Source organism: Bombina bombina, chromosome 5 (genome assembly GCF_027579735.1).
Source record: "Bombina bombina isolate aBomBom1 chromosome 5, aBomBom1.pri, whole genome shotgun sequence".
In the NCBI taxonomy this organism is placed as follows: domain Eukaryota; kingdom Metazoa; phylum Chordata; class Amphibia; order Anura; family Bombinatoridae; genus Bombina; species Bombina bombina.
This window is the reverse complement of record NC_069503.1, coordinates 577183941-577328119: the sequence shown is the minus strand read 5'-3', so window position 1 is coordinate 577328119 and position 144179 is coordinate 577183941.

Genomic DNA, 144179 nt, shown 5'->3' with positions numbered 1-144179 from the left:
TTCGTGTAAACGAAGCCATTGCAACCCTAGTACAATGGGGAATAGAGGAGAGGTAATAACATCAAAGGTGATGTATTCCTGATGTGAACCTAGGGTGGATACCAGAATGGGAATTGTATGCTGAGTAATAGGACCAGAAGAAATTTCAGACCCATCTACAACCCGTATAGAGACAGGAGACAATTTAGTGATGAGAGGTATTTTATTTTTTTCAACAATAGCTTTATCTATGTAATTCCCTTGGGCTCCTGTGTCAATTATAGCTTCTTTCGTCATGCGATTGCTGTCCCACTGTAAAGAGAGGGTTAAAGTACAGTGAATTGGTTTATCATGTTCAATCATTGAAGTCAAATGTAAGAGAGACTTACTATTTTTATTTTTACGTAGGGAGGGGCATTCGTGGATAGGATGGTTTGGACTTCAACAATACATACACAGTCCTTTTGATTTTCTTCTAAACCTTTCTTCAGAGGTCAATGGACCCCTCATAAAGCCTATATCCATAGGTTCAGGCACACTTGATGAAGAAGCAGTTGGAGGAGGATGGAATGATCTCTTGTAAGAAGAATCCCCAATTTGACGCTCTGACTTCCTTTCGCGAAGCCTTCTATCTATTTGCATTGAGAGCTTCATGAGGCCGTCTAAGGAGTCAGGGAGATCAGTTCGGGCTAGCTCATCTTTAACTGCTTCTGAGAGTCCTAGGCGAAATTGGTTTCTTAAGGCAATCACGTTCCATTGGGAGTCAATGGCATGTTGTTTAAACTCCGTTATATAAACTTCAACAGGACGGTTGCCTTGCTTTAGTTTCCGCATCTTGCTTTCTGCAGTCAATTGTAAATTTGAGTCTGAATAAAGTTCATCCATGACTGCTAGAAAAGACTGTAAGGATGATAGAATAGGATCGTTGGTTTCAAAGAGCGTGTCTGCCCAGATTCGGGGTTCACCCCGTAGATAGGTAATCATTGTGAGCACTTTAATCTTATCATTAGGATATGTGAGTGGCTTAAGGTTGAAAGTGAGGAGGCAGGCATTCCTATATTGGCGATAGAGACTCCTATCACCATTGAACAAATCAGGTGCTGCAATCTGTGGTTCCACAATAGATTCAGCATCTTTTGCTTTGGGAGGAGTTGTCTCTCTTATAACCTTAGTTAAAGTCTCATTTTCAACCTTTAGATCTCTAAGGCCTTGACTGAGTTCATCTACTCTTTTAGACAGGTTGTAAACGAATTGGGGCAATTCTGCTGGATCCATATTTTATAAGGCTTAATTATTCTGTAAGGATTTAGTAGAGAGTGAGGATGGATCACAACTGCAGAGTATGCAAAATAAATGATTTGTATCACTTTTGGCAAATGGACTATTGAACAGCATAGACCAAGCTGCTTTCAGTGAAGTTGTTATTCTCAAGTAATTGAATTGCAGATCAGAAACTTGTCTGGCAACAAATGATGTAAATCACAAATGCTGTTGAACGTCACAGCAGTAGTATAGACATCAACAAAGGCTGGATCAGAAGAAATATAAAAAATAAATCAGTTTGTTAGTAGCAATCTTTAGAGTTCAGCTAGCTCCCAGTACGATAAATCTTGATAAAGAAAAGCAGAGTTCCAGGAGGCAGGTAGTGTTGCTATTAGTGCTGGAGTAAGATATAACAGTTCAGTGTGAGGTGTAACTCTCAGTTTTAGACACAGTTAGTTAGTTTGTCACTGAACGGTATACACAGGTGCTGATAGTCTTGCGGTCAGTAGAGTAGCAGGGAAAAGCAAAGTTCAATGTGTATTTGTACAGCACAGCTTAAAGTAACTACAGCGCTTACCCCTAGTCACCGGATGGTGTGTAATAGAAGCGGAGTTAATTCTGAGATGTCCTTGTACTTAGTCCGTGGGAGGTTGTTTGTAGAAGAGTTGCGCTGTGTTGCAGTGGAAGAGAGGTTGAAGTCCGGTGTGTGAGAAACGCTTCAGTGGCTCAGATGAGATAGAAACTCAGAGGGAGAAGGCAGCAAACACACTGCAGTATGAAATAAGTCTCTGTTGTAGCGTGCACGCTAAAAAAGAAAAACTCGCCTCTGTAAAACTTTCTGTAGGCAAAATGAGCATGTGAACCGGCAGTATAAAATAAGTAATCCCAAGGTAGTAGCTGATTCAATAATTTGGAAGAAAAGCAGACTGGTTTGTTTTCAGAAAAAACACACAGCAAGTGGAAAACAAACACGCTTCAGAGCTAGTCTAGAAACTTAATAATTAAGCACCTGTCTGCAGTCAGCTGATGCCTTAAGTACAGGTAAGGCTGAAGTCAGGTGAATGGGAAAGGCATAGGTAAAAGATGGAGCGGAATCCTTACATAAGGTGAATGGGAAAGGCATATGTAAAACATGGAGCGGAATCCTTACATGTACAGATACCTAGCCACGGAGGAGATCTTGCATAGAGCTACCAAATGCAGGTGAGTGGTTTCCCCTGGGGGCCCTGGAGATGCGGCCAGTCAAAGGGGGGCCTGGAATAGACTCTAAGCTGAACTGTTCGGGTACTCATGTTGTCACACAGCCTGCCAGGTTCATGTAAATCCAGAATCCTGATCTTGTCCTGAGAAACACTGATCTTACTACACATGCTGGGTGCACGATACTTTACATGCCAACTTGCCATGACTGTGGCGCTCTGGATGTTTACTCTCAGAGAAACTCTGACTCAATATTATCAGCACGTGGCATAGGGTAGCAGAGTGAAGGAACCTTGGAACGCTAATGTAAGGATAAGACCTTCAACTTGCAGCCTCACACACGCATCTTGAATAGAGACATATTATTCCCCTACAGCCCTCCTAACCCTGCTTTAGCATGGAACTCACACTTTATGCAAAGAGACAGTTACTTCCCCTAAAACACTACCTATTCTTTGCCACTGTATAAATAGTCATATAAGTGTTAACACAAACTATTATATTGGTCTTACAGGATGGAAATCTTGTATATTTGGTAATGTTGCCTGTTATGTTGTTGTAATATGCAATAGAGAACATGGATACCCAGTGGAATTGATTCCGTGTATGGGAACCAATCTCCCTGTAAATACTAGCATCATATGATTTAACTTTCTACCACGTATACCCATTTTCATTTATACTTTAGCAATTAAGGCTCTTACAGTAAGTACCCATTATACTTCAGAAATGTATGGCTTAGAGTAACTAGCAGATACTGAGCATATTGCCTTTCACTATAGCATTAAAATGTATCTCTCAAGCCGTATCTGTACATTACGGTCCTTCACTACAGTTAGTGTTGTTCACAGGTTCCACTGCGGTGGGGTTTATAATGATTATCTTTTTTTTTATCCTTATCTTGATATATATTTAACAGGATATCAGTGTATTTTAAGTTACTGACCTATCTAGCATCATTATAGCATTGGAATGTTCCAAGTTAATTTTTCTCTAGGTTGTTGGAGATAAAACCCCAGTTTCTCCCCATGTGGTTAAAACGCTTCTTATCGCTCACCTTCTCCAGCAACAGTTTATTATCAGCAGATTTAATACTACTGTACATGGGAATTGCATCTATATCATTCATTCATGAAACTTAGTAAATACACACGAAATCTTACTTGCTTGACTTCTAGCAGTGAACTTTGGTTTTAATATTTCATTAACATTCCTCCCATACTATTCATCAGATATACAGCCCATCTCCGTTACTTTTTTTTATATAGTTCTTGGCCTACGAGTGATTTACACCATAGTTAGAGGTCACATACGGGAGAATGGTTCTTAGTGTTCACTGTCACTCAGTCTAGTTACCAATTTTTATACTAGGTGTCATGAAACATAATTAGCTCATATTACGATAAAGAAATAAGTGCACTCTAACTCATTATTTTAAGTTTGTAGTTAGCCTACATTCACATTTTCCGGTGAATATTCTAGAGTAATAAACCCGCTGATTGGTCTTTATTGATACAAGTTGTTATAATATAGTTTTGATGAATTGAGTCTACCAAACATATTAGATCGAATTGGAGACATCATATTATTGTGAACTCACTCCAATCAAGGGTTTGATGTCTCGAATTTGGGATAATTAGCCCGAACAGCTCTATATTTATGGCAAATAACTCATATATTATTACCCTAATAGTTACAACTTGTTATTATTCAATTTTTACTCTAATAATTTCAACTTTCCACTCTTCAAAATTTTTGGAAAATATCACCCTACAAGGGGAATTAACTCATCTGGGAGTAAAGTCTAACTATATAATCTAACAAAAAAATAGGTCTTATAATATTGTATGCATTTTAAGACATGTATAAATCTTTGAGAATGTCGGATTCCCAATGTTGGTTCTGTCTCTTATTCTGTGCCTCCAGACTTGTTAAACAGAAGAATTTATGTGAAAAATTATGCTCTGCTTTATTTTTTATTTTTAACTTGAGCTTTCCCCATAAAACATGTTTGTGTTATTTGCAAGTTATATCTATGTTTTCTTGTAGTGAATGTTGTATTAAAAAAAGACCTCAATAAAAAACTTTGATTTAAAAAAAAAGAAAAATAGAAACAGAGGCACTCTCCATATGCTGAAATGGTCAGGACATCTGACCCACAAGAAAGCTTACACCAGGGGTGTCCAAACTTTGCTCTCCAGAGGTTTTGGAACTACATTTCCCATGATGCTCAGCTAGATAAAATGCTGGCTGAGCATCATCGGAAATGTAGTTCCAAAACCTCTGGAGAGCAAAGTTTGGACACCCCTGGCTTACACGTTTCGGCAGGAAGCCTTAGTCATAGCCGAGTATACATGTTAAAAATGGCATTTAAAAAGGGAGCCTATACAACCCATTGGATAAAATCATATATGTGGCAGTGTCCCAGGTGAAATAAATTAGCACTTTATATGACCATCTCCTGAGTACATTGACTCTATGAAGCATATATACAAATAATCCTATACCAATTACAGATGAAATTAAATAGAACAACAGGGAACTTAAATGATAATATACAAAATAAGCATCACAACAGGGGTGTAGCAATCTAATGGTGCTTTAAGGTAAAAGCACATTATATTATACTGTATACAAACATATATATATATATATATATATATATAAAAAAAATATACAAAATGTATAACCCCCCCCATTCCCAATAGTTAATCAGATCATACTCTGAGTTGAAGCCAAAAGGAGCCCTGGTCTGGAAAGTAAAGACCCAACACATCTCATGTTTATTCAACAGTTTGGGTCTGTCTCCCCTCTCTTTGGGCATACCACTCTTTCAATGGCTTGCCATCTCAGGGTATGATCCGATTTTCCATGAATCTCAGCAAAATGTTGAACTAGTGGGGTTTTTGATTTCCCCACATTTATGGTTTACAGGTGTTCATGTATCCTGGACCTGATGTAACCCGTAGTGAGTCCAACTTATTGAAGTTTTCATGAAACACATGTCAACACATAAGTGACAAACTTTAGTGACCTAAATGTGTTGGAGATTAGGACAGACTCACAAAGCCTGCATCTATTGCTACCACATTTGAACATTTCCTTATGCGTTAACCATGACCCCCTGGGTCTAGTGGTGTTATGTAGTTGTAATGGGGAAAGAAGATTCCCCAGAGTTTTACTTTTCCTGTAAAAGCATTGTCATGAGATGCAGGACACATGCAGGACACAGCAAGGATGGTAAAACTCTATTTTATTACAGAGCATGGAAATATACATCTGGTATGGTTGAGATCACTAACTAACTGCGACACAGAAAAACGGACCTAAGCCCCACCCCCAATCTAGTGAAGTCACTTCCTGCTCTCATCACATATTCCCCCTTTTCAAAGGACAAAGCATACATTTGAATATAACAAATAACAAGATATACAAACAGAGTATACAACAACAATTTTGTATAGTATATAACAAATAAGTTACAGAAAATATAAACAACATGAATTACATCCTGACTTGAACATCGGGGTAGACTACCCTAGTTCTAATTAAAGTTAATCCTGATATCGGGCCGAAAGTTTCACCACTCTTCCGCTTGATTTAACTCTACATGAACTGTCCTCTGATACAGAAGAAGGTGATTGAGAGTCCGCTGGAGGCAAAGACATATCCCCGCTGTGATCTTGCTGAGGGGAAGGCACCCCTTTTAAAACAGGGGATCCCACCGGCGGTGGTACTGAGGCATGTAACTGTCCCTCCATCAGTAAGGACTACATAAGACCTTGGTTCTGGAGAGCGTCCAATTACCGTAGCAGGCGTCTTCCATTTCTTCTCATCATCCAGTTTAATTCTGACACTTTGCCCCGCATTCAGCTCCTGCAATGGCCTCACAGAATGTCTCCTGTCGTAGAAGAATCGATAGCCCCTTTTTGCTTCTTCATCCCTCCTAAGGACTTCGTCCTGAGGAATAGAGCCAGTCGGCTGGAAGACACCCACGGAGGGTAAGGTGGTGTGAATCTGGCGTCCTAGCATCAGCTGTGCTGGGCTAAACCCCAAGGCTTGAATGGGTGTTGCCCTATAGGACAAGAGGGCTAGGTACGGCTCAGATTGCTTTAAAATGAATTTTGTTGTTTGAACTGTCCTTTCAGCCATTCCGTTTGCCTGCGGGTAATGTGGACTTGATGTGTAATGTATAAAATCATATTCCCTGCTGAAAGCACTGAACTCTGTAGAAGCGAACTGCATTCCGTTATCACTCACCAGCTCCATTGGAATGCCCCACCGGGCGAACAAGCTCTTAAGACGAATGATAACGGCTTGACTTGTGATTTCATTCAAAGGTGCAATTTCCAAATACCTGGAATAGTAGTCGATCACAACTAGGAACTTTTTCCCGTGCAGTTCGCACAAATCAGCAGCTATTTTCTGCCATGGGCCTGCAGGCAGCAGAGTAGAAATCAAGGGCTCCCTTCTCTGAGTAGGCCGGTGTTCCCAGCAAAAGGCATATTTAGACACATGACTTGCAATGTCGGAGCTGATCCCAGACCACCATACAGCCGTAGCTGCCCTTTCTCTGCATTATGTAATGCCTAAGTGGCCATCGTGAATCCTGTTTAACATCTCCTGCCTCATGCTGACAGGAATAATGATGCGGTCCTGGAACAGCACCAACCCCTCCAGCAACGTGAGCTGCAACCTCTCTGACTGGTAAGAACTTAAAGAAATCCAGGCTGCCCGACTCTTGGGCCAACCTTCTTTTATGTACTTTATAACTTCTTGAAGGTCTGTATCTAAATATGTCTCTTTCTTTATTTCTTCTAGTTTCCTTAAGAGATGGACTTTGAGTCCAGAACTGAATCTACATACACTTTCACATCCAATTCGGTTGAAGACTCTTCGGCAGCAGCCAGCAGGAGCTTGGATAGTGTATCTGCCACAACCAGTTTTTTCCCCGGCACATGCACTGCCTGAACGTTGAACCTGAGCAGCCTCATTAGAAGTCTCTGGCATCTTAAGGGTGTTTTGTCGATATCGTAGGAGTTGATTAGAGGGACTAGCGGTTTATGGTCAGTCTCCAGACTAAATTTCTCTAAACCCACTAGGTAACGCTGAAAGCTCACAGGCCCAAACTGCAGCCAGGCACTCTTTCTCAATTTGAGCGTATTTTGACTAAGCAGCCGTCAGTGTGCGGGAACAGTAGGCGATGGGCTGTAGTTTATTTTCATTTAACTGCAGAAGGGCGGCCCCTAACCCATAACTGCTCACATCAGCACTAACCACAGTCTTTTTGGAAGGGTCATAGAAACCCAGCACTGGGGCAGACCCCAGCAGGGACTTGGCCTGCATAAAAGATTCTTCCTGTGAAGGTCCCCAGACCCAGGCAACATCTTTCTTTAGCAACTCTGTGATAGGGTGTAGTACTGTGGATAAATCTGGAAGGAACCTGCCCACATAATTTACAAGGCCCAATATTTGTCTCAGCTCATGTACATTGGAAGGACTTTTCATCTGTTCAATAGCACAAATTTTCTCGGGGTCTGGCTTGATGCCATCCCCATTGATGATATGCCCAAAGTAACATAATTCAGCTTTTCTAAAATGGCATTTTTCTTTATTTAGCTTCAGCCCAGACTCTCTGATAGTCTGCAACACACAGCTCAATCGCTATTTCCCTGCACAATCAATGCGGCCACCAGGACTATGGACATTTGTAGTAACCTTTGACAGCTGGGTCTGTCGAGGCAGTTTTCTGAATGCTGCAAGGGACATTACAGTGATATCTGCTCCTGTGTCAATCTTCAAGGCAACTTTGGCTCCCATTACAGTAAAAGTAACCTTCCAATCTTCTTCTGTACCCGGCTGTTCAACAACAGACCCTACAAAGGACACTTCTTGACCCTCCTGGTCGCTATCCACCTGCATCTCCTTAATATATTCAGTTTTACACAACACTTCAAAATGGCCCATCCTGTTACATTTTCTGCATCTTTTGTCTTTAGCAGGGCATATGACACTCTGATCATGGGCACGGTTGCACCGTGTGCATCGGGCATACTGCGCCCATCCACTTCTAGGTCTATCTGTTATCTTAGGTCTACCGCTCACACTGTGCCTTTCACCAGCAGCTCTCCTGAACTGCTGCACTTCATCCATAATACTCTCAGACCTCAGATCAGCACTTTGCTTTTTCACCAGTTCACTCTGGCGGGCCATCCTAATAGCCCCATCTAATGTTAAATCAGGCTCTAACTGTAGCTTCAGTGAGACTTCAGCATCTGCAATTCCAATAACTATTCTGTCTCTGATTTGCTCTTCTTTAGCAACACCAAACTCACAGAATTCAGCTAGTTCATAAAGGCTGCGCACAAATGACTCCACAGATTCTCCCACACGCTGATCACATTTGTGAAAACAAGCTCTCCCATGAATCACATTTCTTTTGGGCACAAAGTGGGCACTGAGTTTATCCATAACTATTTCAAAGTTAAATTCTTCCCCTTCTTGGAAAGTAAAAGCATTGAACACTGGCTTCAACTTCTTTCCCCATATAGTATAAAAGAGAATTAACTTGTACTTCACCACTCTCCTTGTCCAGCTTGGAAGCAATCCTGAAGTGCTGAAACCGCTGATGCCATGTGGGCCAAGCTGCAGGCTGAGAGAAGTCAAAAGGCTCAGGTGGGGAAAACTTTGACATCGTCATCGATCAGGAAACAGAAGCGTAGGCAAGAACTTCTGACACCATGTCATGAGATGCAGGACACAGCAAGGATGGTACAACTCTATTTTATTACAGAGCATGGAAATGTACATCTGGTATGGTTGATCTCACTAACTGCGAAACAGACAAAAGGACCTAAGCCCCGCCCCCAATCTAGTGACATCACTTCCTGCTCTCATTACAAGCATCTTATGCCCTTACTAACACAATCAACCAAACCACCAGCAGCAGCCAGCATATGACAGTGTTTCTTGATAATCTGACAGATGGAATGGTACTATTCACTATCGGCTAGATTTAGAGTTTTGTCGGTAATGACCCGCGTATCTAACGCTAGCTTATTTTCGCCCGCACCTTTTAAATACAGCTGGTTCACAGAAGGGCTGCGTTAGGCTCCAAAAAGGGAGCGTACAGGCATATTTACCGCCACTGCAACTCTAAATACCAGCGGTGCTTACGGACGCGGCCAGCTTCAAAAACGTGCTCGTGCACGATTCCCCCATAGAAAACAATGGAGCAGTTTGAGCTGAAAATAACCTAACACCTGCAAAAAAGCAGCGTTCAGCTCCTAACGCAGCCCCATTGTTTCCTATGGGGAAACACTTCCTATGCTGCCCCTAACACCGCCGACCCCTATATTATATTTATTAACCTCTAATCTGCCGCCCTCAACGTCGCCTCCACCTACCTACAATTATTAACCCCTAATCTGCCGACCGGACCTCATCGCTACTATAATAAAGTTATTAACCCCTAATCCACCTCACTCCCGCCTCAATAACCCTATAATAAATAGTATTAACCCCTAATCTGCCCTCCCTAACATCGCCGACACCTAACTTCAAGTATTAACCCCTAATCTGCCGACCGGACCTCACCGCTACTCTAATAAATGTATTAACCCCTAAAGCTAAGTCTAACCTTAACCTTAGACTTAGCTTAATCTAACAAAATAAATTAACTCTTATTAAATAAATTATTCCTATTTAAAGCTAAATACTTACCTGTAAAATAAACCCTAATATAGCTACAATATAAATTATAATTATATTGTAGCTATTTTAGGATTTATATTTATTTTACAGGCAACTTTGTAATTATTTTAACCAGGTACAATAGCTATTAAATAGTTAATAACTATTTAATAGCTACCTAGTTAAAATAATTACAAAATTACCTGTAAAATAAATCCTAACCTAAGTTACAATTAAACCTAACACTACACTATCAATAAATTAATTAAATAAAATACCTACAATTATCTACAATTAAATCTAACACTACACTATCAATAAATTAATTAAATACAATACCTACAAATAAATACAATTAAATAAACTAACTAAAGTACAAAAAACAAAAAAGAACTAAGTTACAAAAAATAAAAAAATATTTACAAACATTTGAAAAATATTACAACAATTTTAAACTAATTACACCTACTCTAAGCCCCCTAATAAAATGACAAAGCCCCCCAAAATAAAAAAATGCCCTACCCTTTTCTAAAATTAAAATAGAAAAGCTCTTTTACCTTACCAGCCCTTAAAAGCCCCTGAAGATCTCCCTACCTTGTCTTCACCTCACCGGGTTCAGCGATCGGTCCAGAAGAGGGTCCGAAGTCTTTATCAGAACAGCCAATAGAATTCGAGCTCAATCTGATTGGCTGATTGGATCAGCCAATCGGATTGAACTTGAATCTGATTGGCTGATTCCATCAGCCAATCAGAATTTTCCTACCTTAATTCCGATTGGCTGATAGAATCCTATCAGCCAATCGGAATTCGAGGGACACCATCTTGGATGACGTCATTTAAAGGAACCGTCATTCGGCGAGTAGGCGTCGGTAGAAGAGGATGGATCCGCGTTGGCTGGAAGAAGATTGCTCCGGAAGAAAGAAGATTGAAGATGCCGCTTGATAGAAGACTTCATCCCGATGATGGACTTCTTCAGCCGCCGCTTGGATCAAGACTTCAGCCGGAGGATGGAATTCTTCAGCCGCCGCTTCGATCAAGACTTCAGCCGGAGGATGGACGTCACTCTTCAGCCCCCGCTTGGGCTTGGATGAAGACTTCGGACCCTCTCCTGGACCGATCGCTGAACCCGGTGAGGTGAAGACAAGGTAGGGAGATCTTCAGGGGCTTAGTGTTAGGTTTATTTAAGGGGGGTTTGGGTTAGATTAGGGGTATGTGGGTGGTGGGTTGTAATGTTGGGGGGGGGTATTGTATGTTTTTTTTTTACAGGCAAAAGAGCTGAATTCTTTGGGGCATGCCCCGCAAAGGGCCCTTTTAAGGGCTGGTAAGGTAAAAGAGCTTTTCTATTTTAATTTTAGAATAGGGTAGGGCATTTTTTTATTTTGGGGGGCTTTGTAATTTTGTTAGGGGGCTTAGAGTAGGTGTAATTAGTTTAAAATTGTTGTAATATTTTTCAAATGTTTGTAAATATTTTTTTATTTTTTGTAACTTAGTTCTTTTTTATTTTTTGTACTTTAGTTAGTTTATTTAATTGTATTTATTTGTAGGTATTGTATTTAATTAATTTATTGATAGTGTAGTGTTAGATTTAATTGTAGATAATTGTAGATATTTTATTTAATTAATTTATTGATAGTGTAGTGTTAGGTTTAATTGTAACTTAGGTTAGGATTTATTTTACAGGTAATTTTGTAATTATTTTAACTAGGTAACTATTAAATAGTTCTTAACTATTTAATAGCTATTGTACCTGGTTAAAATAAATACAAATTTGCCTGTAAAATAAATATTAATCCTAAAATAGCTACAATATAATTATTCATTATATTGCAGCTATATTAGGGTTTATTTTACAGGTAAGTATTTAGATTTAAATAGGAATAATTTATTTAATAAGAGTTAATTTATTTCGTAAGATTTAAATTATATTTAACTTAGGGGGGTGTTAGGGTTAAGGTTAGACTTAGCTTTAGGGGTTAATACATTTATTAGAGTAGCGGTGAGGTCCAGTCGGCAGATTAGGGGTTAATACTTGATGTTAGGTGTCGGCGATGTTAGGGAGGGCAGATTAGGGGTTAATACTATTTATTATAGGGTTATTGAGGCGGGAGTGAGGCGGATTAGGGGTTAATACATTTATTATAGTGGCGGTGAGGTCCGGTCGGCAGATTAGGGGTTAATAATTGTAGGTAGGTGTCGGCGACATTGGGGGCGGCAGATTAGGGGTTAATAAATATAATATAGGGGTCGGCGGTGTTAGGGGCAGCAGATTAGGGGTTCATAGGGATAACGTAGGTGGCGGCAGTGTGTGGTTGGCAGATTAGGGGTTAACATTTTTTAATAGAGTGGCGGCGATGTGGGGGGACCTCGGTTTAGGGGTACATAGGTAGTTTATGGGTGTTAGTGTACTTTAGAGCACAGTAGTTAAGAGCTTTATGAACCGGCGTTAGCCCAGAAAGCTCTTAACTCCTGGCTTTTTTCTGCGGCTGGAGTTTTGTCGTTAGATTTCTAACGCTCACTTCAGCCACGACTCTAAATACCAGCGTTAGAAAGATCCCATTGAAAAGATAGGATACGCAAATGGCGTAGGGGTATCTGCGGTATGGAAAAGTCGTGTCTGGAAAGTGAGCGTTAGACCCTTACCTACACAACTCTAAATACCAGCGGTAGCCCAAAACCAGCGTTAGGAGCCTCTAACGCTGGTTTTAACGGCTAACGCCAAACTCTAAATCTAGGCGTATATGTTGTAACACAAGTTACTTGCCTATCTGTATTATTGGGTTTGATCTTGTTTTCCAACAAAACCTTTCTGTCCAAGGATCTTGTTTCTTTCTCAGTCCTATTTATAATGTGGGATGGGTAACCTCTTTGTACTAAACGGTTTCTTAGAGAGACAGACTCTCTCTGAAAGATATCCTCATTTGTACAATTACGTTTTAGTCTTACATACTGTCCTTTAGCCACCGCATAAGGTACATGACAAGGGTGGCAGGTTTTTGCGTGCAGAAGGGTATTTCCCGCTATGGTTTTTCTAAAAACCTCAGTGACTATAGTACCATCTGAGTTACCGGTAAGGGTCAAATCTAAAAAGTTTATACTTCTAGTGTCTGTTTCAAAAGTAAAGATTATACCACAATCATTAGTGTTCAAATACTGTATAAACTGACCAGTGGTAGTCAAAGGACCCTTCCAAATAAGCAGAAGATCATCGATAAAACGAATGTAGAATACTATATTCTCTCTGAAGGGATTGATATCCCAAAGATGTGGGATCGCTCCCACCAACCTAAAAATAGGTTAGCGTAAGATGGAGCAAATTTTGCTCCCATCGAGGTCCCACATCTTTGGAGATAAAACACCCCCTCAAAAGAGAAATAGTTATGGGTAAGCAAAAACCGTGTCACCTGTAGTATGTAGTCAATCAATTCCTGAGAATAGTTGGAGGATCCCTCCAGAATAAATCTCAGTGCTTGAAGCCCTTTCTCATGAGGAATTAAAGAATGCAGCGTGGTAACATCGATAGTTAGCCAAATATAGTTAGTATTATCCAATGAAAGATCTTTCACCAAGTTTAGGACATGTTTAGTGTCCCTCAAGAAACTAGACAAACTCAATACAAACTGATTAAGGATCCCATCCAACCACTCCGATAAATGCGCAAAAAGGGAGCCTATACCACTCACTATGGGGCGATCTTTTACATTAGTAAGGGACTTATGCACTTTCGGTAACTGGTGAAAGATGGTCAGTTTATACAGTATTTGAACACTAATGACTGTGGTTTAATCTTTACTTTTGAAACAGACACTAGAAGTATAAACTTTTTAGATTTGACCCTTACCGGTAACTCAGATGGTACTATAGTCACTGAGGTTTTTAGAAAACCCATAGCAGGAAATACCCTTCTGCACGCAAAAAAACTACCACCCTCATCAAGTACTTTATGCGGTGGCTAAAGGACAGTATATAAGACTAACATGTAATTGTACAAATGAGGATATCTTTCAGAGAGAGTCTGTCTCTCTAAGAAACCGTTTAGTACAAAGAGGTTACCCATGCCACATTATAAATAGGGCTGAGAAAGAAATAAGTTCCTTGGACAGAAACGTTTTGTTGGAAAATAAGATCAAACCCAATAATACAGATAGGCAAGTAACTTTTGTTACAACATATAGTGAACAGTACCATTCCATCTGTCAGATTATCAAGAAACACTTCCATATGCTGGCTGCTGCTGCTGGTTTGGTTGATTGTGTAAGTAAGGGCATACAATGCTCTTACAGGAAAAGTAAAACTCTGGGGAATCTTCTTTCCCCATCACATCTACCTAACACCACTAGACCCAGGGGGTCATGGTTAACGCATAAGGGAATGTTCATATGTGGTAGCAATAGATGCAGGCCATGTGAGTCTGTCATTTATCTTCAACACATTTAGGTCAGAAATTACGTGTACACAGTATGAGAGTCCTTCCTCAACTGCACTTCTAATTTTGTCATTTATGTGTTGACATATGTTTCATGTATACTTCAATATGTCAGACTCCCTACGAGGGACATCAGGTCCAGGATACGTGAACACCTGTCAACCATAAATGTGGGGAAATCAAAAACCCCACTAGTTCAACATTTTGCTGAGATTCATGGAAAATCGAACCATACCCTGAGATGGCAAGCCATTGAAAGAGTGGTATGCCCAAAGAGAGGAGGAGACAAACTCAAACTGTTCAATAAACATGAGATGTTTTGGGTCTTTACTCTCCAGACCAGGGCTCCTTTTGGCTTCAACTCAGATTATGATCTGATTAACTATTGGAAATGGGGGGTTATAAATTTTGTATATTTATATATATATATATATATATATATATATATATATATATATATGTTGGTATACAGTATAATATAATGTAAAATGTATAATATATATCTATATATTTGATCTCCTCTATGGCATCTATTTATCAAGCCGTCAACCGCAAATACGCTGGAATTCCGCAGCGTATTTGTGGCGAGCCTGATTCTCCTTAGTTATCAAACCCTACAGACCGGCAAAAGTAGAATTTTGTGACGTAACCTACGATCCGCCGGACTCAGTCCGACACAGATCGATGCTTACATCATTACAGATGTTCCGAATGCAAATTCGGCACAGTCTGACTACTTTTGCTAGTTATCAAATTTCTACCAGGTACGCTCGCCACTATTCCAGCCCAGCGTAAAACTACCTAGTTAAAATAAATACAAATTGACCTGTAAAATAAAACCTAACCTAAGTTACAATCACACCTAACACTACACTATAATTAAATTAATTCCCTAAATTAAATACAATTAAATAAAATTAATTAAAATTATCTAAAGTACAAAAAAACCAAAACACTAAATTACAGAAAATAATAAACAAATTACAAGATTTTTAAACTAATTACACCTAATCTAATCCCCCTAACAAAATAAAAATGCCCCCCCAAAATAAAAAAAGCCCTACCCTACACTAAATTACAAATAGCCCTTAAAAGGGCCTTTTGCGGGGCATTGCCCCAAAAGTAATCAGCTCTTTTACCTGTAAAAAAAAGTACAAATGCCCCCCCAACATTAAAACCCACCACCCACACAACCAACCCTACTCTAAAACCCACCCAAATCCCCTTTAAAAAAACCTAACACTAACCCCTTGAAGATCACCTTACCGGAAGAAGTCTTCACCCAACCAGGCCGAAGTCCTCAACGAAGCCGGCAGAAGTGGTCCTCCAGACAGGCAGAAGTTGTCCTCCAGAAGGGCAGAAGTCTTCATCCAGACGGCATCTTCTATCTTCATCCATCCGGCGCGGAGCGGCTCCATCTTCTAGACATCCAACGCAGAGCATCCTCTTCATCCAACGTCTTCTTGAACAATGACGTTTCCTTTAAGTGACGTCATCCAAGATTCTATTGGCTGATTGGAACAGCCAATAGAATGCAAGCTCAATCCTATTGGCTGATTGGATGAGCCAATAGGATTGAACTTCAATCCTATTGGCTGATTGCATCAGCCAATAGGATTTTTCCTACCTTAATTCTGATTGGCTGATAGAATTCTATCAGCCAATCGGAATTGAAGGGACGCCATTTTGGATGACGTCACTTAAAGGAACCGTCATTGTTCAAGAAGACGTCGGATGAAGAGGATGCTCCGCGTCGGATGTCTAGAAGATGGAGCCGCTCCTCGCAGGATGGATGAAGATAGAAGGTGCCGTCTGGATGAAGACCTCTGCCCGTCTGGAGGACCACTTCTGCCGGCTTCGTTGAGGACTTCGGCCCGGTTGGGTGAAGACTTCTCCCGGTAAGGTGATCTTCAAGGGGTTAGTGTTAGTTTTTTTTAAGGGGGTATTGGGTGGGTTTTAGAGTAGGGTTGGTTGTGTGGGTGGTGGGTTTTAATGTTTGGGGGGGCATTTGTACTTTTTTTCAGGTAAAAGAGCTGATTACTTTGGGGAAATGCCCCGCAAAAGGCCCTTTTAAGGGCTATTTGTAATTTAGTGTAGGGTAGGGCTTTTTTTTATTTTGGGGGACTTTTTTATTTTGTTAGGGGGATTAGATTAGGTGTAATTAGCTTAAAAATCTTGTAATTTCTTTATTATTTTCTGTAATTTAGTGTGTTTTTTTGTACTTTAGATAATTTTATTTAATTTTATTTAATTGTATTTAATTTAGGGAATTAACTTAGGTTAGGTTTTATTTTACAGGTCAATTTGTATTTATTTTAACTAGGTAGTTATTAAATAGTTAATAACTATTTAGTAACTATTCTACCTAGTTAAAATAAATACAAACTTGCCTGTAAAATAAAAATAAACCATAAGCTAGATACAATGTAACTATTAGTTATATTGTAGCTAGTTTAGGGTTTATTTTATAGGTAAGTAATTAGTTTTAAATAGGAATAATTTAGTTAATGATAGGAATTTTATTTAGGTTTATTTAAATTATATTTAAGTTAGTGAGGGTTAGGGTTAGGGTTAGACTTAGGTTTAGGGGTTAATAAATTTAATATAGTGGCGGCAATGTTGGGGGCGGCAGATTAGGGGTTAATAAATGTAGGTAGGTGGCGGCGGTGTAGGGGGTGTATTAGGGATTAATAAATATAATGTAGGTGACAGCGGCGGTGTAGGGGGCGGCAGATTAGGTGTTAATAAGTATAATGTAGGTGGCGGCGGTGTAGGGAGCGGCAGATTAGGGGTTAATAAGTATAATGTAGGTGGCGGTGGGCTCCGGGAGTGGTGGTTTAGGGGTTAAACACTTTATTTAGTTGCGGCGGGGTCCGTGAGTGGCGGTTTAGGGGTTAATACATTTATTAGAGTTGCGGTGGGCTTCGAGAGCAGCGGTATAGGGGGTAAACAGTATAGTATAGTGTGGGTGTTAGTGACAGGGTACCAATAAAGCTGGGTAAAAAGCCGAAGAGCAGTGAGATCGATGACTGTTAGTTAACAACAGTCTGCTGCTCATCGCACCGTACTTGGTGTGCGGCTTTTTGACAGCTTTTTTGATAATTTTGGAGAACGTATTCAGGTCCACAGCAGCAATGTTAGGCGATCTTAGGCGAGCGTATTGGTGCTGTCGAATGCATGTAAGTTGACGGCTTGATAAGTAGATGCCTATATCTCTATTTGCTTTTACCTTAAAGCACCATTAGATTGCTACACCCCTGTTGTGATGCTTATTTTGTATTTTATCACTTCATTTTCCTGTTGTTCTATTTCATTTTATCTGTAATTGGTATAGGATTATTTGTATATATGCTTCATAGAGTCAATGTACTCAAGAGATGGTCATATAAAGTGTTAATTTATTTTACCTGGGACACTCCCACATACATGCTTTTATCTAATAGGTTGTTTAGGCTCCCTTTTTACATGCCATGTTTAACATGTATCCTCAGCTATGACTAAGGCTTCCTGCCGAAACGCGTAAGCTTTCTTGTGGGTCAGATGTCCTGACCTTTCAGCAAATGGAGAGTGCCTCCATTTCTTTTAATATACATTATTATAAAGTATGAACTTTTTATTCAAGACATCAGTTTTTGGCAACATAATTATGTTGCCAGTTTTTGGCAAAATAATTCTCAGAGAGCATTCAGTTAACCTAGTATACAACCAATTACAAAATCAAATACAAAAATGCATTCAACTTGATGTCTGTAGCGTATATTTAAAAGACTGTATGATTCATGTTGTAGCACAGGGCTCATAGTAGAACCCTTAAGAAATCAGATGACAATTTATATAGTATATTGTATACATCTTAATTTAATATCACTAACTGTCTTTCTCACATATCTTCCTGGATGTCCTCTCACTACCTTAAGTTAAATCTCTCAAAACTGAGCTCCTTATTTTACCCCCTTCTAAAATCTCCACCCCCAGCTCTCTGTAACTGTCGACAACTCCATCATTACCCCTACCCTGCATGCCCGATGTCTTGGGGGTCACACTTGACTTCTATTTTTGGGGGCTTTTTTATTTTTATAGGGCTATTAGATTAAGTGTAATTGTTTTTATTTTTGATAATTTTGTTTATTATTTTTTGTAAGCTTAGTGTTTTTTATTTTTCGTAATTTAGTGTTTATTATTTTTTGTAATTTTAGATTTTTTAATTTTTCTCATAGTGTTAGGTTTTTTAAATTTAGATTTTTTTAATTGGTAGTATTTTTTATTTTATTAGAATAGTAAGGTTAGTTTAATTTATAGTTTAATGCTAGGTTTATTTTTATTTCACAGGTAAATTTTTTTATTTATTTATATATAGTTATATTGTAATTTTAATTTAAAGCTAGGGGGTGTTAGGTTTAGGGGTTAATAGTTTAATTTAGTGTTTTGCAATGTGGTGGCCGGCGGTTTAGGGGTCAATAGGTTTATTTAGTGGCGGAGATATGGGAGGCCGGAGGTTTAGGGGTTAATAACTTTATTATAGTGTTGGCGATGTCGGGGAGCGGCGGAATAGGGGTTAATAGCTCTATTATAGTGTCAACGATGTCGGGGAGCGGCGGAAAAGGAGTTAATAGCTCTATTATAGTGTTGGCGATGTTTTGGAGCAGCGGAATATGGGTTAATAACTTAATTATAGTGGCGGTGATGTCGGGGAGCACCGGAATAGAGGTTAATAAATGTATTTAATAGTCGCGATGTGGGTGGGCGGCAGATTAGGGGTTAATAGGTTTAATATAGTGTTTGCTATGCGGGAGGGTGACGGTTTAGAGGTTAATAGGTAGCTTATGGGTGTTTGTGTACTTTGTAACACTGTAGTTATGAGTTTTGTGAAACATTTTTGTGGTACAAAACTCATAACTACTGCTTTCAGATGGCGGTACGGATCGTGTCAGTATAGGCTGTAACGCAAGCTTTTTAGCCTCACCGCACAACCTGTAATACTGGTGCTATGTAAATCCCACGCAAAAACATACATATTTTGCAAAATGGACATTGCGTTACAGGCTAAAATGCTTGCGGTATAGCTATACGGACACGACTCGCAATAGCTGCGTTACTGCCATTACACTGAAATTGCCATTTTTTTAGCGTTAAAAGCTGTAACGCAAAACTCGTAATCTACCTGATAGTTTGTAACAAATACTATGACAAGGGTCAATCCACATATAAGCTCATATCCCACTTACGATTTAAACCAAGGAGGGGGGTAATAGCTTTTAGTTTATAAATCCAATAGAGTTCACATTTCTGTAATAACTTATACTTATTGCCACCCCTTGGTGGAGAAACAACTTTGTCTATAACACTGACAGTCATTGGAAAAGCATTTGTGTGTGAGATTGAGATGCCTGGCTTCCCGCTGAATCCTTATCATTTTTGGAGTCACTAATGTGTTCCCTGACCCTCGATCTAAGTTCCCTAGTGCAGTGTTTTTCAACCAGTGTGCCGTGGCACACTAGTGTGCCGTGAGAGATCCTCAGGTGTGCCACGGCAGACTGACAACAGTGTGACATATTTTTTAAACTTTGCTTGTTTTTTACTCCCCAGTGCAGGGGTAGTTTGTAGGAGGCATGGCATAACAGCACACAGTATGTGTGTGTTTGTGTGTATGTGTATATATATATATGCTGTATTAGGCTACAATGTGTGATTTTTTTTAAATTTTGGGATGGTGGTGTGCCACAGGATTTTTTAATGTAAAAAAGTGTGCCACGGCAAAAAAAAAGGTTAAAAATCACTGCCCTAGTGGTCTGACCTACATATTGCTGGGAGCAAAATGTGCACTCCAAAAGGTATACCACAAACTCTGTTCTGCAATTTGCATAGAATTCAACATTAAAATTCTCATGTGTCGCAGAGCTAGCAAAAGAGTGATCCTGTCTCACAACATTACTTGTTAAACAGGACCTGGTACCACATTTGAATGTACCTTTTCTCCTCATCCAATTGCCTTTGTTAGATCCCTTACTACATATCATACTAGGGGCCAATCTCGTTGCTAAAGTGGGTGTTTTTTTAGAAATAAACTTACAAGACTCAGTGATATTGGTCAAAATTCATTGTCCCTTAAAGTGAAGGTAAACTTGAGCGTACTCTCTTAAGTCATAGGATATAATTTAAAAAATGAGCTAGACTTTAATTCATGAAATCTGTAATTTATACAGATCTTCTTAGATATTTACATTTTAATGCAGGAACGATAACCACCGTTCCTCCGCCCGCCATAGTCTTCAGTTGATTGACAGATGACTCATCTGCAATCAGCTAATCGTCGTTTCCCAAGGATGTAAGTTTAGAAGCTGGTCCATTTTGGTTCACAACCTGGGTTGTGCTTGCTGATTGGTGGTTAAATCTATGGTATGTGTAAAAGGACAGATTCCACTTTTTTTTTTTTTTTGGCTTTATTGAAAATAAAATAGGTTTTGTACATAGTGTGGAGACGCAGCTCCTAAGATAATTTACATATGAATGCTAATATTCTTAGTCAAGCCAATTCAGGAAAACAATTTGTCAACCAAAAACGTAATCGGATTGAATTTGAATCTGATTGGCTGATTCAATCAGCCAATCAGATTTTTCTACCTTAATTCCGATTGGCTGATAGAATCCTATCAGCCAATCGGAATTCGACGGACGCCATCTTGGATGACGTCATTTAAAGGTACCTCATTCTTCGTTCAGTCGTCGGCCGGGATGGATGCTCCACGTCGGAGGAGCGAAGAAAGAAGATTGAAGATGGCGCTTGATGGAAGATGCCGCAGGATGGAAGAAGACTTTGCTGCCGCTTGGATAAAGACATCGCCCGGATCGGATGAGGAGTTCGGCCCGGTTGGGTGAAGACAAGGTAGGGAGACCTTCAGGGGGGTAGTGTTAGGTTTATTTAAGGGGGGATTGGGTTAGATTAGGGATATGTGGGTGGTGGGTTGTAATGTTGGGGGGTGGTATTGTGTTTTATTTTTCAGGCAAAAGAGCAGTTTTCTTTGGGGCATGCCCCGCAAAAGGCCCTTTTAAGGGCTGGTAAGGTAAAAGAGCTAACTTTTTTAATTTAGAATAGGGTAGGGAATTTTTTTTATTTTGGGGGGCTTTATTATTTTATTAGGGGGCTTAGAATAGGTGTAATTAGCTTAAAAATCTTGTAATCTTTTTTTTATTTTTTGTAATTTAGTGTTTGTTTTTTGTAATTTAGTTTAGTTTATTTAATTGTATTTTAGTTTAGATATCTGTAGTTTATTTAATTTATTGATAGTGTAGGTGTATTTTAGGGTTTATATTTATTTTACAGGTAAATTGGTAATTATTTTAACTAGGTAGCTATTAAATAGTTATTAACTATTTAATAGCTATTGTACCTAGTTAAAATAAATACCAAGTTACCTGTAAAATAAATATAAACCCTAAAATAGCTACAATGTAATTATTAATTACATTGTAGCTATCTTAGGGTTTATTTTATAGGTAAGTATTTAGATTTAAATAGGAATATTTTCATTAATAATATTAATATTAGATTTATTTTAATAAGAGTTTAGTTAGGGATGTTAGAGATAGATAGGGTTATCATACTTAATATATATAATATATTAACGATATTAACTATATTAACCCTAATATAATTAGGGTTAATATAGTTAATATAGCTGGCGGCGGTGTAGGGGGATTAGATTAGGGGTTAATACATTTATTATAGGTGCCGGCGGTGTAGGGGGATTTAGATTAGGGGTTAATACATTTATTATAGGTGGCAGCGGTGTAGGGGGATTTAGATTAGATGCAAAAGAGCAGTTTACTTTGTGACAAAGCCCCGCCAAAAGGCCTTTTAAGGGCTGGTAAAAGAGCAGTTTTCTTTGGGGCATGCCCCACAAAAAGCCCTTTTAAGGGCTGGCAATAGAGCTGTTTACTTTGGGGTAATGCCACGCAAAAAGCCATTTTCAGGGCTATTTGTAGGGTTAGACTTAGGTTTAGTGGTAGGGATAGTTTAGTATTTCAGGGGTTAAATAATTTAATATAGCTGGCGGCGGGGTAGGGGGATTAGATTAGGGGTTAATTAATTTAATATAGCTGGCGGCGGGGTAGGGGGATTAGATTAGGGGTTAGTTAATTTAATATAGGTGGCGGCAGGGTAGGGGGATTAAATTAGGGGTTAATAATTTTAAAATAGATGGCGGCGGGGTAGGAGCTCACTTTAGTGGGTAGGTAAGGTAGATGGCGGCGGTGTAAGGGGCTCACTTTAGGGGGTAGGTTAATATAGTTGGCGACGGTGTAGGGGGATCACATTAGGGGGTAGTTAATGTAGGTGGCGGCGGGGTCCGGGAGCGGCGGTTTAGGGGTTAAATATTTTATTAGGGATTGCGGCGGGGGGATCGCGGTTGACAGGTAGATAGACATTGCGCATGCGTTAGGTGTTAGGTTTATTTTGTAGCTAGTTTAGGGAGTTACGGGGGCTCCAATAGACAGCGTAAGGCTTACTACGGCTGCTTTTTGTGGCGAAGTGAAAATGGAGTAAGATTTCTCCATTTTCGCCACGTAAGTCCTTACGCTGTATATTGGATACCAAACTGCGCTGGTTTGGTATACCTGCCTATGGCCCAAAAAACTACGGGCGACGGCAGAAATATACGGGCGTAAATTCTAGGTTACGCCGTATATAGGATACCAAACCAGCGCAAAATTCAGCTTCGCCGGCATTTGCGGGTGATGCTGCATATCGGATCGGGCCCCAGATATCATATGGGAGGACCAGTGACTCATAGATAATTAAAATTACAGATACTATGGGGCCGATTTATCACAGCCCGAATGGGGTCGTATACCCCTGTTTCCACGCAAGCCTTCAGGTTCGCCGGAAATGGGAGTTAAGAAGCAGCGGTCTTAAGACCGCTCCTCCTTAACTCGTCCGCCTCCTCTGAGACTGCGGACATCAATCTGCCCGATCTCATATGATCGGTTTGATTGACACCCCCTGCTAGCGGTCAATTGGCCGCAAATCTGCAAGGGCTGGCATTGCACAAACTGTAGCGTATGCTTCAGCGGATCATGTCCGCCAGACACTTGATAAATCTGGCCCACAGTCAGTCTCCACTTTATGGAAGCTGGTGGAAAAAAAATTATGTTACTACGCTTATTAAAACCATATCTAACACCCTTTACTATACATAGAAACCACTCTCAAAACCCATCATATAGATAATACTAACGTTGATAGGATTTTAGCTTTATTCTACAACTAAACTGTTTAGAGAACTTCCTGCTGGAAAAAAAACAAATCTGTTAAAAATATCACCTTTTCTGTCCAGATGTTGAGTGTTTAGTTTGCTTTTCAGACAAGAACACTAAGTGGAGCAAATAGTTTACCTAATTCTACAGTCTGGAGTATGTCTAAGTCTAATGTTTACTGCTGACTTTACAATTATTGCTAATTTATTCTAACTTTCTCTTCATGATGGCTGTTTCATAGTACAGTCACCAATTGTAGAATCAAAGCCACGTTCCTTATACTTAAAGGGACAGTATACTATAAAATAGTTTTTCTCGTAATGTGTTTCCGATTAGTTTTTTTTACCAGCTGCAAAAAATGTATGAGATTTGCGTTTTAATGTTTATTTGTGTATATGAATTAGTTGATTTTGTGTTTTGAAGCCACAACCTAACAAAATGGGTTGAGCTTGTAGGTATAATCAGATCTCATAACTTTATCACATTGTGTACATATACCTGCTTCCTTATCTTATATCTGTCCATAAACCAATCACCAATACTTGTAGAGAACAATGGAAAATTTACATTTTATTACCTTATCTCTTCTATACCCCACTGGGAGTGTAATTTCTTCTACTAGCTGTGTTAACACAGCTTGGCCTTGAGGCCAAAAACTTTCAAAATAGGTGGGGATACCACAGGCAAATGCCAATATAAGGTTGGGACATAATACTCATATGCTAAATCACTTGAATCTGATGCAGCATAACTGTAAAAAAATATCACCTGAGCATCTCTATGTAAAAAAGGAAGATTTTTACCTCACAATTTCCTCAGCTCAGCAGAGTAAGTTCTGTGTAAAAAGTTATACTCAGCTACTGCAAAGCTGCAGGTAAAAAAAATGAAGAAATGACACAGCAGCCAATCAGCATCAGCAGTGCTGAGGTCATGAACTCTTTTATTTTGATCTCATGAGATTTCACTTAACTCTCATGAGATTTCATTGTAAACTTCCTTACACTGAATAGGGAAATAAGATGAGAGTGCACGAGGCTGAACCCTTTGGCTATCCCGAAACAGACATACTGATATGCTCCTTAGAAGTCCTTTACAATGGGATGTGGCTACTGAGAAACTTTTGAGGTTAAATATCTACCTTTTTTACATAGAGATGTTCAGGTGATATTTCTAGTCAGCTTTTTACAGCTATGCTGCATCACTTTCAAGTGTTTCAACATTTGGGTATTATGGGCCTTTAATGTAAATATTTGCAAACAATTTAATACACTCCAGCAGGTAAAGTGGATCATTGGGAACAAATTAAAGAGGAGAAATTGTTTGAGTAAAGTGTCTCTTTAAAGGCACGTTAAACTGTTGATGCATCAAGCAACATTTGGCAAGTGTCATATTTTAATATATTACATTTTTAAAAGCTTGCTTGAAAAATGAGCTGTCTTGACTGATCTGTGAGGGCCCTTGCAAAATGATTAAAGAAAAAATTCTCACTTGAAAATTAAGAGACAACATGGGACTATTTACTAAATTTATGGAGTAGAAGGTAAGAAAAATCACAATTTACTAGGCTATGAATGTGCACTTAAATTTTCATGGCAAATTTTATTCCAATTAAATGATATGCAAAGCTAATTTAATAATGTGGATTTATGTTGTATTGGTAAGTACAGTAGGAAGAAAGCCAGTTTAAATATTTGCATTTATACATGCATCATTTATGTGTGTGAACTATAAATCGTAATGCTAACAAGAAGGTGTAATAAAGGGTTTTCAGGGTATGTTCCTTTCAGGTCAAAGTGAAACTCACAAATTTAAAGGTGTTGAGGTGGGCTTAAATTTTAATTTCTATTATTTTTTTCTTTTTTTCTTTAATCATGTCATCTGTTCCAATTAGCCAATAGAATGCAAGCTCAATCTGATTGGCTGATTGGATCAGTTAATCCGATTGAAATTGAATCTGATTGGCTGATTCAATCAGCCAATCAGATTTTTCCTACCTTAATTCCGATTGGCTGATAGAATCCTATCAGCCAATCGGAATTCGAGGGACGCCATCTTGGATGACGTCATTTAAAGGAACCTTCATTCGGTGTTAGGACGTCGTTAGAAGAGGATGGATCCACGCCGGCTGCTTCAAGATGAGCCCGCTCCGCTCCGGATGGAAGAAGATAGAAGATGCCGCCTGGATGAAGACTTCCGACCCTCTGGAGGACCTCTTCTGGCCGGATAGGATGGAGACTTCGGTCCCTCTTCTGGACGAATTGGATGGTACCCGGCTGGGTGAAGACAGGGTAGGAAGATCTTCAGGGGCTTAGTGTTAGGTTTTTTAAGGGGGGTTTGGGTGGGTTAGATTAGGGGTATGTGGGTGGTGGTTTGTAATGTTGGGGGGTATTGTATGTTTTTTTTACAGGCAAAAGAGCTGATTTCTTTGGGGCATGCCCCGCAAAAAGCCCTTTTAAGGGCTGGTAAGGTAATAGAGCTGTTAACTTTTTATTTTAGATTAGGGTAGGGCATTTTTTTATTTTGGGGGGCTTTGTTATTTTTTTAGGGGGCTTAGAGTAGGTGTAATTAGTTTAAAATTCTTGTAATCTTTTTTATTTTCTGTAATTTAGTGTTTTTTTTTTGTAATTTAGTTTAGTTGATTTAATTGTAGGTAATTGTAGGTAGTTTAGTTAATTAATTAATTTATTGATAGTGTAGTGTTAGGTTTAATTGTAACTTAGGTTAGGATTTATTTTACAGGTAATTTTGTAATTATTTTAACTAGGAAGCTATTAAATAGTAAATAACTATTTAATAGCTATTGTACCTGGTTAAAATAAATACAAAGTTGCCTGAAAATAAATATAAATCCTAAAATAGCTACAATGTAATTATTAGTTATATTGTAGCTATATTAGGGTTTATTTTACAGGTAAGTATTTAGCTTTAAATAGGATTAATTTTTTTAATAAGATTTAATTTATTTCGTTAGAATAAAATTATATTTAACTTAGGGGGGGTGTTAGGGTTAGGGTTAGACTTAGCTTTAGGGGTTAATACATTTATTATAGTAGCGGCGAGGTCCGGTCGGCAGATTAGGGGTTAATATTTGAAGTTAGGTGTCGCAGATGTTAGGGAGGGCAGATTAGGGGTTAATAAAATTTATTATAGGGTTTGCGAGGCGGGAGTGAGGCGGTTTAGGGGTTAATACATTTATTATAGTGGCGGCGAGGTCCGGTCGGCAGATTAGGGGTTAATAAGTGTAGGTAAGGTAGCGGCGACGTTGGGGGGGGCAGATTAGGGGTTAATAAATATAATATAGGGGTTGGCAATGTTGTGGGCAGCAGATTAGGGGTACATAGGTATAATGTAGGTTGCGGCGGTGTCCGGTTGGCAGATTAGGGGTTAAAAAAAAATTATTATAGTGGCATCGATGTGGGGGGCCTCGGTTTAGGGGTACATAGGTAGTTTATGGGTGTTAGTGTACTTTAGAGCACAGTAGTTAAGAGCTTTATAAACCGGTGTTAGCCCATAAAGCTTTTAACTCCTGACTTTTTTCTGGGGATGGAGTCTTGTCGGTAGAGGGTCTACCGCTCACTTCAGCCAAGACTCTAAATACCGGCATTAGGAAGATCCCATTGAAAAGATAGGATACGCAATTGGCGTAAGGGGATCTGCGGTATGGAAAAGTCGTGGCTGGAAAGTGAGCGTTAGACCCTTTCCTGGCTGACTCTAAATACCAGCGGGCGGTAAAAAGCAGCGTTAGGACCCCTTAACGCTGGTTTTGACGGCTAACGCAGAACTCTAAATCTAGGCGAGAGTTTGTTATCATTTAAAGCCAATTAGGGAAAGATTTGTGGCAGGGTTAGCCTTAAGAAGTCCATGGTTTTCACAGATAAATTACATGAAATGGAAAAATAAATAAAATAAATTGCAAAGTTGTTTTACTATCCATAACTAAATATGTTACATAAAAATCTCAAGGTGTTAATGAATTAGGGATTATTTTGCCTAGGCTAAATAAATCCCATTTGTGAAACAGATATCTCCTGAAAAAACCTCCATGCAACATCGCAACTAGACAACTGCAGATTCCAAAGAAACTTGTAACCTCCTCTCATCATAGTCTCAAGTGGAGCTGCATAAATCTTGTAATTAATCATTTGTCTTTCCAGAACAAGTTTCACTGTCAAGGATAATGGCCTCATAACCATCTTCAAAACATTACAGGCTAGTTTACGGGTGAAAGCAATTATTTGAACGAGAAGCGCAAATGTGATCGCGAGTTCACTTGCTCGACTCTGTATTACAAGTGAAGCCGTGTTTAAATTACTGATTGCACAAATTTGCGTTAACTTGCGCTCCATATACTTTCTATATGCCCCATCAAGCACAAAAGTGCGCTTGTATTACAAGTTGAAAGTAAATGCGATCGCAATAAACTCCCTACTCGACTTAACCCCTAAACTGACACTTTCGCCCATCGCAAACTACCCCTTAACCTATTAACCCCCTAAAAGCCACAACCCCTCCATCACAAACTACCCCTACTCTAATTAACACCCTAACACTAACATCCCAAGATCCCTAACCTAAGACCCACTAAGTTTAAAAAAAAATAAAAAATCTACCAGTAAAAGCCCTATCCTAAAACTATAGTCCCCTTAGAAAAAGTCTCTCCTAAAAAGCCCTATACTAAAACTAAAAACTGCTCTGAAAAAGACATTGGTGGGGCAGTTCCCTAGTTGATGTAATCACAACTCTAGTTTTAGTATAGTTTGTTTTTTTGTTGCAATAAAGTAACTCACCCCCCCAAAAAAAAAAAAAACTATCTTTAAAAAACCTACTCTAGAAATTGCCTTCAATAAGGCATTTGTCTGGCATTTCCCTGAAGTAATCACAGCTCTTTTGCAATAAAATAAAAAAAATATCTTTAAAAAATCATAATCTAAAAACCCTATCCTAAAAAAAAACTAAGCTAAAAAATTTCCATGAAAAGCGCAAACGTGATTTCGCTGTTTTGAATTAAAAATAATATATCCTAAAAACAACAACCCTAAGTCTATACATCTATCATTAAAAAGTCCTCTAAAAAGGGCATATGTGTTATAGCAGTAAAAAACCCTATACTAAAACAAACCCCCTAAAAATAACCCTACTAAAACTAAAACCTACTATAAAAATTGCTTTGAAAAGCATTTGTGAGGTATTGCCCTGAAGTAATCAGAGTTCTTTTGCACACAAAAAAATCTTTAAACAAAGAAGGGTAAGCCGCCTGAGGACTGACGCCTTGGATTAAAGGGACATTAAAGACTTTGAGATGGTAATATAAAATGATAAATTGTATATAATAAAACAACTCTGCAATATACTTTCATTATTTATTTTGTCCTCTTTGCCTGTAATTCCATTCTGAAATTGTGAGCATTTCAATTCCTGTTAGAAATGGAAGTGCAGAACACTGTTAAATCCAGCACAACCATTGGCTGCACACTCTAGTGACCTATTTATAACGGTCCCTAATTGGCCACAGCAGAGAAGGTAACACAAGTTACAACATGGCAGCTCCCAGTGTTTTATAGACACTAAAACTTTACACTTATTTTGTCACTTTTTAAACAACTAATGAAACTTTAAAAAATACATCTACATGTTAGTCATGGACTAATCTTTTCTTTGAATGCATCATTCTATCTAGCATGTATTTAGTGTTTAATGTCCCTTTAAGACCAAAGAGAATTCGCCGCTGCCCCCCTAACTAGCCGGATTCAAGTTGGTTAGTACAAACTTTTGAGGTTCAGCTGTAGTTTTTTTATAGGGGGAGTTAGTAAAGGGGATTTTTTAATGCAAAACAGCTAAATCACTTTTGCCCTTTTCAATATCCAAACTTGACTTATTTGGAGGAGCTGTTTTGGGCTTTAGTATGCAGAACAACAAGGCTAGTAATGGTCATAATAATAGTATAAAGTACACTGATTTGCTGTTGTTATCAGTTAAAGCCAATTAGGGATAGGTATGCAGCAGAGTTAGCCTTGAGAAGGCACCAGGGTGCATTTTGAGTTTTAATAATTAGAATATCGCTAATATTTATAGCTAAATTACATGAAAGGGGACACAATAAATAAAAAAAGTATATTGCAAATACAGTAGTTATTTTATTATGCATAGTAAACATTTTATATAAACATTTCAAGGCGTTTACTGTTAATGGCAAGAATTTGCTAAAAATAATATACTTGGAAAGGTATAGGTGAAGCGAGTCTAAAAGAATTTCAAACATGTTCTCACCTTTACAACAAGATCTGAGCAGCAACTAAGTTACTTACCGCTAGATTTAGAGTTCTGCAGCCAAAGGGATGCGTTAGCTACGCATGCTTTTTTTCTCCCGCACCTTTTAAATATCGCTGGTATTTAGAGTTCACAGAAGGGCTGCGTTAGGCTCCAAAAAGGGAGCGTAGAGCATAATTTACCGCCACTGCAACTCTAAATACCAGCGGTGTTTACGGATGCAGCCAGCTTCAAAAACGTGCTCGTGCCCGATTCCCCCATAGGAAACAATGGGGCCGTTTGAGCTGAAAAAAAACCTAACACCTGCAAAAAAGCAGCGTTTAGCTCCTAACGCAGCCCCATTGTTTCCTATGGGGAAACACTTCCTAAGTCTGCACCTAACACCCTAACATGTACCCCGAGTCTAAACACCAATAACCTTACACTTATTAACCCCTAATCTGCCGCCCCGCTATCGCTGACCCCTGCATATTTTTTCTAATCTGCCGACCGGACCTCACCGCTACTCTATTAAATTTATTAACCCCTAAAGCTAAGTCTAACCCTAACACTAACACCCCCCTAAGTTAAATATAATTTTTATCTAACGAAATAAATGAACTCTTATTAAATAAATTATTCCTATTTAAAGCTAAATACTTACATGTATAATAAACCCTAATATAGCTACAATATAAATAATAATTATATTGTAGCTATTTTAGGATTAATATTTATTTTACAGGTAACTTTGTATTTATTTTAACCAGGTACAATAGCTATTAAATAGTTAATAACTATTTAATAGCTACCTAGTTAAAATAATTACAAAATTACCTGTAAAATAAATCCTAACGTAAGTTACAATTAAACCTAACACTACACTAACACTACACTATCAATAAATTAATGAAATAAAATACCTACAATTATCTACAATTAAACCTAACACTACACTATCAATAAATTAATTACATAAAATACCTACAAATAAATACAATTAAATAAACTAACTAAAGTACAAAAAATAAAAAAAGAACTAAGTTACAAAAAATAAAAAAATAATTTACAAACATTAGAAAAAGATTACAACAATTTTAAGCTAATTACACCTACTCTAAGCACCCTAATAAAATAACAAAGCCCCCAAAATAAAAAAATGCCCTACCCTATTCTAAAATACAAATAGAAAAGCTCTTTTACCTTACCAGCCCTTAAAAGGGCCTTTTGCGGGCATGCCCCAAAGAATTCAGCTCTTTTGCCTGTATAAAAAAACATACAATACCCCCCCCCCCCAACATTACAACCCACCACCCACATACCCCTAATCTAACCCAAACCCCCCTTAAATAAACCTAACACTAAGCCCCTGAAGATCTCCCTACCTTATCTTCAGCACGCCGGGTATCACCGATCCGTCCAGAGGAGCCTCCGAAGTCTTCATCCAAGCCCAAGCGGGGGCTGAAGAAGTCCATCATCGGACTGAAGAGGTCCATCATCGGGCTGAAGAGGTCCATCATCGGGCTGAAGTCTTGATCCAAGCGGGCGCTGAAGAGGTCCATCATCGGGCTGAAGTCTTCTATCAAGCGGCATCTTCAATCTTCTTTCTTCCGGATCCATCTTCATCCCGCCGACACGGTACATCCATCCTGACCGACGACTTCCCGACGAATGACGGTTCCTTTAAGGGACGTCATCCAAGATGGCGTCCCTCGAATTCCGATTGGCTGATAGGATTCTATCAGCCAATCGGAATTAGGGTAGGAAAATTCTGATTGGCTAATGGAATCAGCCAATCAGATTCAAGTTTAATCCGATTGGCTGATCCAATCAGCCAATCAGATTGAGCTTGCATTCTATTGGCTGATTGGAACAGCCAATAGAATGTGAGCTCAATCTGATTGGCTGATTGGATCAGCGAATCAGATTAAACTTGAATCTGATTGGCTGATTCCATTAGCCAATCAGAATTTTCCTACCTTAATTCCGATTGGCTGATAGAATCCTATCAGCCAATCGGAAATCGAGGGACGCCATCTTGGATGATGTCCCTTAAAGGAACCGTCATTCGTCGGGAAGTCGTCGGCCAGGATGGATGTTCCGCGTCGGCGGGATGAAGATGGATCCGGAAGAAAGAAGATTGAAGATGCCGCTTGATAGAAGACTTCAGCCCGATGATGGACCTCTTCAGCGCCCGCTTGGATCAAGACTTCAGCCCGATGATGGACCTCTTCAGCGCCCGCTTGGATCAAGACTTCAGCCCGATGATGGACCTCTTCAGCGCCCGCTTGGATCAAGACTTCAGCCCGATGATGGACCTCTTCAGCCCGATGATGGACTTCTTCAGCCCCCGCTTGGGCTTGGATGAAAACTTTGGAGGCACCTTTGGACGGATCGGTGATACCCGGCGTGGTGAAGATAAGGTAGGGAGATCTTCAGGGGCTTAGTGTTAGGTTTATTTAAGGGGGGTTTGGGTTAGTTTAGGGGTATGTGGGTGGTGGGTTGTAATGTTGGGGGGGGTATTGTATGGTTTTTTTTTTACAGGCAAAAGAGCTGAATTCTTTGGGGCATGCCCCGCAAAAGGCCCTTTTAAGGGCTGGTAAGGTAAAAGAGTTTTTCTATTTGTATTTTAGAATAGGGAAGGGCATTTTTTTATTTTGGGGGGCTTTGTTATTTTATTAGGGGGCTTAGAGTAGGTGTAATTAGCTTAGAATTGTTGTAATCTTTTTCTAATGTTTGTAAATAATTTTTTTATTTTTTGTAACTTAGTTCTTTTTTTATTTTTTGTACTTTAGTTAGTTTATTTAATTGTATTTATTTGTCGGTATTTTATGTAATTAATTTATTGATAGTGTAGTGTTAGGTTTAATTGTAGATAATTGTAGGTATTTTATTTCATTAATTTATTGATAGTGTAGTGTTAGGTTTAATTGTAACTTAGGTTAGGATTTATTTTACAGGTAATTTTGTAATTATTTTAACTAGGTAGCTATTAAATAGTTATTAACTATTTAATAGCTATTGTACCTGGTTAAAATAAATACAAAGTTACCTGTAAAATAAATATTAATCCTAAAATAGCTACAATATAATTATTATTTATATTGTAGCTATATTAGGGTTTATTTTACAGGTAAGTATTTAGCTTTAAATAGGAATAATTTATTTAATAAGAGTTATTTTATTTCGTTAGATAAAAATTATATTTAACTTAGGGGGGTGTTAGTGTTAGGGTTAGACTTAGCTTTAGGGGTTAATAAATGTATTAGAGTAGCGGTGAGGTCCGGTCGGCAGATTAGGGGTTAATACTTGAAGTTAGGTGTCAGCGATGATAGGGAGGGCAGATTAGGAGTTAATACTATTTATTATAGGGTTATTGAGGCGGGAGTGAGGCGGATTAGGGGTTAATAACTTTATTATAGTAGCGGTGATGTCCGGTCGGCAGATTAGGGGTTAATAATTGTAGGTAGGTGGCGGCGACGTTGGGGTGGGGGCAGATTAGGGGTTAATAAATATAATATAGGGGTCGGCGATGTTAGGGGCAGCAGATTAGGGGTACATAGGGATAACGTAGGTTGCGGAGGTGTGCAGTCGGCAGATTAGGGGTTAAACATTTTTAATAGAGTGGCGGAGATGTGGGGGGGCCTCGGTTTAGGGGTACATAGGTAGTTTATGGGGGTTAGTGTACTTTAGAGCACAGTAGTTAAGAGCTTTATGAACCGGCGTTAGCCCAGAAAGCTCTTAACTCCTGGGTTTTTGCTGCGGCTGGAGTCTTGTCGTTAGATTTCTAACGCTCACTTCAGCCAAGACTCTAAATACCAGCGTTAGGAAGATCCCATTGAAAAGATAGGATACGCAAATGGCGTAGGGGGATCTGTGGTATGGAAAAGTCGCGGCTGCAAAGTGAGCGTTAGACCCTTTCCTGACTGACTCTAAATACCAGCGGGCGGCCAAAAACAGCGTTAGGAGCCCCTAACGCTGGTTTTGACGGCTAACGCAGAACTCTAAATCTAGCGGTTAGAATCTAACACCTTGTGCTCTGGTAAATCAATCATTGTTTGTGAGAGCTGCACCATATAAACTCTTATTATCATAGCCTTGGTGTGTGGATGATCTAGATTTTATTAAGGACACAGAGACGAATACTTTGCTGATGTTTTTCTTTACTACTTAATGCAACTCTTTATAGTAACAATAAACATGTGACCAGCAGAAATAGCTTATCTGTAAAGGTTTATGGATCTATATACTATACCAGAAGAAAAAAGAGAGGAAAGACAATTTATGATATGAGTTAAAGAGGTAGTGTAGTAAAATTAAACTAATAGTAAAATAAAACTTTCATGATTCAGATAGGGCATGACATTTTAAACAACTTTCCCATTGACTTTTATCATTAAATTTGCTTTGTTCCCTTGGTGGTATTTTTGAAATGCTAAACCTTGGTAGGCTCAAACTGATTTCTAAACCATTGAAAACCGCCTCTTAGTTTAGAGCATTTTGAAAGTTTTTCACAGTTAGACAGTACTAGTTCATGTGTGTCATATAGATAACATTGTGCTCACTCCCATGGAGCTATTTAGAAGTCTGCACTGATTGGCTAAACTGCATGTCTGTCAAACGCACTGAGGTAAGGGGGCAGTCTGCAGAAGCTTAGCTACATGGTAAACACACAGGTAAAACATATATTAATATAACTGTGTTGGTTATGCAAAACTGGGGAATGGGTAATAAAGGGATTATCTATCTTTTTAAACAACATAAATTCTGGTGTAGACTGTCCCTTTAAAGGGGCTGGAAATGAATACAAGTTTCTTTCACTGCACCAGCTAGACCATCTGGACAAAGCAGAAATGTTGCATTTTTTAGTTTCTGGGGCCCATGATTCTTGTAAAAAATTTTTTAGATGAACTAGAAAGTTCTTAGGAATCCCAGGATCCCTGAAATCATCCAGGCGGCTAATCAGAAAGATCCCTGAAGTACTAGAGAATCAAGATAGAAATCTGTATCTTGAATGATGCCTTAGAACGTAAATAATAATCAGATATTGAGGCGTCAGAAAGACTCTTCCTTGTAAGCATATTTTTTTTGTGGGCGTGATAATAATCCTCTTAATCCAAGTATAAAGATGAAGATAAGCATTTGGATAGAACCTCATGCCTACGTTTGGTTAGAGTTAGACTCTAGGGTGCCTGAGGTCTGTAGGCAAACAGATTTGGTGCTTGAAGCATTCAGGCGTGAGGATGAATCTTTGATGAGTGAAGCTGCAAAATGCTTTCTTTGGTTTGTCAGTGTTATCATTCATATTAGTTTATTATTATTCAAATTATTATTGACATTAGTCATAAAATTATTTCATTTATTGTCAATTTTGACTAATATGGTATCCATGGAATTATCTATCATGTTTTGTACATTTTCCTTATTCCAGGGGGTCTTGTTGGGACATGATAGAAGTATAGCTTATAGCAAAAAATATCAAAACTTTATTTATGAATAAAAATATGTGAAAAAGTTTGTATTGAAAAATTAATATAAATAAAACAATATGCACCAACATAATGTATATATATATATATATATATTATTATAACTGCAGACTATAAACAATTAAAAAGAATGCTTCCTTTTGAGGGATTTTGTAGTAACAGTAGTACCAAGAGTGATGCCACTGTTAACTGAGAGGGAGATGGCGAAAGAGCGGGAAGGGAAAAGCGTAGGAAAAAGAAGCACACACAAAATGACGGGTGCACAGAGGAGGATTAAGGCCTGACTTTCAAAACCTCACTTCTCAGGCCTAATGCTGAGGCCTTTTCAACCCCTACCTTATTTCTGAAAATAAACAAATGTTGTCCCACTTTAAAGAACCAACAACCAGACTCCTCTTCGAAAATCAACATGGGTAATGCCAAACCCACCCAACCTGACCACAAAGCCAGTAATTACTTTGTTAACTTTCTTTCTAGAGGCTTCTAAACTTTTTACATCCTAAGCCTCCTTCCATGCTAGACGCGGTTCAATCTCTGACCAAGGGCAAGATTACATATACGGCGTAGGTTTCAGCACAACTGCTCAAACCCATGCCACCCATAAGTTCACCTCGCACATCGGGGGAATCACATATACGGTGATGGCAGATCATATACTGCCGTAAGTCGGATAAACCGGTGAGGTACAGAAATGGACAGAAATAGACATTTCTGGAGTCTCCAGTGACTAACAGCAGTATATTATCTGCCGGCGCCTAAGTAAAAAACAAAAAAAATCTAACCCACACTTGAGGAATCTTAAAAAAACTCTTTTAAATCATAGTGTTCCCAGACACAGTATTTGTCATCACCATACTAGATCGGATGTTTTTAGAATTTTCCCTATTGATCATATTGATTGGAACAGCCAATAGAATGAGAGCTCAATCCTATTGGCTGATTGCAACAGCCAATAGGATGAAAGCTCAATCCTATTGGCTGATTGCAACAGCCAAAAGGATTTTGTCCCCTTTAATTCCTATTGACTGATAGAAATCTTTCAGCCAATAGGAATGTAAGGGACGCCATCTTGGATGACGTCACTTAAAGGGAACCTTCAGTTGACGCTGACGATCGTAAGAAGAGGATGCTCCTCGCCGGATGTCTTGAAGATGGACCCGCTCCGCACTGGATGGATGAAGATAGAAGATGCCGTCTGGATGAAGACTTCTCACTTGGATGAGGACTTCGCCGGCTGGATGAGGATGGACGTCCGGACTTCGATAACTGTAAGTGGATCGTGGGGGGTTAGTGTTAGGTTTTTTAAGGGTTTTTTTGGGTGGGTTTTTTTTTAGCTTAGGGTTTGGGCAATGTTAAAGAGCTAAATGCCCTTTTAAGGGCAATGCCCATCCAAATGCCCTTTTTTAGGGCAATGGTTAGCTTAAGTTTATTTAGATAGGTTTTTATTTGGGGGGGTTGGTTGGTTGGGTGGTGGGTTTTACTGTTGGGGGTGTTTGTATTTTATTTCACAGGTAAAAGAGCTGATTTCTTTGGGGCATGCCCCACAAAAGGCCATTTTAAGGGCCATTGGCAGCTTAGTGTAGGCTAGGGTTTTTTTTTTATTTTGGGGTTTTTTTTTTATTTTGGGGGGCTTTTTTATTTTTATAGGGCTATTAGATGAGGAGAAATTCGTTTTTATTTTTGATAATTTCGGTTTTTATTTTTTACAATTTAGTGTTTGTTTTTTTGTAATTTCGAAAATTGTATTTTAATAATTGAATTTATTTTATTTTATTGTAATGTTAGTTTTTCGTGTAAGGCAGGTTAACTTTGTATTTATTTTATCTAGGTAGTTAGTAAATAACAATTTACTAACTAGTCTACCAAGTTAACATAAATACAAACTCTGTGAAATAAAAATAAAACCTAGGATAGCTACAATATAACTATTAGTTATATTGTAGCTAGCTTAGGTTTTATTTTACAGGTAAGTATGTATTTAGTTTTAAATAGGAATTATTAATAATATAATATATATAATAATAATTGTAAGGTTAATTTAGATTTATTTTAATTATATTATGTTAGGGGGGGTAGGGTTAGGGTTAGACTTAGGCTTACGTTAGGGTTATGGTTACGTTAGGGTTAGCTTTAGGGGTTAATATATTTATTTAGTGTTAGTCATGTTGGAGTCCAGAGGTTTGTGGGTTAATAACTTTAGTATAGTGTCGGTGACATTGGGCGCGGCAGATTAGGGGTTAATAACTGTAATGTAGGTGGCGGTGATGTTAAGGGCGGCAGGTTAGGGGTTAATAACTGTATTTAGGTGGCAGTGATGTTAGGGGCAGCAGATTAGAGGTTAATAACTGTAATGTAGATGGCGGCGATATCGGGAGCGGCAGATAAGGGGTTTATAGTTTTATTTAGGTGGCGGCGATGTTAAGGGCGGCAGATTAGGGGTTAATAACATTATGTAGGTGGCGGCGATGTCGGGGGCGGCAGATTAGGGGTGTTTAGAAGTGGTTTTTATGTTAGGGTGTTAGGTTTAAACATAACTTTTTCTTTCCCCATAGACATCAATGGGGCTGGATTACGAAGCTTTTGTTTCCGCGATTGCAGGTGTTAGGCTTTTTTTGCCGGCTCTCCCCATTGATGTCTATGGGGAAATCGTGCACGAGCACGTCAAAGCAGTGCTTGTATTTGGGTGCGGTAGGGAGCTCAACGCAACCATTTCGCCGACAGAAGCCTGCTTTTTGTAAACTTGTAATAGCAGCGCTATAGGGAGATGAAATAACGCCGCTTTTGTGGCGGTCCTTAATTTCCCTATAGCGCTCAAAACTCGTATTCTAGCTGAGTGTAAGCTTAGTTTTGTTTCTTTTAATTTCACAGGTAAACTTTTTATTTATTTGAAGGTAGTTATAGTGTAACTTTAATTTAAAGTTAGGGGGGGTGTTAGGTTTAGTGGTTAATAGTTTAATTTAGGTAGTTGCGATGTGGGTGTTTGGCGGTTTAGGGCTTAATAGATTTAGTTGAGTATTTGCGATGTGGGTGTTTGGCGGTTTAGGGGTTAATAGGCTTAGGTTAGTATTTGCGATGCAGGTGGGCAGCGGATTAGGGGTTAATAGTTTTATTTAGGTGTTAGCAATGTGGGGGGTCGACGGTTTAGGGGTTAATAGGTTTATTTAGTGTTGGCGATGTGGTGGGGCAGCGGATTAGGGGTTAATACTTTAATTTAGTGTTGGCGATGTGGGTGAGTGGGCGGCGGATTAGGGGTTGATAGTTGAATTTAGGTGTTAGCGATGTGGGGGGTGGGCGGTTTAGGGGTTAATAGGCTTATTGAGTGTTTGTGATGTGGGGGGGCTGCGGATTAGGGGTTAATACTTTAATTTAGTTTTGGTGATGTGGGTGGGCAGTGGATTAGGGGTTAAAAGGTTTATTATAGCATTTGCGATGCGGGGGATGGCGGTTTGGGGTTAATATGTAGTTTATGGGTGTTAATGTACTTTGTAACATTTTTGTTATGAGTTTTGTGAAACATTATTGTTTTGTAACATCCGTAACTACTGGTTTTTGGTAGCGGAATGGATCGTGGCAGTATAAACTATGACCGCACAACCTGTAATACAGGTGACCTGAAAATTCCACACTCAAAAGCCATTATTTGAGTGCGGAATGAAGAGGCTAAAATGCTAGCGGAATAGCCGTACCACCGCAACTTGTAATACGCGTGAGATGAATATTCCGCTCGCAAAGGCCAACTTTTTCAGCGGTATAGCCGTACCGCACAACTTCTAGCTCTTATTAAGCTAACTTTTTGGTCACTAGATCACCACAATAACATAGTAGACTAAGAAATGTCACATATTATTTAAATATATATTGGTGAATAGGGTCAACCCTCTTCCCATAATCACAAAGTACTATTTATCTTTGTGACCAAGCATCTTCATGTTTGCCGTATATATCTAAAGCTTCTACACCTTTCTTACGGCTAGATTACAAGTTTTGTCGGTAAAAACTTGCAGGGCTAACGCTTCTTTTTTTTCCCAGCGCTTACTTTAAACAACGCTGGTATTACAAGTTTTCTGAATGGCTGTGTTAGCCTCAGAAAAGTGAGCGTTGCACAAAATTTAGCTCCACTTCTACCTGTAATACCAGCGTTGCTTACGGTAGCAGTAAGCTGGAAAAACGTGCTCATGCACAATTTCCCCATAAGATACAATAGGGCTGAGACGGCTTAAAAAAAAACTAACACCTGCAAAAAAACAGCGTTCAGCTCTTAACGCAGCCCCATTGTTTCCTATGGGGAAACACTTTCTAAGTCTACACCTAACACCCTAACATGAACCCGAGTCTAAACACCCCTAACCTTACACTTATTAACCTCTAATCTGCTGCCCCCAACATCATCGCCACCTGCATTATACTATTAACCCCTAATCTGCCGCTCCGGACACCGCCACCACCTACATTATCCCTATGAACCCCTCATCTGCTGCCCCTAACATCGCCGACACCTATATTATATTTATTAACCCCTAATATTCCGCCCCCAACGTCGCCGCCACCTACCTACACTTATTAACCCCTAATCTGCGACCGGCACATCACCGCCACTATAATAAATGTATTAACCCCTAAACCGCCGCACTCCCCGCCTCGCAAACACTATAATAAATTTTATTAACCCCTAATCTGCCCCCCCAACATCGCCGCCACCTACCTACAATTATTAACCCCTAATCTCCCACCCCCAACGTCGCTGCTACTATAATAAAGTTATTAACCCCTAACCCTAACACCCCCTTAAGTTAAATCTATTTTTAATAAATCTAAATAAAATATCTATAATTAAATTAATTAATCCTATTTAAAACTAAATACTTACCTATAAAATAAACCCTAATATAGCTACAATATAACTAATAGTTACATTGTAGCTATTTTAGGATTTATATTTATTTTACAGGCAACTTTGTATTTATTTTAACTAGGTGCAATAGCTATTAAATAGTTAATAACTATTTAATAGCTACCTAGTTAAAATAATTACAAAATTACCTGTAAAATAAATCCTAACGTAAGTTACAAATACACCTAACACTACACTATCAATAAATTAATTAAATAAATTAACTACAAACACTAAATTACAAAAAATAAAAAATATTACAAGAATTTTAAACTAATTACACCTAATCTAAGCCCCCTAATAAAATAAAAAAGCCCCCCAAAATAATAAAATTCTCTATCCTAAACTAAATTACAAAGTAATCAGCTCTTTTACCAGCTCTTAAAAGGGCTTTTTGCTGGGCATTGCCCCAAAGTAATCAGCTCTTTTACCTGTAAAAAAACAAATACAATACCCCCCCCAACATTACAACTCAGCACCCACACACCCCTACTCTAGAACCCACCCGATCCCCCCTTAAAAAAACCTAACACTACCCCATTGAAGATCACCCTACCTCGAGCCGTGTTCACCCAGCCGGGCACAAGTGGTCATCCGATCCGTCCAGAAGTGTTCATCCGATGGGCAGAAGAGGACATCTTGACCGGCAGAAGTCTTCATCCGATCGGGGCAGAAGAGGTCCTCCATCCAGCAGAAGTCTTCATCCAAGTGGCATCTTCTATCTTCATCCTTCCGGCGATGAGCGGCTCCATCTTGAAGACCTCCGGCGCGGAACAGCCTCCTCGGCCGATGACTACCTGACGAATGACTGGTCCTTTAAATGACGTCATCCAAGATGGCGTCCCTCGAATTCCGATTGGCTGATAGGATTCTATCAGCCAATCGGAATTAAGGTAGGAAAAATCTGATTGGTTGATTTAATCAGCCAATCGGATTGAAGTTCAATCCGATTGGCTGATTGGATCAGCCAATAGAATTGACCTCGCATTCTATTGGCTGATCCAATCAGCCAATCGGATTGAACTTCAATCCGATTGGCTGATTAAATCAACCAATCGGATTTCTGCCCCGATCGGATAAAGACTTCTGCCGGTCCGGATGTCCTCTTCTGCCCCATCGGATGAACACTTCTGGACGGATCGGATGACCACTTGTGCCCGGCTGGGTGAACACGGCTCAAAGTAGGGTGATCTTCAATGGGGTAGTGTTAGGTTTTTTTTAAGGGGGGATCAGGTGGGTTTTAGAGTAGGGGTGTGTGGGTTGTAATGCTGGGGGGTATTGTATTTGTTTTTTTTACAGGTAAAAGAGCTGATTACTTTGGGGCAATGCCCCGCAAAAAGCCCTTTTAAGGGCTGGTAAAAGAGCTGATTACTTTGTAATTTAGTTTAGGATAGGGAATTTTATTATTTTGGGGGGCTTTTTTATTTTATTAGGGGGCTTAGATTAGGTGTAATTAGTTTAAAATTCTTGTAATTTTTTTTTATTTTTTGTAATTTAGTATTTTTTTTTTGTAATATAGTTTATTTAATTTAATTGTATTTTATGTTAGATAATTGTAGTTAATTTATTTAATTAATTTATTGATAGTGTAGTGTTAGGTGTATTTGTAACTTAGGTTAGGATTTATTTTACAGGTAATTTTGTAATTATTTTAACTAAGTAGCTATTAAATAGTTATTAACTATTTAATAGCTATTGTACCTAGTTAAAATAAATACGAAGTTGCCTGTAAAATAAATATAAATCCTAAAATAGCTACAATGTAACTGTTAGTTATATTGTAGCTATATTAGGGTTTATTTTATAGGTAAGTATTTAGTTTTAAATAGGAGTAATTTATTTAATTATAGAAATTTTATTTAGATTTATTAAAAAATAGATTTAACTTAGGGGGGGTCTTAGGGTTAGACTTAGGTTTAGGGGTTAATAACTTTATTATAGTAGCGGCGACGTTGGGGGCAGGAGATTAGGGGTTAATAATTGTAGGTAGGTGGCCGGCGACGTTGGGGGGGCAGATTAGGGGTTATAAAATGTATTATAGTGTTTGCGAGGCGGGAGTGCAGAGGTTTAGGGGTTAATACATTTATTATAGTGGTGGCGATGTCCGGTCGGCAGATTAGGGGTTAATAAGTGTAGGTAGGTGGCGGCGACATTGGGGGGGCAGATTAGGGGTTAATAAATATAATGTAAGTGTCAGCGATGTTAGGGGCAGCAGATTAGGCGTTCATAGGTATAATGTAGGTGGCGGCTATGTCCGGTCGACAGATTAGGGGTTAAATCATTTTATTATAGTGTTTGCGATGTGGGGGGGGCTCGGTTTAGGGGTTCATAGGTAATTTATGGGTGTTAGTGTACTTTGTAGCACTGTAGTTAAGAGCTTTATGTTCCGGCGTTAAGCCCATAAAACTCTTAACTACTGACTTTTATATGCGTTAGGAGTCTTGGAGGTAGAGGCTGGTACCGCTCACTTATTCCAAGACTTGTAATACCAGCGTTAGGCAAATCCCATTAAAAAGATAGGATACGCAATTGATGTAAGGGGATTTGCGGTATGGAAAAGTCGCTGAAAAAAAGTGAGCGGTACACCTGTACCTGCCATACTTGAAATACCAGCGGGCGTTAAAAACGCAGCGTTAGGACCCCTTAACGCTGCTTTCTTAAAGCTAACGCAGAACTCGTAATCTAGGCGTTAGAAAGTTATATTTGTATAGTGCTGTTTCTACATTAGCACACCAATAAGTTGTCCGGTTTTGGCTTTTATTCCTATACTTTCTATTCCACTTGTTTAGTATTGTGTTATACTTTGCTAAGAAATATTTTTGATTATTGAATAGTATAGGGTCCATAAGAAGCCTTAACGTTATACAATCCCTATTTTACCTAATCTACATTATTTCAACGGGCCTAAGAGTGGTCTCTTTTGATGTTTACAGGGATACAAATGAAGAATTTCTTTTACTTTCAGTTATCTTAAATTATATTAGTACAGGTCCATAAGTGGCCTTTCTTTCATAAAACCCCTTAAGCACTTCAATATTTCCAACTTCAAAGGCCTTTTTGATGTTGTTACGGGAGGAAAAGATGGGACACTTTTTTTAACATTTTGTAAATTGTATTACAGACATATGGTACAATATTAATGTATGCTATGTATTCTTTTGTTTGTAAATCTTTATTTTCTGTCCTGGTTATTTATGTAAAAAATATACACAATGGAACCAATCTCACTGCAAATCCAGTATATTATGGGCTAGATTAAGGGTTAAGCGCAAATTTGCGCTTACGTGGGCACAATATTTGCATTTAACTTGGCAATATAAGAGCACGTAAATGTGTGCTGGTATTACAAGTAAGGCACAATACGAATGCGAGCAGGCGTTTGCATTGCTGGAAGCCACGCGCTCAACGGAGTGCACTTCCATAGCCTCCAATGGGAGCCCTTGTTTTCATGCTGACAGCCGCACACAAACACCTTGTGCAGATCAGGGGGCAACTCACACAGCATTGGGCAGCAATAAATAAATATATATGTATATGCTTATATACATATATATTTATGTGTTTATATGTGTATATACAGATCCCCATTGACTCATTTGTAAAGGCATTTTAGGTGCACAATTTAACCCCTTATAACTGCTTGGTGCAGTTATTTTATTAAAAAATCTAAATGATCATATATTTATATTATGTTACTGTACTGTCCTTTTTATTTTGGGGGCAATTGTGGCAAATTTTCATTGTTTTGACCTCTGGTTAATTGCGCTTAGCACAAAGTGAAAATTTGAGCTTATGGTTGCATTATATAGCCCACTTGTAATGGCTGATTATATAACGTGCATCTGTTAGACTGCAAAATTCACCCCTTTACGGGGCGCATGTTAAGATAGCGCCACACTTGTAATCTAGCCCTATATGAGGTAAGTGAGTGATATTGTTTGGCATTTGACAACGGTAATGTTTACAGCCCAGGTTTCTCAGCCTTTTTTGTAGTAAGTGTCAGTACAAGCATACATTGCTGTTCCCAAGTGCCTCCAACTTCAATACATAGATACCATTACGTTAAAAATAGGAGCAATCATTCATACCCCAGAATGTGACTAATTTATTTTAAGGTACAATTTTACTGAAGGCAAATGCAACAAATCTTTGGAAATATTAGATCTTTTATAGAAAACACACACACCAAATATGTAGCTCCTATAATATTGTGCCACTTATTCATATTATTACAATTCTGCATCTAACATCCATTACTTACTCAGCTTATCAGGCTAATATCATTGTGGCATATACTGTATGGGTATAGCTACAACTTTTCCAGGGCACATTTCATCATGGCATGTTAGGGGTTATTAAGGGTAGAAATGAAAAACAGGATTTCTGTGATACATTGAATATTTACGTTAGTTTCACAGGGCAAAAAAGAAAGAAGAAAGGGCAAGTACAGCAGTACCCCTTATCAAAGCTCCAGGTACCAATAGGGTATATGTAGCACAGTGTGAGACCCAAGGCTTTACAGTGGGGTTTCATCACCTGAGCTTTTTATAGTTATAAAAGCAGCATGAAAGGATTTCAATACCTATCTATCATCTATCCTATCTTATCTATCTATCTATCTATCTACCAGGTAAGACACTTAACTTGACAAAACAAATGATAAATAAAGAAACATTCTTCAGAAATCATTCTCCCACATATTTCTCCTTTGCTATGTAAAATGTACAATGTATATTTAAAGTTTTAATACCTAATCTTTTAATAAATGATGATGATACGCCGCCACTATACTAAACTATTTAACCCCCTATCCCGCCGCAACCCTAAATAAAGTTATAACCCCTATCCTGCTGCTCCCCCGACCCCCCTGCCGCAACCTAGATAAAGTTACTTAACCCCTATCCTGCTGCTCCCCGACCCTGCCGCAAACCTAAATAAAGTTATTAACCCCTATCCCGCAACTCCCCGACACTGCCGCCACTAAATAAACGTATTAACCCCTAAACCTCTGGGCCTCCCACATCTACCTACCACTAACTAAACAATTAACCCCTAAACCGTCAGCCCACCACATCGCCATAAACCTCAAATTAAGCTATTAACCCTAAACTAACAACCCGCTAACTTTAAATTAAAATTACAACCATCCCCTATCTTCAAACTAAATTTAAACTTACCCTTAGATTAAAAGAAGCCTATTTTAAACTATTAATTAACTTACCCATAACTATTATACTACAATAAATTAAACTACCAATTAAATAACCTAAATTACATATTAAAGAAAACCTAACCCTACTGAAATTATTTAAAAATACAATTAAACATTATTAAAAGTACCTAAATTACAGAAAAAAACAAACCACTAAGTTACAAACCCCCCCCCCCACTAAATTGCGAAAAATAAAAAACTACGTTATAAAAAAAACTAGCCTACAATAAACTACCAATGGCCATTAAAAGGGTCTTTTGTGGGGCATTGCCCCAAAAATATTAGCTCTTTTACCTGTTAAAAAAATACAAACCCCCCCCAGTAAAACCCCACCCACCCAACCAACAACTAACCCTCCCCTATCCTAAATAACCTAAGCTCCCATTGCTCTGAAAAGGGCATTTGTAATGGACATTGCCCTTAAAAAGGCCTTTAGCTCTTTTACATGCCCATACCCTAATCTAAAAATAATGCCCACCCAAAAAACTCTTTAAAAAACAAAACCTAACACTAACCCCCCAATGAAAACTTACAGTTCTTGAAGTCCCGCTTGAAGGATCTATTCGGAGCCGGAGAAGTCATCATCCACTGATTTTTTTTTCTGACTTGCAGCTTGATTATCACTCCAGGGCACGGCTCACTGGGGACTAGATTACAGGTGGACCCGCTATTTATCGCTCTCCTCTTGCACGTTAACTCTGCTAGAATACGTTTTTTTTGAGCGTGGTATGTGTATTTTAATTTGAAAGTAAAAAGTTTTAGCAGAAGCATTAACCCCACACATTCAAAAAGCCAAATTTGAAATATCACTAATGCATTAACGTATTCCCCCATAGACACTCTACTCTAATTTTTCATAGGATTTTTTTTTTTGTAATTTAGATTTCTTTCATGTAATTGGCAAGAGTCCATGAGCTAGTGACGTATGGGATATACAATCCTACCAGCAAAGTTTTCAAACCTCCAAAATGCCTATAAATACACCCCTCACCCACACCCCCATTCAGTTTTACAAACTTTGCCTCCTATGGAGGTTGAAAGATCCCCAAAGTTGATGGGGCTATTTCTACTCTTGCTAAACGTACCACTATTCCTATGGAAGATAGTACTTCTTTTAAAGATCCTTTAGATAGGAAACGTGAATCCTATCTAAGGAAAGCCTATATTCAGGTCATCTTCTTAGGCCTGCAATTTCTTTGGCTGATGTTGCGGCTGCATCACTTTTTGGTTGGCAGAATTTAGCACAACAAGAATTGGATTCTGACATATCTAGCATTGTTCGCTTACTGCAACATGCTAGTCATTTTATTTGTGATGCCATTTTTGATATTATCAAAATTGATGTTAGATCCATGTCTTTAGCTATTTTAGCTAAAAGAGCTTTATGGCTTAAATCTTGGAATGATGATATAACATCTAAGTCTAGATTTATTATCTCTTTCTTTCCAAGGTAATAATTTATTTGGTAGCAACAGCTCCCAAGAATCTTTTCAAAGGTTCTAGGTACCCTACTCTCTGTAATCAGAGAGCAGGGTATTCGGTGTTTTCCTTATTTGGACGATATCTTGGTACTAGCTCAGTCTTTACGCTCTGCAGAATCTCTCACAAATCAACTAGTGTTGTTTCTTCAAAAACATGGTTGGAGGATCAATTTACCAAAAAAAATTCTTGATTCCTCAGACATGGGCCACCTTTTTTAGGTTTCCAGATAGATTCAGTGTCTATGACTCTGTCTCTAACAATCAAGAGACGTTTGAAAGTGGTTTCAGCCTGTCGGCACCTTCAGTCTCAGTCATTCCCTTCAGTGGCTATGTGCATGGAAGTTTTAGGCCTCATGGACTGCAGCATCGGACGCAATTCCTTTTGCTCATTTTACACATGAGACCTCTCCAGCTTTGTATGCTGAATCAATGGTGCAGGCATTATACAAAGATATCACAGTTAATATCCTTAAATCCCAATGTTCGACACTCTCTGATGTGGTTGCTTTCATTTGTTCAGCCAACCCTGGACTGATGATCACTACAGACGCAAGTCTTTCAGGCTTGGGGGCTGTCTTGGGGATCTCTGACAGCGGGTTTGGAAATCTTAAGAGGCGAGATTTCCAATCAATATTTTAGAACGTGCAATCTCAGAGCTCTTCAGTTTTGGCCTCTGTTGAAGAGAGAACGATTCATTTGCTTTCAGACAGACAATATCACAATTGTGGCATATGTCAATCATCAGCGTGGGACTCACAGTCCCCAAGCTATGAAAGAAGTATCTTGGATACTTGCTTGGGCGGAATCCAGCTCCTGTCTAATCTTTACTGTGCACTATCCCAGATGTAGACAATTGGGAGGCGGATTATCTCAGCCATCATACCTTTAATCCAGGGGAGTGGTCTCTCCATCCAGATGTGTTTTCTCAGATTGTTCAGATGTGGGGTCTTCAAGAGATAGATCTCCATGGCCTCTCATCTAAACAATAAACTTCCCAGATACCTGTCCAGGTCCAGGGATGTTCAGGGGGAAGAGTGGATGCGCTGACACTTCCATCTTCCTGCTTACATTTTCCCGCCTCTATTTCTTCTTCCAAGATTGATATCCAAAATCATCATGGAGCAACCGTTTGTGTTGCTGGTGGCCTCAGCATGGCCACACAGGTTTTGGTATGCTGATCTTGATTCGGATGTCCAGTTGCCAACCTTGGCCACTTCGTTAAGGCCGGACCTACTGTCTCAAGGTCCGTTTTTCCATCAGGATATCAAATCATTAAATTTGAAGGTATGGAAATTAGAACGCTTTAGTTACTAAGTCATAGTGGTTTCTCTGACCTCAGTGATTAATACTATGTTACAAGCTCATAAATCTGTTTCTAGAAAGATTATTTATCGAGTTTCGGAAGACCTACATTTCATGGGTGTTCTTTTCATAAATTCTCTTGGCATTCTTCTTTTAGAATTCGTAGAATTTGGACAGTTTCTTCAGGACTGGTTTGCATCAGGGGTTTGTGCACGTTCTCCTTGAAGGGACAAATCTCTGCTCTTTCAGTTTTATTTCACAGAAAGATTGCTAAACTTCCTGATATTCACTGTTTTGTACAGGCTTTAGTTTGTATTAAGACCATTATTAAATCAATTTATCCCTCCTTGAGAGTCTTAATTTGGTTTATGAAGGCGTTACAGGCTCCTCCGTTTGAGCCTATGCATTCTTTGGATATTAAACTACTTTATTGGAAAGTGTTGTTACTTTTGGCCAATCTCTTCTGCTAGAAGAGTTTCTGAGCTATCTGCTCTTTCTTGTTGAATCCTCCTTTTCTGATTTTGCATCAGGATAGGCGGTCTTTGTGGACTTCATTTAAATTTTTACCTAAAGTTGTGATTCTAACAACATTAGTAGAGAAATTGTTGTCCCTTCCTTGTGTCCTAATCCTAAGAATTCTTTGGAAAGATCTTTACATTCTTTGGATGTGGTGAGAGCTTTGAACTATTATGTTGAAGCTACTAAAGACGCTACTAAAGATTTCAGGAAGACTTCTAGTCTATTTGTTATATTTTCTGGTCCTAGGAAAGGTCAGAAGGCCTCTGCTATTTACTTGGCTTCTTGGTTAAAGCTTTTGATTCATCAAGATTGCCTCATTTTTAAAGGCCTATGTGGAAGCCACAGCTCTAGCTAGAATGAGCTGTAATCCTTTCTGGAGGCTGCTGGCCAGCAGTCTCATAGGCCTAAGCGGATTATGCTTTTTTAGCCAAAAAGAAAGAGAGGTTGCGAAGCCTTTTGACCTCTCCTCTGTCCAGAGTAGACAACAAACAAAAGTAGATGTTTGACGAAAATCTTTAGTAGCTTGTAAGTAAACTTTAAAGCTCAAACCACGTCCCAGATTGTGTAATAGATGTTCCTTCTTTGAAGAAGGATTAGGACACAAGGATGGAACAACAATCTCTTGATTGATATTCTTGTTAGATACCACCTTAGGTAAAACCTAGGTTTGGTACGCAGAACTACCTTATCCCATATGGAAAATCAGATAAGGAGGAATCAACATTGTAAGGCAAGATAACTCAGAGACTCTACGAGCCGAGGAATAGCTACCAAAAAAAGAACTTTCCAAGATAAAAGTTTGATATCTATGGAATGAAGGGGTTCAAACGGAACTCCCTTGAAGAACCTTAAGAACCAAATTTAAGCTCCATGGCGGAGCGACAGGTTTAAACACAGGCTTGATTCTAACTAAAGCCTGACAAAGGATTTCATGTCCACTAGATCTGCATACCAGGTCCTGCGTGGCCACGCAGGCGCTATCAATATCACTGACGCTCTCTCCTGCTTGATTTGGCAATCAGTCGAGGGAGCAGAGGAAACGGATGGAAATGCATAAGCCAGGTTGAAAGACCAGGCGCTGCTAGAGCATCCTATCAGCGTCGCCTTGGGATCCCTGGACCTGGATCCATAACAAGGAAGCTTGGCATTCTGGCGAGACGCCATGAGATCCAGTTCTTGGTTTGCCCCAAGATGAATCAATAGTGCAAAACACCTCCGGATGAGTTCCCACTCCCCCGGATGAAAAGCTCTGACGACCTTAGAAAATCCGCCTCCCAGTTCTCTACACCTGGGATATGGATAGCTGAAAGGTGGCAAGAGTGACTCTCTGCCCAGCGAATTATTTTTGAAACTTCTAACATCGCTAGGAACTTCTTGTTCCCCCTTGATGGTCGTGATGTTGTCCGACTGAAATGCTGATGTACCTCAGAGTTTCTAACTTGAGGCCCAAGCCTGAAGAGCCATTGAATATCGCTCTCAGTTCCAGAATATTTATTGGAAGGAGTGTCTCCTCCTGTGTCCCATGATCCTGAGCTTCAGGGAGTTTCCAGACTGCACCCCCCCAACCTAAAAGGCTGGCATCTGTTGTTACAATTGTCCAATCTGGCCTGCGAAAGGTCAAACCTTTGGACAGATGGACCCGAGATAGCCACCAGAGAAGAGAATCCCTGGTCTCTTGTCCCAGATTTAGTAGAGGGGACAAATCTGTGTAATCCCCGGTCCACTGACTGAGCATGCATAGTTGCAGCGGTCTGAGATGTAAGCGTGCAAACGGCCACTATGTCCATTGCGCTACCATTAAGCCGATTACTTCCATGCACTGAGCCACCGAAGGCGCCAGAATGGAATGAAGAACACGGCAGGAATTTAGAAGCTTTGATAACCTGGACTTCGCTCAGGTAAATTTTCATTTCTACAGAATCTATCAGAGTCCCCTAGGAAGGAAACTCTTGTGAGTGGGGATAGAGAAACTCTTTTCCTAGTTCACTTTCCACCCATGCAACCTCGAGAAATGCCAGTACTACGTCCGTATGAGACTTGGCAATTTGGAAGTTTGACGCCTGTATCAGGATGTCGTCTAAATAAGGGGCCACTGCTATGCCCCCGCCGGCCTTAGGACTGCCAGAAGCAAGACCCCCAGAACCTTCGTAAAGATTCTTGGGGCTGTTGCTAATCCAAGGGAAGAGCTACAAACTGGTAATGCCTGTCTAGAAAGGCAAACCTGAAGAAACACGATGATGATCTTTGTGTATCGACTGTGAAGATACGCCATCTTTTAAATCCCACTGTAGTCATATATGACCCTCCTGGATCATAGGTAGGCTGGTACGAATGAGTTTCCATTTTGAATGATGGAACTCTGAGGAATTTGTTTAAGATCTTTAGATCCAAATGGTCTGAAGGTTCCCTCTTTTTTGGGAACCCACCAAACAGATTTTGAGTAAATACCCTGTCCCTGATCCTCTCCTTTGGAACTGGACTGATCACTCCATAACATAGGAAGGTCTACGTAACAGTGTAATCAATGCCTCTCATCTCATATCTGGTTTGCAGATAATTGTGAAAGGGAAAAGAAATCTCCCTTTTGGGGGGGAAGCTTTGAAGTCCAGAAGATATCCCTGGGATATAATTTCCAACGCCCAGGGATCCTGGACATCTCTTGCCCACACCTGGGCGAAGATCGAAAGTCTGCCCCCTACTAGATCCGTTACTGGATAGGGGGCCGTTCCTTCATGCTGTCTTAGAGGCAGCAGCAGGCTTTTTGGCCTGCTTACCTTTGTTCCAGGTCTGGTTTGGTCTCCAGACTGTCTTGGACTGAGCAAAAGTTCCCTCTTGTTTTGCATTAGAGGAAGTTGATGCCGCACCTGCCTTGAAGTTTCGAAAGGCACGAAAATTAGACTGTTTGGCCCTTGATTTGGACCTGTCCTGAGGAAGGGCATGACCTTTTCCTCCAGTGATATCAGCAATAATCTCCTTCAAACCAGGCCCGAATAGGGTCTGCCCCTTGAAGGGAATGTTAAGCAGCTTAGATTTTGAAGTCACGTCAGCTGACCATGATTTAAGCCATAGCGCCCTGCGCGCCTGTATAGCAAAACCAGAATTCTTAGCCGTTAGTTTAGTCAAATGAACAATGGCATCAGAAATAAAAGAATTGGCTAGCTTAAGTGCTCTAAGCTTGCCAAGTATGTCATCCAATGGAGTCTCTACCTGTAAAGCCTCTTCCAGAGACTTAAACCAGAACGCCGCAGCAGCAGTGACAGGAGCAATGCATGCAAGGGGTTGTAGGATAAAACCTTGTTGAATAAACATTTTCTTAAGGTAACCTTCTAATTTTTTATCCATTGGATCTAAAAAAAGCACAACTGTCCTCGACAGGGATAGTAGTACGCTTTGCTAGAGTAGAAACTGCTCCCTCCACCTTAGGGACTGTCTGCCATAAGTCCTGTGTGGTGGCGTCTATTGGAAACATTTTTCTAAAAATAGGAGGGGGAGAGAACGGCACACCTGGTCTATCCCATTCCTTATTAATAATTTCTGTAAACCTTTTAGGTATTGGAAACACATCAGTACACACCGGCACTGCATAGTATTTATCCAGTCTACACAATTTCTCTGGCACTGCAATTGTATCACAGTCATTCAGAGCAGCTAAAACCTCCCTGAGCAACACGTGGAGGTGTTCAAGCTTAAATTTAAATGTAGAAATATCAGAATCAGGTTGTATCATCTTTCCTGAGTCAGAAACATCACCCACGGACTGAAGCTCTCCTTCCCCAGCTTCTGCATAATGTGAGGCAGTATCAGACATGATTCTTAAAGCGTCAGTATGCTCTGCATTTCGTCTAACCCCAGAGCTATCTCGCTTACCTCTAAATTCAGGTAGTCTGGCTAATACCGCTGACAGTGTATTATCCATGACTGCCGCCATGTCTTGTAAAGTAATCGCTATGGGCGCCCTAGATGTACTTGGCGCCATTTGAGCGTGAGTCCCTAGAGCGGGAGTCAAAGGATCTGACACGTGGGGAGAGTTAGTCGGCATAACTTCCCCCTCGTCAAATTCCTCTGGTGATAAATTTTTTAAAGACAGAATATGATCTTTACTTGCTTAAAGTTGAAATCAGTACATTTGGTACACATTCTAAGAGGGGGTTCCACCATGGCTTTTAAACATAATGAACAAGGAGTTTCCTCTATGTCAGACATGTTTGTACAGACTAGCAATGAGACTAGTAAGCTTGGAAAACACTTTAAATCAAGTTAACAAGAAATATAAAAAACGGTACTGTGCCTTTAAGAGAAACAAATTTGAAAAACAGTGAAAAAAGGCAGTAAATCAAACGAAATTTTTACAGTGTATGTAATAAGCTAACAGAGCATTGCACCCACTTGCAAATGGATGATTAACCCCTTAGTTCAAAAAACGGATAAAAAACCCGATATAGACGTTTTAACAGTCACAACAAACTGCCACAACTCAGCTGTGGCCCTACCTTCCCCAATAAACGACTTTGGAAAGCCTTTGAGCCCTTTAGAGATGTCCTATAGCATTCAGGGGACTCCTGAGGGAAGCTGGATGTAATTTTAACTGCGCAAAAAAGGCGCTAAATAGGCCCCTCCCACTCATACAACAACAGTGGAAAGCCTCAGGAAACTGTTTCTAGGCAAAATTTAAGCCAGCCATGTGGAAAAAACATAGGCCCCACCCCAATAAAGTTTTTCACCACAGCATATTAAAAACGATTTAAACATGTCAGCAAACGTTTTATATTGCAAATATTATAAGGGGTATTACCCCTGAGAGTAAGAATGATACCAGTCGCTATTAAATCACTGTATTCAGGCATAACTTACATTAATCCGGTGATCAGCAGCATTTTCTAGCATTTCCATTTCTAGAAAAAATTGTAACTGCACATACCTCATAGCAGAGTAACCTGCACGCCATTCTCCCGCTGAAGTTACCTCTCTCCTCAGACATATGTGAGCAACAGCAATGGATCTTACGTTACAACCTGCTAAGATCATAGAAAACTCAGGCAGATTCTTCTTCTATTTTTCACCACTCTCTCTTACTACCTCCATGCTTGTTGAGAGTTGGCAAGAGAATGACTGGTATGGCAGTTTAGGGGAGGAGCTATATCAACAGCTCTGCTGTGGGTGTCCTCTTGCAACTTCCTGTTGGGATGAGAATATCCCACAAGTAATGTATGATCCGTGGACTGGATACACTTTACAAGAGAAATGGCTGTTATTTATTTTTATCCCTCCCTCTCTAGTGACTCTTGAGTGGATTTCCACATCTTGGGTATTGATATCCCATACGTTCTAGCTCATGGACTCTTGCCAATTACATGAAATAGAAAAACACAATGGCCTAGATTTAGAGTTTGGCGTTAGCCGTGAAAACCAGCGTTAGAGGCTCCCTAACGCTGGTTTTAGGCTACCTCCGGTATTTGGAGTCACTCAAAAAAAGGGTCTAACGCTCACTTTTCAGCCGCGGACCTTTTTCCATACCGCAGATCCCCTTACGTTAATTGCGGTATCCTATCTTTTCAATGGGATTTTTCTAACTCCGGTATTAGTAATCGTGTCTGAATGTGAGCGTTAGACATCTAACGACAAAACTCCAAGCCGCAGGAAAAAAAGTCGAGTAGCTAAGAGCTTTCTGGGCTAACGCCGGTTCATAAAGCTCTTAACTACTGTGCTCTAAGTACACTAACACCCATAAACTACCTATGTACCCCCTAAACCGAGGTCCCCCCACATCGCCGCAACTCGATTAATTTTTTTTAACCCGCTAATCTGCCGACCGCCAACTACGTTATCCTTATGTAGCCCCTAATCTGCTTGCCCCTAACACCGCCGACACCCTATATTATATTTATTAACCCCCTAATCTGCCCCTTATCTGCCCCCCACAACGTCGCCACCAGCTACCTACACTTATTTAAGCCCCTAATCTGCTGACCGCCAGAAGCGCCGCACCTACGTTATCCTTATGTACCCCTAATCTGCCTGCCCCTAACACCGCCGACCCCTATATTATATTTATTAACCCCTAATCTGCCCCCCTCCATCGTCGCCTCCCACCTGCCTACACTTATTAACCCCTAATCTGACCTGAGCGGACCGCACCGCTACTATAATAAAGTTATTAGCCCCCCTCCTCCGATCCCCTCACCTAAACCCTAAATAAATAGTATTGACCCCCTAATCTGCCCTCCCTAACATCGCCGACACCTAACTTCAATTATTAACCCCTAATCTGCCGATCCGGAGCTCACCGCTATTCTAATAAATGTATTAACCCCTAAAGCTAAATCTAACCCTAACACTAACACCCCAATAAATTAAAATATAATTTTAATCTTAACGAAATTAATTAACTCTTATTAAATAAATTATTCCTATTTAAAGCTAAATACTTACCTGTAAAAATAAATCTAATATAGCTACAATATAAATTATAATTACATTGTAGCTATTTATAGGATTAATATTTATGTTACAGGCAACTTTGTAATTTTTTTAACCAGGTACAATAGCTATTAAATAGTTATTTACTATTTAATAGCTACCTAGTTAAAAATAATTACAAAATTACCTGTAAAATAAATCCTAACCTAAGTTACAATTAAACCTAACACTATACTATCATTAAATTAATTAATAAAATACCTATAATTACCTACAATTAAACCTAAACACTACACTATCAGATACATTAATTAAATACAATATCTACAAATAACTACAATGAAAAAACTAAACTAAAGTACAAAAAATAAAAAAGAACTAAGTTACAAAAAATAAAAAAATATTTACAAACACTAAAAACATATTACAACAATTTTAAAACTAATTACACCTACTCTAAGCCCCCTAATAAAATAACAAAGACCCCCACAAAATAAAAAATGCCCTACCCTATTCTAAATTACAAAGCTCTTTTACCTTTCCCAGCCCTGAACCAGGGCCCTTTGCGGGGCATGCCCCAAGAAGTTCAGCTCTTTTGCCTGTAAAAAAAAAACATACCAATACCCCCCCCAACATTACAACCCACCAACCCACCTACCCCTAATCTAACCCAAACCCCCTTAAATAAACCTAACACTAAGCCCGCCTGAAGATCATCCTACCTGTCTTCACCTCACCAGGTATCACTGATCCGTCCCTGGCTCCAAAATCTTCATCCAACCCAAGCGGGGGGCTGGCGATCCATCCATCCGTGATTTAATTAATGTATTGATAGTGTAGTGTCAGGTTTAATTGTAGGTATTATAGGTATTTTATTTAATTAATTTAATGATTGTATTAGTGTTAGGTTTAATTGTAACTTAGGTTAGGATTTATTTTACAGGTAATTTTGTAATTATTTAACTAGTTAGCTATTAAATAGTATAAAACTATTTAATAGCTATTGTACCTGGTTAAAATTAAATACAAAGTTACCTGTATAAATATTAATCCCTAAAATAGCTATAATATAATTATAATTTATATTGTAGCTATATTAGGATTTATTTTACCAAGTAAGTATTTAGCTTTAAATAGGAATAATTTATTTAATAAGAGATAATTAATTTCGTTAGATGTAAATTATATTTAACCTTAGGGGGTGTTAGTGTTAGACTTAGCTTATAGGGGTTAATACATTTATTAGAATAGCGGTGAGCTCCAGTTGGCAGATTAGGGGTTAATAATTAAAGTTAGGTGTCGGCGATGTTAGGGAGGGCAGATTAGGGGTTAATACTATTTATTATAGGGTTAGTGAGGCGGATTAGGGGTTAATAACTTTATTATAGTAGCGCTCAGGTCCGCTCGGCAGATTAGGGGTTAATAAGTGTAGGCAGGTGGAGGCGACGTTGTGAGTGGCAGATTAGGGGTTAATAAATATAATATAGGGGTCGGCGATGTTAGGGCAGCAGATTAGGGGTACATAGGGATAATGTAAGTAGCGGCGGTTTACAGAGCGGCAGATTAGGGGTTAATAATAATATGCAGGGGTCAGCGATAGCGGGGGCGGCAGATTAGGGGTTAATAAGTGTAAGGCTAGGGGTGTTTAGACTTGGGGTACATGTTAGGGTGTTAGGTGCAGACGTAGGAAGTGTTTCCGCATAGCAAACAATGGGGCTGCGTTAGGAGCTGAATGCGGCTTTTTTGCAGGTGTTTTTTTTCAGCTCAAACAGCCCCATTGTTTTCTATGGGGGAATCGTGCACGAGCACGTTTTTGAGGCTGGCCGCTTGCGTAAGCAACTCTGGTATCGAGAGTTGAAGCTGCGTTAAATATGCTCTACGCTCCTTTTTTGGAGCCTAACGCAGCCTTTATGTGGACTCTCAATACCAGAGTTATTTTTATGGTGCAGCCAGAAAAAAGCAGGCGTTAGATTTTCGGGTCGTTACCGACAAAACTCTAAATCTAGCCGAATGTATGTAAGAATTTACCTGATAAATTAATTTCTTTCATATTTGAAAGAGTCCATGAGGCCCACCCTTTTTATGGTGGTTATGATTTTTTTGTATAAAGCACAATTATTTCCAAATTCCTTTGTTGATGCTTTTTACTCCTTTCTTTATCACCCCACTTCTTGGCTATTCATTAAACTGAATTGTGGGTGTGGTGAGAGGTGTATTTATAGGCATTTTGAGGTTTGGGAAACTTTGCCCCTCCTGGTAGGATTGTATATCCCATACGTCACTAGCTCATGGACTCTTGCCAATATGAAAGAAATGAATTTATCAGGTAAATTCTTACATAAATTATGTTTTTTTATTTTTTTTCGTAGTGTTAGGTTTTTTAAATTTGTAATTTAGATATTTTAATTGGTAGTTTTTTTTATTTTATTAGAATAGTAAGGATAGGTTAATTTATAGTTTAATGTTTAGTTTATTTTTATTTCACAGGTAAGTTTTTATTTATTTATTTAAATAAAGTTATATTGTAATTTTAATTAAAAGTTAGGGGGTGTTAGGTTTAGGGGTTAATAGTTTAATTTAGTGTTTTGCAATGTGGGGGGGCTGGCGGTTTAGGGGTTAATAGGTTTATTTAGTGGCAGAGATGTGGGAAGCTGAAGGTTTGGGGTTTAATAACTTTCTTTAGTGGCAGCGAGGTCGGGGAGCAGCCGAATAGGGGTTAATTGCTTTTATTAGTGGCGGCGATGTCAGGGGCGGCAGTTTAGGGGTTAATATTTTTATACATGGGCGGTGATGTCGGGGAGCATCAGAATAGGGGTTAATAACATTATTATAGCGGCGGCAATGTCGGGAACGGCAGATTAGGGGTTAGTAACTTTATTTAGGTGTCTACGATGTCGGGGGGGGGGGCGGATTAGGCCTGTTTAGACTTGGGGTTTATGTTAGGGTGTTAGGTTTAAATGTAACTTTTTCCCCATAGACATCAATGGGGTTGCGTTACAGCGATCGCCATTCTGCACTTCAGGTGTTGTTGTTTTTTTGATGTCTATGGGGGAAAGCGTGCATGAGCACATCTAAGCAGCCCTTGGCTTTTGTGCAGTATGGAGCTTAATGCCACCATATCACACGCACAAGGAGGCTTTTGAGAAATTTGTAATGACAGCTCAATGGGGGGTGAAATAACACAACTTTTGTTGCTTTCGTTTCGCACTCTGTTTAGCGCAAAACTCGTAATCTAGGTGATGGTGTATTTATATATAGTTGCTGTCTCCTTTCTAAATCTTCACTCTCTCTCAGCACTGTCACATTCTTTTTCTCTTAACTGTCTTCTACTCTCTGAGGGAGCAGATCTGAAGTCTCATTTGGGGATGGAGCTGACAGAGTGGGTGTAGGACAACGTTGTGGGTACTGGGCGTACAAAAAGGTTTGGGTCTATTTTGGTAGTGTAGCTGATTGGATGTTTTAGGGCCAACAGACAGATTTTATGTGGGCATTGTACTTACAGAGCAGCTTCTGTATTAGTGCCATTCTGATCTGAGCTCTGATTTGAAAGAAAAAAAAAATCATACATCAGCATCATAGTATTATTCTATTCGATTCGATTTTCCGAATTACGGTAGTAACGAATCTACCGAATAAATCCGAATTAGTTCTGATTTATTCGGTAGATTTGGATGGCCATGGATTACACTAGTATTGTACAGTATATTAGGTTATATCACTCTGCTATGGGTTACACCTATTATACAGTACATACCCTGAGGGTGGGGGCCCAGCTTAAAAAAAAATAATAAAAAAAAAAATTATAATTTTTTTTTTTAATAAAAAACGTTAACCTACCACTGCCTGCACTGATATCATGTGAGTGTGACATGACTACAGGGGTTAGTGTTTCTGTTTTACCCATTGGTGTTTATGCGTGTGTGCAGGGCCGCCATCAGGGGGTGACAGGGGTGACTCCTTTCAGGGGCCCAATGGGCCAGGGGGGCCCCATGAGGCAAGAACTATTTTGGCAGCCACCAGTTGGTACTACAGCAGAGTGCTAATTGAGCATGGGAATTGTTATTACAAGGAGTAAAGTATTAGCATTTGGGAGGATTTCTGAGTGTGCACTAAACCACTATGCACATACACATTGTCTGTTCCTTTTTAGGACATTTTGACCTTACTACTAATTATTCACATCTTTCTAAAGACTTTGAGACTAACAAGACCTATCCGGAAGTCACCAATCTACCGTTTAACCTTTAAATTATTGTTTAGGCAGTTCAGGGCCCTTCCTTTCAGCCACTGCATGCTGTTGTCATAATTTAGTTGTCATCTTCCTTTACAAAAAGATAATCAGAACTCCATATTTTGTTTTCTAAATCTCATTTTTTCACAAAACTGTAGTTTACCTCATTACTTGTCAGGTCAATGTAAACAAGTGCTGAGTGTCTGTGTCTGAGTGTGTTTCTTTGTGTGTCTGCTAGAGTGTCTATATGTGAATCCTTATGTGTATGAGTGTGTCTGTGTGTTTGTATGTTACTACCTTTACAACAATTCCAATTTAAATAGACACTTAAGAATAAAGTGCATATACGTTTTAGTCACTTGGTCAAAAATTGCACGTCAAAGGAGGGGGCCCTGATCAATGGTTAAGTCAGGGGCCCCAAAATTTCTAGTGGCGGCCCTGTGTGTGTGTGTATGGTGTGTGTGTATATGTATGTGACTGTGTGTGTATTTATGCATGAATGTGTGTTTGTGTAAGTTTGTCGAACCAGAAAATTACAGACCTTGTTACTACAGCATGGGGGGCAGGGGGTAAACAGTGTCACTATACAGTACACTATACAGTACCACTATATACAGTATGGGGGGTGGGCCATGTCACTGACTACTGTGGTCACTTTATAAAGTACTTGGTAGGTAGGGTCAGGCCAGCCATCTCACCGGCAGATTACAGACTGTGTCACTAACTTACTATATACAGTACTGAGGGGTTAAAGAGTGTCACTATATATAGTAATAGGGGGTGAGACCATCTCACAGACTGTGGGCTCAGGGTACCTCCTTTTGCAGACATGTAATCTGATTCACATTTTTTTCTGTGTTAAATGTAAAAAAAAATGTATTAAATTCACCTTTTTTTGGAGGGGGGAGGGGTGGTGGTGGGGCCCATTCTTAGATTCTTGCACCTGGGCCCTGTGGTTTCTAGTTACGCCTCTGTTGCACACCCAAATTTTATAATCTAGTGGAGACTCTGATACAAGAGACTTGTAATTTAATGTACTTATTTGAGAGATTTTTTCCAAAATCCATAGGAAGGGTTTGGGTGAACTCCAATGCACCAAGGAACAGATTTCTTTTAAAATTAATTTTATATGGGTATGTAGGCTTTTTATATTCAGCACAATTCATTTGCAGCTTTATTTGCTTGATTTTTGCATTTTGTTTTGTGTCAAGGGGCCTCACATTTGAGCCTTACCTAAGCCCTCGCTAACTCAAGAGCCGCCTCTGGTGCATTTAGGGGTTCACCTACATTATACATTATAGTCTATGATAGGGAAACTGTTCCTAGATATTTCCATGGTATTCAATAATGACATTACTATGCAACTTAGCAATATTGACAAATGGTATAGTAGTGGCCTTTTTTTCAAGATATAGAGAGTTTAATATTGCATTTTGTGACCACATTGATGAAGTTACATTAGTGTCAGTATATTTTATTTTCTTACCCTAGTTCAAAATGTATGATGTAGCGTTTTGTTTACAGGTAGATATATATTTTATGTGTAAACACGGTGCATTGACTCTTGAACCCTTCTCATTGTATTCCTAGTCTCTAAAGAATTAGTTCATAGTCTATGATATTTGTTAATTTTATAATTGCATCTTACGAGAGGCCATATTCTCTTCTAATTTATCATTCAGGTGTGATTTGGGGATCTCCTAACTGCTTTGTAGATGTGCTTACTAGAGATTGTACTTAGGTAAGATTGTTACTTCATATCTTCAACCTTCTAGTAATTGTATTTAATATGGCTCAATGTGCAGTATGTAGAAGGGCAAGTTACTAGAAAAGTCTTAAAACATTGTACTATCTTACCAAGTGTTATTGTTTGTTTTCTATTTCTGATTTATTAACAGGGGTCCCTAGATGGCCCTCATTCTATAAAACCCTACTTTTACATTTTTTCGTAATATGCTTTGAGGTCTATGAATATTTTAGGATGTAAAAATAGAGGATTGTTATGATGTTTTGGGGCAGTCTTACATACCTAAGCGTTATGTTCTGATTTTTTCTCTGTATAAGAATCATTAGTTAATGCTGTTATATATAAGTGGAGAGCTAATTTATTGTGCGATAAATAGCCAGCTATTAACCAGAGATCAGATCTCAGGTTCATTTTCCAAAAGGGCCCCAATTGCCCCCAAAGTTTAGTCTACTGTGCCTTTTAAAAATAAATAAATAAATAATAATAGTTTTTTTTTGTTTTTATTACAATCTATGGGGAACCGTGTGCTCCCTGTAAATATATATGTATATGCTTACATACATATTTATGTGTTAATATGTGTATATACACATACGAACACATCAATATACTGTATATGTCTATATTCATATATGATAACAAGACTTCCTATGGAAGCGCAATCTCGTGAGCGCAATGCTTCCATGCAATGTGAATGCGAGGTCGCGTTTGCATTGCACCTAGCTTGTAATACCAGTGCACATTTGCGTGCGCTGGTATTACTAAGTAAAGCGCAAATATCGCTTTCATGAAAGCAATATTTTGCGCTATATTTGTAATCTGGCCACTAATGTTGATCTTATACTTTTTTAAATTTGTTTTAGAGTTTTTATTGAGGTTAACAGAAAAAAGTACAGACAATATGAATCATTATTTGGCAATGGTTCAAGTTACAAAGCCTGTACATTAGCATTATACAGTTGTAATCAAAATGATTCAACCCACATTGCAGGTTTATTGTCAAAATATACAAAATTTTAGCTGTTTGCAATAAAAAAAATGAAACAAAAACAATTGAAATAGCTCAACACAACGAATGCTTCAAGTGATTTCCCCAAATTCAACTGAAATTGCAACTTTTAATGAATTCTGTAGTCTCAAAATTATTCAACCCCCAGAATAGAATCCCTCACAACAGCACAAATATGCAAAACAGGTGTTGTCTCAAGCACACCTGATGCAACTAATCGAGGGCTTCATTAGTTGCACCAGGGTGTGCTTGAGCTAGAACAATATAAAATAACCTTAAATGGCTAGGGGTTTGTTGAGTGTCACATTTGATTGCATGTTAGAAATATGGCTAAGAGTCAAAAGAATGGTCCAAAAAGTTGGAGAAAATAGATCTTCCCCCTACACAAACAAGGAAACAGGATACAAAAAGATAGAGAAGGCACTTAAATGTTCGAGAGACAACGTGTGGAAGCATAGTTTGCAAGTTCAAGGTTAAAGGAACAGTAGTTATCAACTACCTGGATGGGCAGAAAAAGGAAGCTATCAACGTCTGCAACCTGATTTCCGAGAAGGCAGATTGAGAAAAACCCTTGAGTGACCTGCAAAAAAACCTTCAGCAAAACTTGGTGGCAACAGGCACTGAGATTTCAGTTTGTACAGTAAGGCGCTTACTAAACTCAGAAGGTTTTCCATGCCAGAACTCCAAGATGTACAACCCACTACTGACACCAAAAAGCACAAGAAAAGTCAGCTCCCAATATATGTTCAAAAACATTTAAATATGCCACAGAAGTTTTGGTATTCTCTTCTGTGGAGTGATGAAACAAAATGGCAATTTTTCGGCCCAATGGATCAGTGGTATGTCTGGAGGAAGAAGAATGAAGCATACGGTAAAAAGAACACTCTGGGGTAGATTTATCATACCCCGGACGGACATGATTCGCTACAGCGAATCATGTCCACCCTGCATTGCTAAATGTCGACAGCATACGCTATTGGCATTAAACATTGCACAAACAGTTCTGGTGAACTGCTTGTGAAATGCCTCCTTCTGAAGATTCGCGACCAATCGGCTGCTAGCAGGGGGTGTCTATTAACCCGATTGTATACGATCGGGCGGATTGCTGTCCGCCACCTCAGAGGTGGTGGACGAGTTAAGGAGCAGCTATCTTAAGACCGCTGCTTATTAACTCCTGTTTCCGGCATGCCTGAAGGCTTGCACGGAAACGGCTGTATACGGGCCCCATTCGGGCCGTGATAAATCAGCCCCAGTGCCTACAATTAAGCATGATGGTGGCTCAGTGATGCTCTGGGGCTGCTTTGCATCCTCTGGCACTGAAGCCTGCAGCATGTGGAAGGCAAGATGGATTCATTGAAGTATCAGGAAATCCTAGGAGAAAATGTCATGCCGTCTGTGAGGAAGCTGAAGCTTGGGCGCCATTGTACCATCCAACAGGACAATGATCCCAAGCATACCTCAAATTCCAACAAGGCTTGGTTGCAGAAAAAGTCCTGGAAGATTCTACAGTGGCCATCAGAGTCACTTGACTTGAACCCCATTGAACTTCTCTGGTGTTATTTGAAGAAGGCAGTTGCAGCACGCAAACCCATAAATATTACCGAACTGGAGACCATTACTCATAAAGAATGGACTAAGATTCCTCAGGAATGCTGCAAAAGTTGGTGTCTGGCCATTCATCTAATTTGCAGCAGGTCATAACAGCAAACAGTTGCACTAGTAAGTACTAAAGATGCTTGCCATGAATGCGTTGGATTATTTGAGGACTGCAGAAATCATTAAAAGTTGGATTTTCAGTTGAATTTGGAGAAACCACCTTTAAGCATTAGTTGAGCTATTTCAATTGTTTTTGTTTGATTTGTTTATTGCAAAACAGCTGAAAGTTCTTTAAATTTTGTCAGTAAACCTGATTTGCAATGGGGGGTTTGAATAATTTTTGATTACAACTGTTATATACACAGTAAAAATGTGAAAGCAAGAGTTCTGCCATAATCTTAGCTATGTGTGGCAACTATTGATAAAAAAAAAATCCAAAAGAAATAGGTATAACAAGGCCAAATATATCCAAAACACGCTGGCTATAGTCCAATAAAGTTAATTGATTATGATAATTGCATATCCAAATTAACTGAAACTTCAAGATAGTACCTACTGAACAACAGTCTTACCAAACTAAATGAGTAGACAATATAGAGCCCCTAACGTATATAATAAGCATATGTGTAATCTATGGTCTGACTTCAGGGTGGAACAAACATTATAACAATAGTTGCTAATATCCAATGCAATGATCCCGCTGTGCCTAAAGCAAACAGTCCTACCTAGCAATACAATTAGGTCACTAAGGAGCTGCTGTTCAACAAGTTAAGTATAATAGAGCACGTGGACTTTGGAAAGGAAGTCTCATAAAATAAATAATAATCTAAGCATATTATAATATCAGATGATATACATCAGTAGATGTTTTTTATGGGATGTTTATGGAAATCGCTTCATCATAAATACTTTGTAAAGTGAGATATTCTAAAAACAATATAATCAAGGCATAATTGCAGAGAGTATAGAGGTATATGATTACGGTTTTCCAATCATATAACTATAGATCTTATGATGCTACCGATAGCTTATTAGTAAAACAAACTCTGTTCAGCACTAGAGAAAAGACTATATACCCTGGAAATATGAGGATATAAATTAGAAACAAAAACAGGTAAATCCCAATAATACCATTCTGTTTCAAAAGTGACTTGCTTAATTTCCCTATTTATGTCGTGAAATTAGTGAGAGGTTGGTGATATCACAAAAACATACTATGATCAGCTATTTAAGTCAATCATTAATCTCTGTACTAATAATTTGGAATGCCTCCATCTTTATATCTATATAATATAGACTTATTAGACCTGTTCCTTTTATAAATTTAACCCAAGGTTTGCCAGGTGTTATAAGTATAAGTATACTGTCCCAAAAAGATTGACCTCCATGATATCCGAAAAAAAAAGGCTTCATGCACTATGAGTTCTATGTGGAAACCATAGACAGAAATAGTTAAAGGGACATAAAACAGTGCAAACTAACATAAGTTTCTAAATATATAATGCAGCCAAAGCGTACCTGCAAAAAGGTTTCTATTTTAACCCCATTAACCCCTTTTATTCCGGCATAGTTTTGTTTGCTGCAAGCTCCCCCCGGGCATTTCCATATATTAAAGGTGCTATCCAGGCCATAGCTTCTTCAGAATGCACTTGTGCACATGCACGGTAGGGGGCAGAGTCACATGGCACCTGACTAAAGCAGTTCACGGTATAATGCTGAAGCTTTTATTATCCCCATGAAAACGAGCAAGCCTCTTGGCAACAAAGAATAGCAGTACCTGCTGTCCCTCCTCAAACCTCCTCTGCTTGCATAAGTAATTATCCTCACAGGCACACTTTGTTATATGATAGCAAAAGGTTTGGACAAGGACACTGATAATGGAGGTGGAGCAAGCTACACTTGGCAACACTAAAGTTGCAGATTTTTGGAAATTTTATTAAAATACTTAAAAGCTTTTTTCCCCACTTTTTTCCACACACTATTTACCTCAGTTGACCCATTTATAATATGCACATAACTCAAAATGTTTTATGGAACTTTAATTGTCCGTATAATACTTAGCCGATTCTGATTCTCCAGTAAACCAATGCCGCCATTACAGATCTAAAAAAGTGCCTTCCCAAGGGCAACGTGTTGCATTGTGATCCATGTGTTATACCGCATTGAACTCTCTCCAGCAAACCACTTGTTATCTTAAGATCCTTCTGAATTATGAAATCCTGCCCCTCCGTCTGTTGATTACTGGCAGAGTCCATGACATTCTCAAGGAAGCCGACTGCACCTCCTTGGGTAGCTACAATCTAACACCAGACGCCTGATCTATCAATGTCGGGAGTGGATCTCCCTTGCACAATTATGTTTTGGTGGTTCGCTGAATCTCAGAGATCAGATCCAATACCTCGCACTCCGTGGAGCTTAGGAGTCACACCTAAGAACAGCGGGAACATGCAAAGCAAGGATCTGAGTCCAACTCGTCACCACACCTAAGCGGCTTGCTTTGAGTAGATCTGATCTCTGTGCTACACTTGAGCTGACCCAGTTGAGTGGTGGTCACGGTTAGAGCTTCATAACGTGCCATCATCAGGATCTTATCTATGTGGTTCCACTAGAGGATGAGGATATAGGAAGCGAAAATTTCTATTTAGGACATAGAGAACGAATATTCTCTTATATCTGGTTAAACTGGTGGGGGGGGGGGGGTGTTTGAGGGCCTTACTCCTAAATACCGAAGCCAAGCCGTCAGCGGTCCAGCCTGGAGGATCTGGACAAAATGAGGTATAAATTACAAGACTCACACAGTTCACTATTGTTTCCACTACTAAATCAAATAAGAATTGAAGCTGGACAATGAAGAAAAAGCTGATCACACAGTGGAATTTGCAGTCCATTGCTGAGAGCTCCAGTTTAGCAGCCATCTTTGGCCAGTAGACTGGACACATCCCCAATTTATACTCTTTTTGTTTTTGTGTGTGGTGTTTTGTCTGTAACATTTGCTTACCATTCTCTATAAAAGAAATAAAATAAAAACAATTCACAAGAGTTTATTTGATTTAAGATTAGTTATGATGTGGCTGATCCACTTTGAACACATTGTGAAAACAACTTTTGCCTTGTTTTAAAGACTTTATATAGCCATCTTGACCTCGAGTTGTACATTACACTCACTAACATGCAGCAAACACAGTACGCATACATACACACAAACACAAGCACACTCACACACTACTATTACTATTAAGTTACTTTCGAGGTGGGGCCCCCCCCAAAAAAAAAAAAATCTAGGGAGTTAAAGACATTTTGAGGTAAAATATTTTTCTTTTTACATAGAGTTGCTCAGGTGGATATTTTCTGGCCAGCTTTTTTACAGTTATGCTGCATCACTTTCAAGTGATTTAGCATATGGGTATTATGTCTCTTTAGGGGGACCTTAATGTATATATATATATTTTATTGTTGTTTTACAAAAAGGATATTTCATAATCCATTACGCTGCTATACTTTGGAAAAAAAAATTCCTGTTATATTCAATGTTAAATTTCTACCTTATGCTCAGTTTGCATGTTAATAAAAAATCTTTTTCAATAAAAAAATCAAAATTACAGTTCAAATTAAACTTTTAATTGAAGTAACATGACAAAATTAAATGCTAATTTATTTATTGGATGTTTAAAATTGCTCAAAATGATATTAAATAATTAACTCACATGCCAAAATAGCAATAGTTACGTGAAGAAAAGTTGTTTTCGGCAACAATAGACCATCATCATCAATATTGAATTAATTAGCCATCATGTTTTTCTTTTGCTTGTGGCCATGCATCATTTGTTTCCATTAAGGTTTGTGAAATGGGCCTGTTTCTTGTAGTTTTTTGTTTTATTTATTTTTTGGTTTGAATGTGTTTTTTTTAACCATATTTTAACAACCTCTTAATAATTTTATGGGATTGGCACGGGATTGCCTGAGCTATAGGTAAAAGTCCTGGATTATAGGGGATTTTTATGGCTCTATTAAACCCTATGGCATTAAACTGCCAATTCTGCCCATGCAAACCTATGGATCCTGCCCCCTGGTCGTGGCCTCCACCTATTTGACATTGCGCTAGATTATAAATGAAGTGGCAAAAATATTAGTCCGTAGCGTGAGTGGATACATTTTTACTTTTACTTTGAACTTGTAATATTGATTTAACTTGGGCAGTAAACACTGCTCAATAGCATTCATATTTTGCTCTCATGTTAGCAGGTTCAAAGTAAAAAGTTATCACTCGAGCAAAAGTCGCAAGTGTCTATGGGGAGTGCTACTAAACCCTGTTCTGGATTTCGCCTGAGCACTAACATGAATAAAGGTGCACTATGCCAAGGGTGCTATAGCCGAAGGTACGTTAAGAAATAGTTGAAATAGCATCTTTCTTTACTCAGAAGAAATTTTTATTTTTATTGTAAATTTTATATATATATATATATATATATATATATATATATATATATATATATATATATATATATATATATATATATATAATATATATATATATATATATATATATACACTATATATATATATATATATATATATATATATATATATACTCTCTAGTTTCAAAAGAGGGGGCTACAAAATATATCAAGCATTGTAAATAACTTTGTCCCTTTGCTTTTCTCAAAGTTACTGAGCACAATATATCAATAAATAATCAGTGAGTATTGGCACATTCTCTTCTGAGTGAAGATGCTATTTCAACTATATATATTTAAAAAAAAATGGTGTTAACATTCTTTTAAAGGGATATTGTATATGACAAGGCTCAAATGTGTATATATACAGTACTGTGCAAAAGTCTTAGGTCACCATTAGATTTGTAGTTTTAGCAATGGTATAATGACCATATATAATTTTTTCTCAGTATTTTTATAAGAACAGTTAATGCAGACTGCTTGGGTCGGAAAAGGTTTGGATTTCGGAATAGTTTTGGAATATTTGCATCTTTAAAATGGGACAGTGGGAAGAGGGCATGGAACCAAGTGTAAACAATAATATCTTCTGTCATTTAGGCAATATTTACATGTTATAATACAGCTTATACATGTAACTAAAGGTCGTTTTATATAACTTTTTAATACTTTTGTGACTTACAGGCAGGGAAAATAGTAATTTTAGATTTTTTAAAAAAAATTAATAAAATATAAGTGAAAATGTTTGGATTTTAGAATAAGTTTGGATTTTGGAATTCCGGATTTGAGAATATGTACCTTTACAATATGTGTGTACATTTATATGTATGTATATATGTGTATGTATGTCTATGTGCACATACATTCATACAAATATATACATAGACACATACAAATGAACACACAAATAAATGTACACACACTCACACACATATATATATATATATCGTCCAAACACATCAAGAAAGCATGAACTGGTCTTCAGTCAACAATAACTTAAAAAGTAGAAACTTTGTTTCGGAGTAAACAAACTCCTTCTTCTGACATACACGCTTGGAATAAATTTCTACTTTTTAAGTTATTGTTGACGGAAGAGTGCTTTCTTGATGTGTTTGGACTGTGTTTTACCATTATAGCACCCTGGCAGTTGCGGAACATTTGGTGAGAGTGCATATACAATGCCACTTTGTGTATATATATATATATATATATATATATATATATATATACACATAGAGCGAAGCGCACTCTCACGAACGAACAACTAGCTCAAAAACTTGTTAGATTGTTTTATGGCAATTTATCAACTGGGTGCAGCTGCTTTTTAGGCCAGTAATGCTTTTCACAGAGAAAAACCTTCCTGTAGTATATCAGTCTGATCCCGCCTATTATGGTCAGTCCAGCACCGAAATACCAGGCAATTCCTCTTGGAACAAGAAACACAGCAACCCTAGACAATCGTTTAATTGCGCCTTGTCAGTGAGGTGTACCATATTCCTCTTAAGAAAGGGCAACCAGATGTGGAATCTTTGCTTAGTGTCCTTAGAGGAATATGGCTACACCTCACTGACGAGGCCCTTTGAAGGCCGAAACGTTCGTCTAGGGTTGCTGTGCTCCTTGCTGGTTGTTCGTTCCTGAAAGTGTGTGTTTCTCTCTCTCTCTCTCTCTCTCTCTCTCTCTCTCTCTCTCTCTGTCTATATATATATATATATATAAGCGAATTTATTGTGCTTATAGCGCTTGTGTATAGAGTGACCTGTGGCTCCTGTCTAGAGCGGATCCCCAAAGATAGTCCGCAATAGTGCTATGGTGTATATAGGTAGTAAGATAGGAGCGCCAAAAGAGGCAAGGCCAGAGGTTAGGTGGAAGTATGTGATATATATCGTAATTGATGAAGTTAGGGTCTAAATAAGTTCCCTGGAATAGTGGACCACAATGATTTGGTTCGTCCTTCTTATAGTGTTAATAGGTTTGTTTAAGAACGTAGATTCCAAGCGTCTAGCGCTTTGGGTTGGGGGGTGAAGGTTAATGTGTACTATGAAGGCATATATAGGTGCAGGATAGTTAGAAATCGGAAAAAAAAAAAAAAAAAAAAATCGTCTATATATAATGATATTAGATGACACAGAATATACGTCTTCCAAATAAAATATCACAATTTTAATACAGTTATGTGCAATTATATCCGGTTAAAAACAAATTACATGCAAGAATATGGATCCATAAAAACTATATGATAATACAATATATTAAAAAAATTAGTTAAAAATGTATTTAAGAACAATAATACGTATTGAGAACAAAAAATGCAGTAAAAGTTCTGTATGTTGGAGATACTCTCGGTCTCTCTGACAGAGTCCCTACGTCTGTCGTGGGGAAGGTTATGTCGTGGGGAAGTTTAGCTAAGGTACAGCTGAACAGCAAATATGCCTATAGGATAGATTTGCTAGTAAGGTGGCTGTATGAACATAGCAGTTTGAAAAATAGCGGATAGTAAAACAATATGATAATGATATACAAATGTACAGATGAAACACAAATGTACAAATAAAAGCCCCAATTTTGTACAAAAACAAATAGTGATCAAAAACAAAAAGTGATCAAAACAATGATCCAAAAAACAGCTTGTGATCAAATAATAGTCCAAAAATCAATTCAGAAAATGTGTTCCTTAAATGAAGGTGTGGACAGTCCAAATTAATGTGAGGTGATTCAATCCGTGACAAAACATAAAAATATAAAACATAAAAAACAAAAAAACAATGTAATTCAATCCAGAAAGTGTTCAAAAAGAAGGTGTAATCCTTAATTTGGTATCTCAAAAATAATATCCAAAATTTGAAAATTGTAAAAATGTTAAAAAAATGTGAAAGATATGTATCTATATATAAGAATGTCCAATACAAAATCTCCAAAATATCCAGTGTAGGTGACTCACTGAGAAAACAAAAATCTGTAGTTCTTATTGTAGTGCTCAATGGTATTAGTAAATGCACAAAAATAAAATATAAAAAATATATTATATAAAAATGAGAAGAACTTGGGGATTCCTCAAAACCTGTAAACAAAAGATAACAACATAGTGTGATATTGTTGAAAATAGGCAATAATAAAAAGAGTAATGCTCACCATATACTTGTCAACGCGTTTCGGCCTGCAGTTGAGGCCTTTCTCAAGACTCCCATTATAGCACCCTGGCAGTTGCGGAACATTTGGTGAGAGTGCATATACAATGCCACTTTGTGTATATATATATATATATATATATATATACACATAGAGCGAAGCGCACTCTCACGAACGAACAACTAGCTCAAAAACTTGTTAGATTGTTTTATGGCAATTTATCAACTGGGTGCAGCTGCTTTTTAGGCCAGTAATGCTTTTCACAGAGAAAAACCTTCCTGTAGTATATCAGTCTGATCCCGCCTATTATGGTCAGTCCAGCACCGAAATACCAGGCAATTCCTCTTGGAACAAGAAACACAGCAACCCTAGACAATCGTTTAATTGCGCCTTGTCAGTGAGGTGTACCATATTCCTCTTAAGAAAGGGCAACCAGATGTGGAATCTTTGCTTAGTGTCCTTAGAGGAATATGGCTACACCTCACTGACGAGGCCCTTTGAAGGCCGAAACGTTCGTCTAGGGTTGCTGTGCTCCTTGCTGGTTGTTCGTTCCTGAAAGTGTGCGTTTCTCTCTCTCTCTCTCTCTCTCTCTCTCTCTCTCTCTCTCTCTCTCTCTGTCTATATATATATATATATATATATATATATATACACAGGTGGCTTCCGGTTCAATTTGCGCAGTTTCAGAATAACAACCATTTTTCTCCAGTCATGTGACTACTATTGAAAAGCATTGAAAAGCAGTGCACTAATTAAAATAGCCATTTGATGGAGCTATCCTCTTGTGTTGCAGCAAAGTTATGCAACTTAGCAGACTGAAATTGATCTGTGTACATAGAACAGACCAGACCTATTGAGCAACAAGACCTTGCAGCCTCTTCCCTATTATCTTCCTGTCCAGCTGCTTGAGATGAGGGTGCCTAACTGCCTATTAATCACTGCAGATTGAAATGCATAAAAAAAGGTGCAGACCCAATAGAACTGTTTGCAGAAAAATGCAAGTAGAAAAATGTTTTTGTTCATTAAACTTAGTTTGATGATACAGTCTGTTGTGTGATTATTTAATTAGGTTTATAATGCTGTTTAGCATTTAAAGTCTTCATTTCAAAGCTTTAAAAATAATGTATTAGGTGTTACTTATGACAATTTTGAGAGGGGCCTGGAATCTAACTCCCTCACTGCCCATTGACTTACATTATAAACTGGGCTTCAATTTACAACGGTTTCGATTTACAACCATTCCTTCTGGAACCTAACCCCGGCGTAAACTGAGGGCTACCTGTTAATATATATATATATATACACATGAGTACTTCCCTGTCAAACACCCTGTCATATAACATATCCCTTTAAAATACTTTTTATACATTTATTTCAATAATAAATATATTTTACATTAAATAACACATAACTCACAACTTGCAATTCGAGTGATGTCTAAACCGGCTGTGCTATCCATTGAAAGTATAAAAGTCCCCCAAGTTTCCCCCACCTGAGCCGAGCTGCTATTTAATATGTTTGTGTGGGGAATTCTGATTGGTTGGAATCCAGGCTACTGTGTCATATTGTCCTGCAGCTCTTTCAATTAAACACATGTGTTGAACCTATTTATTAAAAAAATCTGTAAATCTTATTCAGTCCTTTGGGTGGCCTGACATTTTGAAAACAGCTTAGTATTTCCCAGCTCAGCTGACATTATTCTACAGAGAAGAAAATAGGTTTGTAATTGACTTCACCTATTAAAAACGTCTCTTTTCGTTTCCTGCTTATATTGTAATAGGTCAAATGTATCTTGTCACTGAAATTATTCAAATGATAACCATATGTGAAACTGCATATTGTAAAGAACAGAATAACCCTGTCACATGTTACTCTGATATATTTAGTGTTGCATGTATGAAATCAATTACTGTAAAAAACACACACAAAAATAACTGTTCAAAATTACTTTTACAAAAATATGCTAATCCCCCTCAAATGAGAAAACCCCCAATAAAGCTGCCTAAAAGCAAAAGCCCCCATAAAAACAAGAACACAAAAAAATCTCTTTAAAATCCCCCTTATAAAATACATTAAAAACAGCAAAGAACACTGTTATACTTACTATATACAGCCTTCTGTCAGGTGTTCTGCATTTGATCCAATGTAGCCCAGGATCCCACACTGTCCTCTTCCTTCTGTCCCTCGTGGAGGAGAGACTCTGTTTGCCATTCTCCTACTTTTATAAAAATGGTAATTTATCCTATTGGATGATTTGAAAATCCCTATACGACAATAGAATACGCTTTTTTAACTGATTTGAAGTAAAATTTGCCTTTGATCTTATTTGCTGATTAGAATTTTGTAATGCACTTTCATTGTTTATTTTGTTTTATTTTCCTATAATTAAAATCAGAAAATTGTAGTTTTTTTTCCCCACTCTACGAAGATGCTGGAAAATATTTGATGGAATTCCTGAATCTGATCATACTACATGCTGCACAGTGATTGTTTGGTAGATTGTTTGATGTTCATTTATCTCTATCCATAATTTGCTACAACAAAAGAGATTGATCAACAAAAACCAAGTGGCTTTTCAAAGGGTATGTTGCCGAACTGCAAATGTTCTAACTAAAAAAATATTTTAATATTTGTAAATCATGTGCTATGTGTGCAGACGTTTTGCAATGAAGTGATTGATTTCTGATGAATGTGCCTTTGTGAAAATGGAGTGGTCTATATGAATGTATGCTCCAGCTGTCTTCCACAAAAATACTGGACACACAGCAGAGATCCCAGAGGAATAGCCGTAGCACAGCTAACAAAATAACCCACACCCAACCCCCAAACACCCCAAATCTGCACCAATCCATGACTTACATATGTTTCAAATGAACAGGGATTTTATCCACATGGCTGCCAGAAACAGACAATGTTGTGATTTTACTTCCCCCCATTTATATGTAATACACACAGGAAACTGATTTGTACTCTCAGTGGATGCCACTAACAAACACAAACCATTGATTTAACAACTTTTGTGCTCATAGTCAATAAAAGCAGCCTTTAAAATTGTAGCTGCTCAAGGAAATGTAAAAAAAGTAGATTTTATTGCCATTGTTTGTACTGGAAATACTGGGGTGTCCATTTCAATACTGGACTTACTTCCTCTAAATAGGCCTGTTAATGAAATCAGTGATAAGGAATGGGTGCTTTCACATTAGCCTGTAGTTCACAAATAAACTATAACAATGTGAATTAAGACAAACTACAGGGTTTATGTAAGGAGACCCATAGCCTCATATTAGTAACCTAATTTAGGCCTAGATTACAAGTGAAGCGCAAAAATATTTGCACTATTTTCCGTTAACATCACTCGTGCACAGCAATGGCGCTTCTATGTTTGTGCTGAAATGCGCTCAAATCTTTCAGTCACGTTAAATTGCTCTGGTTAAAACGTTTAACCTTCCACTTGTGTGTTATTCTTAGCTCAAGATAATGCACCTTGCGCTACACTTGTAATCTAGCCCTTAATGTAATAACATATCAAAATGAGTTAACCATGTGCTGTTTTAACCTTATATTTACATGAGTAAGAAACTACAGGGCGTGCAGAGGTCACAATTGCTTTGACCTGCCACTGCCTGCACTGATATCATGTGTGTGTGACATGATGCTTCACTAGTGTCTCTGACTACAGGGGTTAGTGTTTCTGTTTTACCCCTTGGTGTTTATGTGTGTGTGTGTGTGTGTGTGTATGTATGTGACTGTGTGTGTATGTGACTGTGTGTGTATTTATGATGTATGTGTGTGTGTGTGTGTGTGTGTGTGTGTGTTTGTGGAACCAGCAAATTACAGACCTTGTTACTACAGTATAGGGAGGCAGGGGGAAAACAGTGTCACTATACAGTACCACTATATACAGTACGGGGGGGCTGGACCATGTCACAGACTACTGTGGTCACTTTATAAAGTACTGGGGCGGGTAGGTTCAGGCCAGCCATCTCACAGGCAGATTACAGACTGTGTCACTGACTCACTATTTACAGTACTGGTGGGTTAAACAGTGTCACTATATACAGTAATAGGGGGACAGACCATCTCATGGGCACAGGGTACCTCCTTTTGAAGACATGTAATCTGATTCACATTTTTTTTTTTGTGTTAAATGTAAAAAAAAAAAAAGAAGATATGTATCAAATTCACTTTTTTTGTGTGGGGGCCCTTCTTAGATTCTTGCACCTGGGCCCTGTGGTTTCTAGTTACACCTCTGGGAAACCCGACATGTACTCCTTGCTCACATCTTATAAAGATGCAACTACATTGACAAGTCCCAGAAAAGCCGAGTGACACTGGCCTTTCAAACAAGCAAGATTAAACCATTTAGTCTGGGAAACGTGATCTTCCCATTCTTGCTAAACGTGGCAAAAATGGTCGCAATACTGGACTGATGTCAATAAAGAAGCTGAACAATTAGGAGGGCAAACGAAAATAACTCTTCTAAAATATGCAACATTTATCTAAAATTATTTTGGTACTTTGTTGGCTGGAGGTAAGTTAATAATGTTATCTTTTTTAGGGTTGGTGCATTGGAGATGGGACTAGTGAAACACTTCGGGTTAGGATCTAAAGTTATGCTAAAGGATTCCAAAGTTACTGGGATTAGGGTTAACATTAGGGGGCCGATTTAACATGCTGTGAATTAGGCAGTTAGGCTCGCCGGAAACATAAGTTAAGAAGCAGCGGTCTTAAGATGCGGCTCCTTAACTTATCTGCCACCTCTGAGGCGGGGGGACAGCAATCATCCCGATCAGATACGATCGGGATGATTGACACCTCCTGCTAGCGGCCGATTGGCCACGAATGTGCAGGGGGCGGCGTATGCTGTCGGCATTTAGTAATGTTGGATGGACATGATCTGCTACAGCGGATTCATGTCCGCCCGCATCTTAATAAATTAGCTCCTAGGACTTTAGGGTTTGGGTAAGGGTTTTGGTTTGTTACCAATGGGGCACAGCTACCAGGGTGAGACTTATGGGTAGGGTCTTATGGCTAAAATGTTGGTGATAAGGTATGGGTTAGACACAGAAGTAACTGTACCCATGATAACAGCCAATCACTGTGAACTTTATTGTTAAGGTCTTTAACTCTTACTCTGTCTGTAGGGTATTCATTTATTAGGGTATGTTTTCCATTAATGTTTAAGTGAGCCAAAAGAAAAAAAATTAATATCACAGTAAATCTTTAGAGAAGCAGGCAGTTTGCCCAGTTTAACCAGCTGTACTGAGATCTAATCCTGATGCTATACAAAATGTAAAACTTCCAAATTTATATATAAACTTTGAATTCTGGCAATGGTTTATTAACACAACGGTTGAGAGTCTAGATTTTCTCAAATATTTCCAATATGTGCCTGAAAATATGTTATGCACAAGAATTTATGACAATATTAATAGTTTAATGGCATTGATCTTACTGAAGGCATGTTGCACAGTTGCAAAGCTCAAACAGTTCTGTTTAGTTGAATAGAAGCCAGAATGTCTTTGTGCGGTCGCTGTTAAGAATTTCTTAACCCACTTAGTGATGACATTGTCATTTCATTGGAAAAAAAAATATCTAAAACTTAAGTAAATACAGATGTGGTCTCGGTGAAACGACCTTTAAAAGCAAATTAAATGCTTTTAAAAATCATCCTTTTGGAGCATACATATTAGGAGGAAGGAAGCCAGGTTAAAACTTTTTTTGCAGAATTAAATAAAATATCAACATTAGTGAAATTAAAAAATCTAAATGTAGCGATGGTTACACCTGGCAGAGGCATTTAGGATGGATTGAAGTGGGGAGAGGCAGGAGAGAAGAAGGCTAATTAGTAGGTTATTGCAGTCGTCAAGTCAGAAGAAAGTAAGGAACAAATGTAATTCTCGGTGCCTGGGGTGGAAGATGCAGAGAGTGGCAGAAGGGGTGACTGGGGGTGGAGGTGGTAGATTGAAGGCTTGTGTTGGGATGTTGCTTTGGATACTATGGGGCCTATTTAACAAATGTCTTGAGGACCTGATCCGACAGTGCGGATCAGGTCCGCAAGACATCGCTGAATGCGGAGAGCAAGACGCTCTCCGTATTCAGCATTGCACCAGCAGCGACCAATGGGCCACCAGCAGGGGGTGTCAATCAACCCGATCGTACTCAATCAGGTTGAATTCCGGCGATTCCTGTCCACCTGCTCAGAGCAGGCGGACAGGGTTATGGAGCAGCTGTCTTTGTGACCGCTGCTCCATAACTTGTGTTTCGGAGTTTGTGCTTGTGTTTCCGTTCGGAGCTTGATAGATAGGCCCCTATGTGTTTTGTTTGAAAAGTAGTCTGCCAGGTCTTGAGCACTAAAGACAGACAAAAGGATTGGTGCAGGTGGATAGAGGAGAGAGTTGAAAGTAGAGAATAGTTGTTTAGGTTTTAAGGAAAGAGCATATATAAGAGAAGATAAGTAGGTGTGATTGGCTAAGTGAAGGGCATATGTGTATGAATGAAGAATTAACATATAGTTGATGAAATCCGGTTGAGAGCAGGATTTCCTCCAGACTGGAGCATTTTTGCAAGTAGAGTGTTTGCTAAGAGTGCCAGGACTGTAAACTGATGGTGTGGGGTTTTGCACAGTTGGGGAGGAACAAGAGTGTCTAGTGCAGAGGAGAGAGTATTGCTATAGTGGGATGTAGCAAGATCAAGACAGGTTATAGTGGAAGCGTAAGGGAGGATATGTTTAATGAGTTTGGAAAATTTGAGTGAGCCCACAGTGTGCAGATTTCTACAGGTGCGAGGGCGAGATGGAGAAGTGAGTTTAGTAATAGATACCAAATTACTCTATTCAATTCTCAAGAACCGTAAACATACTACTTACCATTCCCTCAACGGTCTCCTGTATCTCACAGTAATGGTGTTGCTTAGTAATAATATGTAGCCAACAAATGCATAAAGGGAACTAATTATTCCCAGGCATGGAATTACTACACAGTACCTCCACCTATCTTCCTGAAACCCACTAGTAATTATAGAGTAAAATTTATAGAGCATCATGAAGACGTCAGTGTGCTTACATGCATATATACACAAGCATACACATATATACACACACACTGTAATCCTCTCTGGTATTCTAGTCTGACGTATAACACAGAAAGGAGAAGTAGAAAGCTATTACTTTTTGGGGGGTGTCATATACATATAACACATGTTTAATGTATCTGCTATTGTATAGTTGATATTTCTTCATATTTATACTACATTCTCCTTGGATCCAAGTAAAGAGCAGTAATTATCTCTATATATTTGGAGGTACAAGAAGTTGTGGTGGGTCTCATGGACTCTTTTACCACCATGGAAGAAATGAAATTTATCAAGTAAGCATACATTTTCTTTTCTTTCATAAGGTGGTGAGAGTCCATGAGCCATTATGACCGAAGCTGTGGGGTCCAAGTAATTGGGTGGGACAACATTTTTTTAAGGCCGGCATCTAATTACTGGACACTGCTGTCTGAAGGACTTTCCTACCAAACACATCTAAGTGGTAGAATTTAGAGAAAGCATGTTGCTGTTTTGCAAACATAATATATTCAATATAATCCTCATTCTTGAAAATTCAAGAATAAAAAATGGATCTAGATAAAAGGGCAATAATGTGTTTTGGAAAAGACTATCCCACATCCAAGTAATCCTTGGTAATCAAGAGATTTAGCCAAAAAGCTAAAGAAACTGATGTAGTCCTCTGGCCTTTCCGTGGATCAAGGGACAAACAAATTAAAGTATTGTCTAAAAACTTGTGTATTTTTTTAAGTAGAATTCTTATGCTCTTACAATATCTAAATTAAGTAAGAGGTCATCAAATTAATTCTCTGGATTAGGACAAGGAGATGTGCCATTATCTCCTGATTGATTATATCTGAAACTAGTAACTTTCCCTTTAAGAATGCGCTATAAAGCGCAATAGACGACCTGTATGGAGAGAGCTTTAAAAAGGCAATCCGCCGAAATGCGTTGCTCTATTTTTGCCTTTTCAGGGCTTCCGTAGTTTGCTATCCCTTGTCACAGTAGCAGTAAATTTGCATAGAGAAAGCTAGTTTAGCCGAAAATACGGGGCTCGTTAAAAAGGACAAACCAAAGTGCTGTACATAGCATTCTGAGACTGCATCCAGAGGGAACTACCAAGTGAGGATATTTTCCAAGTATATGGTGTAAGCACCTATATAAAAATAAATATATATATATATATATATAATAGTACATAAAAGATCAGCACAACTGTTACAACCACTCTGTGCACGGCCAGTTAACATGCAAAGTAATTCACACTGAAGTAGGATATGACCCGGTGTTGATCCTTTTGATCCCACGACAAAAGAAGCCAGCACCAAAGGTTAATGCATCACCAATTTAATGCCAAATAAGCATAACGTTTCAGCCCCCACTGGAGCCTTGATCACATGCAGCAAATCACAAGAAAAAGTCAGGCATAAAATGTACATCCATACAATCCCTTAAATACCCACACCCACCAATCAGATTCAAAACACAGAACTGCCAAACGCTAAGCAAACCAACACAGCTGTAGCGCATAAGTGTCAGCATGAACCGCAAGCATTCAATCATAACCAAGGTGATGTAGTGTAAGCAAACAGCAGGGAGCTGCGTATCGCAACTAGCTAGTGAATCATGATGTATATTATACAATAACAGAGTAGATTAGCATTTCAGAGGAAGCAATGCATGTCCATATTGGTATTCAGTCTTCTAGGTACTAAGAATTTGCCTTGCGTTAAGCCATTACAAGTGAGTCAAACATATGCAAAGGACGTCATTAATTGAAATCATCTGTGCACAATACTCTCAAACCAACATTTAGCGCTGCCGTATGCAACATCCTAGGTATCCTGTATGTTAATGAGCACCCCTAACAGCTATGTAGATAAGGCTGTCATGTACAAACACTACGTTAAGGCAATACAGTGTAACAAGACCCAAGCTGTAAAGTAGAGAGTCATCATCCTAGTATGTGTTTAATTTAACATGCGCTGCAGATCTTCATGATGTATTACTCCAAACGAGCACTTTATTCTCTGTTCATATGTGTCTTAATAAACTATATCACAAAGATCCCCATAGGTGTTTAAGTGTCCAGTGGCTATTGTTATCATGTTATAACACTATAAATATGGGAGGACAACAGCTTTTTATGACAAAATCTACATAAAGCATATGTTACATCAGTGAGTCAAAAAGCCGGATGTTTAGAAGTCAATAAGTGTGTCAAGCATCAAGCAACAGTAATACCCAATAGACTAATTGGATACATCTGTTCACAATACTATCAAACAAGTGTTTACCGCTGCCGCAAATGTCATCAAGGGAAGTCTGCTAGTTAGTAGCCGCTTGTGTTAGATATCTAGATAAGGTTGTCAAATATAGATTCCCAACGATTAAGGCAATATTATACATACATCACTAGCTGGAATAAAAATAAAGTATTCTAGTCATCATTCTACTATGTGTTTAATTAAACTAGCACTACAGATCCTCATAGCGTCCGTACTCCAGATAGGTGCTATATAATTAGTATATGCCTTATTAGAATATAGCATACAGACCCCAATGGATGTTTAACCAGTGGCTATTGTTTATCCAGCTCTCGGCACTATATCCATGGGACGGACAAAAGCAATTTATGGCAAGGTCCAAATAATTTTCTACCGCATATATGTAATGTCAATCGATCAGTCACTGTAGAGAACTATCCAATGTTAAACAATACAAATAAATATAAATGACTGAACCTTAATATAGCTAGCATTATGGGACGAGTATAGTTACGCTCCACGAACTTAACACCCATATATTGTATTATATTAAAAAACGCTTAAGTGTCCACAAACCTTTATATTACTGGGAATACTATTACAAATAGGTACTCAAGAGACTAATGATTGTTGTAATATTATGTAGGTGGGTTACACTTCACCAATGGATATCACAAACTAAGCTTGATAGGTCAGCATTACTGATATCTAACATATAAACACATACAATTTCTATTGGTTGGTCCAAAGACAGGTTTAACAGCCTGGATCACTCCTTACTCCAAGATCACAGGGGCACAAAGCATAATCAGATCTAAGCTTATACTTATTAAGTAAAAATTGTAAATTACATGACAACCATTGCATCTTTAACACCTACAATAACATATAATTAACTAGCTAGTGAATCATGATGTATATTATACAATAACAGAGTAGATTAGCATTTCAGAGGAAGCAATGCATGTCCATATTGGTATTCAGTCCTCTAAGTACTAAGGTTTGTAGGGTAAAGATCCATCTGCTCTCCTTCTGTAGCAAGAGTTTACCTCTATCACCACCCCTGGCCAAAGGTGGGACATGATCGATGATCAAATATTTGAGCTCCGAGGCTGAGTGTTTTGCCAGAAGGAAGTGCTTTGCGACCGGTTGGAGGATCGTTACTGCAGACACTGGCTACTTTTGTTGACAGCTTTTTACAGCCCTTGGTTCGGAATGTAACATCGTTTCTGCTTGATTCTATAGAACTGATCAAACTACTGAAAGAGGAACAAGACGTGACTGATGATGATATCCTTGTTACCTTGGACGCAACAAGCCTGTATACAGTGATCCCGCACAATGGTGGCCTAGCAGCTGTACAATCACACCTGAGAAAGTATCCATACGTAGGTCCACCACCAGAGGTATTACTACAACTCCTGGAATACTGTCTGACCCTCAACTATTTCAAATTTGAGCAGAAATATTATCTGCAGACGGCAGGAACAGCAATGGGGTCCAATGTGGCCCCATCTTATGAAAATATCTACATGTCTGAGTTTGAGGAACTTCTGACTGATTGCTTCAGAGACAGTAGGATACGACTCTACAGGAGGTATATAGACGATCTGTTCTTTATCTGGTCAGGCACCCAGGAAGACCTTGATGTATGGGTTAATACCCTGAACCAGACTGCTGACATTTTGAAATTCAAGTTGACATCTTCAAAAACACACATTGACTTTCTGGATCTAAGAATTTTTTAGAACCAACAGCATCTTCCTTCTGGCAAAACACTCAGCCTCGGAGCTCAAATATATGATCATCGATCATGTCCCACCTTTGGCCAGGGGTGGTGATAGAGGTAAACTCTTGCTACAGAAGGAGAGCAGAGGGATCTTTACCCTACCCACCTACGCATCAAAACAAAATCCAATTGCACGCTTACTGCAGTCCCCTCTTTCAAATACTTGGGTATGTTGTTAGACCCTAATCTATCTTTTGGCCCCCACATAGAAAAACTTGCATCAAAACTTTATCCAAAATTAGGTGCCCTGTACAGAAACAAATCTTGCCTCAGCCTTACAGTAAAGGAAAAGATTGTACAGCAAATGCTGATGCCTATCATGGATTATGGGGATGTAGTATATGCACCTGCACCGCAAACTCACTGTATAACTCGTTCTGCCGCTTTGTGCTACAATGTAACTACAGGACCCACCATTGTGACATGCTAAAAGAACTAAACTGGCTGTCGCTGGAATCCAGACGCACCCTCCATCTTTCCTGCCTTGTGTTTAAGAGCCTTTCTGGGAAGCTCCCACCCTACCTGAGCAGAATGCTCTCTCCAGCTATTCCCACCTCCTATAACCTCCGATCCAGTACAAACACATTATTTAGCTTGCCTCAATACAAAAAGAAAGCAGCTCGATCCTCCTTTTCCTACAGAGCACCACAGTTATGGAATGACCTCCCGCATACTTTCAAACCTTCCCCAAGCCTAATATCCTTTAAGAGATCCCTCTCTACATATCTCAAAACAGAATGCACCTGTCATGGTTGATTATATATTTCCTACCTGTTCTATGTAAAATTTTTGCATATATTGTGTATTATTATTGTTTTTTAATTTTATTGTACCCTACTGTATCAATGCAGTGTTTTGTGGACCCAGGACATACTTGAAAACGAGAGAAATCTCAATGTATCCTTCCTGGTAAAATATTTTATAAATAAATAAATACAAACCTTAGTACCTAGAGGACTGAATACCAATATGGACATGCATTGCTTCCTCTGAAATGCTAATCTACTCTGTTATTGTATAATATACATCATGATTCACTAGCTAGTTAATTATATGTTATTGCAGGTGTTAAAGATGCAATGGTTGTAATGTAATTTACAATTTTTACTTAATAAGTATAAGCTTAGATCTGATTATGCTTTGTGCCCCTGTGATCTTGGAGTAAGGAGTGATCCAGGCTGTTAAACCTGTCTTTGGGCCAACCAATGGAAATTGTATGTGTTTATATGTTAGACATCAGTAATGCTGACCTATCAAGCTTAGTTTGTGATATCCATTGGTGAAATGTAACCCGCCTACATAATATTACAACAATCATTAGTCTCTTGAGTACCTATTTGTAATAGTATTCCAAGTAATATAAAGGTTTGTGGACACTTAAGCATTTTTTAATATAATACAATATATGGGTGTTAAGTCAGTGGAGTGTAACTATACTCGTCCCATAATGCTAGCTATAGTAAGGTTCAGTCATTTATATTTATTTGTATTGTTTAACATCGAATAGTTCTCTACAGTGACTGATCGATTGACATTACATATATGCGGTAGAAAATTATTTGGACCTTGCCATAAATTGCTTTTGTCCGTCCCATGGATATAGTGCCGATAGCTGGATAAACAATAGCCACTGGTTAAACATCCATTGGGGTCTGTATGCTATATTCTAATAAGGCATATACTAATTATATAGCACCTATCTGGAGTACAGACGCTATGAGGATCTGTAGCGCTAGTTTAATTAAACACATAGTAGAATGATGACTAGTATACTTTATTTTTATTCCAGCTAACGATGTATGTATAATATTGCCTTAAACATTGGGAATCTATATTTGACAACCTTATCTAGATATCTAACACGAGCGACTACTAACTAGCAGACTTCCCTTGATGACATTTGCGGCAGCGGTAAACACTTGTTTGATAGTATTGTGAACAGATGTATTCAATTAGTCTATTGGATATTACTGTTGCTTGATGCTTGACACACTTATTGACTTTTAAACATCCGTCTTTTTGACTCACTGATGTAACATATGCTTTATGTAGATTTTGTCATAAAAAGCTGTTGTCCTCCCATATTTATAGTGTCATAACATGATAACAATAGCCACTGGACACTTAAACACCTATGGGGATCTTTGTGGTATAGTTTATTAAGACACATATGAACAGAGAATAAAGTGCTCGTTTGGAGTAATACATCATGAGGATCTGCAGCGCATGTTAAATTAAACACATACTAGGATGAGGACTCTCTACTTTACAGCTTGGGTCTTGTTACACTGTTGCCTTAACGTAGTGTTTGTACATGACAGCCTTAACTACATAGCTGTTAGGGGTGCTCATTAACGTACAGGATACCTAGGATGTTACATACAGCAGTGCTAAACGTTGGTTTGAGAGTATTGTGCACAGATGATTTCAATTAATGACGTCCTTTGCATATGTTTGACTCACTTGTAAGCAATGAACTAATGATTGATTTGCAACAATTGGATATACAGGTTGTTACACATGCTCTATGGTGACATAACTTGGTGACCCATTATGTTTAGCTTACATTTGCCTATATTCCGGCTAAATTTAGTCTGACTCTGATTGGGTGCTCATCCAATTAATGTTCTCATGCTAATTGGTTTGTATTATGGCCTGCTAGCAGTTGCGTGAATTGCATAATGGGCTGTTGGCGCATGTGCAGTAGCGCCAATGGGACGCCTATCCGACACACCTGAGTTTAATCAGATGCACAGTGTGGGGTATTTATAGTATGGTAAGTTTGATAGTTATTGTATAAGTTTTTTGAGTCTGAGGAAGGGGCTAAAGACCCCGAAATGTCACAATAAAGAAACTTTGGAATTTAATACAGGAGAGTGCCTGATTCTTTTTGATGTTACTATATGTATACTATATATACTATATATATATACACTATATATTCAGTTTTTTTTAGCGCCATGGTACAGATATTGTCTGTGTTTCGTTACACATATGATCTGTATCTGCTTTTCTGTTTCCTTGTGGGATTTATTAGGAGGAATCTCTCCACCGGTGGGTTTATAATCTGGTACCCTCTGTAGTGCAGTGAATTACATATCCGTTGTTTGTTTTGCAAATCATCAGCCCTAAAACTTCCATACATTCAGCTACAGATGGATTGGAAATTTAGTGTAGGTGTGAGCAAACTGACTATAACTGTGATCCCTGATATGTAAGAGAAAGCTGCATAGTCACTGAGTCTATAATGACACCTTGAACAGAGATAAATGAGAAAAATAATGGTGCATGAACCAATATGTTGTCCAGGTATAGAGCAATTTAACTAGTTCTTATTATACATAAGAGAGTTCCTAGAACTTTTGATAAAATTCTGCAAGCTGTAGATAGACCAAATGAAAAATTGTACTGAAAGGCAAATCTTAGAAACTGAAGATGATCTACGAATAGGAAGGAAGGAATCCTTCAAATTAAACGTTGACTTAAATTTACCCTGTTGAATAAGAAGTAGAAGTCCGAAATTGGTCTGAAAATGCCCTTTTTCTTTGGAATAATGGAAAAAGATGGATTAAAATCATTGGCCTACAGCTAATAAAATTTGAAAAGTATTTTGGAATATGAGACAGAAGACACCTTCCTGAAAAAGGTCTTGATTTGAAACCTATTCAGCAATCCTCTGAAACTTTGTTTAGAACGCCGAGATCTTGGACAGACTGAAATAGGCCTTCTAAAAAAGGCGTAAACTGCCCCCTACCAGAAAAGAATCTGGATTGGGGCCGTACCCTCATGCTAATTTGGACGGGACAGTCAAGTCCAAAAAAAAATGTTCATGATTTAAATAGGGAATGTAATTTTAAACAAATTTTCAATTTCATTTTATCCCCAATTTTGCTTTGTTCTTTTCGTATCCTTAGTTGAAAGCTAATTCTAGGAGGTTCATATGCTAATTTTTCAGACATTGAAGACTGCCTCTAATCTGAATGCATTTTGACCACTAGAAGGCATTTGTTCATCTGTTTCATATAGATAACATTGAGCTTATGCATGTGAAGTTACCCTGGAGCCAGTACTGATTGGCTAAAATGCAAGTCTGTTAAAAGAACTGAAATAAGGGGGCAGTTTGCAGAGGCTTAGATACAAGGTAATCGCAGAGGTAAAAGGTGTATTTCTATAACAGTGTTAGTTATGCAAAACTGGGGAATGGGTAATAAAGGGATTATCTTTCTTTTTAAAAAACAAAAATTCTGGTGTTGACTGTCCCTTTAAGGAAAATCTGGAAGATTGATGCCATTGTAAGGAGGAAGAAGATGTTTGGTTCCTAGATTAACAAACGGAACAAAAAAAGGACTATTTGTTTTGTTTTTTCCATAGACTTCTTGTCCTAAAGAAAAGATACAGCGGGAGGAGCTCAGAATGCAAAGCCTCTCGATGAAATAAAAAAAAGAAAAAAAACCATCTTTAACATGGAGAAATTATTCCGAATTAGGGTCTTAAGAAAAGTTATGAGGAATCGTGAACCACCCCTCTGTTCTGTGCACGGAGACCCCTTTGAGAGACACCAAAGGACTATAAGTTGCGGAGCGCAGAGAACACCAGTAAAGTCCGGTATCGTAATAACTCACCAACTAGTGTACAGCAGAATTGGTGCTCAAGAAGGGCTGCATCAAAGCCGAACAGCTGTAGCTGTAGTGGCAGAGGACGCTTTGGGCAGCCCCCAGTTAGCGGTGTGGGAACATACAACAAGCTGGGAGTGTGCAGAGAGTGAGTAACCATAGTGGAGACAACATTCCAAGAAGGCAGCAACAAAGCAGAGTAGCTGCGGCAGCAGTGATGGAAGACGCCGGGTGCAACCCAACGGCAGCGAGTGGAGTGAAAATAGGTGAGTAGCTGGGTACAAGCAGACAAAATTGACAGAGGGGGATTACTCCAGAGAGTAAGAGAAGTGAAGAGCTGCTACAAAGGGGAAAACAAGAACTAACCCCTTAGAGTGAAAAAGGGGATTACTTAGAACAGGGGGGAATTATAAGTGGACATTAACAACCGAGTTTTGGCTCACCCCTTAAAGACGGAGTCATAAAAGTTATAAAGAAGGGGAAAAAATGACTCTAAGCTAAAAGGGAATATGTGATTTCAACGAAGTATTCAAGAGCTATGGCATCAAAAAAGCTCAACAAGATGGAAAAATCAACAAAAAATAATAAATCACCGGATATAAAATCAAACCCCTTCTTCCATAATCTGAGCATAAAAGGAAATATAAGTCCTCAAACACAAAGCTAAAAAACCAATAGGTGCAGATTCCCTGAAACAACTATTCACGACCTGTTTGTTTCCAATTCTTTCAACCTCTTAGCTATTACTGAAACCTGGCTATCTTCCTCTGACACTGCTTCCATTGCTGCTCTCACACATGGTGGTCTTCACTTTAGCCACACACCTAGGCCAGGTGAGAGACACGGTGGCGGTGTTGGCATCTTACTCTCCCCCTCCTGCTCCTATCAGCACCTATCCCCATTTCCATCTCTCTCCTTTTCTTCCTTTGAAGTCCACTGCGTTCGCCTGTTCTCCCCTCTCTCTCTCAGAGTGGCAGTTATCTATCGCCCCCCTGGACCAACGTCCCAATTCCTTGACAACTTTGCTGCCTGGCTTCCTTACTTTCTCTCCACAAATACACCTGCTCTAATTCTAGGGGACTTCAACATCCCCATTGACAACCCATCTGCCCCTGCTGCCTCTAAACTTCTCTCACTCACTAACTCCTTCGGCCTGTCACAATCCACCCTATTCCCTACCCACCGTGATGGACACTCAATTGATCTGGTATTCTCCTATCTCTGCTCTCTCTCTAATGTTGCATGTCGCCCATTTCCCATCTCAGACCACCATCTGCTCACCTTTAATCCTAATATAGATACTAAACCTACTTCCCCCTCTCGCCCCCGCACCAGCAGAAATCTGCACACTGTGGACACTCCCCAACTCTCCAATCTCATTCAACTGCGCCTCCCCACACTTCCACGATATCCTGCCCTGACCTTGCTATAACCCACTATAACAATACTCTCTCTGCTGCACTTGACACTCTCGCTCCACCCAACCTCGCAAAGCCCCTCGTCAGCTCCAACCCTGGCACTCCCAACAAATGCGTCACCTACAAAAATGCTCCCGCACTGCTGAGCGTGCCTGGAGGAAATCCCACTCTGAACATGATTTCATGCACTATAAGTTCATTCTCTACTCTTACACCTCTGCCCTTCGCTTAGCTAAGCAAACCTACTTCTCCTCTCTTATATCCACTCACTCCTCAAACCCTAAAAGACTCTTCTCTATTTTCAACTCTCTCCTCTACCCACCTGCACCACCCCCCTCATCTGCATTCAGTGCTCAAGACCTCGTTGACTATTTTCTCAATAAAACACTTGCAATCCGAGGAAACATCCCAACACAAACCTGCAATCTCCCAACTCTGCTCCCAGTCACCCAACCTGCCACTCTCTGCACCCTCCTCCCAACCACTGAGAGTGAAGTGGCTTCCCTTTTGTCTTCCTCACACCTCACTACCTGCCCACTTGACCCTATTCCTTCACATCTAATCCCTCCTCTGTCTACCACCCTCACTCCGGCTCTTACTCACATATTTAACCTATCCCTTTCTACCGGCTCATTCCCTGCCTCCATCAAACATGCGAAAGTCACCCCCATCCTCAAAAAACCCTCCCTCGACCCTAACTCCCCTGCAAACTAACGCCCCATATCACTGCTCCCACTAGCTTCAAAACTCCTCGAAAAACTAGTTTTCAATCGCCTAACCCACTTCCTGTCCTCCAACTCATTGCTCGACCCCCTGCAATCTGGCTTCCGTCCCCAACACTCAACTGAAACTGCCCTCACCAAGGTTACTAACGATCTCCTTTCTGCTAAAAACAAAAGCTACTACTCTATACTCATCTTACTTGACCTATCTGCTGCCTTTGACACTGTTGACCATCCCCTTCTCCTACAGTCTCTCAGTTCTCTTGGTCTCTGTGACACTGCCCTCTCCTGGATTCACTCTTATCTCTCTAACAGATCCTTCTCAGTCTCTTTTGCTGGTGACTCCTCCTCTCTATTGCCCCTGTCTGTTGGAGTACCCCAAGGCTCTGTCCTGGGTCCTCTACTCTTCTCTATTTACACTTCTTCACTGGGTAAACTTGTCAACAGCTATGGCTTCAGCTATCACCTCTATGCTGACGATACCCAGATCTACCTTTCCACCCCTGCACTCTCTCCCTCTATCAACTCTCACATCAGCGACTGCTTATCTGGCATTTCCTCCTGGATGGCCTCTCACCACCTAAAAATAAATATGTCCAAGACCGAACTACTTCTAATTCCCCCCTCTAGCTCCACTCCAGTCTCTAATTTTTCTATCACTGTTGGCGGCACCACTATCTCCCCATCACCCCAAGTCCTCTGCCTCAGAGTCACGCTTGACTCAAATCTGTCCTTCATTCCCCACATCCAACTGCTCTCTTCATCCTGCCGCAACCGCCTACGCAATATCTCCAAAATTCGCCCGTTTCTGAGTGCTGAAACTACCAAACAGCTCATCCACTCCCTGGTAATTTCCCGACTTGACTACTGTAACAACTTACTAACTGGCCTCCCTCTCTCCCGCCTCTCTCCCCTCCAATCCGTCCTAAATGCATCTGCCAGACTAATCCACCTCTCTCGATGCTCTGTTTCTGCTGCGCCTCTCTGTGAGTCCCTTCACTGGCTCCCCATTCACAACAGAGTTAAATTCAAAATTCTCACCCTGACCTACAAAGCCCTCACCAATGCTGCCCCACCCTGCCTGTCCTCACTCATCAACAAATACACTCCTGCCCGTCCCCTAAGATCCAACAACGACCTGCTTCTTGCATCCTCTACCATCACCTCCTCTCACTCTAGACTACAGGACTTCTCTCGTGCGGCACCAACCCTCTGGAACGCACTTCCGCGAGATGTCAGACTTGCCCCTAACATCTCCTCCTTTAAACATTCCCTAAAGACCTTTCTGTTCAGGGAAGCTTATCACCCGACTTATTAACAAACTAACCAATTAACTAACAGTTGCCCTCTATCTCCTCACTAATATCATTCTCACCTCTGCAGTCCCCACCTCCTGTTTCCAATCCTCCTACCCATCTAGATTGTAAGTTCCCACGGGAACAGGGCCCTCAATTCCCCCTGTATTTGTCTGTAAAATTTTGTGTCTTATCGTATTGTTTCTCCACTGTACTGTTATCCTTGTACCCATGGGCAGTGCTGCAGAATCTGTTGGTGCTTTATAAATAAAGAATAAATAAAGAATAAAGAATAATAAGTCATATGTACAAGGCATGATTATCACACTAATAAATAGTGTAAAAGAAGAAGATATAAAAATTGAGAGTCCATAAAGTGGCTCAACCCCCTAGAGCAAAGAGAAACAGAGATAATGCCCCGTGTTTCCGGCAAGCCTTCAGGATGGCCGGAAACAGAAGTTTTGAAGCAGCGGGCTAAAGACCGCTGCTCCATAACCTGTCTGCCTGCTCTGAGGTGGCGGACAGAAATCAACCCGATTGAATATGATCGGGTTGATTGACACCGCAAATCTGCAGGGGGCGGCATTGCACCATTAGTTCACCAGAACTGCTGGTGCAATGATAAGTGCCGACTGCATATGCTGTTGGCATTTATCGATGTGCAGCGGACATGATCAGCAATATTGGATCATGTCCACTCGCACCATAACCAATAGGCCCGTAATGTTAAAATCACTAGATTATGATCTTAAGGAGCAGATACTGATGAAAGCTAAAATCGAGAAGGTATTCAAATACAAGCAGGATGAGATTCCGATATACTCAGACTTAAGCTCAGCTACTCTCCAAAAAAGGAAAGAAATATGATTTCTCACCATGTATTTACAGGGGGGGGGGGGGAAATAAGGTATAAATGAGGGTTCCCTTTTAGCTTATTTATATATCATAATGGAACATCAGTTACATATAGAAGAAAGGAAGACATGCTAACGGTTAAATTAAAACTGGACTTGGACATAGAAATCCCATCACAGACTTTTCTGGAGAAAACTCAGCAATAAAGGGAAGAACCCTCCAAGAGAGTCCAAAAAAGCCAGAAATGAAGCTGGGAAGAGGTCAGAAGGAAGAAAAGATAAAATACATAAAAAAGAAAAGGAAAAAAAAGAGACTATCAGACATTTAATAAAAGAAGCAGATGGGGGGAAAAAAGAAACCACTGGAAATCGAAATGCAGAGATGAAGAATATGAGGCTAAAAGCAATAGAGAGAATTATTTATGATTATTTTTTTCACTTAAAATTGCACTTGCACTTGAAGATTGTTGTGGAAATTTGTTTTTTTCACCATGTAAGCAGATATTCTTTTTTTTTTTTAGGTACTAAGGTACCCTTACACCTTTTTAAAGGTTCCACTACTCTTTTTTTTCTCATGTACTAAGGTGCCCTTATCACACCTTTTTAAAGGTTCCACTACTCTTTTTTTTCTCATGTACTAAGGTACCCTTATCACTCCAATTTTTTGAAGTAACCTCTTTGAAGGTTCCATTTTTCACAGTTTTTTTTTTATTCTCTAAACATGAAGAAGCTCACCTGACAAGAGGACAATCTACCTAATAACCTATTGTTCTTTTTTATTTATTTTTTATTACAGAGTATAAGATGTTGTTTTTAAATATAATAATGGTAAAATACAGATATACATATAGATTGTATGTTAAGTCAGAATATATGCAAACATACTAAAGGTTACAAGTTATAACGATCTATGGCTCTTAGGGATTTAGATAGAGTAAAAGGGGATATAATTTTAATTCAAGAGACCCATTTTAAAAGAAATAGAGAACCTATATTTATTAATGAAAAATACACTTCTTGTGTTACAGCTTCAGGCAAGGTTAAGAGGAATGGAGTCTGTATTCTCCTTCACTAATTGAATGACCAGCTAAAAGACGGAGAGGGAAGATTCCTAGGGATACAGGGTTTGATACAGGGTTTGAAACAAGGAATCTCAATTACAATATTTAATTTAAATAGTCTAAATATAAAAAAACAAGTTTTAAAAAAAATAAATAATCAATCTGGTTATAGATCTTCAGAAAGGTCTTTTAGTTTTAGGAGGAGACTATAATGTAGCATTAAATCCATTGTTGACAACTCTAAGTACAAATCTGCTACCCCCAAATCTACTATCAAACAAGTTAATGATAGTTTGAAAGAGTTAGCTCTATATGATATATGGAGAATCCTAAACATTGATAAGAGAGATAATACTTTATTTTATAATCCTCATTTGTCCTATTCAAGATTGTATTACCTGTGTACAGATATTAAAGGGTTGTCTCTAGTTAAGGAGGTACAGATCCTTGCAATAATTTGGTCAGATCATGCTCCAGTAAGACTACAATTGAAGTGGGGGAGAAAAATAGAAGTAATCCACAATGGAGATTGGATGATACATTATTAGATAAGCAAGGAGTGAAAGGAAAAATAGAGGAAAAAATCGATGACTTCTTCCTCTTAAATAACATAGAGGAGATCTCACCTGCATTATTATGGGATACACACAAATGCATGATTAAGGGGGAATTAATAAAATTAAAAGATATTCAGAATAAGGAAAGGAAAAGAGAATCGGAGAACATCAATAATAAGATTCAAGACTTAGATATTACGCATAAGTTAAACCCTGTGAATGATAAAATCTTGGCTGAATTAATACACAGAAGGAAAAGTTTACAAGAGTATTGGTCCAAGGTTAACAAAAAGAAAGCTCTCTGGCTAAAAAGGAGATACTACACAGAGGGGAACAAAAATTGTATATTATTAGCTAGAGCGATAAAAAAAAAGAACTCACTAACACAATACTGTATATAAACTAAAGAAGGAGAATAATAAGTATTGGAAAAAATAATACCGAGATCTTAAATCAATTCAAAAAATACTATGCACATTTATATAATTTAGGAGATCAATCGGCATCAAATAAGCTATTAGAGAGGTATTTGAAGGATCTAAAAATTAATAAAGTAAGAGAACAAGATAAGCAGAAACTAGAAGAACCAATACAGCGTGAGGAGATACAGCAAGTAATAGAAAAGCTAACTGTAGGAAAGGCCCCTGAGGCAGATGGCTTCTCTGTTAAATACTATAAGAGTTTCAGAAAGAATAGTTTCTACATCTAGAAAACCTATTTGACTCAATTGAGAGGTGATATGTTCTCTAAGGAGATGCTAGAAGCAAGGATCATAGTTATCCCAAAACAGGCAAATTTAAATAGATAGTAAGTAATTTTAGACCAATATCCTTACTTAATGTAGATTTAAAAATATACTTTAAAATCATATCTAACCGGATAAATAATATACTAACAGGAATTATCCATTTAGACCAAAAAGGTTTTGTTAAAGATAGAGAAACTAGAGCTAACACAATAAAAAACATTCATTTAATCGAATATGCACAAAAAATGAATCTACCCCTCTCCATCATATCTGCAGATGCAGAAAAAGCCTTTGACCAAATTAGTTAGTCTTTAATGGAAGAAACTCTAGATTTCTTTAATTTTGGCCCAAAATTAGTAAAAAAAAAAAAGAGTCATGTCATTGTATAATAATCCAACGGCACGGATAAAAATAAATGTGGAAATTTCTGATCCTTTCAAAGTATCTAACGGTACAAGACAGGGTTGCCCCCTATCTCCAACATTATTTATTCTGTGTATGGAAATAATAGCAGCTCATATCAGACAGAATACAAAAATAAAGGGTATCAATTTAGGGAATAATGAATATAAACTATCTTTGTATGCGGACGACATCCTCCTGACCTTGTCTGACCCAATGTGTTCAATTGAGGAATTATTGACTGGATTTAGAGATTTTGGGGTGTTCTCTAATTTTCTATTTTCTAAAAAATAGGGGGCGCCCTAAAGCGTGATCAAATATCAAACCTAGTATAGTAATATATATATATCACGAATCAATTAAGCAAAAATTATAAATCAATTATTAATGTATATATCACACACAAAATATAGACAGTTGGTAGTATTCCAATAATTTGAATAATACAATTGAAGGGCCTCTAAGGAGTGAGTTGATATAGAATAGTCTTTAGGCAGCAATCTGTAAAGAACCCGGCCAGGATCCCATAGAGATGATCTACAAAACAGGAGAGAGACAGATGCGCCACATGGCCCAATATTGTTTGTTCAACACAATGTATATGATCTAGTCGTGCTAATGCAAACTCACAATTCAGGAAGCACTTCAATCAGTGCAATAGAAGCAGCCTGGGATCAATCACAGTCACCCAGCAGATCGACCTCTAGGATAAAGTGGAGTAATCTGTAGTGGATATATAGAGAGACACAGAGGTGCCTATATGGCCTAGTACAGTTTGGACCCAGGATATATTACAGTGTTTAAAGTAATATACTCACATTTGGTAAAGCATCTACAGTGATGCTATTCAAGCAGGATGGGATCAATGTAGTCACCCAACAGACTTTAGACAGGGTATCCAAAGGAAGCAGTCAGCAGGTGTCCAAAAAAATTGGACACCTGCTGACTGCTTCCTGTGGATACCCTGTCTAAAGTCTGTTGGGTGACTACATTGATCCCATCCTGCTTGAATAGCATCACTGTAGATGCTTTACCAAATGTGAGTATATTACTTTAAACACTGTAATATATCCTGGGTCCAAACTGTACTAGGCCATATAGGCACCTCTGTGTCTCTCTATATATCCACTACAGATTACTCCACTTTATCCTAGAGGTCGGTCTGCTGGGTGACTGTGATTGATCCCAGGCTGCTTCTATTGCACTGATTGAAGTGCTTCCTGAATTGTGAGTTTGCATTAGCACGACTAGATCATATACATTGTGTTGAACAAACAATATTGGGCCATGTGGCGCATCTGTCTCTCTCCTGTTTTGTAGATCATCTCTAATTTTCTAGTAAATGTGGACAAGTCGGAAATTTTAAATATAAACGTGAATAGAGAAATAGTAAGTCTCATGTCTGCAAATTTCCCTTTAAAGAAGTAAAGGCTTCAAAGTATCTAGGAATATATTTGTCAAGCACAAATACTGAACTGTATCATTATAATTATGAAAATTTAAGAAAAGCTCTAATTAATGATTTATCATCCTGGTTTAACAAAAAAAATTCATGGAGAGGTAGGATAGATATATAATCCAAATGAGCATATTACCTAGAATACTTTACAAGTTACAAACCCTCCCAATCTTAAAAACATTTCAGACTAATTTACAAAAGGGTATTAATAATTATATTTGGGGTAGAATACACCCAAGAGTGAACTTAGATACATTGGGGGATATTTATCAAAGCGTCAACTATGTTGTATTCTCAGGCGTCAAAACGCTTGCCAAACATCGCAGCCATGGATCTAAATATGATCTCCTTATTTATCAAAAAAGCCATAAAAAACACACACGTCAAGTACGGTGCGAAGAGCATCGGACTGGTGTTAACTAACAGTCATCAATGTCGCGGCTATTCAGGTTTTTCCCAACTTTATTATACCATTTCATTACTGTCCACGAACAAGCACATTTCTCTTTAGCACAATATTGTATATAGTGTAAATGTGTTCTTTTTCTGAGCAGGACTAATTGCGACTATAGCAAGTAACGACATAATTGGTGCAAAGTGGAGAGTGAATTATTAGAATTCTTTTTAATATTGGACATGCATATTTTAGTATGTATACACACACACACACACACACACACACATATATATATATATATATATATATATATATATATATATATATATATATATATATGTGTGTGTGTGTGTGTGTGTGTGTGTTATGTCAGAAATCATTTGCAAACATATATACATGTCCCTAAGTTCCTTTTTTTGTTCTAAACAATGTTGTCTGTCATATCTCTTTATTTATACCACTATCTGTATATATTGTAAATGTATTATTATTCTGAGCAGGAATAATTGCAAATATAACATGTAATCAGAGTATCATATGTATTTATTTGCAATCTATGGATATTTTAAAGGGATAGGAAAGTAAAAATGTAAGTTGCAATAGTGGGAGCTAGCTGCTAATTGGTACCTGCACACATTTGTCCCTTGTGATTGGTAAATAGCTGTGTTCAGCTAGCTGTCAGTAGTGCAATGCTGTTCCTTCAGCAAAGGATAACAAGACAATGAAGCAAATTTGATAATAGAAGTAAATTGGAAAGTTGTTTAAAATTGTATGTTCTATCCAAATCATGAAAGAATATTTTGGGGTTTCCTGTCCCTTTAAGAGCTGGGCCAGGTTTCTCTCTGCACCTGTCTAACCCCTCCTGATTGCAATCTATTTTTAAAAAACACCCCTTCACAGGTGTTATAAAATGGACTGGCATATAAGATGACATTTCTTACTGAAAAAGAAATTCAAGAGAAGGCAGAAATACTTTGAAAATAGCATGCCAGTAAAGAGGTGATTTTAATTTCTGCTGTATCTGATTCATGACAGTTTCAAGTTAGGTGGGCTATCCCTTTGAGCTATCAGCTTAAGATTATATTGAATCAAACACCAATTCAAATTTTAAAATCCTTGTCTAAGATATTACACTGTGTGTCCTAATGTCAGCATCAAAGTTTATCTTTAATACTAATTTCACATATACATACTTTCAAAGTATAATACACAATGTAACAAATGGCACTTACAAGTTCTGATGAGTGATCAATGACACAAGTATCGAGCAATTTGATTCGTTAGTGATAGTTTATAATGTGTATTTGAATCAGATTGGCTGATGTCATAAATCATGTGTGTGACAGACCCTTCTGTCAGTACTGGAAGGGTTAACTCTGTTCAGCTTTGAGAAGCTATTTTCTAAAGACAGGTTTGCTGGCATCAGCTATAATTAAGTTTAAGTGATAAACATTCCCATTGTTCAATCACATCTAGAGAGCAGACGCCCCAGTGATAAGAAAGGATCAAGTGTGTCTTGTGTTTAACTTGTTATCTGCCTAAGTAAAGTAATGTGATTCTATTGTGGCCTGTCAAAGGGCGTGTTCCCTCCATCTAATGTACAACATTCTTTCAACCCCCCATCTGTGGTCTGACCTGCATAAAAACTGGGCATATGGCCCTTAATAAAGTTCACTTTGTTTTACCTTGAATGTGGAGCCTGGTCTCATGTTTGAGGGGGGAACTGGTGGGGGTTGTGAATTGCTGATTGCCTATTCAGGACATTGTTCATCTGGTATTAACCCTTGGTACCCTGTTGGTACCGTAACAATTGGTGGCAAGCGACGGAATAAACCTTATCACCCAGAAGAGCAACTACACAAGCCAGTAACCTCAGGAAGAGGGGGATTATTACAATACTGACTAAGATGGAAAGAGTACCAGGGACAGAAGGAACCAATGGGCCCAGAATATCAGACAGAACCCCTGAAGAAGCAAGCTGTGATCGGGCGGTTAAAATAAGACTGGCATATTATGGCCCCAACCCATCTGCCGAAATTATCGACCGGGTCATAGCAGCTGTGGAGGCCAACCTACTTCGCCAAAGCAGCGCTGCAGCAGCCCAAGTCACAGCAACCCCAGTGGAAAAGAGAAAAGTAAATTTTGCAGCTTTTAAAAACTTCCTGGAAACAGAAGGAGAGATTGATGGGTACCTTGCGGATTTTGAGAGGCAATGTGCACTACACAAGGTACCCGCAGAGGACTGGGTCACGATATTATCCGGAAAATTATCCGGCCGGGCCAGTGAGGCTTTTGGGCCATTCCAGATGAGGAAGTCGGGGATTATAATACTGTAAAAGAGGCTCTGCTCTCCAGGTATGCGGTTACACCGGAGGCATACCGGAGACGGTTCAGAGACACTGTTAAATTAGCTGGAGATTCCTACCTTGAGTGGGCATGTAAGGTGCACCGCACAGCAGCTCACTGGATAGCGGGGTGCCAAGCCGTATCTGGGGAAGAGGTGCTGCAGCTATTCCTGTTGGAACATTGCTTCGACAAGTTCCCGCAGGAGTTCGAGAGTGGGTTCGGGACCGTAAACCCTCCACCCTGCATGAAGCGGCTCGCTTGGCAGATGAGTATACGGATGCCCGCAAACTGGACACTGCTACCACTAAGCCCCCTGCTAGAGTGGAGTACAGACCCCCAGTCACCCCAGCAGCTGCCAGTTACCAAACCCCGGCGCACTGCTATGCCACACGGCCTCCGGCCACGAACTACCCTCAGAGAGCCCGGTTCAATTCGCGGGGCTACTCACAACCTATTCAGTGCTTTGGATGTAAGCAACTAGGGCACAAAAGACCAGAGTGTCCCCTAAATGCAGCGAACCAAGCGCAGTCCTGGAGAAGACCCACCGGCGGAATCCCACGTAATCCTCAGCCTGAGGCCCTCTACGTAGAGGCGCAAGAATGCTGGGGCATCCTACATGAGGCAGACCTTGTGCAAGCTGCCCACCGGAATAACCGGCAACTGGTTAAAGTGAATGGGAAGGAGGTCAGTGGTCTACGGGATACTGGTGCTACCATGACCTTGCTTCAAAAGAACTTGGTGTCTGAGAAACAGCACACTGGAGACACTGTGGCTGTGAGGGTAGCAGGGAGCGCTGTGTTCAGCCTACCTGTTGCCAGGGTACATTTGGATTGGGGAGTGGGCGCTAGACCTGTGAATGTGGGGGTCATGAAGGACTTACCAGCTGATGTTCTCCTTGGAAGTAACTTGGCCCCCCTTGTTTCTGCCTATGCTCCCATGGGTCCCGCTGATGTTAACCCTGTGACTACCCGTGCCCAGATCCGTGCAGCAGAGACTGACCCACCTGCTGCTAAGCCCCAGGACACTGAGCTCAGTAAATCTCTATCCGCTATTGATACGTGGAAGTCCCGTTACAATGCGCTGATGAAGGAGAAGAGTCAAGTAGAGGATGAAATGGTCACGTTAAATAATCATGTAACAGTGCTAGCGGGAGAGAAGAGGAGTGCAGAGGAAAAAACACGTTTAGAACAGGAATCTCTGCTAGACCAGCTGCACCGACAGACTGCAGAAAACACCAGCTTGAGAGTGGAACATGAAACCTTAAAGACAAACTTAGCGACACTGGAGGAGAAGCTGACGCTGGCTCATAGTGAGGTGCAGCAACTCAAGGGCACCCTATGTCAGTATGAAGGGATTGTGGATACCTATAAAGAGCAGGTACAAAAAACTCGTAAAGAAGCTGATGAGATTTTGAAGGACTGTTTAGCCCTAGTCTGGGCACTGAAGAAGTTGAACCCTTATTTTTACGGGCAGGAATTCTCTCTCATAACGGGAATACAGATGGATTGTCCCGGCAAACTGACATGCCTACCACCTCCTAGTCCGGTCATCCCCAGGTTGACCCGCCAAAAGGGTCAAGCCGGGTCTGCCAGAGTGTTCCACAAGGGGGGAGCTATGTGACAGACCCTTCTGTCAGTACTGGAAGGGTTAACTCTGTTCAGCTTTGAGAAGCTATTTTGTAAAGACAGGTTTGCTGGCATCAGCTATAATTAAGTTTAAGTGATAAACATTCCCATTGTTCAATCACATCTAGAGAGCAGACGCCCCAGTGGTAAGAAAGGATCAAGTGTGTCTTGTGTTTAACTTGTTATCTGCCTAAGTAAAGTAATGTGATTCTATTGTGGCCTGTCAAAGGGCGTGTTCCCTCCATCTAATGTACAACATTCTTTCAACCCCCCATCTGGGGTCTGACCTGCATAAATACTGGGCATATGGCCCTTAATAAAGTTCACTTTGTTTTACCTTGAATGTGGAGCCTGGTCTCATGTTTGAGGGGGGAACTGGTGGGGGTTGTGAATTGCTGATTCCCTATTCAGGACATTGTTCATCTGGTATTAACCCTTGGTACCCTGTTGGTACCGTAACAATGTGATTATGCATATTCCAATCAAAAGTGGTGGAAAAATTCACTAGTGTGTGGGGTATTTAGGAGTTTGCGTCATAATTGATGCGAAAAAGTGTTGCGTCAAATATGGCGCGAAGTGGAGAGTGGGACTTGTATTACATGGCTTAAACATGGTGCACATAGATTTTTTTCCAGCAAATAAAAAGGAAGTTAGCTATATTATGTTGTGTATTTATTTAATTTTTATCTCTATATCTATTAGTGCAACAAGTTTGGGGCAAAACTAAATATATATAAATAATATTGTCCCATTGATTTGTAATGAGAGACAAAGTTGTAGCATAATCCATCAGTAGTTATGTATTTTTGATTTTTTTTCCCTATATCTACTAGTGCACCAAATGTGGAGCAATAATACTGTTTGATTTAGAAAGGCTATACAATTTTAATACAGTTTCTAATTTACTTTTATTATGTAATATACTTCATTCTCTTGCAGCATCGAACATAAGCTTTCTGTGTTTTCAGACTCCCATTGAGTTCTATGGCATCCGCGACCTGAAGGGTGGCGGATTGAAAACCAGGTACGCTGAGTCAGAAAAGACGCGCACGTAACTGTAGAAATTTTGATAACTTTGTGAGAGCTTTAAATAGTGTCGAATAGGAGGGCGAATGAACACGATTCCGCTAGAATTCCACGTGTTTTCAACTCGCATCGATGTGCGTCGGATTGTGATCGCAAGATCGTATGTTACGTCACAAATTTCAACATTTGCCGATCTTGACGCTTTGATAACTACGGTGGATAAATTACAATTATGACGCGGAATTCCAGCGTATTTTCAGTTGACACTTTGATAAATAGGCCTTGTTACATAAAAAAAATAAATAAGGGGCATTGGGATTACCTTACATATATAAATATAGACAAGCAATAATGCTTTAACTAATCTTAGACTAGCATATGAAAGAAGAGACGATAAGATGGGTTCAATTGGAGATTGAATTAATATTAGAAAGGCTTATAAGCAGTCAATGTTGGTTAACCACAAAAGAGAGATCTAGAAAGGTCAAAGAATTTAGTATAATCCTTGAGACATTTCAGACATGGGGGGGTAGTTATCAACATGTCAACTTTCCTGCCTTCACCGGTTCAATACGCCCACCTAAGCTCGCCTACCTTCGCCGCCGCTGACCTGAAAAAATTTGCCTAAGTTATCAATAAATCTGTCAAAAAGCCGCGCACCAAGTACGGGGTGATGAGCAGCGGACTGTGAGAGTTATCACTCATCCGATCTCGCTGCTCTTCGGCTTTTTTACAGCTTTATTGCTAGCCTGTCACTAAGCACCCACACTAAACTACACTGTTCTACCCCCTATACCGGCGCCCCCGGAGCCCCCCGCAACTCAATAAAGTTACTAACCCCTAAACCGCCACTACTAGACCCCGCCGCAACTCTTATAAATGTATTAACCCCTAAACCGCCGCTCCCGGACACCGCCGCAACCTACATTATACCTAGTAACTCCTATCCTGCCCCCCTATACCGTAATAAAGTTATTAACCCCTATCCTGCTGATCCCGCACCTCGCCGCAACTAAATAAATAGTTTAACCCCTAAACCGCCGCTCCCGGACCCCGCCGCAACCTATATTAAATTTATTAACCCCTAATCTGCCCCCCCTACACCGTCGCCACCTATAATAAATTTATTAACCCCTATCCTGCCCCCCCTACACCGCCGCCACTGTAATACATTTATTAACCCCTAAACCTAACTCTAACACTAACCCTAACACCCCCCCTAACTTAAATATTAATTAAATAAATCTAAATAATATTGCTATTATTAAATAAATTAATCCTATTTAAAACAAAATATTTACCTTCAAAATAAACCCTAATAGAGCTACAATATAAATAATTATTATATTGTAGCTATCTTAGGATTTATTTTTATTTTATAGGTAACTTTCAATTTATTTTAACTAGGTACAATAGCTGTTAAATAGTTATTAACTATTTAATAGCTACCTAGCTAAAATAATGAGAAATTTACCTGTAAAATAAAAACTAACCTAAGTTACAATTACACCTAACACTACACTATCATTAAATAAATTATTCCTATTTAAAACTAAATACTTACCTGTAAAATAAACCCTAAGATAGCTACAATGTAATTAATAATTACATTGTAGCTATTTTAGGATTTATATTTATTTTACAGGTAACTTTGTATTTATTTTAGCTAGTTAGAATAGTTATTAAATAGTTATTAACTATTTAATAACTACCTAGCTAAAAGAAATACAAAATAACCTGTAAAATAAATCCTAACCTAAGTTACAATTAAACCTAACACTACACTATCATTAAATTAATTAAATAAATTAACTACAAATAAATACAATTAAATACAATTACATAAACTAACTAAAGTACAAAAAATAAAAAAAGCTAAGTTACAAAAAATAAAAAAAATAAGTTACAAACATTTCAAAAATATTACAACAATTTGAAGCTAATTACACCTAATCTAAGCCCCCTAATAAAATAACAAAGCCCCCCAAAATAAAAAAAATCCCTACCCTATTCTACATTTAAAAAGTTCAAAGCTCTTTTACCTTACCAGCCCTTAAAAGGGCCTTTTGTGGGGCATGCCCCAAAGAAAACTGCTCTTTTGCCTGTAAAAGAAAAATATAAACCCCCCCAACATTAAAACCCACCACCCACATACCCCTAATCTAACCCAAACCCCCCTTAAAATAACCTAACACTAATCCCCTGAAGATCATCCTACCTTGAGTCGTCTTCAGTCAGCCGAGCCACCGATGGAACTGAAGAGGAGATCCGGAGCGGCAGAAGTGATCCTCCAAGCGGCGCTGAAGAAATCTTCCATCCGATGAAGTGATTCTCCAAGCAGCGCTGAAGAAGTCTTCCATTCGGGCGATGTCATCTTCCAAGCGGCGCTGAAGAAGTCTTCTATCCGGGCGATGTCATCTTCCAAGCGGGGTCTTCAATCTTCTTTCTTCAGGATCCATCTTCATCCCGCCGATGCGGAACATCCTTCTTTCCCGACGGACTAACGACGAATGAAGGCTCCTTTAAGGGACGTCATCCAAGATTCTATCAGCCAATCGGAATTAAGGTAGGAAAAATCTGATTGGCTGATTGAATCAGCCAATCAGATTGAGATCGCATTCTATTTGCTGATCGGAACAGCCAATAGAATGCAATCTTAATTTGATTGGCTGATTCAATCAGCCAATCAGATTTTTCCTACCTTAATTCCGATTGGCTGATAGAATCCTATCAGCCAATCGGAAATGAAGGGACGCCATCTTGGATGACGTCCCTTAAAGGAGCCTTCATTCGTCGTTAGTCCGTCGGGGAAGAAGGATGTTCCGCGTCGGCGGGATGAAGATGGATCCTGAAGAAAGAAGATTGAAGACCCCGCTTGGAAGATGACATCGCCCGGATGGAAGATGATCTTCAGCGCCGCTTGGAAGATGAAATCGCCCGGATGAAAGACTTCTTCAGCGCCGTTTGAAGGATCACTTCATCGGATGGAAGACTTCTTCAGCGACCCTTGGAGGATCACTTATGCCACTCCGGATCTCCTCTTCAGTTCCGTTGGTGGCTCGGCTGAGTGAAGACGACTCAAGGTAGGATGATCTTCAGGGGATTAGTGTTAGGTTATTTTAAGGGGGGTTTGGGTTAGATTAGGGGTATGTGGGTGGTGGGTTTTAATGTTGGGGGGGTTGTATTTTTCTTTTACAGGCAAAAGAGCAGTTTTCTTTGGGGTATGCCCCACAAAAGGCCCTTTTAAGGGCTGGTAAGGTAAAAGAGCTTTGAACTTTTTAAATGTAGAATAGGGTAGGGAATTTTTTTTATTTTGGGGGGCTTTGTTATTTTATTAGGGGGCTTAGATTAGGTGTAATTAGCTTAAAATTGTTGTAATATTTTTGAAATGTTTGTAACTTATTTTTTTATTTTTTGTAACTTAGCTTTTTTTATTTTTTGTACTTTAGTTAGTTTATGTAATTGTATTTAATTGTAGTTATTTGTAGTTAATTTATTTAATTAATTTAATGATAGTGTAGTGTTAGGTTTAATTGTAACTTAGGTTAGGATTTATTTTACAGGTAATTTTGTATTTCTTTTAGCTAGGTAATTATTAAATAGTTAATAACTATTTAATAACTATTCTAACTAGCTAAAATAAATACAAAGTTACCTGTAAAATAAATATAAATCCTAAAATAGCTACAATGTAATTATTAATTATATTGTAGCTATCTTAGGGTTTATTTTACAGGTAAGTATTTAGTTTTAAATAGGAATAATTTATTTAATGATAGTGTACTGTTAGGTGTAATTGTAACTTAGGTTAGTTTTTATTTTACAGGTAAATTTCTCTTTATTTTAGCTAGGTAAGCTATTAAATAGTTAATAACTATTTAATAGCTATTGTACCTAGTTAAAATAAATTGAAATTTACCTGTAAAATAAAAATAAATCCTAAGATAGCTACAATATAATTATTATTTATATTGTAGCTATATTAGGGTTTATTTTAAAGGTAAGTATTTCGTTTTAAATAGGATTCATTTAGTTAATAAGAGAAATATTATTTAGATTTATTTAATTAATATTTAAGGCCTAGATTTGGAGTTTGGCGGTAGAAGGGCTGTTAACGCTCTGCGGGCTTTTTTCTGGCCGCACCATAAATTTAACTCTGGTATCGAGAGTTCAAACAAATGCTGCGTTAGGCTCCAAAAAAGGAGCGTAGAGCATTTTTACCGCAAATGCAACTCTCGATACCAGAGTTGCTTACGGACGCGGCCAGCCTCAAAAACGTGCTCGTGCACGATTCTCCCATAGGAAACAATGGGGCTGTTTGAGCTGAAAAAAAACCTAACACCTGCAAAAAAGCTGCGTTCAGCTCCTAACGCAGCCCCATTGTTTCCTATGGGAAAACACTTCCTACGTCTGCACCTAACACCCTAACATGTACCCCGAGTCTAAACACCCCTACCCTTACACGTATTAACCCCTAATCTGCCGCCCCCGCTATCGCTGACCCCTGCATATTTTTTTTAACCCCTAATCTGCCACTCCGTAAACCGCCGCAACCTACGTTATCCCTATGTACCCCTAATCTGCTGCCCCTAACACCGCCGACCCCTAGATTATATTTATTAACCCCTAATCTGCCCCCCACAACGTCACCGACACCTGCCTACACTTATTAACCCCTAATCTGCCGAGCGGACCTGAGCGCTACTATAATAAATGTATTAACCCCTAATCCGCCTCACTAACCCTATCATAAATAGTATTAACCCCTAATCTGCCCTCCCTAACATCGTCGACACCTAACTTCAATTATTAACCCCTAATCTGACGAACGGAGCTCACCGCTACTATAATAAATGGATTAACCCCTAAAGCTAAGTCTAACCCTAACACTAACACCCCCCTAAGTTAAATATAATTTAAATCTAACGAAATAAATTAACTCTTATTAAATAAATTATTCCTATTTAAAGCTAAATACTTACCTGTAAAATACATCCTAATATAGCTACAATATAAATTATAATTATATTGTAGCTATTTTAGGATTAATATTTATTTTACTGGCAACTTGGTAATTATTTTAACCAGGTACAATAGCTATTTAATAGTTACCTAGTTAAAATAATAACAAATTTACCTGTAAAATAAATCCTAACCTAAGATATAATTAAACCAAACACTACCCTATCAATAAATTAATTAAATAAACTACCTACAATTACCTACAATTAACCTAACACTACACTATCAATAAATTAATTAAACACAATTCCTACAAATAAATACAATTAAATAAACTAGCTAAAGTACAAAAAATAAAAAAGAACTAAGTTACAAAAAATAAAAAAATATTTACAAACATCAGAAAAATATTACAACAATTTTAAACTAATTACACCTACTCTAAGCCCCCTAATAAAATAACAAAGCCCCCCAAAATAAAAAATTCCCTACCCTATTCTAAATTAATAAATGTAAAAGCTCTTTTACCTTACCAGCCCTGAACAGGGCCCTTTGCGGGGCATGCCCCAAGAAAATCAGCTCTTTTGCCTGTAAAAAAAAACATACAATACCCCCCCCAACATTACAACCCACCACCCACATACACCTAATCTAACCCAAACCCCCCTTAAATAAACCTAACACTAAGCCCCTGAAGATCTTCCTACCTTGTCTTCACGATCCAGGTTCACCGATCCGTCCTGAAGAGCTCCTCCGATGTCCTGATCCAAGCCCAAGCGGGGGGCTGAAGAGGTCCATGATCCGGTCAAAGTCTTCATCCAAGCGGGGCAGAAGAGGATCTTCCATCCGATTGAAGTCTTCATCCAGGCGGCATCTTCTATGGTCTTCCATCCGGAGCGAAGCGGCAGGATCCTGAAGACCTCCAGCGCGGAACATCCATCCGGCCCGACGACTGAACGACGAATGACTGTTCCTTTAAGGGACGTCATCCAATATGGCGTCCCTCGAATTCCGATTGGCTGATAGGATTCTATCAGCCAATCGGAATTAAGGTAGGAATTTTCTGATTGGCTGATGGAATCAGCCAATCAGAATCAAGTTCAATCCGATTGGCTAATCCAATCAGCCAATCAGATTGAGCTCGCATTCTATTGGCTGTTCCGATCAGCCAATAGAATGCAAGCTCAATCTGATAGGCTGATTGGATCAGCCAATCGGATTGAACTTGATTGTGATTGGCTGATTCCATCAGCCAATCAGAAAATTCCTACCTTAATTCCGATAGGCTGATAGAATCCTATCAGCCAATCGGAATTCGAGGGACGCCATCTTGGATGACGTCCCTTAAAGGAACAGTCATTCGTCGTTCAGTCGTCGGGCCGGATGGATGTTCCGCGCTGGAGGTCTTCAGGATCCTGCCGCTTCGCTCCGGATGGAAGACCATAGAAGATGCCGCCTGGATGAAGACTTCAATCGGATGGAAGATCCTCTTCTGCCCCACTTGGATGAAGACTTTGACCGGATCATGGACCTCTTCAGCCCCCCTCTTGGGCTTGGATCAGGACATCGGAGGAGCTCTTCAGGACGGATCGGTGAACCTGGATGGTGAAGACAAGGTAGGAAGATTTTCAGGGGCTTAGTGTTAGGTTTATTTAAGGGGGGTTTGGGTTAGATTAGGGGTATGTGGGTGGTGGGTTGTAATGTTGGGGGGGGGGTATTGTATGTTTTTTTTTACAGGCAAAAGAGCTGATTTTCTTGGGGCATGCCCCGCAAAGGGCCCTGTTCAGGGCTGGTAAGGTAAAAGAGCTTTTACATTTATTAATTTAGAATAGGGTAGGGAATTTTTTATTTTGGGGGCTTTGTTATTTTATTAGGGGGCTTAGAGTAGGTGTAATTAGTTTAAAATTGTAATATTTTTCTGATGTTTGTAAATATTTTTTTATTTTTTGTAACTTAGTTCTTTTTTATTTTTTGTACTTTAGCTAGTTTATTTAATTGTATTTATTTGTAGGAATTGTGTTTAATTAATTTATTGATAGTGTAGTGTTAGGTTAATTGTAGGTAATTGTAGGTAGTTTATTTAATTAATTTATTGATAGGGTAGTGTTAGGTTTAATTATATCTTAGGTTAGGATTTATTTTTCAGGTAAATTTGTTATTATTTTAACTAGGTAACTATTAAATAGCTATTGTACCTGGTTAAAATAATTACCAAGTTGCCAGTAAAATAAATATTAACCCTAAAATAGCTACAATATAATTATAATTTATATTGTAGCTATATTAGGATGTATTTTACAGGTAAGTATTTAGCTTTAAATAGGAATAATTTATTTAATAAGAGTTAATTTATTTCGTTAGATTTAAATTATATTTAACTTAGGGGGGTGTTAGTGTTAGGGTTAGACTTAGCTTTAGGGGTTAATCCATTTATTATAGTAGCGGTGAGCTCCGTTCGTCAGATTAGGGGTTAATAATTGAAGTTAGGTGTCGACGATGTTAGGGAGGGCAGATTAGGGGTTAATACTATTTATGATAGGGTTAGTGAGGCGGATTAGGGGTTAATACATTTATTATAGTAGCGCTCAGGTCCGCTCGGCAGATTAGGGGTTAATAAGTGTAGGCAGGTGTCGGCGACGTTGAGGGGGGCAGATTAGGGGTTAATAAATATAATATAGGGGTCGGCGGTGTTAGGGGCATCAGATTAGGGGTACATAAGGATAACGTAAGTGGCGGCGCTTTGCGGTCGGAAGATTAGGGGTTAATTATTGTAAGTAGCTGGCGGCGACGTTGTGGGGGGCAGGTTAGGGGTTAATAAATGTAATACAGGGCTCAGCGGGGTTAGGGGCAGCAGATTAGGGGTACATAAGTATAACGTAGGTGGCGGTCGGCAGATTAGGGGTTAAAAAAATGTAATCGAGTGGCGGCGATGTGGGGGGAGCTCGGTTTAGGGGTACATAGGTAGTTTATGGGTGTTAGTGTACTTTAGAGCACAGTAGTTAAGAGCTTTATAAACCGGCGTTAGCCCAGAAAGCTCTTAACTCCTGCTATTTTCCTGCGGCTGGAGTTTTGTCGTTAGAGCTCTAACGCTCACTTCAGAAACGACTCTAAATACCGGCGTTAGAAAGATCCCATTGAAAAGATAGGATACGCAATTGACGTAAGGGGATCTGCGGTATGGAAAAGTCGCGGCTGAAAAGTGAGCGTTAGACCCTTTAATCATTGACTCCAAATACCAGCGGGCGGCCAAAACCAGCGTTAGGAGCCTCTAACGCTGGTTTTGACGGCTAACGCAGAACTCTAAATCTAGGCCTCTGTTAGGGGGGTGTTAGGGTTAGTGTTAGACTTAGGTTTAGGGGTTAATAATTTTATTACAGTGGCGGCGGTGTAGGGGGGGCAGGATAGGGGTTAATAAATGTATTATAGGTGGCGACGGTCTAGGGGGGGCAGATTAGGGGTTAATAACTTTATTATAGAGGGCGGCGGTATGGGGGGGGCAGGATAGGGGTTACTAGGTATAATGTAGGTTGCGGCGGTGTCCGGGAGCGGCGGTTTAGGGGTTAATATGTATAGAGTAGCTTGCAGTGGGCTCCGGGAGCGGCGGTTTAGGGGGTAAACACTTTATTTAGTTGCAGCGGTGCGGCGGTGTAGGGGGGGCAGATTAGGGGTGTTTAGACTCGGGGTACATGTTAGGGTGTTAGGTGCAGACATCTCCCATAGGAATCAATGGGATGTCTGGCAGCAGCGAACTTGTACTTTCGCTATGGTCAGACGCCCATTGATTCCTATGGGATCCGCCGCCTCCAGGGCGGCGGTTTGAAAACCAGGCACGCTGGGCCGGAAAAGTGCCGAGCGTACCTGCTAGTCATTTTATAACTAGCAAAAGTAGTCAGATTGTGCCGCACTTGTGTGCGGAACATCTGGAGTGGCGTAAGAATCGATCTGTGTCGGACTGAGTCCGGCGGATCGAAGCTTACGTCACAAAATTCTACTTTTGCCGGTCTCTAGCCTTTGATAACTAAGGCGAATCAGCCTCGCCACAAATACGCTGCGGAATTCCAGCGTATTTGAGGTTGATGGCTTGATAACTACCCCCCATGGGATCAAATGATTAAAAAAGATAAGTTAAGGCTATCATCTCTCCCATCACCATTATTATCTGTTGGAGGGAAAGAAACCTGCTTTAAAGGCAAACATAAATAAAATAAAATACCAAATTCTATTAAGATAATAGATATAATAGATAAAGGGAAACTTCTCACACAAGATAAACTTATTGATAAAGGACTTGACCAACTAGCAGATTGGTATACTTACTCACAGATCCATTATTTCATATATGTTAATAAAGATAAAAATAAGATCTTAAAGGGACACTGAACCCAAATTTTTTCTTTTGTGATTCAGATATAGCATGCAATTTAAAGCAACTTTCTAATTTACTCCTGTTATCACATTTTCTTAATTCTCTTGGAATCTTTATTTTTGGTGAACAACCTGGGTTGCTGATTGGTGGAAAAATTCACCCACCAATCAACAAGTGCTGTCCAGAGTTCTGAGCCAAAAATGGGCTGGCTCCTAGCGTAGATGCCTTATTTTTCAAATAAAGATAGCAAGAGAATGAAAAAAAATTGATAATAGGAGTAAATTAGAAAGTTGCTTAAAATTGCATGCTCTCTCTGAATTATGAAATAAAAAAATTTGGGTTCAGTGTCCCTTTAAGACCGCTGAAAAAATTTGAGAGCATATGCAATTAGGTAAAAAAACATCTATTATCTAAGTCTTATGAGTTATTACAGAATAACATGGTTGTTCATCAGTTTCAACAAGATGCATAGAACAAAATCTTAAAGTACTATGCAGATGGTACCTCACCCCTGTTAGAATTCAAAAATTGTTCCCACATACTAAAGATTTATGTTGGAGAGGGTGTGGAAGTAGGGGTACACTGTCCCACATTCTCTGGTCATCATTGCACCAGCAGTTCTGGTGAACTGCTGGTGCAATGCCGCCGCCTGCAGATTCACGGCCAATCAGCCTCTAGCAGGGGGTGTCAATCAACCTGATCGTATTCGATCTGGTTGATTTTTCTCCACGGCTTCAGAGCAGGTGGACAAGTTATGGAGCAGTGGGGGCAGAGCCAACTATGGAGCCGAGCAGACGCAGATATTGAGTGCTTCCGCTCTAACAACATAAAAAAGTGCACCAAATGGCTTTATTATTATCGTTTTGGATAGCAAACTGGATACAAGCTTCATTGATCACATTTTGAGCAATATCAAGATGCATATTTGCAACCACTGAGGGAGTGGAGCTAAGGTGGTCTACTGAGTACCGACAAAATGCGGATCACCTCTTACCTCCCTACATTATATTAAGAAAGTGAACACATCACAGAGTACAGTGGACGGACTGGTCGGACACTCCATGACTCAGCTTTCGGTTGCAATCACGGAGAGCAGTTTATAAAGAGGCGCAAAGCTGTCATTGAAGCGGTGACATCACGGGCATTACAATTCCTCAGAAGGTGAAGGGCGTGCTTTCTCTGCCACCACCATTGGAACTCTTAAACATTAGGATCCATTTGAATTTAGATCCTGGACTCTCATTTAACGCTCATCCTTTGGGGGCAGTTTTGATTCTCCAACCAGTAGACAAGATGGACTCCCTAATCAAAGATGCACTTGCTGCACTGGAACTCCGCATGGATGCTCAGTTTAACTCTCTTCTCCAACACCTCTCTCTCGATCGGGAGGGCTTATCTGATGCTACAGAGGGTGATCTCAACATAGTTGTTTACCTACCGGAAAAGAAGATAGCCCACAACACCTCTGTCTCCATGACAGAATAGCAGATGAGACCAGTGGAGCTGCCTATTACGATGGATCCTCAGATCGCTTTTCTCCTGACCTCAGAGAACTACCTGGAAGTTACTTTCAATTCACTTGGCTCCTGCCCCGAGATGGCCAGTTGGAGCGGAGCTTGAGAGAGACAGGCCTACCACCAACAACACTGGGGACACGCACATGTCTATTTCCTGTGGAGCTGATGACTTGGGGATTCCCTGGAGCTACATGGAGGGGCCAAGATCTCCACTCTATAGACCCTCTATCACATTGGACTCTTTGTGTCCGTCTCCCAGTGCCCCTACCCCTTTTCTCCTTGTGCCACCACTCTTGAGGCTAAAAGTCCTATCCCTTTTTACTGCTTCTCCTTTTGGACATTAGGAGAAGGCTAAAAAACTCAGACACTTTGCCTTCCGTCATTCTTGGCACTAATCAAATGTATTAGGCATGTTGGTTTGTTAGTTACCCGTAACCTGTTCCTAACGTTATTAGTATGGATTTTGTGTTAGTTTTTGGTACGCTGCCTACTATTGAATCACTCTAGATAACTTTAAATGTGTAGATTAGATTCATGTGTTTCTTGGCTTGGGGCCCAAGTTAACAATATTGTATGTGCAGCTCACTATATTTTAGTCACTTCGGCAATTCCTTATCCTACCTCCCCCCTTACACACCCGACTCAGACTCTCCTAGACGCTATATTTTAGATCATAAAAGCTGGATACTACATCTCGGTGGTTATAATTTAATACATGCAGTTATAGCCAGGTTACAGATGTTCATCTTTATTTTAGGAGGCCTTCCTTTTAACAATAAATCCACCCTTTATAAACATACATATATGACTGTATCACATGAGTACACACTGTTTAATTACTTACTCCCGTCTAGATGTTAAATACATTACGTAGCGCGTCCTATATCCACTGTGCCTGAGGTATGTGAACCTCAAGTTATATTCCAGCAATCTATATTAGTACTAATTGGTGGTCTATTTTATACCACACCATTCTCATGACTCCAGCAGCTCATTTATTGAGGGAAATGTATGCTTGTAGTAAAAAATGAAAAAATGGGTGCTAGGACTTGTCTTGTACAAGCTCCAATTTATAACCTACCTTTCCAGAGTAGGTAACAATTCAATAAGATACAAAGAAAAAAAAAATATGGAGCGCTTTGCAAGGGAGCAGTACAGGACTGAAGAATGCTGTATATCTATAAGTATAAAAATAAACTTTATATAAGAAAAACCTCCTAGTGATAATACTAATAACGGTAAGGAAGTTTAACACCCAGGTAATTGGAATAAATATAGCAGGTTTATTAAAGTTTACAATAATCTTATATATATCAATAGCTGCAAAAGACCTTAATTAAAATCGGGATGTCTCCCACATTTAAAAATTTGATCACAATATAAACTTGAATGAAAAATAATAATAATCGGAGATTAATTCTAAAGTGATAATGTGCTAGAAGTGGTAATATATAGTGCAATTGTGTAAGGCTTATATAGGTAAGGATAGGTGGTGGATCGTACCAATGAATAAATAGTGGTTTGCGAATCGTGATAAAATACTATGTCAACCGTAACAGTGTATCCAAGTGTTATAAGTACTGAGTGTGAGATGTGTATAGTTTGTATCAATATATAAAATACACAACTTAAACTCAACTTAAAATACAGTAAAAGATGGAAGGTTGGATGAGTAACTTTACATCCAATCTATTCTAAAAGCCAATGCAACGCTATCTATCATAAAATGTCTATAGTTTGTTCTTTGTGATAAAAAGCAATGGTGACATCTGAGCAATGGTAGAAATAAAAGCACAGTCTTAGTGGAAAAACTACAGAGGCCCCTCGCTACCTTTGCAGCTTTACCCGGGTACTCTCTGGTTGTAGTGTTGTATTTACAGCAGATTCCTGAAAATAGCCTCTAGCAGTACACGTATATACTTGGTTACTCACGGACTTGCCGACAACACTACTTTCTCTCGGCTAGATTACGAGTTTTGCGTTATGAGCGGTTCGGTAATAACTTGCAAGTTATTTCCACCGCTCACCTCCCTATAGCGCTGCTATTACAGGTTTGCAAAAACCCGGCGTTAGCAGCCAATATGGCAGCGTTGAGCTCCATTGAGCTCCATGCCGCACCCAAATACCAGCGCTGCTTTGAGCTGGTTTTACGTGCTCATGCACGATTTCCCGATAGACATCAATGGGGAGAGCCGGTTAAAAAAAAGCCTAACACCTGCAATAAAGGAGCGGAAAGCTCCATAACACAGCCCCATTGATTCCTATGGGGAAAGAAAATGTACAGTATGTTTACACCTAACACCCTAACATAAACCCTGAGTCTAAACACCCCTAATCTGCTGCCCCCGACATCGCCGCCACCTACATTACACTTATTAACCCCTAATCTGCAGCCTCCGACATCGCCGACACCGACCTACACTTATTAACCCCTAATCTGCTGCTCCCAATGTCGTCGCTACCAACCTACACTTATTAACCCCTAATCTGCCACCCCCAATGTCGTCGCTACCTACCTACACTTATTAACCCCTAATCTGCTGCTCCCAATGCGGTTGCTACCTACCTACACTTATTAACCCCGCTGCCACTATACTAAAGTTATTAACCACTAAACCTAACCCTAAGTCTAACCCTAACACCCCTAAATTTAATATAATTAAAATAAATCTAAATAAAAATTACTATCATTAACTAAATAATTCCTATTTAAAACTAAATTCTTACCTGTAAAATAAACCCTAAGCTAGCTACAATATAACTAATAGTTACATTGTATCTAGCTTATGTTTTATTTTTATTTCATAGGCACGTTTGTATTTATTTTAACTAGGTAGAATAGTTAGTAAATAGTTATTAACTATTTACTAGCTACCTAGTTAAAATAAATACAAATTTACCTGTAAAATAAAACCTAACCTGTCTTACACTAACACCTCTCCTAACACTACAATTAAATAAATTACATTAATTAAATACAATTAACTAAATTACAAAATCCCCCACTAAATTACACAAAATAATAAAGAAATGATCAAATATTTAAACTAATTACACCTAATCTAATAGCCCTATCAAAATAACCCCCCCCCCCCAAAAAAAAAAAAAACCCTAGCCTAAACTAAACTGCCAATAGCCCTTAATAGGGCCTTTTGCGGGGCATTGCCCCAAATACATCAGCTCTTTTACCTGTAAAAAAAAATACAAACATCCCCCCCAACAGTAAAACCCACCACCCACACAACCAACCCCCCCAAATAAAATCCTATCTAAAAAACCTAAGCTCCCCATTGCCCTGAAAAGGGCATTTGGATGGGCATTGGCCTTAAAAGGGCATTTAGCTTTTTTTCCAGCCCAAACCCTAATCTAAAAATAAAACCCACCCAATAAACCCTTAAAAAAATCTAATACTAATCCCCGAAGATCCACTTACAGTTTTTGAAGACCGGACATCCATCCTCAACGAAGCCGGGAGAAGTCTTCATCCAAGCGGCAAGAAGTCCTCAATGAAGCCGGGAGAAGTCTTCATCCAAGCGGCAAGAAGTTGTCCTCCAGACAGGCAGAAGTCTTCATCTAGACGGCATCTTCTATCTTCATCCTTCTGATGCGGAGCGGCTCCATCTTCAAGACATCCGTTGCGGAGCATCCTCTTCTTTCAACGGCTACTGAAGAATGAAGGTTCCTTTAAGGGACGTCATCCAAGATGGCGTCCCTTGAATTCCGATTGGCTGATAGAATTCAATCAGCCAATCGGAATTAAAGTTGAAAAAATCTGATTCACCTGGAACTAACGCAGATCATAGGATATTCTGCTGTTATACATATAGTAGTAGACCCATGAATCCCTCAAGGACCGTTATCACCATTCAGACTACATCTCTAACTTATCAGTTAGCACAATACCCAACATATGTCCAGGTTCTTACAAATATCGTAAACAAGCTTTTACTCCACAATTACCATATCTTCACCTTTCTATTGATCACCTCATCACAGAGCCCTCTTGCCTTGGAAAGCTCCGCCTCCTCCTCTTCCCCATCCATTTTCAAGTGGCTCTTGCCCGCTGTACTCCTTTACCCAATGCCCCTCTCGCTAACTCAGCTCATCTTATCTGCACCTTAAAATCCCTATGGAATCTTAAAGCTTGTTTAATTAGCCCTGAAATAATCTTCCATCTAGCTAATAATTTCCATTAGTGCTCTTTTGCATTTGACCCATGAGATACCTGAGCTGTAATTACTATTACATAATCTATATTATAGAAAATGAGGTCACACTCACTCAGGCTTTGCGTTATTTCAGACTATATCTCCTTGTGTCTTTATTAAAACTCTCCCACATGGCACACTACATTAGTTGGTCTCACTGTTACGCAATGACAGATAATTGATTTTTTTTCATGCATGTTTTTTTGCTACCAATGTTATCTACTCACGTGTTAATGGGGAGCTTGATAAATATGCATCCATAGTATAAAATCAAATTATGTCAACAATAGGACTACAAATACGATTGTTACATCAAACAGCAATCACAACTGCTATAGAGGCAATGCTTGCTAAAAGAAAAAGGCTTTAGCGATTAAAGGTTTCAATTTCATGTGCATATGGTTCCTGAAAAAATTTACCATCCTCTAGTAGTTATAGGAATATAGGAATAGTAGTTAGTTTGGCTAAAGCAAATAGCTCCATCCACCACTGTAAATGTTTCCCAAAGCTCTACATTAGAAGTTGATAGAGGAAACAAGGACGGATTAAAAGAGAAGAATACAATTGTAAAAAAGTTTCAAATCTACTTCTATGATCAAATTTGCTTTGTTCTCTTCTTATTCTTTGCTACAGAGATACGTAGAAAGGTAGCATGCAGATGCATCAGGCTCTACATGACAGGAAATAGTGCTGCTATCTAGCGCTCTTGCTAATGTATAACATTGTTGCAAAACTGCTGCTATATAGTACCTGCTTTTCAAAAAAGGATAACGAACAAACAAAGTAACTTTGATAATAGAAGTACAGTATATTGAAAAGTAGTAAAATTGTATGTTCTATCAGAATCATGAAAGACAAATGTGGGGTTTGTGCTACAAAACCATACAGAGTATAGCTGGGTGGCAACGATTACAATATATATTGGGCATATTTCTCCCTTTGTCTCCTTATTTTATCTGAGGGTTGTTCTTACAGAATACTTTGGGGGAGATTTATCAAGCAGCCGATGCTGCTTGCTCCGCCCGATGTTTCTGGCTCGCCGGAAACGTAAGTTAAGAAGCAGTGGTCGTAAGACCGCTGCTCCTTAACTCATCCGACACCTCTGAGGTGGCAGACTGTAATTATCCCAATCAGATATACGATCAGGATGATTGACACCCCCTGCTAGTGGCCGATTGGCGGCGAATGTGCAGGGGGCGGCATTGCACAAGCATTTCACCAGAACTGCTAGTGCAATGATAAATGCCGACAGCGTATTTAGCATTTAGCGACGTTGGGCGGACATGATACGCTACAGCGAATCATGTCCGCTCGACCTATATTAAATCGGCCCCTATGAATTGATTGTACATTTAATAAGGTTTGCTGATATTTATATTTCCAGAAGGATATAAATAAACTAAAAACTGGCCAAAGGAAAGCTACTAAAATGGTACATGGTCTAAAATGTAAAAAGAAAGACTCTATGATATAAATATGTATAGTTTAGAGGAGAGAAGGAAACGAGGTAACTAGATAGAAACCTTAAGGGGACTTAAGAAAGTGGAAGCTGAAAGCATTTTCCACAAAAAAAGAAATAACAAAACATGTGAAGAAGAGAAATGTAGGGAAGCGTTTTTTCCTCTCACAGAAACGGTGGTGGATTTATGGATAAAGATGGTGGGGGGGGGGCAGAGGCAACTTCTGAAGTGGCAGGATGCGTCTAATTAAAGCTCCTCGCTCCAGTTTACTTTTTTCCAGTTATTTTTTATAAATATATATTGCCAATAAGGTATAACATATACCCAGAAATAGATATTTACTATATTTAAATAACAGAATACAGGAGTTGATTTATTTCGACTGCTGCCCAGCCTATGTTTTTCAGAAAAAGCCTCGCAACCCAGTGACTTGGACTGCCACACAAACCGACCCCTTAATACAGGGTTAAGGAGTACTTTGAGACCCTTCTAAATATACTAATTGCTAGTGAAATGATTTTGTTGATGGCAATGGAGATACCAATAGACTTCAGTATTGTGTCACTTTGTGTCCTTCTTGGCTTTCCTTAGCAATAACTATATATTAACCCCTAAACCTAACCCTAACCCAAACGTAACCCTAACACTAACGTAACCCTAACCCTAACATAACCCTAACACCCCCTAACTTTAACATAATTAAAATAGAGCTAAATTAAACGTACAATTATTAACTAAATAAACCGATTAACCCCTTAATCGCCAGCCCCCCGACTTCGCAACAACCTAAATTAAGCTATTAACCCCTACCCCTAAACCTAACCATACCCCTAAACCTAACCCTAACTCTAACTTCCCCTAACTTTAACATAATTAAAATAGAGCTACATTAAATTTACAATTATTAACTAAATAATTCCTATTTAAAACTAAATACATACTTACCTGTGAAATAAAACCTAAGCTAGCTACAGTATAACTAATAGTTATATTGTAGCTAGCTTAGGTTTTCTTTTTATTTCACAGGTAAGTTTGTATTTATTTTAACTAGGTAGACTAGTTAGTAAATAGTTATTAACTATTTACTAACTACCTAGTTAAAATAAATACAAACTTACCTGTGAAATAAAACCTAAGCTACCTTACACTAAAACCTAAAATTACAAAAAATAAAAATACCTACCATTACAAAAAAAAAACAACTAAGTTATCCAAAATAATAAAAATGATTCCTATTCTAATAGCCTTTAAAAAAAAACAAAAAAACACCCCAAAATAAAAAAGCCTAATCTAAAATAAACTACCAAGGGCCCTTAAAAGGGCCTTTTGTAGGGCATTTCCCTAAGTTAAACAGCTCTTTTGCTACAAAAAACAAACACCCCCTAACAGTATACAAACCCCCACCCCACCAAACTACCAAGGGCATTTTGGGGGCCCTTAAAAGGGCCTTTTGTAGGGCATTGCCCTAAAGATAATAGCTCTTTTCCTACACCCCCTAAAAAAATACATTACACAAAATAACAAATTATCAAAAATATTAAAAATTATTCCTATTCTAATACCCATTAAAAAAAAAAAAAACACTCCAAAATAAAAAAACCTAATCTAGAATAAACTACCAATGGCCCTTAAAAGGGCCTTTTGTAGGGCATTTCTCTAAAGATATCAGCTCTTTTTCTGAAAAAATAAAATAAAATACAAATACCCACTAACATTACAAACCCCCACCCCCACCCCCAAACCCACAAAATAAAAAACTATCTAAAAAACCTAATCTACCCATTGCCCTGAAAAGGGCATTTGTATGGGCATTGGCCTTAAAAGGACATTTAGCTCTTTTACTGCCCAAACCCTAAACTAAAAATAAAACCCACCCAAAAAACCCTTAAAAAAATCAAACACTAATCCCAAGACGATCCACTTACAGTTTTTGAAGTTCCACTTGAACGATCTTCATCCCGGAATAGCAGTCCTCATCCAGGCGGCGAGAAGTCCATCCAGATGGCATCTTTAATCTTCATCCCAGCGTAGAAGTCCTCATCCAAGCGTCGAGAAGTCTTCATCCAGATGGCCTCTTCAATCTTCATCCAGGCGGCATCTTCTATCTTGATCCCGGCAGCGCGGAGCGGGTCCATCCGGAAGACATCCAGCGCAGAGCTTCCTCTTTATACGGTCGCTGCCGTACACTGAATCTTCAATGCAAGATACGCGATTCAAAAATGGTTCTCATTCTATTGGCTGATTCAAATCTTTCAGCCAATAGGAATATAAGGGACACCATTTTGAATCGCATACCTTGCATTGAAGATTCAGTATATGGCAGTGACTGTATGAAGAGGATGCTCTGCGCCGGATACCTTCAGAATGGACCCAGTCCGCGCCACCGGGATCAAGATAGAAGATGCCGCCTGGATGAAGATTGAAGAGGCCGCCTGGATGAAAACTTCTCGCCGCTTGGATGAGGACTTCTCCACCGGGATGAAGATTGAAGAGGCCGCCTAGATGAAGACTTCTCGCCGCCTGGATGAGGACTTCTCCGAGATGAAGATCGTTTAAGCGGGACTTCAAAAACTGTAAGTGGATCGTCTTGGGGTTAGTGCTGTTAGTTTTTTTTTAAGGGTTTTTTGGGTGTTTTTTTTTTTTAGTTTAGGGTTTGGGCAGTAAAAGAGCTAAATGCCCTTTTAAGGGCAATGTCCATCCAAATGCCCTTTTCAGGGCAATGGGTAGCTTAGGTTTTTTTTAGAGTTAGGTTTTTATTTTGGGGGGTTGGTTGGGTGGTGGGTTTTACTGTTGGGGGGTCTTTGTATATTTTTTTTACAGGTAAAAGAGATGTTTAACTTAGGGCAATGCCCTACAAAAGGCCCTTTTATTGTTTATTGTAGGCTAGGGTTTTTTATTTTTGGTGGGCTTTTTTATTTTTATAGGGCTATTAGATTAGGTGTAATTCTTTTTTATTTTTGATAATTTTGTTTGTTATTTTTTGTACTTTAGTGTTCTTTATTTTTTTAATTTAGTCTCTTTTTTTTGTAATTAGATACTTTGTAATTTTAACAGTAGTGTTAGGGTTTTTTAATGTGTAGTTTAGTTTAATTTAATTGGTAGTTTAATTTTAGTTTAATAGTTATATTAGTTTAATTGTTAGTTTAAACTTAGTTTTTTAATTTGAGTTTAGGGGCTAATAGTTTAGTTTAGTATATTTCGTTGTGGGGGGCTTTCAGTTTCGGGGTTAATAGGTTTATTATATTGGTGGTGGTGTAGGGCTTAATAACTTTAGTATAGAGGGGGTGATGTGGGCGGATGGCAGATTAGGGGTTCATTATATTTAAATAGTGTTTGCGATGCGGGAGGGTGGCAGTTTAGGGGTTAATAAGTTTATTATAGTGGTGACGATGTCAGGGAGTTGGGGAATAGGGGTAAATATATTTTTAGAGTGGCGACGATATCGGGAACAGCAGATTAGGGGTTAATACATTTATTATAGTATTTGCGATGCGCGAGGGCCTTGGTTTGGGGTTAATAGGTAGTTTATGGGTGTAAGACATTAGTTATGAGTTTTATGTTACAGCTTTGTAGCGTAAAACTCATAACTACTGACTTTAGAGGGCGTTACAGATCTTGACATTTTAGAGTGTAACGCTCGCTTTTTAGCCTCACCGCAAAACTCATAATACTAGCGCTATGGGAATCCCATTAAAAAAAACGCAATTTTTACTAGTGCGGTACTGACATTGCTTAAATGACCATATTTTCAGCGTTAAAAGACAAACGCACAAACTTGTAATCTTGCTGACTGTTTTTTTCATAGTTTTTTTTTTCTATCTATTATTATGACAATTTTTTTTTTAAAGAAAACATAATTTATTGTTTCGGTTTTGAGCCTCATGTTGCAGGTATGCTTGTAGCACTGTCTCTGTCAACAAAGGGTTACATGGCATTTAGGCCCACGTGCTTGTTGGCTGCTTTAAAACATAAGGTATCTTCCCAAATTATTTTTTATGTTGATGTATATACATATTACTTAAATGCAGATAAAATATGTAAAAAGAAAATCAATAAAATGTTAAAGCATTTTCTTAATGCATGGTTTCCTGTATATAGGTATGTGTTTAACCCCTGAATCAACTCAAGAGCAGCAATGCACTACTGGGATCTAGCTGAACTTTTATGATGAGACAATGACAAGAGGCATGTGTGTAGCCACCAATCACCAGCAACTCCTAGTAATGCATTGCTGCGCTTGAGCCTACCTAAGTATGATTTTCAACAAAAGATACCACCAGAAATAAATGTAAAACTCTCTTAAAATTGCACTCTCTATTTTTACCATGAAAATTTAATTTTGACTTTCATACGCCAAAATTACTTTTTTTTTTTTCTCTCTAGCTGATTTTAATAATATTGTTTCAGTTCTGGAACTGGACAATAAATGAAAACTTAACTATCATAAAATGTGAGCAAAACACAATACGTTAGGCATTCCAGGGCCCCATAAAAATAAAACATGTCCCTTCATGTAATAGCAACCTCCAGTGCCTGAGAAAATACAAGAATGTTTGCTTCAAAAAATAATGTATCTTAGTTCTCAAGGCAAACAGAAATTTACTATGAAAACATTTTCTTGTTTCCTAAGTTTTATTAGTCACTCATGAATCTGTCTAGATAAAAATAATTTTGTCCCTGAAAAAAGCTGAATGGAAATATTTTATTTTTCAGGCAAAGCTCACAAAATAGAGTATAGATTTCAGCTGATTCGTTAAAGAGACATTAAACGATTTAAGAGTTTAAAATAAAATTCTCAATTATGCATTGAAAAACCACTTTGCAATATATTTTGATTATTTATTTTGCTCCCTTTTCCTGTAATTTAAAGGGACAGTCTATTCCAGAATGTTTATTGTTTAAAAAGATAGATAATCCCTTAATTACCCATTCCCCGGTTTTGTATAACCAACACTCAGGTAGATTATGAGTTGTGTGCTATAGAGGGTTCAAAACAAACGCAACAAAAGTTGTGTTATTTCTCCCTCCATAGCACTGCCATTACGAGCTTTAGAAAAGCTGCCTTGTGCGTGCAATATGGTTGGGTTGAGCTCCATACCGCACAAAATACAAACCCTGCTTTGACGTGCTCGTGCACGCTTTCCCCATAGACATCAAAAAAATTACACCTGCGATCGCGGAATGAAAAGCTCTGTAACGCAGCCCCGTTGATGTCTATGGGGAAAAAAGTTACATTTAAACCTAACACCATGACATAAACCCTGAGTCTAAACACCCCTAATCTGCTACCCCTGACATCGCTGACACCTACATAATGTTATTAACCCCTAATCTGTCGCTCCAGATATCGCCGACACCTAAATAAATCTATTAACCCCTAATCTACCGCTCCTGATTTCGCCACCACTATACTAAAGTTATTAACCCCTAATCCCCCGCATCCCAACATCACCCAAACTATATATTAACCCCTATTTCTGCCGCTCCCCGACATCACTGCCACTCAATAAAGTTATTAACCCCTAAACCTCTGGCCTCCCACATCACAACAACCTAAATTAAACTATTAACCCCTAAACCACCAGCCCCCCACATCGCAACAACCTAAATTCAACTATTAACCCCTAAACATAACCCTAAACCTATCCGGAACTCTAACCATAACCCTAAACCCTAACCCTAACACCCCCTAACTTTAACATAATTAAAATAGAGCTAAATTAAAGTTACAATTATTAACTAAATAATACCTATTTAAAACTAAATACAAACTTACCTGTGAAATAAAACCTAATTTAGCTACAATATAACTAATAGTTATATTGTAGCTAGCTTAGGTTTTATTTTTATTTCACAGGTAAGTTTGTATTTATTTTAACTAGGTAGACTAGTTAGTAAATAGTTATTAACTATTTACTAACTACCTAGTTAAAATAAATACAAACTTACCTGTGAAATAAAACCTAAGCTGCCTTACACTAAAACCTAACATTACAAAAATAAAAAACCTACCATTACAAAAAATAAAAAACACTAAAATTACAAAAAATAAAAAACCTACCATTAGGGCCTTTTGTAGGGCATTTAGGAAATCAGCTCTTTTTCTAAAAAATAAAAACAAACACCCAACCCCCAAACCCAAAAAATAAAAAACCTAATTAAAAAAAAATAATCTACCCATTGCCCTGAAAAGGGCATGTGTATGGGCATTGCCCTTAAAATGGCATTCAGCTCTTTTAAGATAGAAAAAAAAAAAAAACCTTAAAAAAACCTAACACTAACCCCTCTTTAGGTAATCACAGTTGCTGAAGTCAGGCTTGAATGATCTTCATTCCAGCGGCTCCATCTTCATCCAGACGGATCCATCTTCATCCATCATGGGACCGGCATCTTCTTCATCCCTGCGGAGGCGGAGCGGTGGTACCATTGCATTCCTATTGACTGAAAAATTTAAATCAGCCAATAGGAATTAGAGCTGCTAAAATCCTATTGGCTGTTCATATCAGCCAATAGGATGAGAGCTACTGAAATTCTATTCGCTGATTTGAATAGCCAATAGAATTTCAGTAGCTCTCAACCTATTGGCTGATATGAACAGCCAATAGGATTTAAGTAACTCTCATCCTATTGGCTGATTTGAATTTGCAAAATCAAATCAGCCAATAGGAATGCAAGGGACGCCATTTTGAAAAGGCTCCCTTGCACTGAAGATTCAGTATACGGCGGCGACAGTATGAAGAGGATGCTCAGCACCGGATGTCTTCAGGATGGACTGCTCCACGCCGCCGGGATGAATATAGTGTCAGGTTAGGTGAAGTCCCGAATCAGAACCGAATGCTAGAATGATAATTAACAACACACTAGCACACTTAGTATAAACCAGGACCTGACCCCACGACAGCCTCTCTGGGAAAGAATAATACTTGAATTACATGAGTAACATGTTACCTTGTAATACCACAAAGATGCTTGATTGAAGATAAGGGGTCAGGATTAAACCTAGTCAGGCAGGCAAGCATTTGGCAACGTAAGATCCAGCAACAAGGTAGATTCAGATTAGAGAGGGATTATCTGAGACGTGGTCAAGTAAGCAAAATTCGTTAACAGTATATCAGGCAGTAACGTATAATCAGGTTTGAAAGGGTTAAACAGAGACGTGGTCAAGCAAGCAAAGTTTGTTAACAGTAAATCAGGCAGCAAAGTATCCTCAGGTTTGAAGGGGTTAAACAGAGACGTGGTCAGGCAAGCAAAGTTTGTTGACAGTAAATCAGGCAGCAAAGTATCCTCGGGTTTGAAAGGGTTAACCAGAGACGTGGTCAGGCTAGCAAAGTTTGTTAACAGTAAATCAGGCAGCGAAGTATCCTCAGGTTTGAAGGGGTTAAACAGAGACGTGGTCAGGCTAGCAAAGTTTGTTAACAGTAAATCAGGCAGCAAAGTATCCTCAGGTTTGAAGGGGTTAAACAGAGACGTGGTCAGGCTAGCAAAGTTTGTTAACAGTAAATCAGGCAGCAAAGTATCCTCAGGTTTTAAAGGGTTAAACAGAGACGTGGTCAGGCTAGCAAAGTTTGTTAACAGTAAATCAGGCAGCAAAGTATCCTCAGGTTTGAAAGGGTTAAACAGAGACGTGGTCAGGCTAGCAAAGTTTGTTAACAGTAAATCAGGCAGCAAAGTATCCTCAGGTTTGAAGGGGTTAAACGGAGACGTGGTCAGGCTAGCAAAGTTTGTTAACAGTAAATCAGGCAGCAAAGTATCCTCAGGTTTGAAGGGGTTAAGCAGAGACGTGGTCAGGCAAGCAAAGTTTGTTAACAGAATATCAGGCAACAAAGTATCAAAATGAGTACTCACAAAGCCACAGCAAGGAAAAAACAAACAGGCATCAGGTGAAGGACAGGCCGGAATATGAACCCAGAATGATTTCAGCAGAATGGGACAGATTCAGGGAGCGTGTCAGCAGAGTGAGATAGCTTCAGAGGCAAAGGATGTTGCTAAGCAATGCAGCAACAGAGCCTCAGAAGAGAGGAGCGTGACAGATAGAAGATGCCACCTGGATGAAGATAGAATATGCCACCTGGATGAAGATAGAAGATGCCATCTGGATGAAGATAGAAGCCGCTGCTTGGATGGATGAAGATCTCCCCGTCTGGATGAATACTTCTCACCGCCTGGATGAGGACTTTGCCGTCTGGATTAGGATGGATGTCCGGACTTCAGAAACTGTAAGTGGATCGTCGGGAGTTAGTGTTAGGTTTTTCAAACTTTTTTGGGTGGGATTTTTTTAGATTACGGTTTGGGCTATCTTAAAAGAGCTAAATGCCCTTTTAAGGGCAATGATAAAGAGCTGAATGCCCTTTTAAGGGCAATGCACATACAAATGCCCTTTTCAGGGCAATGGGTATCTTAGGTTTTGTTTAGAGTTAGGCTTTTTATTTTGGGTGGTTGGTTGGGTGGTGGGTTTTACTGTTGGGGGGGTCTTTGTATTTTTTTACAGGTGAAAGAGCTGTTCAATTTAGGACAATGCCCTACAAAAGGCCCTTTTAAGGGCTATTGGTAGTTATTGTACGCTTGGGCTTTTTTTTTGGGGGGGGGGGTTATGGCTATTAGATTAGGTGTATTTTTTTTTATTTTGGATAATTTTGTTTGTTATTTTTCGTAATTTAGTGCTTGTTATTTTTTTGTAGATTTAATTTTTTTAGTAGGGTTTGGTTTTTTAATTTCTAATTTAGTTTATTTAATTCGTAGTTAGTTTAATTTTAGTTTAATAGTTATGTTAGTTTAATTTATAGTTACATTTTTTTATTATTTTTATTTCACAGGTAGGTTTTTATTTATTTTAAGACAGGGATCTTGTAATTTTAATAAAAAGTTAGGGGGGTGTTAGGTTTAGGGGTTAATAGTTTAATTTAGTTTTTGTCGATGTGGGGGGGTTGTCGGTTTAGGGGTTAATAGGTTTATTTAGTGGCAGTGATGTAGGAGGCCAGAGGTTTAGGGGTTAATAACTTTATTTAGTGGCAGCGATGTCGGGGAGCGGCGGAATAGGGGTTAACATCTTTATTATAGTGTGGGCGATGTTGGGGTGCGGGGGAATAGGGGTTAATAACTTTAGTATAGTGGCGACGATGTTGGGGAGTGGCGGAATAGGGGTTAATAAATTTTATTAGTGGCGGCGATGTCAGGAGCGAGAGATTAGGGGTTAATAACTTTAATATAGTATTTGCGATGCGGGAGGGCCTTGGTTTAGGCGTTAATAGGTAGTTTATGGGTGTTAGTGTACTTTGTAACACTTTAGTTATGAGATTTATGTAACAGTTTTGTTGCATAAAACTCTTAACTACTGGTCTCAGATGGCGGCATGGATCGTGTCGGTATAGGCTCTAACGCAAGCTTTTTAACCTCACCGCAAAACTCGTAATGGCAGTGCTATGGAAATCCCATGAAAGAATGTAATTTTTTCGAGTCCAGGACTGACGTTGCGTTAGAGGCTAAAAGGCGTGCAGTACAGTTATACCATACGGGTAGTGAAGATAAGGAGCACCAGCAGGCAGGATGCACTTAAATTTTTTATTAAGCGTTCAATTGAACATCCTTTAAAAACAGGGAATACATACAAGTGGCAATGTGGGTGGTGTGGAAAACCCTCAAAGGACTGTCCGCTGACGTGTTTCAGCATAAATGGCTGTAATCGTAGCTATAGTCCATAATCACATAAACCTTTAAATACACCTCGGTGCAAAGTGATTGGGTAAAAACATTACCCCGAGTGAGGTCACATATACACACCCACAAATGCCCTAGTTACAATAATAACAACTGAAAGTAAATTTAGTAACATCAATAACGAATTGATAAACATATATTACAAATGCAGAAATCTGTGCAATCATTTGTTACTTACTTTTTTGCTCACTGCTAACTAATACCCTTTGCATAATAAGAAAACCCCTAAACTAGGACCAAGTGCGTTCTGTTTATGATTATAAACAACCCAATTACAGAGTATATATATATATATATATATATATATATTCTTTGTTCACATTCTGAATATTCAGTGGGTTACTTTGTTTACACATCACATAGATATGATATCAATGAGTAGCTATACATATACATCATATCCATTTAAATGTAATAGTGACTGAAAATGTTCTTACTTTTGTAAGGGAATAATTATACCCCTAACCAGTTTGGCTTGCAATATTTCAGATACACAGACCCAGGGTTCTACTCCCAGAAATGTATGATATCATATTCTGATTTTAACCCTTGGGGTACCCTAGTCCTGAGTCTGTGTATCCAAAAGGCCTCTCTTTTTGCCAAAAATGTATCCCTATCACCTCCTCTCTTATTACACTTAAAGGGACAGTAAACACCAGAATGTTTGTTGTTTTAAAATATAGATAATCCCTTAATTACTAATTCCCCAGTTTTGCATAACCAACACAGTTATAATTATACACATTTTACCTCTGTAATTACCTTGTATCTAAGCCTCAGCAGACTGCCCCTTTATTTCAGTTCTTTTGACAGACTTGCATTTTAGCCAATCAGAGCTGACTCCATGGTAAATTCACATGCATGAGCTCAATGCTATCTATATGAAACACATGAACTAATGCCCTCTAGTGGTGAAAAACTATCAAAATGCATTTAGATTAGAGGCGGCCTTCAAGGTCTAAGAAATTAGCATATGAACCTCCTAGGTTTAGCTTTCAACTAAGAATACCAAGAGAACAAAGCAAAATTGGTGATCAAAGTAAATTGGAAAGTTGTTTAAAATTGCATGCCCTATTTAAATCATGAAAGTTTTTTTTGGACTTGACTGTCCCTTTAACCATTTCAATAATTGTCCATTTTAGAGAGTTGGGTTTCTTGTTGTGTATCAATAAAAAGTGCTGTACTAATGGGGTTGTCAGTTTTCCAGCCTTAATATTGGATAAATGCTCACATATTCTGTCCCTAGTCTCTCTTGTGTGAGACCTGTATACTGGACACCACAAATTTCATACGTGAGCAAATACACAGCATAAGTAGTTCTACAGTTCAGACACGAAAAATGTCTGAACTTTTCCCCAGTAACCGTGCTAGCGAAACCTTCTCCTTGCTGTAGACACTCACAAGCTATACACTGTGAGTAGCTGAATTATCAATGGTTTGTGGAAGAACTGAGTTGTGTAGGGGCTACAATGTTGCCTATGCTCACACCCTTTTTGAAAGCATATCTAGAACCCTGGGTCTGTGTATCCGAAAGAATGCAAGCCAAACTGGTTAGGGGTATAATTATTCCCTTACAAAAGTAAGAAACATTTCAGTCTATGTGATGTGTGAACAAAGTAACCCACTGAATATTCAAAATGTGAACGAAGTATATATATATATATATATATATATATATATATACTCTGTAATTGGGTTGTTTATAATCATAAACAGAATGCACTTGGTCCTAGTTTAGGGGTTTTCTTATTATGCAAAGGGTATTAGTTAGCGGTGAGCGAAAAAGTAAGTAACAAATGATAGCACAGATTTCTGCATTTGTAATATATGTTTATCAATCCGCTATTGATGTTACTAAATTTACTTTCAGTTGTTATTATTGTAACTAGGGCATCTGTGGGTGTGTATATGTGACCTCACTCAGGGTAATGTTTTTATCCAATCACTTTGCACCGAGGTGTATTTAAAGGTTTATGTGATTATGGACTATAGCTACGATTACGGCCATTTAGGCTGAAACGCGTCAGCGGACAGTCCTTTGAGGGTTTTCCACACCACCCACATTGCCACTTGTATGTATTCCCTGTTTTTAAAGGATGTTCAATTGAACTCTCAATAAAAGTTTTTAAGTGCATCCTGCCTGCTGGTGCTCCTTATCTTCACTACCCGTATGAGTCTCCAGAAACGGAGGAATGCACAGCAGCTGTTGGGATAATACCCTTGCATGAGTCACTTCCACTCACCTACCTCACAAGCATCTATATCGGCAGAGAAGGAGCAAATAGCCGGAAGCCAGAGATCCTGGATGACATCACACGCCATCGCAGAGTGGACCTAAGAGGGGAACGAAGCAGACCGTAGGTCTTATCTACCTGTATAGCATAGACCCAAGTTTTAAAAGAAGCCGTTTTTTGTTCCCTGTGGACAGGCCACCAATCTTTCAGCAAAGGGATATACCCGGTGACCGGAGCTACGGAGGTAAGGTGAGAGGATGGGGAAGCCCCTATTCTACTCTGACTGCAGTGTCTAGGTAAACACGGAGGCTTTGTATTCACTCACTGACTTTTACTTTATCTGCATAAACAGGTGCTCACATAACCCAGTTTGGAGTACAGTTATACCGCCAAGACTAGTAATGGCTGTGTTACTGTTTTAACGCTGAAATTGCCATTTTTTTCAGCGTTAAAACACGAACGCAAAACTCGTAATCAACCTGACTGTTATTTAAATATTTTTTTTTACCTCTGTGATTAGCTTGTATCTAAGACTCTGCAGACTGCCCCCATATTTAGTATTTTTTTTACAGACTTGCATTTTAGCCAATTAGTCCTGACTTATAAATAACTCCACGGGAGTGAGCACAATGTTATTTATATGGAACACATGAACTAGCGCTATCTATCTGTGAAAAACTGTCAAAATGCACTGAGATAAGGAGGCCTTCAAAGGCTTAGAAATTAGCATATGAGCCTATCTAGGTTTAACTTTGAATAAAGAATATCAAGACAACAAAGCAAATTTGATGATGAAAGTAGATCGGAAAGTTGTTTAAAATTGCATGCCCTATCTGAAGAGACAGGCATAAAACTAGACCGTCCAAACAATGCTGTGTGGAACATAGGAAACTCTAAAAAAAGTTTCCACACAGCTTTGTTTGCACAAACAGAGATAAATAGAAAACTAGTTCAAACATTGCGGCACCAATTACTTTATAGAAATTAAACCTTTACACTAGTATTTTCAATATTTAAACAACTGATATCATTGTAAAATGCATGTACATATTATTCTAGGGCAATCTTTGCTTTGAATACATCCTTATGTCTAGCATATATTTACTGTTTAACATCCCTTTAAGCCTGAAAATTATTTTCAATCTTGAAAACTAAAAGAGCACATGGCAGGCTTCATACGCCCAACCCTGCCACATATCTGTCCTATAATTTGTAGTTTTGTCTTTTTCTGCTGAAGTCAAACAAAGTAGATTTTGTAACACAATTCAAGCAGACTCCGGTCCAAATAGAGCTGTGGGTGATCCCTTCGGTCACTGCCACTGTCACCTCTCTCTACAGTTTCCTTGTATAGCTACACACTGTGCTACCGTATAGGGCTTGATCACATATGCGGCGTAGCCCGCAAAAGCCAACGTCGGCTATTTTTAGACGGATGTAGAGATAACATATTTTACCCGTCGGCCACTGTTTTTACTCCCATAAACTAACATAGAACCGGCGTCACAAGTCGGTATCACATATTCAGCGCAAAGACTTGCGTAGATTTTTTTATTTTAATGTTAAAGGGACATGAAACCCCAAATTTTTCTTTCAGGATTCAGATAGAGAATACAATTTTAAAAAACTTTTCATTTTACTTCTATTATTTAATTTGCTTCCTTCTCTTGTTATTCTTTGCTAAAAGGTTTATCTATGAAAGCTCATGAGAAGCAGAAAACCTAGGTTCTAGCTGCTGATTGGTGGCTGCATATATATACCGATTGTCATTGGCTCACCCATGTGTTCATTTAGAAACCAGTAGTGCATTGCTGCTCCTTCAACAAATGATAGCAAGAGCATAAAACAAATTATATAATAGAAGTAAATTAGAAAGTTGTTTAAAATTGTATTTAAAAAAATGTTTGAGTTTCATGTCCCTTTAAGTTAGTCTTTTTTTATTTTATGTAATTGGGGTTAATTTAGGGGGTGTTAGGTTAGGGGGCTTAGTGATTAGATTAATACTTTGCATTTTGTGGGGATGGTGGTTTAGGGGTTAATAGGTTAATTAGGTAGATTGCGTTGTGGGAGTTGGCGGATTAGGGGTTAATAGTTTGGGGTGTGGCAGTTTATGGGTTAATAGTGTTGATAGGTACTTTACGTTGTGGGGGGATGGTGGATTAGGGTTTAATACATTTATTAGATACTTTGCATTGTGGGGGGAGGGCAGATTAGGGGTTAATATATTTATTAGATACTTTGAATTGTGGGGGGAGGGCGGATTAGGGGTTAATATATTTATTAGGTAGTTTGCGATGTGGGGGTTGGCAGATTAGGGTTTAACAGTTTTAATAGGTAGTTTGCATTGTGAGGGGATGGTGGTTTAGAGGTTAATGCATTTTATTATTATGCATACGAAGAGAGAATCGCTCTACCAGGAACGGACAACAGCTCATTAGCTAGTTCTATGGCGATTTACCACCCAGGAGCAGCCTCTTTTAGACCAGTGTTTTTTTCACAGAGGAAAACTTTCCTGTAGTTTATCAATCTGATCCCGCCAAGTATGGTCGGTCCAGCCCCGAAATACCAGGCAATTCTCATCTGAACAAGGAACATGACAACCCCAGATGATCGTTTCAGCCTCCTATGGGTCTCGTCAGTGAGGTTCAGCCACATTCCTCTAAGCACACTGGGCAAGGAGTCCACACCTGGTTTCCCCCATCACCCAGAGGGAGACTTCCCTAGGGTCATATTAATTTGCATATGAAGAGAGAAGCACTCTACCAGGAATGAACAACAGCTCATCAGCTAGTTCTATGGCGATTTACCACCCAGGAGCAGCCTCATTTAGACCAGTGTGCTTTTCACAGAGGAAAACTTTCCTGAAGCATATCAGTCTGGTCCTGCCAAGTAAGATCAGTCCAGCCCCGAAATACCAGGCAATTCTCCTTTGAACAAGGAACATGACAACCCCAGAAGATCGTTTCGGCCTCCTAAAAGAGGCTAAAAGAGGCTGCTCCTGGGTGGTAAATCACCATAGAACTAGCTGATGAGCTGTTGTTCGTTCCTGGTAGAGCGCTTCTCTCTTCGTATGTACATTATGGTGGATATAGGGGTTTTGGGATGGCGGATATAGGGGTTTTGACGTGTCGGGTTCATTTTTTGGAGGCGGGTTAGACTTTTACGGTGATTAAACTTTTTTTTCTTAGGCGCCGGCAGTACATAAGTATATGATCTGCTGCCGCCGTATATGTGATTCACCCAATGGGGCCTATCTATCAAGCTCCGAATGGAGCTTGATGCCCCGTGTTTCTGGCAAGCCTGCAGGCTCGCCAGAAACAGCAGTTATGAAGCAGCGGTGGGACAGACATCGCCGGAATTCAACCCGATCAAGTACGATCGGGTTGATTGACACCCCCCTGAGTCGAGTCTGCAGGGGGCGGCGTTGCACCAGCAGCTCTTGTGAGCTGCTGGTGCAATGCTGAATACGGAGAGCGTATTGCTCTCCGTATTCAGCGAGGTCTGGTGGACCTGATCCGCACTTTCGGATCAGGTCATCCAGACTTTCTTAAATAGAGGCCAATGTGCGAGGTGAACTTACGGGCGGCATAGGTTTCAGCAGTTGCGCTGAAACCTACGCTGTATATGTAATCTCGCCCATATTGCTAAAGACACATGCATGATCTAGAGCCAAGTTTCAACCAAGAGATCAAGAATTACTTTTCAAAACAGCAGTATAGAAGTACACCAGATTTTCCCCACAGCTCACATTCTGTATGTAGATTGCTGCAGTGCAATAATTCATTTCATGATTAATATTGTGCAAATATAAAACATGACTTAAATGTTCTTTTAAAGTGACATAATACCCAAATGTTGAGACACTTGATGCAACATATATGTAAAAAGCTGACTAGAAAATATCACCTGAACATCTCTATGTAAAAACAAAAGATATTTTACCTCAAATTTCCTCTGTAGCCACATCCCATTGTAAAGGGACCTTAAGCAGCCAATCAGGATACTAGTCCAGGGATTTGCAAGGGACAGTCATGTTATTATCCTCATCAGTATAAGGAAGTTTATTATGAAATCTCATGAGATTTCAGTAAAATCTCCTGAGATCACGGTAAAGCAGAGTGTGATCAATAAAGCTGATTGGCTGTATTTTTTTCCCATTACGCAGCTGACAATAGCTGAAGGATAACTGTCCACCAGAGCAACTTACTATTGTGAGTTGACATTTTTTTGAGGTAAAATATCTTCCTTATTTACAATAGAGATGATTGTGTGATATTTTATCAGCTTTTTAAAGTTATGCTGCATCACTTCAAGTGATTTAGCATTTGGGTATTAATCTATGTCCCTTTAACAAAATATTTTATTTCCAAGCCTGACCTATCTATACAGAGGCTCACCGACAAGCAGGTAAGACAGACCATTACTTCATATTCCCTTGAACTGCCTGCGTCTGCATTGCCAACTCATCTCTTTGCCAATGAGCTTGGAAAGTGCTTCAAAATCTTGGTAGGAATTCTTCAGATCCCAGACCTGAGTGGTCAAACACATTGGAACACAACAGTGAAATCCATAAGGGCTAAACTGGCTGCCCACTGACAGGCCATTAATTCTGTTACATGCTAAGTGATGCAGATCATATCTCTGACTCATTTGGGCCCTGTGTAAAGGTTCACTCCTACTTTCAGCATAAGTGGAGATTGTGAAAAGGCAACAGTTAGTTCTTTCCTTTCTGCTTGCCTGCGGTAGGCCATTTTTCATTAACAGCCAGAAATGGTTTCAGTTCTTAGTAGATGGTTTGGCAGCAGAAAGAGCAGCAGATTTATTCCTCCTGTGGGCATGCAGATTTTGTGTCCATGCTGCATTTATTCTCAATGGAAAATTTTACTAAAATATAAAATGATGAGCAACATAAATATTTAGTATATTAGCTTGCTTACAGTGATTCTGAAATCATATTAAAGGGACAGTCAACACCAAAATTGTTATCATTAAAAAAAGATAGATAACGCCTTTACTACCAATTCCCCAGCTTTGCACAACCAACATTGTTATATTAATATCGTTTATAACATTTAAACCTCTAAATTTCTGCCTGTTTCTGCCTGTAGCCACTATAGACAGCCTCTTAATCACATGCTTTTGTATTTGCTTTTTACAACAGGAGACTGCTAGTTCATGTGGGCCATATAGATATTATAGATAACATTGAGCTCATGCCCGTTATGTTATTTATGAGTTAGCACAACACAGAACTAACTGGCTAAAATGCAAGTCAATAGTTAATAAATATAAAATGTCATGTGATCACAGGGGGCTGTCAGAAGATAAGCTAAGATACAAGGTAATCACAGAGGTAATTTCTTCCAAGCACACAGACAGTGCTATCAGCTGCAGGCTGGATGTTTGACAGTAACACAGCTAACTGATCTCCAGAATGCTGGAATGCTCTGGTCTCCAAATTCTCCGCCCACAGTGGAAACAATTGCTAGAGTGCAAAATAGTACACGTAGGGTTGCCAGCTGTGCGCTATAAAAATACCGGACAACCTATAGGTGACTAGACACGGGTTGTAGCTGGGTTCACACAATGTCCCCACAAAAGCTCAACCTTAGGCCCCACCCTTGATCCCATCACATATATTTTTCACAACTAAGCAGTCATTTTATCCCCCTAGTTGCCAGTAACACATGTACGTAGTAGTGATGTGACCCCTTTGGCTACCAGAAGTAAACACTCAGCAATGATTGAACAAACCCCATGTTTGCCTGTAACACATATAATAGAAAATGCACAGTGTAACTTCTTTTTGAGCCTAGAAGGCCCTTTACATTTAGCTGACAGGGGTTTTTAAGTGTCCAGTATTTTAGTACAGATTGTACTGGACAGCCTGCTTAAATACCGGACACCCTATTTGTATGGTTCAGATCAGCTATAATTAATATAAATTGATACGGACATAAAGGCTTCTAAATGTGGGGAATATACTATTAAGCAATGACAGACCTAGCACCTGTAGTTTCTTAGCTACACTGCACAATTACATATGCTAATTAGTATGGCTGGTAACCCCAGAGGTAATCACATGACATGATCCTGAGACTCAGCCATAGCTCTGTAGATATTACCAGACCAAAGCAGTTCATGACATTTTAATAATCTATTCCCAACATATAAGCACTGGAAACTCAGGATTTATAATGGGAGTTTTGTTAGAACTTAAAGGGACAGTAAACACCTTGTAATTAGGAGACATTTCTGTTACTGTCCTATAGAATAACATATCAGCCAAGTGTAAACATTTGTTTATCAAAATAAAATCCTGTTTACTGCAATTGGTTTTCAATAGAAAAACTGCACCCAATACTCACCTTATTTGGAGGAGCCAAATAAGTTTGTGTCGGCAGACAACAAGGCTAAACATTGCCATTAAAGGGACAGTCAAGTATAAATGAAACTTTCATTATTCAGATAGGACTTTTAATTTTAATTGACTTTCCAATTTACTTTTATCATCAAATTTGCTTTTTTCTCTTGGTATTCTTAGTTTAAACTAAACATAGGTAGGCTCATATGCTAATTTCTAAGCCTTTGAGGGCTGCCTCTTATCACATGCTTTTTAAATCTCTTTTCAACACAAAGAGACAGAAAGTACACGTGGACCATATAGATAACACTGTGTTCAGGCACAGAAAGTTATTTAAGATCTAGCACAATACAATGCTAAATTTAAGACAATAGATCATAAACAGTCACAGTCATGTGATCAGGGGGCTGGAAGAAGGTTCCTAGATACAATGTAATCACAGAGGTAAAAAGTATATTAATATAACTGTGTTGGTTATGCAAAACTGGGGAATGAGTAATAAAGGGATTATCTATCTTTTAAAACAATAACAATTCTATGGTTGACTGTCCATTTAAGTTAGCATAAACTGAATTGTTTTGCAGTTGTTATCTATTAAAGCCAATTAGGAAAATATTTGTTGCAGTTAGCTCTGAAAAGTCAGCAGGATGCAGTTCCAACTCAATGTACAATTTTCAGAGCTAATTACATGAAAAGGGGAAAAATAAATAATGAGTATATTCCGAAGTTGTTTTATTATTCATAATTAAATATCTTATGTTAAAGCTACACTAATAACAGGTTAAACTGACAGTCATGGTATAATGTGATGCCTGGTTGTCATGGTAACAGTCTTAGGGGAGTGGCTTATGTTATTCAGCAGTTATGTCACAAAACCAACTGACAACACAAAGCAACCACCCTCATATCTGCTGCTAATTTTACTAGAGTTGCCAAACTGATCCTGCTGAGCTTCAGTATTGACTGGGCTAGACTTTACAACTATAGCTCTGTATATGTGCTGGTGAGAAGAACAGTGACTACCTCCAACACAATGCAAATGCCATCCGGTGGGAGCTGCAGGTATGAACACCAATTACTACAGGTAGTGTTACCATGATCACCCCAACTCAGTAACTGAATAATGCTATATACACTGTAAAATAATACAGATAAATTACAGAAGTAATAGATTAAACTTTGTAGCTTCCTATGGGCACCAGTACTCTGAGACAAAACATAGCATACAAACCTTACATAATAATAATCAATATTATCTTCACACCTTTATTTAACAATAAATATAATTTATTAAATATAATATAATAAATATAATATTTATAAATATATTTTTTTAAACATATTATAGCATTATAAGTATTATAGCCGTAGGACACACCAATGCCTTTCTGGGCTTCCTCTACATATTTTTATAAGACTTGCAGCTGGCAGTAAAGGCTTTAAACCAGCTTTTAGGATGGTAAGAATTACTGCATCATTAGTCTGCAAATGCTCTAAAGCAAGGACTTCTAGTAAAGGCCTAGAATATAAACCCCAATGCATGGGTCTGCAATTTATACGCTGCACACTCACTCGTACTGGGACCCTCATTAAACACTGTACTGTAAGGTGCAGCATCTGATGCAGCTGGTTTTTTCTGCTTGAGGATGAAGAAAAAGCAACTGGGGATCTGAAATAAATTCAGATCAAACTGATGCGCATCTGGCCAGCAGTATTCATTCTGATGCCAGATGTCATCACGCTGCAAACCAACTGGTGCTGGGAACCTAATGACACACTGTACTGTAAGGTGCAGCATCTGATGCTGCTGTTTGTTCTGCTTGACCCAGATGAAGAAAAGACAACTGGCAATCTGAAATAAATTCAGATCAGACTGATGCGCATCTGGCCAGCAGTATACGTGCTGATGGCAGATGTCCTCACGCTGCAAACTCACTGGTGCCGGGTACCTCATGAAACACTGTACTGTAAGGTGCAGCATCTGATGCAGCTGTTTGTTCTGCTTGACCCGGATGAAGAAAAGACAACTGGCGATCTGAAATAAATTCAGATCAGACTGATGCCCATCTGGCCAGCAGTATACGTGCTGATGACAGATTTCCTTCAAGGATTTTTATATTACTAAACTGTAAGTATCCAAGGTAAGATTTTCTAAGATTAAAAAGTTTATAAGCTCTTTGAGAAAGACATCCCATTACCACATTAGATTGTAAATACAGATCCTGCTCCAAGAGCCTACAGACATGTGCAGTGAGGTCAGATCATTTCTCACATTTCTGTCACGCTTTTTCTTTACTTTCCCATTTCATAGAAATCTTTAGCTATAATTTGGTTCTGTATGTTTAAAGCTTTCTGTACTTTTCAAGGCTTATTGCTATAAGATATACAAATCAACTCTGTGACACTAGAACTTGAATCATAACAACAGCAATAAAGCATTATTACACTTACACTGCTATACTTTGAATAAATTGATATTAAATCAAATTGAAAGGCTAAAATCCATTCTTACTGCACATATCTGTCTAATGTAATAATGTTAAGGATTTTGGTGAAGAGAATACAATGATATGATTAATATGTTTGCACTTATATCCTCAATGCAATGCCTTGACGTAGGGACACCAATAAGCACCTTGCAGCTGGTTTACAATTTTATCTGAGAACTGCAGCAACCTGGAACAAGGAGTACTATATCTGTGAAACTAAACTTGAATGTCTACAGTCACTGTGGGACAAGTACTACTGTTGGATTTTTGAAGCAGAGAGTCCTAGTGAAGCACAGGATTTGATAGGTCATGGGATGGTCCTGTATTTTATACCTCAGATTAGAAATTGAAAAAAAAAACTGCATTATAAGGTACAGTGTGTCATGCACCTATGTTCTTGCATTGGATGAAAAATCCTTACAAGATGTGCATAGACTGATTCATATTTGGCAAGCAGTATAACGAAGACTGGAATACTCTATGGCAGTGGCAGGAAGATTGAAGATTTCAGAGGGACTAGTGTTATGTCACATGCTGAGTGCAGTCTTACATCAGGGATTTCTTTTATTTCTCTACACTGTAAGTACCCAGAGGTAAGTTCTCCTTAAATACAAGAATGTAAGGTCTTTGAGCAAAGCACTGAAACACTAGATTGTAAGCTCCTTGGAACAGGGTCTGCACTTACACCAATGGAAATCCTTTGGAGCAGGGACTCCCATTGTACCAAATAAATGTATTGTTGTTAATAGAGTGAGATAAACCCTCCATTTAATTAGTTCAGCAAGGAATAAATATACAATGCATAGAATATACAAATTATCCCACAGAGTACTACTAATTCAAAATGCATTTTAATATGGCACCCCTTATCCTTCTGTCAGTTTAAACCAGTAGTATAGCAAACTGTGAAATACATGAGGCTTAAATGACACAGCATCAACCATAGGCAGCCTGTTTCGCTACTTTGGGACTCTTTCTCACTCAAGTCATTATGGTTGATGCTGATGTCCTCGAGCATTCCACCCTTTGCTACGGGGCTGCCCATTATATTGAAATGGATTTTGAATTGTAAGTGTTGCAATTTTGCACAGATAAGTACATTTATTTTTGCTAGGATTAATACAATGGAGGAATGAGCCCCAAATGGGCCAAACAGGCTGTCTATGGTTGGTGCTGCTGTTCTGCTCAAGCATTAATTTCACACTTTGTAAGTGTGGTTACGAAAATTAATGTAATCATCAGCAAAACTGGCATATAGCCGTAAACTTAAAATCAATGCTTGAGTCAAATAACATAGCACCTACATCATACTGAAGAGCCCCAACGAGGGCGAAACAACCTGCCTATAGTGAAAAAACACTTTGAAGTATTACAATATATTATTCCCCTGCAAGACACCACTCTTTTTGTACTGGGTTTGTATGTAAGCAGAACTATTACAGAATAATAAGGCTTCCATATATCATAAGATTCAAAATTTTGCCTGATTGCCAAGTGCCCTTGACATAGTAAAAGTGTTCCTACCTAAAACTATTAAATGGTCAGATGTTCTGCACATATCTGCAATAAATATGTTTGTATATTTAAATATGACACAAAAAATATCTCTTAATGATAGCAGCAACTGGATCACCCAAATCACCCAGCAGCAACTGGATCACCCTGGATCACCTGAAAACCTCTAGCAGTTTAATTCAGTGCAGGCCTCCATTTACCAAGTTGCCTACAAGCTCATCATACTGTAACACACCTAGTAAAGAAGGCTTATTTACAGTATACTGAGAACTTGAAAAACAGCCCTATTAAAACTTAGAAATCAGCTATTCAGATATTTTAAATTGCTCTTTTATCTGGTGTCAGATCAAAGTAATTGCCAAAGAAAGAGGATAACTACATTATTTGTTTACAAACTGAATAATAAAGTATGCATTTTTGCACATGTCTAGTAAATTCTTTGCCTTGATAAAAAAATATGAGAGCATTTATTGTTAAATGTTTGCAGTACACTACAGGTTACATCATATGGGACCTACTAAAGGGATATAAAACCCATTTTTGTTCTTTCCGGTTTCAGATAGAATATTACAGGCAATTTTAAATGATTTTCCAATTTACTCCTATTATCAAATGTGCTTAATTCCCTTGATATACGTTGCTGAATTTACAAAACATATCAACATTTAAAAGTACAGTTACAATCATAATAACACTATCTGATACAAAAATATTAAATAAAAATATTGCATTAAAAAGTTATAAGGGCTAAAAGATATGAGGTCTCAGGTGTTCTATATAAAAAAAAAAGATGGCAAAGGGCTTTAACATAGAGATACTGTACATGCATACACATGGCTAAATATGTATATGTATGTATATGTGTGTACATATGTATTTATATTTGTATATATGTATTTACAGAATATAAACACTTAAATACATATTTGCATACAAAGAGAGAAGCGCTCTACCAGGAACGAACAACAGCTCAGTGGCTTGTTCTATGGCGATTTACCACCCGGAAGCAGCCTCTTTTAGACCAGTGTGCTTTTCACAGAAGAAAACTTTCCTGAAGTATATCAGTCTGATCCCGCCAAGTAAGGTCAGTCCAGCCCCGAAATACCAGGCAATTCTCCTCTGAACAAGGAACATGACAACCCCAGACGATCGTTTCGGCCTCCTATGGGCCTCGTCAGTGAGGTGCAGCCACATTCCTCTAAGCACACTGGGCAAGGAGTCCACGTCTGGTTTCCCCCATCACCCATAGGGAGACTTCCCCAGGGTCATAATAATTTGCATACAAAGAGAGAAGCGCTCTACCAGGAACGAACAACAGCTCAGTGGCTTGTTCTATGGCGATTTACCACCCGGAAGCAGCCTCTTTTAGACCAGTGTGCTTTTCACAGAAGAAAACTTTCCTGAAGTATATCAGTCTGATCCCGCCAAGTAAGGTCAGTCCAGCCCCGAAATACCAGGCAATTCTCCTCTGAACAAGGAACATGACAACCCCAGACGATCGTTTCGGCCTCCTATGGGCCTCGTCAGTGAGGTGCAGCCACATTCCTCTAAGCACACTGGGCAAGGAGTCCACGTCTGGTTTCCCCCATCACCCATAGGGAGACTTCCCCAGGGTCATAATAATTTGCATACAAAGAGAGAAGCGCTCTACCAGGAACGAACAACAGCTCAGTGGCTTGTTCTATGGTGATTTACCACCCGGAAGCAGCCTCTTTTAGACCAGTGTGCTTTTCACAGAAGAAAACTTTCCTGAAGTATATCAGTCTGATCCCGCCAAGTAAGGTCAGTCCAGCCCCGAAATACCAGGCAATTCTCCTCTGAACAAGGAACATGACAACCCCAGACGATCGTTTCGGCCTCCTATGGGCCTCGTCAGTGAGGTGCAGCCACATTCCTCTAAGCACACTGGGCAAGGAGTCCACGTCTGGTTTCCCCCATCACCCATAGGGAGACTTCCCCAGGGTCATAATAATTTGCATACAAAGAGAGAAGCGCTCTACCAGGAACGAACAACAGCTCAGTGGCTTGTTCTATGGCGATTTACCACCCGGAAGCAGCCTCTTTTAGACCAGTGTGCTTTTCACAGAAGAAAACTTTCCTGAAGTATATCAGTCTGATCCCGCCAAGTAAGGTCAGTCCAGCCCCGAAATACCAGGCAATTCTCCTCTGAACAAGGAACATGACAACCCCAGACGATCGTTTCGGCCTCCTATGGGCCTCGTCAGTGAGGTGCAGCCACATTCCTCTAAGCACACTGGGCAAGGAGTCCACGTCTGGTTTCCCCCATCACCCATAGGGAGACTTCCCCAGGGTCATAATAATTTGCATACAAAGAGAGAAGCGCTCTACCAGGAACGAACAACAGCTCAGTGGCTTGTTCTATGGCGATTTACCACCCGGAAGCAGCCTCTTTTAGACCAGTGTGCTTTTCACAGAAGAAAACTTTCCTGAAGTATATCAGTCTGATCCCGCCAAGTAAGGTCAGTCCAGCCCCGAAATACCAGGCAATTCTCCTCTTGTTCCTTGTTCAGAGGAGAATTGCCTGGTATTTCGGGGCTGGACTGACCTTACTTGGCGGGATCAGACTGATATACTTCAGGAAAGTTTTCTTCTGTGAAAAGCACACTGGTCTAAAAGAGGCTGCTTCCGGGTGGTAAATCGCCATAGAACAAGCCACTGAGCTGTTGTTCGTTCCTGGTAGAGCGCTTCTCTCTTTGTATGCAAATTATTATGACCCTGGGGAAGTCTCCCTATGGGTGATGGGGGAAACCAGACGTGGACTCCTTGCCCAGTGTGCTTAGAGGAATGTGGCTGCACCTCACTGACGAGGCCCATAGGAGGCCGAAACGATCGTCTGGGGTTGTCATGTTCCTTGTTCAGAGGAGAATTGCCTGGTATTTCGGGGCTGGACTGACCTTACTTGGCGGGATCAGACTGATATACTTCAGGAAAGTTTTCTTCTGTGAAAAGCACACTGGTCTAAAAGAGGCTGCTTCCGGGTGGTAAATCGCCATAGAACAAGCCACTGAGCTGTTGTTCGTTCCTGGTAGAGCGCTTCTCTCTTTGTATGCAAATTATTATGACCCTGGGGAAGTCTCCCTATGGGTGATGGGGGAAACCAGACGTGGACTCCTTGCCCAGTGTGCTTAGAGGAATGTGGCTGCACCTCACTGACGAGGCCCATAGGAGGCCGAAACGATCGTCTGGGGTTGTCATGTTCCTTGTTCAGAGGAGAATTGCCTGGTATTTCGGGGCTGGACTGACCTTACTTGGCGGGATCAGACTGATATACTTCAGGAAAGTTTTCTTCTGTGAAAAGCACACTGGTCTAAAAGAGGCTGCTTCCGGGTGGTAAATCGCCATAGAACAAGCCACTGAGCTGTTGTTCGTTCCTGGTAGAGCGCTTCTCTCTTTGTATGCAAATTATTATGACCCTGGGGAAGTCTCCCTATGGGTGATGGGGGAAACCAGACGTGGACTCCTTGCCCAGTGTGCTTAGAGGAATGTGGCTGCACCTCACTGACGAGGCCCATAGGAGGCCGAAACGATCGTCTGGGGTTGTCATGTTCCTTGTTCAGAGGAGAATTGCCTGGTATTTCGGGGCTGGACTGACCTTACTTGGCGGGATCAGACTGATATACTTCAGGAAAGTTTTCTTCTGTGAAAAGCACACTGGTCTAAAAGAGGCTGCTTCCGGGTGGTAAATCGCCATAGAACAAGCCACTGAGCTGTTGTTCGTTCCTGGTAGAGCGCTTCTCTCTTTGTATGCAAATTATTATGACCCTGGGGAAGTCTCCCTATGGGTGATGGGGGAAACCAGACGTGGACTCCTTGCCCAGTGTGCTTAGAGGAATGTGGCTGCACCTCACTGACGAGGCCCATAGGAGGCCGAAACGATCGTCTGGGGTTGTCATGTTCCTTGTTCAGAGGAGAATTGCCTGGTATTTCGGGGCTGGACTGACCTTACTTGGCGGGATCAGACTGATATACTTCAGGAAAGTTTTCTTCTGTGAAAAGCACACTGGTCTAAAAGAGGCTGCTTCCGGGTGGTAAATCGCCATAGAACAAGCCACTGAGCTGTTGTTCGTTCCTGGTAGAGCGCTTCTCTCTTTGTATGCAAATTATTATGACCCTGGGGAAGTCTCCCTATGGGTGATGGGGGAAACCAGACGTGGACTCCTTGCCCAGTGTGCTTAGA